This window comes from Schistosoma haematobium, chromosome 2, assembly GCF_000699445.3.
Source record: "Schistosoma haematobium chromosome 2, whole genome shotgun sequence".
NCBI lineage: Eukaryota > Metazoa > Platyhelminthes > Trematoda > Strigeidida > Schistosomatidae > Schistosoma > Schistosoma haematobium.
This window is the reverse complement of record NC_067197.1, coordinates 448,080-592,258: the sequence shown is the minus strand read 5'-3', so window position 1 is coordinate 592,258 and position 144,179 is coordinate 448,080. Positions and strand designations below refer to the sequence as shown.

Sequence of the window (144,179 nt, the reverse complement as noted above, 5' to 3'; positions counted from 1 at the left end):
TAAGTATTCTGTTTTGCACCAGAGTAGTTTGAACATCACATGGCAGCCCACAAATTGAAATCGAGAGAAGCGTGTTCTAATCCATAAACAATGAGTTAGCTCACATTAGCAGAAGTGTCTTTGAGAGCTTATATGCAGCCATTGGGTGAAACATCGTTTAAAATGTTGGTTTATTATCAGACGTATTCAGTTGGACTGCTAAGAACACGATTTCACATTATTATCTGTGAATTAATCGTGAACTTATATCAGACATTATCTTTCAGTTTTAACTTCTCTGTCATGGATAGTACGCCTGAATATTATATTTTGAGTTTGGAACTAAAGAAGGGCGTAATCAGTCGGCGAATATTACAGAAAGTGTATTGTGTAATAAGACCATGATTATTTGTGCCGAAATTCAGTTTAGACGTGAGTATGCATTATTACGTAATGAGTTTGAAAACGAAGTAACTAGCTAATAACGTATGTACGGATGTTATGTAATTTAAATGCGACTAGCGAATAGTTTGGATTGGATAAGGGATCGTTTCAAACTTCAGTCTAAATGGAGTTTAGCGGTAGAAGATCAGTGGATTTCTTTAAATCGAACATTCATATCGACTTGACGCAAAGCTGTGATTCATATTCGCTCGTTCCAATTCAGCTCTAAATGTTGTATAATCTGAGAGTCGTTGTTGTATATAACTGATAAGGTGAGGAGAACTGTCATAATAATATGCAGATTATTTATAAATTGTTGTAGGTTCAACCGCGGAATAGATTGAAATATTGTGGTCAGACGGGTTTATGCATCTCATCTGCTCACATCAGGGTTATAGTGAACATGTATTGCGACAGGCAAATAAGCACCATGCATTTGATTCTGACGGTGTTTTTTGGACAAGTCGTCTAGTGTCTGCAGGTATAGATGACCCAGCAAATAGGTGAATCGACCAATGTTTTCATCTCCTTTATGCGTGTATTTATTTATCATATCTCATTTGTTCTGAAAAACTGTTTATGTATGTTTTATCAATCGTCAGTCTGTATATATCAGTGACATCACGATAACAGAAATGAAATAAATTACTGCGGTCAAAATTGAATCATGTTATTATTGCAAAACTAAGATAGAGGATTCATAAGAACTCCAATAATCATCTACAAGACTGGGACAATCCCGAATTGCAAATTTTTATAACGCTGAGGCATTGATATGAACCGAATACTTCCTGACAATAAGATTAGTTAGGCTTAATATAAATGAAGCTATTTTTCTTTTAATGAAAACATGATAACAATGTTGACACTGGCTTCAACAGGAAATGTATTTGAGGCGTACATTTGGCTCATTCGAATTCAACTTGTTTTCACTGAATGTGATAGATCCCCATAAACCATAAAAATGTGTATGCATCTAAATTAAATTTTCATGAATAGAGTTACGCTTAGTTCTCATAACCAATTTAGTTGGTGGTTTTCATTGATATTCAATACTTAGTTTAAAAGCAAAATTGATTTCATTATAGTTTTGATAATTGATTACATAAAGAAGGAAGAAACTCTACTGCAAATTAACAGTGATTGAAGGGTATTTAGCATTTAGGGAAAACCGACGATTGGCAAGAACTGTGCATCATTTCGTACACAAAGTTATCTGCCGCTTACCTGTTGGTAACATTCAGTTCTCTGTGATTTTGTATGAATTCACTGTGAGGGCTTGCGTGCGATGATCACAAATAATGGAATTTTAAACACTGAATAGCAACACGTGTAAAACACTGATAACTACTCTCGCAGTCCTGTATGGAGATTATTAGTAGCGATTATATATAACAAAATGGAATAACTGCATGATAATTTAGGCCGAAATTTCATAGTAACTTATGGACAATCAGTGCCGCTTGAAAACATCCGGCCACCCATGTTTCGGATTGGAGTTTCAGCATATTTTCATACGCATTGGTATACATATAAAGTATTGATTATTGTCTTGAAACCACATCGAAGTTCAAAGTAATAAGTACAAAGTGTACAGTAGGTGGGTTAATTTAAAGTACAACATCACTTTAGAGAATTTTTAGTGAATGTACAAAGGAAGACTCGTGTTCCGCATCTCACACAAGGGAGTTGAATAATAAAATTCAAAATAGAACAGACACGATAAGACAAGTGGAAAAGAAAGGAGGAACAGCATTGCAGAGCTTCTATTATAGTGTATGCCAGTCGGAGTTTACGGAGTTGGTTCACGTACAAGTTGAGATAGTCGCATTATATCAAGTTTGAGATCAAAACCGTCAACAAAATCTTCGAAACCAAATACACTAAATGAACATCAACTCAGACGATCGACATATCTTATCTCAAGCAGATGACGAAAACAGAAGTAAGTCTTTGATCATACGATATTTATTGCTGACCACAAGAACAGAAATCATCCTGACAGACAGCGACACCTGAAATTTCAGTGACTGGGCTCTTCAATCCTTCCTGAAATCTGGCTGGAGATCAACCTAAACCTAATATTAAGTAGGTGTGTTTCAACAGATCATAAACAATGGCAATCGTTATCAAAAATGATAAAAGTTTATCAACGATAATCCGTAAACAGTTATCCTTTAATGAGCAACGTTGCCTACTTCAGAACAATGATGTCGAATAAAAAGAAATCATTAGCGTCAACTGTGGTGTAAATGTGCCCATTAAAACTGGAAGTTAATGTGCAACGCTGAATTCTTATCGTTCCGCAGCACTTGACACACACAGCTGTCAATTCTTTAATCAAAACACCAGAGTCTTGTGTGAAGCTGATTTTGACAACACCAGTTTATACTTATCTATAGGCCAAGCTTTGAATGAAATAGTTGACCATATACCGTCCGTGACAGCAACAAAATCATGAAAGGAATGATTATCAGTCTTGACAACATCGAGTTAACAATAGTTTGTCGCCTAACTTTTACTGAACGTTAAGTAATCAAGTAACGAAGAATAAAAGTGCCTATATTTGTATTCATAAGCTATTATGGTCGCTCAGAAGAAAACAATGGCTGTAGTTAATTCCAAATGATATTGTTCAGTAGTGAGATTTTATTGAAAATAAACATTCACAACGGACTCATTATTGATTGCAACTGTCATAAAATCACGTTTACACAATACTGCTAATTTGAAAACAAAATGTTGTCAAACTCTCGCGAAACAAGTCAGTTGTAGATGCCACAAGTAGTTGGAGTTTGACAAGGCCTTAACCAGTAACACCTTCCAAGTGAAATCAAAAGATATATATATATATATATATATTTGATAGGCTATTAATGTATCGAAGAGCATTTGATCTAATCTGGCTAGCGATTGCAAGGGTTGTTGAGCACGGCGTTATCACTCGTGATCTGGTGCAGATGCATGAACGAGCGACTTCAGCTAGGTGAGTTCATTCAAACTAATATGGTCAGCATCCAATGCCAAAAACCTACAAAGCTTTTTATTTTGGGGATTTATTTACCGCTGCACAGTTTCTATTCAATGGAAACAATAACGCAAATAGTAAAAATCCAGTTTCTATATTTTGTCAATAACATTACACAAGTTGTTAAGTAAACAATCATAAGAATGTACATAATTCCATAAATAAATTGTTCAAACTGTTGAAATGAATAATCATATGGAAAGTGTTCTAAAGAAGTACTACATGAAAACAATTTGGATTAATAAAAATAAGTTAAGAGACATTTCAGAGAATCAATCATCACCTCTCTTTCTTTTATGTAGCCAATTACAAATTACAAAACCAACACATAAAACAAAGAAATTGTTGACCAAAGAAATCAAGATATACAAGTAAAATAGTGATTTATTCTCTACATTCTCTTTGATTATTTTCGTAGTCATGTTCTGAAGAGAAACAAAATAACAGCATTTATTACTAAATATCAAATATTTACCGAGTGTTGATCAGTTTCTTCTGTAGTTTCTTTGGGGCTTTCTGTAACCGCAAATTCAACAGCGCTCGATGTTGTTTCAATGTGTTTAGTGGGCGTTTGTTTACTCAAACCATTCACATTTGGGTTCTTCTTAATAAACGAAACAAAAGCATTCATTATCAAACGTCAAATATTGTCCAATTAATTCAGTAATCATTATGCACAATTGTCAGCACTGATAATAAAATAATATTGAACAAATAGTTACACAATTTGCATTTGTACAATCATTTAGAACATCTACTACCGATTTGACAGTCTGTATGTTCAGTAAACACCATTGTGAAACTAACAGACGACTCAATTGTGTGATGGAATTTGTGTTCTGAATGTCGCATCTAATCACAATCCGAATAAAAACCAATAAACTTGAAATTGATTTTTTAATTAAAACAATGTAACCGGGTTACATATCACTCAGCAACGAGAGTCAGAAACCCTTGATCTGAACATCAACAATGGAGTCTACTCCCACTCATTGTCAAAATATGACACACAAGTCCCAACAGGTTACACTTCTATAATCAAGCTGGTTTCATTGGTATTTTGTGACAATCCGCATAGATATGCGGTTTCTAAAATAACCACACTTACAATCAGCTGAAATATCATTCTTTTTCGAGTATTAGTGACAATGATCACTTCGATCCATTGTTTACTCATTCCATAGAAAGAAAGCATAGCACTAATGTGTACTTTAATTTAGTCATTGATGGTAGTGCACTAGTCATGTTCTGAAGAGAAACAAAATAACAGCATTTATTACTAAATATCAAATATTTACCGAGTGTTGATCAGTTTCTTCTGTAGTTTCTTTGGGGCTTTCTGTAACCGCAAATTCAACAGCGCTCGATGTTGTTTCAATGTGTTTAGTGGGCGTTTGTTTACTCAAACCATTCACATTTGGGTTCTTCTTAATAAACGAAACAAAAGCATTCATTATCAAACGTCAAATATTGTCCAATTAATTCAGTAATCATTATGCACAATTGTCAGCACTGATAATAAAATAATATTGAACAAATAGTTACACAATTTGCATTTGTACAATCATTTAGAACATCTACTACCGATTTGACAGTCTGTATGTTCAGTAAACACCATTGTGAAACTAACAGACGACTCAATTGTGTGATGGAATTTGTGTTCTGAATGTCGCATCTAATCACAATCCGAATAAAAACCAATAAACTTGAAATTGATTTTTTAATTAAAACAATGTAACCGGGTTACATATCACTCAGCAACGAGAGTCAGAAACCCTTGATCTGAACATCAACAATGGAGTCTACTCCCACTCATTGTCAAAATATGACACACAAGTCCCAACAGGTTACACTTCTATAATCAAGCTGGTTTCATTGGTATTTTGTGACAATCCGCATAGATATGCGGTTTCTAAAATAACCACACTTACAATCAGCTGAAATATCATTCTTTTTCGAGTATTAGTGACAATGATCACTTCGATCCATTGTTTACTCATTCCATAGAAAGAAAGCATAGCACTAATGTGTACTTTAATTTAGTCATTGATGGTAGTGCACTAGTCATGTTCTGAAGAGAAACAAAATAACAGCATTTATTACTAAATATCAAATATTTACCGAGTGTTGATCAGTTTCTTCTGTAGTTTCTTTGGGGCTTTCTGTAACCGCAAATTCAACAGCGCTCGATGTTGTTTCAATGTGTTTAGTGGGCGTTTGTTTACTCAAACCATTCACATTTGGGTTCTTCTTAATAAACGAAACAAAAGCATTCATTATCAAACGTCAAATATTGTCCAATTAATTCAGTAATCATTATGCACAATTGTCAGCACTGATAATAAAATAATATTGAACAAATAGTTACACAATTTGCATTTGTACAATCATTTAGAACATCTACTACCGATTTGACAGTCTGTATGTTCAGTAAACACCATTGTGAAACTAACAGACGACTCAATTGTGTGATGGAATTTGTGTTCTGAATGTCGCATCTAATCACAATCCGAATAAAAACCAATAAACTTGAAATTGATTTTTAATTAAAACAATGTAACCGGGTTACATATCACTCAGCAACGAGAGTCAGAAACCCTTGATCTGAACATCAACAATGGAGTCTACTCCCACTCATTGTCAAAATATGACACACAAGTCCCAACAGGTTACACTTCTATAATCAAGCTGGTTTCATTGGTATTTTGTGACAATCCGCATAGATATGCGGTTTCTAAAATAACCACACTTACAATCAGCTGAAATATCATTCTTTTTCGAGTATTAGTGACAATGATCACTTCGATCCATTGTTTACTCATTCCATAGAAAGAAAGCATAGCACTAATGTGTACTTTAATTTAGTCATTGATGGTAGTGCACTAGTCATGTTCTGAAGAGAAACAAAATAACAGCATTTATTACTAAATATCAAATATTTACCGAGTGTTGATCAGTTTCTTCTGTAGTTTCTTTGGGGCTTTCTGTAACCGCAAATTCAACAGCGCTCGATGTTGTTTCAATGTGTTTAGTGGGCGTTTGTTTACTCAAACCATTCACATTTGGGTTCTTCTTAATAAACGAAACAAAAGCATTCATTATCAAACGTCAAATATTGTCCAATTAATTCAGTAATCATTATGCACAATTGTCAGCACTGATAATAAAATAATATTGAACAAATAGTTACACAATTTGCATTTGTACAATCATTTAGAACATCTACTACCGATTTGACAGTCTGTATGTTCAGTAAACACCATTGTGAAACTAACAGACGACTCAATTGTGTGATGGAATTTGTGTTCTGAATGTCGCATCTAATCACAATCCGAATAAAAACCAATAAACTTGAAATTGATTTTTTAATTAAAACAATGTAACCGGGTTACATATCACTCAGCAACGAGAGTCAGAAACCCTTGATCTGAACATCAACAATGGAGTCTACTCCCACTCATTGTCAAAATATGACACACAAGTCCCAACAGGTTACACTTCTATAATCAAGCTGGTTTCATTGGTATTTTGTGACAATCCGCATAGATATGCGGTTTCTAAAATAACCACACTTACAATCAGCTGAAATATCATTCTTTTTCGAGTATTAGTGACAATGATCACTTCGATCCATTGTTTACTCATTCCATAGAAAGAAAGCATAGCACTAATGTGTACTTTAATTTAGTCATTGATGGTAGTGCACTAGTCATGTTCTGAAGAGAAACAAAATAACAGCATTTATTACTAAATATCAAATATTTACCGAGTGTTGATCAGTTTCTTCTGTAGTTTCTTTGGGGCTTTCTGTAACCGCAAATTCAACAGCGCTCGATGTTGTTTCAATGTGTTTAGTGGGCGTTTGTTTACTCAAACCATTCACATTTGGGTTCTTCTTAATAAACGAAACAAAAGCATTCATTATCAAACGTCAAATATTGTCCAATTAATTCAGTAATCATTATGCACAATTGTCAGCACTGATAATAAAATAATATTGAACAAATAGTTACACAATTTGCATTTGTACAATCATTTAGAACATCTACTACCGATTTGACAGTCTGTATGTTCAGTAAACACCATTGTGAAACTAACAGACGACTCAATTGTGTGATGGAATTTGTGTTCTGAATGTCGCATCTAATCACAATCCGAATAAAAACCAATAAACTTGAAATTGATTTTTAATTAAAACAATGTAACCGGGTTACATATCACTCAGCAACGAGAGTCAGAAACCCTTGATCTGAACATCAACAATGGAGTCTACTCCCACTCATTGTCAAAATATGACACACAAGTCCCAACAGGTTACACTTCTATAATCAAGCTGGTTTCATTGGTATTTTGTGACAATCCGCATAGATATGCGGTTTCTAAAATAACCACACTTACAATCAGCTGAAATATCATTCTTTTTTCGAGTATTAGTGACAATGATCACTTCGATCCATTGTTTACTCATTCCATAGAAAGAAAGCATAGCACTAATGTGTACTTTAATTTAGTCATTGATGGTAGTGCACTAGTCATGTTCTGAAGAGAAACAAAATAACAGCATTTATTACTAAATATCAAATATTTACCGAGTGTTGATCAGTTTCTTCTGTAGTTTCTTTGGGGCTTTCTGTAACCGCAAATTCAACAGCGCTCGATGTTGTTTCAATGTGTTTAGTGGGCGTTTGTTTACTCAAACCATTCACATTTGGGTTCTTCTTAATAAACGAAACAAAAGCATTCATTATCAAACGTCAAATATTGTCCAATTAATTCAGTAATCATTATGCACAATTGTCAGCACTGATAATAAAATAATATTGAACAAATAGTTACACAATTTGCATTTGTACAATCATTTAGAACATCTACTACCGATTTGACAGTCTGTATGTTCAGTAAACAACTCTGCCTGGAGTCCCTTCGGGGGCTACTGCCGGTCCCAAGCTCGGATAAATGAGGAGGGTTGGGCATGGGGTTAGCGTCCCCATCCCGTAGAAATCTAACTCGCTAAAAAAACGCTAACCAGAAAAAATTATTCAAACCTTTTAAACTCTGCCATGGGAGTCAGAAGGTCTTCATTTAGAAGAATTATGACGCCTCATGATGAAATCCGAATTCCTTCGGAAGTTACGAGGCCGATGCCCCTTCTGACAACCAGAGCAACCATTTATTTAGGTACATAGAATGTTCGTACAATGTGGGACACCGGAAGAGCCTTCCAAATTGCTGCAGAAATGAGAAGATACAACCTAGAGGTACTTGGGATCAGTGAAACACATTGGACACAAGTTGGACAACAACGACTAACTTCAGGAGAGCTCCTGTTATACTCCGGCCATGAAGAAGAAAATGCACCACATATACAAGGAGTTGCATTGATGCTGTCCAAACAAGCGCAAAATGCGCTTATAGGATGGGAATCTCATGGACCAAGGATCATCAAAGCCTCGTTCAAAACAAAGAAAGAAGGCATTTCAATGAACATCATTCAATGCTATGCGCCTACCAACGACTACAATGAAGACGCTAAAGATCAATTCTACAATAGGCTGCAGTCAATAGTCGAGAAGTGCCCAACAAAGGACTTGACCATTCTGATGGGAGATTTCAACGCCAAGGTTGGAACGGACAACACTGGATATGAAGACATCATGGGACGACACGGACTGGGAGAAAGGAACGAAAATGGTGAGAGATTTGCAAATCTATGTGTCTTCAATAAGCTGGTCATAGGCGGCACCATATTCCCACATAAACGCATACACAAAAGCACATGGACTTCACCGGATCACTCTACACAAAACCAAATCGACCATATTTGCATCAACAAAACGTTCAGGAGGACTATAGAGGACGTGAGAACCAAGAGAGGAGCTGATATAGCATCAGATCATCACTTACTGGTCGCCAAGATGAAATTGAAACTCAAGAAGCACTGGACAACGGGGCAGACAGTATCACAAAAGTTCAATACGGCCTTTCTCCAGGATACTAACAAACTCAACAAATTCAAGATAGTCCTCAGCAACAAGTTCCAGGCCTTTCATGATCTACTCAATGGAGAAGGAACTACTATGGAGAGCAACTGGAAGGGGATCAAAGAGGCAATCAATTCAACATGTCATGAGGTCCTGGGTCACAAGAAGCACCATCACAAGGAATGGATCACTGTTGATACACTGGATAAGATTCAAGAAAAGAGGAACAAGAAGGCAGCGATCAATACCAGTCAAATAAGAGCAGAAAAAGCCAAGGCACAAGCTGAATACACGGAAATAAACGAACAAGTGAAGAGGAGCATCAGAACCGACAAACGTAAATATGTGGAAGATTTAGCAACGACGGCGGAAAAGGCTGCAAGAGAAGGAAACATGAGACAATTGTATGACACGACAAAGAAACTCTCTGGAAATCGCCGCAAACCAGAACGACCAGTGAAAAGCAAGGTAGGCAAGGTAATCACCCACATTGAAGAGCAACAAAACAGGTGGATAGAACACTTCAAAGAACTGTTGAATCGATCAGCGCCACTGAACCCACCCAACATCGAAGCAGCACCCACGGACCTCCCAATCAATGTTGGCCCACCAACAATTGAAGAAATCAGCATGGCCATCAGACAAATCAAGAGTGGCAAAGCAGCAGGACCGGACAACATTCCAGCAGAGGCACTAAAAGCAGACGTAGCGGCAACTGAAAGGATACTCCACATTCTCTTCAATAAGATTTGGGATGAGGAACAAGTACCAACAGACTGGAAAGAAGGACTTCTGATCAAAATACCGAAGAAAGGCGATCTCAGCAAGTGTGATAACTACAGGGGTATCACTCTTCTCTCAATACCGGGAAAAGTCTTCAACAGGGTATTGTTAAACAAGATGAAGGACTGCGTAGACGCCCAACTTCGTGACCAACAGGCAGGATTCCGTAAGGATAGATCGTGTACAGACCAAATCGCAACTCTACGGATCATTGTAGAACAATCAATTGAATGGAATTCATCACTCTACTTCAACTTCATTGACTAAGAAAAGGCATTTGATAGTGTGGACAGAACAACACTATGGAAAATTCTTCGACACTACGGCGTGCCTCAGAAGATAGTCAATATCATACAGAACTCATATGATGGATTACACTGCAAAATTGTGCATGGAGGACAGTTGACAAAGTCGTTCGAAGTGAAGACCGGTGTTAGGCAAGGTTGCTTACTCTCACCCTTTCTCTTTCTCCTGGTGATCGACTGGATCATGAAGACGTCAACGTCTGAAGGGAAGCGCGGGATACAATGGACATCTAAGATGCAGTTGGATGACCTAGACTTCGCAGACGATCTGGCTCTTCTATCCCAAACGCAACAACAGATGCAGGAGAAGACAAACAGCGTGGCAGCAGCCTCAGCAGCAGTAGGTCTCAACATACACAAAGGGAAAAGCAGGATTCTCCGATACAACACAGCATGCACCAATCCAATCACAATTGACGGAGAAGACTTGGAAGATGTAAAAACCTTTACATATTTGGGCAGCATCATTGATGAACAGGGTGGATCTGATGCAGATGTGAAGGCGCGGATCGGCAAAGCAAGAGCAGCATATTTACAACTGAAGAACATCTGGAGCTCAAAGCAACTGTCAACCAACACCAAGGTCAGGATTTTCAATACAAATGTCAAGACAGTTCTACTGTATGGGGCAGAAACCTGGAGAACTACAAAAGCCATCATCTAGAAAATACAGGTGTTGATTAACAGTTGTCTACGCAAAATACTTCAGATCCATTGGCCGGACACTATTAGCAACAACGTACTGTGGGAGAGAACAAACCAGATCCCAGTGGAGGAAGAAATCAGGAAGAAGCGCTGGAAGTGGATAGGACATACATTGAGGAAAGCACCCAATTGCGTCACAAGACCAGCCCTCACATGGAATCCTGAAGGTCAAAGGAAAAGAGGAAGACCAAAGAACACATTACGCCGAGAACTGGAGATAGACATGAGAAAAATGAACAAGAATTGGATGGAAGTAGAAAAGAAGGCCCAGGACAGAGTGGGTTGGAGAATGCTGGTCAGCGACCTATGCTCCATTGGGAGTAACAGGCGTAAGTAAGTAAGTAAGTAATGTTCAGTAAACACCATTGTGAAACTAACAGACGACTCAATTGTGTGATGGAATTTGTGTTCTGAATGTCGCATCTAATCACAATCCGAATAAAAACCAATAAACTTGAAATTGATTTTTTAATTAAAACAATGTAACCGGGTTACATATCACTCAGCAACGAGAGTCAGAAACCCTTGATCTGAACATCAACAATGGAGTCTACTCCCACTCATTGTCAAAATATGACACACAAGTCCCAACAGGTTACACTTCTATAATCAAGCTGGTTTCATTGGTATTTTGTGACAATCCGCATAGATATGCGGTTTCTAAAATAACCACACTTACAATCAGCTGAAATATCATTCTTTTTTCGAGTATTAGTGACAATGATCACTTCGATCCATTGTTTACTCATTCCATAGAAAGAAAGCATAGCACTAATGTGTACTTTAATTTAGTCATTGATGGTAGTGCACTAGTCATGTTCTGAAGAGAAACAAAATAACAGCATTTATTACTAAATATCAAATATTTACCGAGTGTTGATCAGTTTCTTCTGTAGTTTCTTTGGGGCTTTCTGTAACCGCAAATTCAACAGCGCTCGATGTTGTTTCAATGTGTTTAGTGGGCGTTTGTTTACTCAAACCATTCACATTTGGGTTCTTCTTAATAAACGAAACAAAAGCATTCATTATCAAACGTCAAATATTGTCCAATTAATTCAGTAATCATTATGCACAATTGTCAGCACTGATAATAAAATAATATTGAACAAATAGTTACACAATTTGCATTTGTACAATCATTTAGAACATCTACTACCGATTTGACAGTCTGTATGTTCAGTAAACACCATTGTGAAACTAACAGACGACTCAATTGTGTGATGGAATTTGTGTTCTGAATGTCGCATCTAATCACAATCCGAATAAAAACCAATAAACTTGAAATTGATTTTTTAATTAAAACAATGTAACCGGGTTACATATCACTCAGCAACGAGAGTCAGAAACCCTTGATCTGAACATCAACAATGGAGTCTACTCCCACTCATTGTCAAAATATGACACACAAGTCCCAACAGGTTACACTTCTATAATCAAGCTGGTTTCATTGGTATTTTGTGACAATCCGCATAGATATGCGGTTTCTAAAATAACCACACTTACAATCAGCTGAAATATCATTCTTTTTCGAGTATTAGTGACAATGATCACTTCGATCCATTGTTTACTCATTCCATAGAAAGAAAGCATAGCACTAATGTGTACTTTAATTTAGTCATTGATGGTAGTGCACTAGTCATGTTCTGAAGAGAAACAAAATAACAGCATTTATTACTAAATATCAAATATTTACCGAGTGTTGATCAGTTTCTTCTGTAGTTTCTTTGGGGCTTTCTGTAACCGCAAATTCAACAGCGCTCGATGTTGTTTCAATGTGTTTAGTGGGCGTTTGTTTACTCAAACCATTCACATTTGGGTTCTTCTTAATAAACGAAACAAAAGCATTCATTATCAAACGTCAAATATTGTCCAATTAATTCAGTAATCATTATGCACAATTGTCAGCACTGATAATAAAATAATATTGAACAAATAGTTACACAATTTGCATTTGTACAATCATTTAGAACATCTACTACCGATTTGACAGTCTGTATGTTCAGTAAACACCATTGTGAAACTAACAGACGACTCAATTGTGTGATGGAATTTGTGTTCTGAATGTCGCATCTAATCACAATCCGAATAAAAACCAATAAACTTGAAATTGATTTTTTAATTAAAACAATGTAACCGGGTTACATATCACTCAGCAACGAGAGTCAGAAACCCTTGATCTGAACATCAACAATGGAGTCTACTCCCACTCATTGTCAAAATATGACACACAAGTCCCAACAGGTTACACTTCTATAATCAAGCTGGTTTCATTGGTATTTTGTGACAATCCGCATAGATATGCGGTTTCTAAAATAACCACACTTACAATCAGCTGAAATATCATTCTTTTTTCGAGTATTAGTGACAATGATCACTTCGATCCATTGTTTACTCATTCCATAGAAAGAAAGCATAGCACTAATGTGTACTTTAATTTAGTCATTGATGGTAGTGCACTAGTCATGTTCTGAAGAGAAACAAAATAACAGCATTTATTACTAAATATCAAATATTTACCGAGTGTTGATCAGTTTCTTCTGTAGTTTCTTTGGGGCTTTCTGTAACCGCAAATTCAACAGCGCTCGATGTTGTTTCAATGTGTTTAGTGGGCGTTTGTTTACTCAAACCATTCACATTTGGGTTCTTCTTAATAAACGAAACAAAAGCATTCATTATCAAACGACAGTCTCTATGCTCCGTACACACCATCCTGGAGCCTGCTCTGCGCAACACCATTATTTGATTACAGTAAGAAAATTTCAGTAAAAAAAAAGTGCAAATTGCAACATGTCTATTGTCTCTGTCAGTCAGCATACAGTGTTTAATTTATTGTTATGGCTCTAATGGAAGAAATGACTAGGGGATGTAAAGGCTTTTCATAAATAGTTACATTTGATCTATTATGATAGCTAGAGTTCTTAAAAAACCTAGTAGATTGAATAACTTATATTTTGGGTATGAACCAATAATTTATTTGTCTTTAAGACATCTTCAATATAATAACAAAGTTAAGAATTTAAGCAAAACATCATTCGTTTTTAGTAGCATTGTAAATATGCAATGTTGTTTGCTGAAGTATGGTCGTTGAATGAATATAGTGAATTATTGCCATACTTCAAATTGAACCAAAGTAGCATCATTAGCAATTTCACATTTTGGTTGGTTGTTTAGAAAACAGATTGCTATGGATTACGGACATTCAAACTCAATTACCATTCATGTAAATATAAACACAAGATTTTTAAATGAGAATAAAATGTAACCATAGATGTCGTAATTGCTTATAATAATGAATTTTGTTACGAAGTAAGACAAAATGAGAATGATTTTATCATTCAATCAAGAAACGTATGAGTGTACTTTGGATAGTGACAAATAGTCAGCTCTTTTAAGACATTATGATGTTATGTCTTGTAGTTAAAGCTAATCGGAAAAAGACATAACTATCACGCAGTCAATAATTGTAAGTTATTTGGATAAAGACATTACTTTGCAAAATAATCAGTTATTGGAATGGTACTCATATGTGATTAGTACACGTCAACGTATACAAAACATTGATTTAGTCATTGAAGGAAGTATACGAGTTATTTTTTATTCGTAAAGAAAAAATGTTTCTTTGGGTGAATGGATGTACGCGAAATGTGTACTTTATCAATATTGAAAACGACCTGTGAAGATTAGGAAGTACTCACCTTAACACGGCAGTTTTTAACTTTCATTTTATGAGCACGTCGATCAGTACTATCAATGCATAGCTTCGCTTTATCACACCAAAAACAAGTTATATCCAATGTCGTTGCGCTTCGGCATGCTTCAGGCGAGGTGTATTTTGGACAATAGTCTGGGAAAAAAAATGAGATGATTTAATTTCAAGTGACCAAACAAAAGGTAAGTGAAATACAAAACATGTAACGATAACCCAAAGATATAATGGTGATTACACCGTGAAGTGACAATTTCACTCACTGGAAAATTGTCACTACGATGCATAATGCAATATTCAGTGCGCCATCAATTTCAATCATGTTTCGCGACATCATGTTTGAATTGAATGAAACTATGTTGAATATCATGTATGAATGATGGATTTCAATAACTGTTTGGATTCAGACATATAGGCACAATTCTGTCAGTGAACTCAGCAAGGCATTTTACATTGAGCTTTTCATTCTTGTACAGTTTCTTTAGATGATACCAGTTTTATGAATGAACCAAATTCAAGAAATTCTGTCGTTTTTAGACCTAATATCGAGTTTTAATTATGTTGATCCAGTCAAACAACAAAAGGAGTCTAACATTGTTTTTATAATGATCAATGATGATATTCTTGAAGAGATTTCAATCGACCTACTGTGATGGATGATATCAAAGTATGTAACTGCATTCTGTGCTTCGTCCTATCAGTTATTCTATGAAACTAGTTGGACTGGTAAAGATTTATTGATGATGAACGGAGTATCTTGTTCGAAGAATATTGACGGCAGTCTGATTATTCCATCATGGAATGATTCTCTCACTACTAAAAATATTATTTCAGTGGACTTAAACATGGTGAACTAACATCTGTTTATACTTACTCAATGTACATATTCATGAGAAGGTACACATTTTCATAATGTGGTAAATAATTCTTAGACTGGCTATGATAAATTGTAATTTAGAGACGTGACTTATCCATACCTTCAATTTATCATATATGTATGACAAAGCAAAGGTTTCAGAAAATAGGCAATCGTTTACGAAGTGTTCGCATTTATGTGAAGTGTTTCTTTTTGCGAATTCACTACCTCAGCAAGATTTCATTTCACATATAGAAAAAGGAAATACGGACACTTCCTCGTCAACGCACAATCTACTCACGAACATTCAATTTTATTCATAACTAACATCATCTCATTATCGTTTTGTTGCTTTGTGGTCAAGTCAATTTCATCAAGGTGAAGACTTCAATTTTGGTTCAAATTGGATTTCATCATTCAACAAACGAATCGATGTATAGTTATTATTGATATGTGAAATGTCATTTAGGATAGATAACTCGATATCATTTAGTAGTTGAATAAGATTATACATGGAATGTTCAAATCAATGAAATGAAAGTGATATTTTCAGATGTGTGAAGGTAGTTATTGCCGATTAAATAAGTTTTAACATACTTCCGATAGCTTCATATTCCACCAACGTGCCACTATTGATCCATGTTACAGGAGTAATTATTTGAGATTGTACTGTATCTTGTGTGATATATTGAACAAGAAAAGACACATAAAGTTTTGAATTCGTTTATAAATACAACAGGTTATTTATTAATGTACATCAAAATTGATCAATGTCCAACCAGTATCATTCGTTTAATTCTGTTTCATACAAAATACACTTTCTTTTGAGTGGAGACTGAGGACTAAAAGTGTGACTTGTGTACTGTAAGTTAAAGAATAAATGAGTTTTAATATCACTTCTTTAATTTCGTCATTCATATGTCCCCGTCCGAATGCGTTAATCGGTAACCATAGGATTGAGCCGCATCAAAATAGCAATGCACAGTTTAGAGATAACTACATTCATACACCTTAGCTGCTTTACTCAAGATATCTGGTTAAGTGAGAAAAAGCATATGTGGACAGTGAAATCTATTATCAGTGAGATTTATCACAGAAAGCTGAATTGACACGATCACGATCTCACTTTGAACCATTTCTGTGGCATCATCAAGTATGATAGTTGTTGATTTGAATACATATAAACTTAGATTTCAATTCATTTTCTAATAGTGGTTCTATGTTCAAAAGTCCTAGTCGCGAATGTCAAACACTTTGGCAATTAGCTTACAATAATATTCACAATCACTTGTGTTACTTCAATTTTCCTACAAGGAGTGTGAACATTGATCTAACGTTGAATGTTCAACATTCAATAACATTTGAAAAGTGCTTTTAAAAGACGCATATCAATTTCACTTTGCACAATTATCCACAACACTCAAATAACACTTATATCAGTTGACTTTACACGCAAATCAGATCATTAACGTAAACTGTAACGAAACTAGATTAAACCACTGTGAAAGAGTAAAGGAATGTTCTTTATTGACGTGCCGATAACCAGTGTAAAAACAGAACGTAATATAACACAAACAGATGACTGATGATGTGAGTAACCTGACATCAATGCGCTGACAACATTCGTTAAAATGTTTCTTACTTCTTCCACATATGAATTTACCGACGATTTTCGCTTCCCATCCAATTTCTTTAATTTCGGGTGTAACCTGAAAGAAAGTGTTGATAATTTGAGTCAAGATCTCTAAACGCACAACCTCCTAGATGAAATGAAGTGATTCACTTCTAATTATTCACTGTTTTTAACAAGTGCTTGAACAAGATGTGTCATCAAAGGTTGAATAATAGTGTCAAATATTCTGTTTGCACATTACAGAATGTTGATAAATTTCTTTCGTGTTCAATGTGACTAGTTATATTTTGATGGAGTTTTGTTCTCTGAGCTGGATGGTTTGGTTATATATTTGACAGTATTCATAAACATGAAATAGTTGAGTAATGTGAAGTACTTGAAATAAAACTACAGTTGCATTCAATTGTGCGACTTACTTTATCATAATACAAAACTATCTTCCCACCTGGATGTATTAGGCAAGTTACCTTGGCTGTAAACTCTACAATTGAAAAACCATCGATATTTAAAACTTGGGCGAAAACAATGACCAATTTATCGGTAGATGTGACATTGTATATGTCAGCTCATAAAGTGACCATGTTTCAGTGAATAGTTACTGTGTTATATTAAGTATTTTCTTCACTTGACTTCACGCTAAATAATTTCAAGTGAACGTTATGTGAATGAATTAAACATACATTCTTCTAGACGAATATCAAATGTCTAAAGCTGTTTTACTTTTGTGTTATTACTGAAATAATAAATCGATAATTATTCTATTAAAATCCGATGGTCAATGAAGTATTCAAATGTATGCGATATACATTCTTGAATGTCTCCTGAAACAATCGAGAATGAGTACACATGACATAAAGTTTGCAGTGTTTGCATAAAAAGTTGACTTGGGGATTGAAATGTTTACATGGCCACGTGACATTTCAATCGATCAACTGAGTACGACCATAAAGTTTATTTGTTGTAGATGAAACACGTATAGCCTTAGATAGATGGTGTTACGGATGTTTTTTTTAATATTTGGGTAGATAATATTTAGAAATGACTATGAGATTAATGGATGTGTAGATGAATGTGTTGTGTACAGAACTGACTTTGTGACAAAAATACAACACGATTCATTTATTTTGAAACTGAAACTGTTCATCAAATTCAATCCAAGCCTGTAAACGTCAACCAATCTCTCAATTCGTTTTCACACAAATGAAATAAGATTGTGACCAAATTTATCCACCATAGTGATCTGTATTTTACTCATCAACCTTAGTCATTTCCAGATCACATGAACTATTCTTCAAATCTTATCCAACGTCATCAAGCGACCCTCATTTCCCTGAAAAGTGACAGATTTCTACATTTTCAGTTTCCGAGACAAATTGAATCTGACAAACTGTGAATAATCATATGGAATGAAGATGTAAGTGTTTAGATTCCACATGTGTTGACTTACTTTTACCATCAATTTTTTTATTAATAAACCATCTGACAGCAAATAATTTCTCTAAAATAATGAAAATAAAAATGGATGTTTAAATATCTGCCTAACGAATATATATCACTTTCACTAAATGAAAGATTTAACACGGACTACATTTTCATGCAAGTTATGATCTTCATTGTGAGATTCATTGAACCGATCTAGTCAAATACTCAAGTACCTCTCATGTGGAAAGTTCAAGAAATATTGTCACCTTCATCCGTATGATAAATGTCTCAATTCATCCAACTAAGAAGTATATGTTACTTCCGTAGCATCTGTTCTAGGAGATTTAGACTGTGGTAGAGACTATTAGTATCTAACTGACAATACCCATATAATAACATTTTCTGGGATTCTGTTATTAATCAGTTCTGATAACTCATCAAAGACGGATTTTTTCAACCTTGATGTTCTAGGTGTTCTAGTTCGAGTTAACCATGTTATGATAACAGAATATTCTTAATCTTTCATTGCTCAGCTGTTTCAAGAAGTGCCTGTATTGAAATTTGGTAATAGTACGAATGTGATTGCAAAGATAGAGTCCAAAACTCGATGATAAACAAACAGAAAATGCGAAAGCAAACAGTAAATCCCAGAAAAGTATTGGAAGACATGAAATATGACTTGATAGTTCATAGATTGCAATAATTCAAAATGACGTCTCTCACAACATCGCTTATTCTCGCACATGTGATAAGTCCGGTTAATTTAGTCTACAAAAATGTATCGTGTCGATGTCGATATCTGCCATCTTGTAGTCCTGAAAGACTGTAGAGTTGGTAATTAGCACTTGTACAATAACATCACTTCTTTTGTCATTTCTACTCTTCCAATGTGTTTGTATGTTGAGGTGTATCTCTGTTTTGTTTAATATTTTCACACGATGGTAATCAAAAGGTGTTGTGAAACACACATGCTCTGGCATGACAATCACACAAACATAACAATCATCGTGTGTTGATAAGCTCTTGTGTAATAATCAAGTAAAATAGAGAATAATGTGTGCAAAGTTAAGTGTGGGAATAAGTAATGGAACAAATTATAACTGAATAATACAAGAACTCACTCTTATTCAAAATCTGAAATACAGGATTTATATTGTTTGGTATAAAAGCTTCAATATATCCGAGGTATCCGTCTCCGTGCATACCTATGCCGTCTGTATTTATTTATTGAAAACATTAAACATGATTGATCATTTTACATTGAATAAAGTAAACTGAAGACTTAAACGAATTGCATGAACTCCATCTGGATTGCTATAAAGCGTCACATTATCGACACAATTTGGACAAGAAAGGATATCCGAAGAATTTTTGCATGTCTCAAGGAGTATAAAACTAATTCAATAAAGAAATGGAATCAACTTGGATTCATGGACAAAAATGTTGTCAAGAAAATGAAGTTATAATTCGAGGTCAAAGAAAATTACTGACTTACCAGGAGTAATAGTGAGACTTTCGACCTGACTACTGTAATATTTAAACGACAGTTTCTGTCTTAATGTCTAAAAAAACGTAAACATAGGGACAAGTACCTCCATTACAAAATGTATTCAACTCACCAAAGGATCAGTGTATTTATCCAAACTTGTACTCACAGCTGGCTGAGACTGATCAGTACTGATGCTCCGCAAATACATATAATGCTGAGACTGAGTATGTGTATAACGATCAAACTGATTACTTACATAACGATATGAACTATTTTCAAGAATTACATTTTCCAAGGTCGTCCATCCAGGTTGTTTACAGACATCCTGGCATTTGAAGAACTCGGTAAGGCAGATGACAATTAGAAAAAATGGCATCGATTGAAAAGATAAAATTTGTCTAAAATGGTTCAGATGAAATAAACAACGTTATCTCCTTGTGTCGAATTTCAATTTGAGTTCTTATGTTCAGTCAACACTCACCTCATCTTCTTGTTCAAAGTAGTAGGTCATATTTTAATAGAACGTGTCAGGTTTATATAGAAGTTTGATGTGTAAGGTTGTTTACTACTGATTCGATGATTCAAACTGACCATTAGGATGAATATATGTGGTAAAATCGTATGTTCACTGTTCACCAATCATAGACGTAGATGAGCCCATATTTATTCAATATTTTTCTGGCTGTTTGAGAATATGAGCTGAAATTTATGTACAGTTGTTTGAAATTCCTTACCCCTATTGATGAAATCTACCATGAATGTAATTAACACTAATTCACAATCAAATATTCGTTAACTTGTAATTCAAAAGATCTGCTCATATGTTCATGAACAAACAGTTTGTTGTCTGTAATAATCTGTTAATTGACATTTAATAGTGCACCATCTTGATTGGATTGGTTAAAATAAAAGTAGCACAAATTGTTTTGATTCGATGTGAAACTTACACATTCACATTTGAATTTTATTTTAATAAAAACATTCTGTCAAACGATTGCATAAGTCGTTTAATATGAAATGGTAACTTGTGAACAAAACCACATCCATTTTATTTATCCATCATATAACAGTGCTGAATGTTGATAGATTTCGGGAATATTTACTTCTGGGTAATATATACAAACAGTTCTTTTTTCTAAGTACAATAGAGGTGTATTGTCTTTCATTTAAGAAAGATCTCGACATTAAACAAAATGTCGTTTCCTCATGTATTACAGTCTGTAGTCGAACAAACAGTTGTATTGTAATTTCGGAAATTGATCAACATCAAAATTGTGTTCAATGATACATTGCTCGTTCCATGTTGCTCATCATGATCTAATTACCAGAGGAAAACATACCTGCGTATGTTTTAATGTCAATCAGTAATTGTGCTTAGGAAGAGTATGAGTCAGATTATAAATTGCTTGATGTGACGTCTCGTTATACCCACTTGTCTACTTTATATATTGTTATTAGGAAATGTAGTGCAAGTACACAGTATGACTTACTGCATGATTTTGTGGTTATGCGATGTCAACTAATACAGCTTGTCAATTCTTGAATATAACCTATTACACTTTACTGTTCTCCATTATACATTCATGGGCATTGGAATAATGGAACTTTGATGTATTGCGAAGAGTGCTTGAGGCAGTTAGCAAGGAGTGCGGAGAACCTTTTGAGATCATTATAATCAGGGTTGTGGATAAACATTTATGTCAAGCTAAATCGTGACAGGTGTTCTCTTATCAGGTACTAACCACCCATTTCATTTATATGTCTCTCCTTGTATATCTTTTGTTAGAACGAGACATTAATGCATTAGAATCCATGTATACAAGCAAAAGTATAAGAATCTTTCAACACCTTATCTAGATGATATACTCTTAATTTTTCAACGTAATTTTGTGATGACAGAGCAAATTATCGTCATATTTTGAATGTTAAACATTGCCATTCGTTTACTTAATGAATGAAGTTTTCTCAAAAAGTCCTTTGAATAACTTGTTGCTTACATGACGTGCACTTCAGTGTTTTTCACCAATTTAGCAGAAGATTATTCTTCTTTAAATGATCTTTTTCTTCTCCATTACATCTTCAACGGAGACTAATATACTCCTCGCACTTATGACCAATATGTGAATATTTCAATGTCGAACACACAATTGTGATCCATGCTCCAACGATAACCAATTTTGACAAAAAAAACAAAAATGTGCAGGCTATTAAGTGTGCATAAACGGGATTTCATCAGATGTATAATGTTCATTGTAGCTTATAAATTTTACTATGGTAAACTTTATAAAGTTAAATTCAGCTACAATTATTCATCATTTTACCATTAGGGACCAGAATTAACCAGATAAACAAGCTGAACAAGACTAAAAACACTTCTCACTAAGTTCAAGTGTATTAATGAGCTGCATGTATACATACTTACTCACTTATGACATCCGATATTTTGTGAAATAAATTGTCCAGATTATCCAGAAGAGCACTTTATTCTGCAGTATTCTGAACAATTTTCTCTAGCAAGCAACTCAATCAGCGAACTCTAAACGATCACCAGGTGTTTGGGACTGCCTAAATGTATATCGACCCGTATATGTACTGAAGGCACAACTGGTGATGAGCTGAAAAGAATTTATTCAAAATTATGTCAAATGACCGTGATAAATAGTTTTTGTCAGATAGAAGGCGATAGGTGGTTTCAGTTCCATATTATCTGACGTTGTTTGTTCGATGTTTTAATTGTTCATATTTCGTATTCTCTGTTTTGAAAAAGCGTACACTCATCTCCTGCATCTCTATTTTACTACACACCATAATCTGTTCGAGTTTAGTTTATATAGCCTGCCGCCTATATCGTCATCCGCAATTTCAAAATTGTGTACGTAGTTGATGTTTACGAGGAGATACTTCGATTGATATTCGGTGTTTGTAGTCTTTCGACAGGAGTTCTTGTAGCGATTTGGCATAAATCAGTGAAATTTACTCTCACTTACGAAACAACCAATACTACCAATGTGATCCAAATTCATATCACTCAATTTTGAACAATGAAAAGTAACTACTGGAATATTCAAACGAGAAACGACCATTGGCAGGATAGAGATATTCATGTGTCATCATTGTCCAGCAACTGAGTAGTTATAGAATACTGTCAATCACGTGTTCTATCATTAATTCATTTTCACATGATTTTCACGCAACTCTTGTTTTAACGACACAAACCAGGAGACTTTGACAGGTAAACTCACCGTAGCCCATTGTTCCGAATATATACGTTTTACTGTTGATCAAATGTATGTTTTCATTGAGTATTCATTAGGGCTGATAAGAACAGTTGAGTGAAGTAGACCAGGTGGTTCAAGAAAATAAACGTCTTTGGTATGTCTGTCTTTTCATGTTGAAATTGGTTTTATAAACTAACAGAGCTGGAAACGTTCTTACTACTTGACATGTGAATATTTAGTCTTTCGAATATGCTTGAAAATTGTTTCGTTATTGTTATTATCATTATGTTTATTATCGTTATTATTAACCACAATTCGCACTAAATTCCTTGGTTCATTCATGTTGCTGTATTCCAACTCAAGCATTCATTCGCATAATGGTTGATTGATGACACACAGTAGTCTTCAATAAAATAGAAATATGTTTGCTAATTCAGCAAATTCATCACTGGTTCAATGATATTGAGTGAACAATTGTTCGAAAATATCATAAATTACAAAAACGTTAAGTAATGATCTTGTTCTGTCGGTTGCTATGAGAGCCCGCATAGCTTGCTCAAGCTTCCGCCAGTCTTATCTGTTCATTCTTTTTGAGTCCCATTGCTATTGCCTCTGTATCACGCTTAACCACATACACTCAATGCTCGTCTTGAAACTCAGCTACATCTTTTAAAAGCTCATGATCATTTCAGTGAAGCAATAAGAATGTGCATTGTGTAAGGAAAACAATAGTTCCAAGTACCACTGTTTATTTCTATCTCATACAAAACCTACTATATTTCGTACACAGTGGTGATATAACTGAGGAGTTCAAGTGTGATCGAGTGTGTAAATGAGTATGTATATCGACTGTTTAATTAAGTCAATCATGTGTCCATGTCTGGATGAGTCAATGGGTACCCATAAGCGTAATACGTCTCTACATATCTACTCACACCTCAGTTATTTTACTCGAGATATCTGGTTAGGTGAGTGTCAGCAAATGAGGATCTTGAACTTCATCTTCGATTAAATGTAGCATAGAAAACTGAAACAATTCGGTGACACCTATCTTTCTGATACATCAATCATAAGTCCAACAGCTCACTTCAACATGATTTCAGTTCAAAGTTTATTTTTATAAGTCATTATCACTGATCGAATGACACTGTCTGTAAATTGAGTTCATTGACGAGTTTGACGAAATGATATTTTTACAGACTCAAGTGCATGTGAGATGTCATGTTCCACACTGAAACGTTAGTTTTCCTTTTCTCCGTTACCTGGATTCATATATCTGTATAGGTCGTCCAAACGGTTTAAATGAAATGATCGAAACAATGTTGTGAAATTCACACAACCACATGTACCAGTTTGTTCACCACACAATCAAGACAAACACACACACACAAATTTCCACTTCACTGCATTATATTGCAAATGCCGCATTTCACAGACCCATTAGTACACACACTCACACAAAAACATTACACACGTGACACACGTATTAACAGTGAGGTACACAAACTGACATCCTTACCATGTTAAAGATCAGGAAAATCTACATATTAGGTTGATAGCACCAGTACGTTCAACATTTAATTAACACTAATGAAATATTAAAAGTGGAAATTATGGCAGAACGGTTTTCAAAATATAAAGTGATGCATCTAACTGAGATGTTTTAACCCTTTTTAATGTAGTAAGTAGAGCTATGTGTATGACAGAAAACTGTAGAAATTCCTGTCAATTCATGAAATTACTAATTTCAATTGGTTATGCAGATTGTGAACAAATTAACTTATATGAACGACAGGAATAAATAAAAATAAACAGCGAATCATCATCCAATCATATAACAATTATCCAATCAATAGTAATAAAAATCCCTTCAAGATACCATATTGAAGGTCAATTATCTTAGTGTCACCTTTTCCTCTGATTTGTCCTGGTCTTCCCACGCTTTATTGTGATCGAAGAAGGTTTTCCGTCTGACCTACTATATAAAGAGATTGCATTCTCTTCAGATTACTCGTCATTTACTCTTATAATTTGTCAATTCTTGCATATTACCTAATATTCTTTGCTGTTCTCCATTATTCTCTCCCGGGCTTTTGAGAAAAGACTTTGCTGTATTGCGAAGAGTGCTGAAGGCAGTTAGCAAGATGTGTGGTGAATCTTTCGAGGTCATAATTAATATGGTTGTGAACAGACATCTAAAGTCATGCAAACTCCTGACAGTTGTTATTTTATCAGATAATAACCATCTCCGTCACTCTTATCTTTCCTCTTGTATATCTTCTGGTAGAATGAGACGAAATTACAATAAGATCCATGCACGCAAGCAAAAGTATAAAAGTTCTATAGTACCTTACCCAGCAAATATACTCTGTGACGAACAGGTTGTTAGAGTTGACCTAGTCAATAAACTGCATTCTTAACATGTCTCTAATTTTAAAAGTTGTACAGATCTTCACATTGTTTTTAAGATATTTTCTTTTTTTTCTCTGTTTCTGGTTTCTTTTGTGAAAGAAACTTAATGAAATACACTGTGCCGAGAATTCTGTATTATATCAAAATATAATATTGAAAAAACCCATCGATGATAATAATAATAACTAAATATGCGAATTCAGAAAGGTCGACAGACAGAAAGAATCATTAGTAAGCAAATTTCCTTATGGAATTCAAGATTATGTGAGGTAATAATGAATAGATAGAATAGTGAAATTTCAACTCATACTTCAGAAGGGTTTGTCGGATTTCATTCAGCTCATCACCAGTTCTTTCCTCGGTGCATCGTGGTGCACGATTTTGTGTTCGACATTAAAATATTCACATATTGGTATTAAGTAGAAGGATAGTTGCAACTACAGAATTCTATGAACCGTTCGTAATCAATGTTGACGCATAATTCTCAGTGATGTGATGTTTACTACTTATAGCTGACGACCGACATAAGTAGTATTTAACACTAGTCGAAAGTGGAATGTCTACGAACAGAAATTTGACAGAATGGAAATGAAGAGAAAAGAGAAGAATACTGTAAGTAAACAAGATGACAACAAGAATGAAGGAACAATGAATGTTGTAAGAAACGCATAGAATTCAGTGATCATTTAGTCTACCCACTTCATAATTCTGTAGATCAAGAATCATACTGAACAATGTAACCAAACGCTTCAATACAATCTACCTATCAAACTTATTTGGATTAGACGTTCACTTTCGTAACCAATAGTGATAGGAACTGAATTACAAAAGACAATTGCGCTGAACATCAGGTAGAATGTAAGAAAAAAACTGTGCAATCAGTTACGTAATACAGAATATTGATCGACTGAACAAATGAAGAATTAGTGTAAAATATATTCAAATGATCACTGCATATGCTGATGAGATTTATCATACGTTGTCCTTCTGAAACCTACTGGATCAAAATCAGTGTTTGTATCATCACTTCAATGTTTGTGCGTGGATGTATCCGTGTTTCTCTTCTTTTTATTTCATGATAAAACATTGGCGCCAATGAACATCACAGTCACATTTCATACCATGATGATATACATACACAGCACATTTCCATGTCATAATAATACATAAAAGATTTTATTGATTATAAGTGAATTATGAATTCATCATATACCGAATTACATTATCCGTAGTCTACCTACTGATACATATTTACCTTTAAGGAATTGTAAATATGTTGTATGTCTATATACAAGCAAATGATAAAAATATTCTTTTCTTTTAACTCTATATAGTTTATATTTGATGAAATAAACCTCGATTACATATACATTCACATTCATATTCATTATACCATATTGATAGCCTATAGCCCCCGAGGGGACTCCAGGCGGAGTTACCATTCAAATAATTAGTAATAATAATTTGTATAATTATATTTTGTTACTTTACTTTGCTTGTTTGTGTTATGTTGGCTTCCGAAACCGATAACGAAGCCTTCAGTGATTCTGAAGCAGCCAAAGAGGATCCATTCAATTACAACATACTAAAGCTCTCTACATTACCAACATGGTATACTACTATTGTATGGTAGCATAATATCACTCTTTTGTGAATTGGTCAAATTATAATGTCAATTTAACAAATGCAAATATCTGTAAATAACTGTGATATTCTGTATATTTCGATTCTTATCAAGTGAACACTTTTCAACCTTCCTTCTGTTTGCGACGGGGAAGTTCGTGGTTCGTAGTAGTCAATCAAATTGTTCGGTAATCGAGTAGCAAACGTAATTGTTTCTTGTTTGTTCTCCTCAAATATTGCACGTAGCAAACTGCCAGAGATAGTTGTAGAAGAAATCATACGCTACAAAATAAGATGACAGGTTGGCAAATGAGGAGACATCCATGAACTATCGTTGATTGCTGACGGAATTAGTCGTCATTGATGAAGTCAAACAGTGAGCGAGTTGATAATTTTTGCTTGGGCTGGAAAAACAGAACTAGGGTGTTTTTGATAGATACGTTAATCGAACCGACGTTCCAACGGAAGTCGATTCTAGAGGGAAACTAATGTAACAGCTTAGGTTGGTTGGTTAAGAGTTGACCTCAAACAACCAAGCATATGCCTGAACAGTATAGTTCAAGTATTTACTCACTTCCTTATTTTGTATAGGTGTTATATTCCCCATTCTCTTATATTGAACGTTGAGAGAATAAATAACCCCACGCTCCACTGTGACTGCGCGAAGATCGAAATAAAGACCTATTCACTACTTGTCTAATTCCTTTTATCAATAGCACGAGGGTTACCTTAAGTCACGAAAAAGTTATTGCAATAGGTCTAAATTTTACATTCTTATCACCAGATACTTTCTTGGTTACAGGAATTATCTTCGTCTTTCTCCATATTTTCGGTATGAGATTAGGTAGAAAGGACCTGTTAAAGATAGTAGTGAACGGATAACATAGGACGTCAGCACACTTTTTAAAAAGGATGTTTGGGATACCATCAGGTCCCAAACATCAAGACGAATTAAGCGACTGGAGACATCTTTGTACATCAGTTTCAGTGAAAGTAGGAACACAGCTATTATTTAAACCCGTGGATAGAGGGAGCATCACATCAGATGACTGACGCACAAAAGACTTATTTAAGTCACAAACATTCAGCTGAATATCACTTCTAAACTGTCTTTCACCTGTGAGTTGTTTAAAGAGTCTCCACATAGTTGTAGAGTTTTTGCAAGACAAGAGTTTTTGAGTAAACATACAGTTGAGACGTCTAATCTCTAGGTTTATCAGACCATTTAGCTTACGAACTTCATTACAGTTCCTCTCCTTGTACATCTTTAGTGGCCCTTGGATCTGACTCCTATTTAAATCGTATAAATGTTTGTTATCGCCTTTTCTCGTATATTATCGTCGACTTAAATCACGTTAGTCAATAACAGAATTTGGATAAGTCAATTAACGAGAATAGCCTTTGAATACATATATTTTGTATGAAAAGTGAATGTAATGGAACAGAGCAAAATGACGGGCAGGGAAGATGGCTGGGAAGCCAACTCCATTTCAAGCCAGGCATTACTCAATATTTATAGTCAGACAAAATAAACCACAGACATGTGATGAGTCGTGGGACATGAAGTGTACACACATATACACTCATTTAAAAACAGTCATGGCTAATAAGCTAATAATTGACAAGGTCAAAATATGACTCAAGTAGAATGAATAGAATGGAATGTCCGAAAACTAGAGAAAGATATATTATGAGCTAAAACTTATGACTAAAACTACACATCCTTTCGTTCATCCTCCGTATTCAAAATAAAGATGTAAGTCGATCAAAACTCACAAAAATGATTTCAGTTTGACAACAAATTCAAGACAGAATTTCAGGTAACAAGTGATAACATCATTAGTGTTTTCCAGTGAGTCATCTGTAAACAAGTCCCAGTTAGTCGTATGAAATACGTTTTTCAGATTTCGGATATTTTGTTTTGAGTAATCCCTATATTTGACTTTATGGTTTGATGTAAGAGTGTGCTCTTCCCATTCTTCAATTGTTATGACACCACAATTACGATACATATTTTGACTTGGTAGGAATTGCAGATAGTCCACCTTATTGGTTAGTGATCGGCAGTTAGAATTTAGCAGCTCTGGAATCGACATACGATTGATGTTCATTCTCTTTAACGCATATTGCCAACCACCACGATGTCTTTTATAGTAATTTTTGTATCTTGTGCAGCGAAAGGTCAAAGGCTTTTCATAAAAGCGCCTGAATACGTTATGCGATTAATAAAAAAATAATTATAAGTTGAAACAAATGCAAAAAACAGATAACTTGTTGAAATAATCAGTTGGCAGAAACAGGTAGCCCAGATATTCAAACAGGCCGCCAATTTTCAGTTAATGCGTACGTTAATGAGTAGATATTTTGATTGAGTCAGGCAATATTCGCTGTTTGTAGTCCGTCGGGAGAAATCCATGAGTATGGGTTTCGTGGTGTTTGGTAAAAGTCAATTCAGTTTATCTTCGCTTCTGAAGAATCCAGTACTCCTCGTGTGGTCCAAACTCATATCATATGAGAATTAACTATCAGCCTGCTCGAGGATCATGACACTCAATGGCGATGTTAATGAAAGTAGCTAACAAATGTCAATGATTAGTGAAATCCTTCCTAATCTCCAACAGATTCAGCTACTGATATTGCCTTCACATGCATGACGAACTGAGAAATGTTTGTCATGAAATTGTAACTTTCATGACACAAATGATTTGGCTATGATAGGTAAACTCATTCTTTTGGCTCGATATTGTGGATATAAATACATTTTAATGCTGACCAAGTGTGTTTTTACTGAATATTGGTCAAGGCTGATAGGAACAGTTGATTGATGTAGATTTAATTATCCAAGAAAATAAACTTTGTTGATTTATACGTCATTTCATTTTGAAATTGGTATTTCTAAATTAACAGAAGTGAAAACGTTCCTAGAATTCAACCATTCAGAATCGCTTGAAAATTCTTCCATTATTATTATTATTATTATTACTATCATTATTATTATTATTATTATTATCATTATGTCTATTATTGTCGTCATTATGCGCAATTATAATGGTGGTTTTTGTTTTCCTACTATTATTATAAGTTTATTCTTGTTACTCCATTCACACTCATCTGAATACCAGTTTACTGATTTGTCGACAGATCAGTCTGTTTATGGATCAACATTTAGTTAACATATTTACCAACAAACAATGATCTGAAACAAAAAACGCTTGGCAGTAGGTTTGAACTGTGTGTTAGCATTTCAAATTTTAAAGTGATCGATTTGAGTCCTGTTTCAGTCTACAGTTACAAATTAGGAAACTCCTCTTTAGAAACATCTCAAGCTGAATAAGATTCAGGATTGCAGGTTAATAACCTGCTATTTAATGTCTTACGCCAACTGAAACGAAAACGCCTGTCGAGCGAACCTTGCACTGGTAAAATTGAGGCGCATTTTCGACCAGTTTGGCAGAAGAACGTTCCACCTAATCTTCAACAGTTCTATTCTTCCCACTTTTGAGTACGGGAACATAGTATTTCTTTCTTCACTCCGAAAGGATAAGGACATTCTGGAACGTATCCAACGTCGACTCACAAAATCAGTTTGGGGTTCGAAACTAAAGTCTTATGAAGAGCGCCAACAATCACTAAACCTTTACTCATTAGAGTGTGGGTGTCTAAGAGGTGGCCTTCTAATGGCTTATAGCATCTTTACCACTTCTGGTCATCCTTTTAAACACTTCTGCAAGTTTAACTCCAACACAAACCTAGGGGTAACACCTAGAAACTAGGGACACAACAAAGCAAAACGGACTATAGACACAACATCTACTCCTGAAGTGTTACCAGATGCTGGAATTCGCTGCCAGTTGAGCTAGTCCAAACGACTTTCACAAGAGTCCTTGAAGTGACAACTTAACGTATTCTCAAGGAATAAAATAATATCTTACTATGATTCACGAATTACTTTATCCTCTATTTTTGTTGATATACCTTGGTTCCTGCCCGGAGGTATCGGTGATCCACTGCTACTAGACATGGAAGCCCGTAAAGCGAAATCTTCTTCTATTCCGCCCACAACCATTTTGAAACATCTGGTACACTTGCAAGTCATTCAATGTAAAGTATTTAGATATCATTGATTTGCATTGTATAACTCATAAATAGCATTAGGATTACCACCTATAGCAAAATGGGTCAACTGTTGAAAAAATCGAACCGAAAAATAACAACTCTGTTATTGTCTGTGATGTTTATTGAGTCAGAGAGTGCTGGGAGTAGATGTATTCCACACCTGCTACTACATCACTCTATTTCTAATTTAATAAGAAATTCCATAATGAGATGAAAAAGCATTTATTATATTAAGAGTGAGACAATATCTATAAGCAATTCTGCGTTCTAATGTGGAGTCACTTGTGAGCTCACTATCAAAAGATGATGATCTTAGGCAAGAAATAAAGACACTATGAAATTAAAATCTGTTATTGATTTTATCGCTGGCGCAGTTGTTAAGCGAATAATCTCTCAAAATAAAGTGTTTATCTATAACATACCTTTCAAAATCACCCTTGAATTTGTGTGGAAGTGTGTAAGGAATTCGGTTCTGAAAAGAGACGAACTTCAAGACAGTCCGTGTGAATGCATTCGCCCTTATTTAATGCGCCATATGTACTAGTACCCTATCTTGTTGAAATTCGATTCACGTTTATTTGCTGAACAGCTGAGGGAATCCGAACGGCTGATCAGTACACTTACGAAATTTAGGATTGGTCGTATCGTCTATGATGAAACCGCTGATCAAAGAGTCGCGTAAGAGCGTACCTCAAACGAAAATTTTGCTGTTGTGATTACAACAAATCCTACTGCATCAGCATTAGGATCCACTTATGCTGTTAAACTGTCTCATGTCCGCCAACACTGAATTACCAATGAAGAATTCTAAGTTGCCTCTTATGCATGTAGTGACCTCATGCAACCAATGCATGTCCAATGTCGACATCAATTCGAAATCTTCCAGTAAAACATTAGAAACTCATGCCCAACTACCTAGTTCTAACGTGAAAGCTCTTAAAAACAGTTAAGATTAAAACGTCTATACCATGTTATAAAAAAGTATATACAGAACCTTCTGGTTCCAGACCTAATGGCAAGAATATTACAATGTCTCTAGTGTACAATAATTTGCACACCGACATCATGTTTCACCTGAATAATAATTGAGGTGGCTATATGATCAGAATTCGTTCAAACGTCGTACAAGACGGACACCACCACCGTCGTGTAAGCAGGACTGATTTTGGAAAGACCGCAGAATACCAATGTGTCTCCAGAAGTTCGGGTAATCTGGATGATTTTATAGTCAATGCATTTACACATGCATCTGCTCCAAACTACAATACGTCGAGGGATTCATGTTGCCCTACAATGAACTGGGTTGCCGGTAGTTGTCAGTCATTATGAATTTCCGGTAACCATTAACATACACTTCTGGTCGCAGTGGGAGTGATAATATACTTGATCTAATATTTAATAGAGATGTCATCCCACTACCTGTACATGTATACAATGAGTTGAAAAACAGTGAAAATAACGTAGTTCTTTGTGCCCTCTCTATCTATCCCTTTAATAACCGAGCCAGACAAAAATCCGTCTATAAACGTACTATAAGCATGCTGACTGGGACGTCCTCAGCCCACTGGTTAACTTCTCAGACTTGGATAATTTTTCTCATGTATAGGTCTCTAGGATGCCATCGACACATTCTATCTGATCGTCAGCTCGCGACAGTTGAGCAAATAACAATAGTTTTTAACCAAATTAGAGAGAAGCACAGGTTAAAAGCCATTATTGAGTTGCTGTTAGCAATTAATGCCAGCTCAGAAGTGCAAAACGTAATTCTTCTTTTCAATAAACGCGTTAAAGCAACTCAACATTTTCATTTGCGATGCATCCTGCATAACAGCACTTTCATATACGCCTCTAAAATTATAGCAGACCTCTTCAGTGGTATTTTTTACGAATGGTAATAATTACTAAGTGGCGCGGAGTCAAGAGTTCTGTGGGTGAATAGTAACTGGTAAATGAGCACAGAACTCATACGTGCCACACAATTTACTTGCTTTTGTGTGAGTTGTGATACTGCTTGCATGCACAGATCAAAGCGGTTGATTTTCTAAGGTGGAGAAACGTCAGATGATGCAGTTTCATGGGAGCTGTTGGCCGATAATCGGTTCATGCACCATTTGCTCCCTCACGACTTTGGAGCCCATGCGCACCATTGGTTTGCAATCAGGGTTTTATAGTTCCCCTAGGTAGATCTTTCGCAGTGGCTGTATACGCGTTGACATGTGAGAACATTTCGAGAAACAGAATGAACTCTCTCTACCGTCGGCCGTCTCAGGGTATTTGGTGGCAAATAATCTATCCCCATCATGTGCTTGAGAAACGGGAAGGCGATAAGTACCCCCAAGGTTTTGAGTGTTCAGTTGGTAGACGGAATTTCATAATTTCTCTGCAAATGCGGTGATGAGCTTCTTCTTCTTCTTCTTCTTCAAAAGGTGTTTGCAGACACTTATCCTTACTGTTGTGTGTGCTAATTATTATACAGTAGAGACATTGTAATATCCTTGCGCGACTCTTTAATCAGAGGTTTCATCATAGACGATACGACCAATCCTAAATTTCGTAAGTGTACTGATCAGCCGTTCGGATTCCCTCAGCTGTTCAGCAAATAAACGTGAATCGAATTTCAACAAGATAGGGTACTAGTACATATGGCGCATTAAATAAGGGCGAATGCATTCACACGGACTGTCTTGAAGTTCGTCTCTTTTCAGAACCGAATTCCTTACACACTTCCACACAAATTCAAGGGTGATTTTGAAAGGTATGTTATAGATAAACACTTTATTTTGAGAGATTATTCGCTTAACAACTGCGCCAGCGATAAAATCAATAACAGATTTTAATTTCATAGTGTCTTTATTTCTTGCCTAAGATCATCATCTTTTGATAGTGAGCTCACAAGTGACTCCACATTAGAACGCAGAATTGCTTATAGATATTGTCTCACTCTTAATATAATAAATGCTTTTTCATCTCATTATGGAATTTCTTATTAAATTAGAAATGGAGTGATGTAGTAGCAGGTGTGGAATACATCTACTCCCAGCACTCTCTGACTCAATAAACATCACAGACAATAACAGAGTTGTTATTTTTCGGTTCGATTTTTTCAACAGTTGACCCATTTTGCTATAGGTGGTAATCCTAATGCTATTTATGAGTTATACAATGCAAATCAATGATATCTAAATACTTTACATTGAATGACTTGCAAGTGTACCAGATGTTTCAAAATGGTTGTGGGCGGAATAGAAGAAGATTTCGCTTTACGGGCTTCCATGTCTAGTAGCAGTGGATCACCGATACCTCCGGGCAGGAACCAAGGTATATCAACAAAAATAGAGGATAAAGTAATTCGTGAATCATAGTAAGATATTATTTTATTCCTTGAGAATACGTTAAGTTGTCACTTCAAGGACTCTTGTGAAAGTCGTTTGGACTAGCTCAACTGGCAGCGAATTCCAGCATCTGGTAACACTTCAGGAGTAGATGTTGTGTCTATAGTCCGTTTTGCTTTGTTGTGTCCCTAGTTTCTAGGTGTTACCCCTAGGTTTGTGTTGGAGTTAAACTTGCAGAAGTGTTTAAAAGGATGACCAGAAGTGGTAAAGATGCTATAAGCCATTAGAAGGCCACCTCTTAGACACCCACACTCTAATGAGTAAAGGTTTAGTGATTGTTGGCGCTCTTCATAAGACTTGAGTTTCGAACCCCAAACTGATTTTGTGAGTCGACGTTGGATACGTTCCAGAATGTCCTTATCCTTTCGGAGTGAAGAAAGAAATACTATGTTCCCGTACTCAAAAGTGGGAAGAATAGAACTGTTGAAGATTAGGTGGAACGTTCTTCTGCCAAACTGGTCGAAAATGCGCCTCAATTTTACCAGTGCAAGGTTCGCTCGACAGGCGTTTTCGTTTCAGTTGGCGTAAGACATTAAATAGCAGGTTATTAACCTGCAATCCTGAATCTTATTCAGCTTGAGATGTTTCTAAAGAGGAGTTTCCTAATTTGTAACTGTAGACTGAAACAGGACTCAAATCGATCACTTTAAAATTTGAAATGCTAACACACAGTTCAAACCTACTGCCAAGCGTTTTTTGTTTCAGATCATTGTTTGTTGGTAAATATGTTAACTAAATGTTGATCCATAAACAGACTGATCTGTCGACAAATCAGTAAACTGGTATTCAGATGAGTGTGAATGGAGTAACAAGAATAAACTTATAATAATAGTAGGAAAACAAAAACCACCATTATAATTGCGCATAATGACGACAATAATAGACATAATGATAATAATAATAATAATAATAATGATAGTAATAATAATAATAATAATAATGGAAGAATTTTCAAGCGATTCTGAATGGTTGAATTCTAGGAACGTTTTCACTTCTGTTAATTTAGAAATACCAATTTCAAAATGAAATGACGTATAAATCAACAAAGTTTATTTTCTTGGATAATTAAATCTACATCAATCAACTGTTCTTATCAGCCTTGACCAATATTCAGTAAAAACACACTTGGTCAGCATTAAAATGTATTTATATCCACAATATCGAGCCAAAAGAATGAGTTTACCTATCATAGCCAAATCATTTGTGTCATGAAAGTTACAATTTCATGACAAACATTTCTCAGTTCGTCATGCATGTGAAGGCAATATCAGTAGCTGAATCTGTTGGAGATTAGGAAGGATTTCACTAATCATTGACATTTGTTAGCTACTTTCATTAACATCGCCATTGAGTGTCATGATCCTCGAGCAGGCTGATAGTTAATTCTCATATGATATGAGTTTGGACCACACGAGGAGTACTGGATTCTTCAGAAGCGAAGATAAACTGAATTGACTTTTACCAAACACCACGAAACCCATACTCATGGATTTCTCCCGACGGACTACAAACAGCGAATATTGCCTGACTCAATCAAAATATCTACTCATTAACGTACGCATTAACTGAAAATTGGCGGCCTGTTTGAATATCTGGGCTACCTGTTTCTGCCAACTGATTATTTCAACAAGTTATCTGTTTTTTGCATTTGTTTCAACTTATAATTATTTTTTTATTAATCGCATAACGTATTCAGGCGCTTTTATGAAAAGCCTTTGACCTTTCGCTGCACAAGATACAAAAATTACTATAAAAGACATCGTGGTGGTTGGCAATATGCGTTAAAGAGAATGAACATCAATCGTATGTCGATTCCAGAGCTGCTAAATTCTAACTGCCGATCACTAACCAATAAGGTGGACTATCTGCAATTCCTACCAAGTCAAAATATGTATCGTAATTGTGGTGTCGTCACAATTAAATATTCTTGGTTAAATGATTTACAGGATGACTGCCTAGTATCACAACGTGATTTCAACATTTGTCGTCAGGATCGGTCAAACAATAAGAAGAGGTGTGGTGGCGGTTTAGCTACGTTTGTAAACATAAACCAGTGTCGATCTTCGATTGTGTGTTTTAAGTTTTCAACTGACTTTATCGACTGCCTAACTCAAAGTTGTCGTCCAAAACATCTGAATGAATACAAGTATGTTTATGTTACCAATATCTACGTTACTCCAGATTGCACACCATCTGCACTATCTGTTTTCGCTGATGAATTCACTGAGTTCGCTGTAACTGCCTTCAGTGACTCACTTTCAGTTGTATGTGGTGATTTCAATTCATGTGACTGTAGCTTCCTTACGCCACTAGGTCACCAAAATGCAGTAAATTTTCCTACTTTTTGGATGCTGATTTAGACTTTGTTTTCATGAATGATGTGCGTATATATGCGACTTGTAAACGTGCTCCATTGTCTAGCTCGGATCACTGTATAATTCGTGTTCTACCTAAAGTACATGGGAAGCATGGGAAGAGTTCACTCTTACATCAAAACAAGAAAGTAAAATATTCGAATTACTCAGAAGAAAATATCCGAAATCTGAAAATCATGTTTCATAAGACTAACTGGGACTTGTTTACAGATGACTCACTGGAAAACACTACTGATGTTATCACTTGTTACCTTAAATTCTGTTTTGATGTTTGTTGTCCCACTGAAACTATTTTTGTGAGTTTTGATCGACTTACATCTTCACAACTAAAACGACTACGGAGGATGAAAGAAAGAATGTACAAGGAGAGGAACTGTAATGAAGTTCGTAAGCTAAATGGTCTGATAAACCTAGAGATTAGACGTCTCAACTGTATGTTTACTCAAAAACTCTTGTCTTGCAAAAACTCTACAACTATGTGGAGACTCTTTAAACAACTCACAGGTGAAAGACAGTTTAGAAGTGATATTCAGCTGAATGTTTGTGACTTAAATAAGTCTTTTGTGCGTCAGTCATCTGATGTGATGCTCCCTCTATCCACGGGTTTAAATAATAGCTGTGTTCCTACTTTCACTGAAACTGATGTACGAAGATGTCTCCAGTCGTTTAATTCGTCTTGACGTTTGGGACCTGATGGTATCCCAAACATCCTTTTTAAAAAGTGTGCTGACGTCCTATGTTATCCGTTCACTACTATCTTTAACAGGTCCTTCTCACCTAATCTCATACCGAAAATGTGGAGAAAGACGGAGATAATTCCTGTACCCAAGAAAGTATCTGGTGATAAGAATGTAAAATTTTGACATATTGCAATAACTTCACCCTTCCTCAAAGCAATGGAGAAATTACTGTTACTTCCACTTCAGCCTGCGATAAAAGAGCATATTGATCCATATCAGTTTGCTTACAGACGCAAAAGAAGCACTTCAGATGCTGCTGCTCTTCTGCATCACAACATAGTGTTCAACCTAGAAAAGGGTAAGAAGTATGTTCGATGTGCTTTTCTGTACTACACTTCAGCTTTTGATTACGTAACAAGACAACGTTTGCTTAACAAGTTAATCAGCGTCAACACTGACAGCTGGATAACCAACTGGCTATGTTCCTACCTCTCTGGAAGGGGATAGTATACTGTATTTAGAGGAAAGTGTTCAGATTCTCTACTGTATCAGGAAGGTGTACCACAAGGAGCTGTTCTTTCACCTCTTCTATTCTCTTTTTTTCTGCATGACCTGCCATCTTCCACAGAAAACACTTTTGTGAAATATGCGGATGATCTCACTGTATGTACGCCTATCTCTTCCTTTTTACAACCCATAGAAATGAATGGGTTTTTGTCTCGTATTGATTGTTGGTCTGTTGGTAATGGTCTCATACTTAATCCGTCTAAATGTCAAGCTGTTAACTTAAGCATGAGACATGAACGGAGTCTAAACACCATTTTGAAATTCAATAATGCTTGTACTATCGGAGACTCTTTGATGAACACAGTGTCGAAGGTCAATTATCTTGGTGTCACCTTTTCCTCTGATCTCTCTTGGTCCTCCCACGCTTTATTGTGATCGAAGAAGGTTTTCCGTCTGAAGTACTATATAAAGAGATTGCATTCTCTTGTGATTACTCGTCATTTACTCTTACAATTAGTCAATTCTTGCATATTACCTAATATTCTGTACTGTTCTCCATTATTATTTCCCGGGCTTTTGAGAAAAGACTTTGCTGTATTGCGGAGAGCGCTGAAGGCAGTTAGCAAGAAGTGTGATGAACCTTTCGATGTCATAATTATTATGGTTGTGGATAGACATATAAAATCACGCCAACTCCTGACAGGTGTTATTTTATCAGATAATAACCATCCCCTTCACTCTTATCTTTATCCTTGTATATCTTCTGGTATAACGAGACGAAATTTCAATAAGATCCATGCACACAAGCAAAAGTATAAAAGTTCTATAGTACCTTACCCAGCAAATATACTCTGTGACGAATAGGTTGTTTGAGTTAACCTAGTCAATAACCTGCATTCTTAACATGTCTTCGAGTTCAAAAGTTGTACAGCTTTTCGGTTTTTTTTAAAAAATCTTTATCACTAATTTTGTATTTGTTACTGTGTTTTTTGTTGTTGTCGCGTAAGTAACTTGTTGAAATACTCTGCAGTGAGAATTCTATGTTGTACCAAAACATAATTTCGAATAAGGCCACTAATAATAAAAATAATAATAATAATAAGAAGAAGAAGAACTAAATATGCGAATTTGGAAAGGTCGACAGACAGAAAGAATCATTAGTAAGCGACATTCCTTATGATATTCAAGATTTACATCAGGATCATCATACAAAATAGAAAACAATATTGTTCAAATATTTAGACATATTATGGTGGTAAACAACAAAGACGTACAATCTTTAACATTTCCACATACAACAACTGAGGTCATCAGACTGATGTTTCTCAAAATCACACTCTCAGATAGTGTACACTATTATTACCATCATTTGTGTTATTCTTGAGAAATATGTTTTATATGAGAAAACGCATATTAGACTAGAAGAGCACAAATAGTAAATGCGATGATTCTATGTGATATTCAAACACATATTCCCGATTGAATCGTCAAGTAACGGTCCTTTATGTGAACAGTGCATGTTGTGTTCATGTCAAAATAATACGGTTCATCGAGAATAAAATCTTCTTGTTGGTCATTATTATCTTCTAAATCACTTCAACCATACTTTCGAGTGTGAAACACACTACAGCTGAGTGTTCAGTTGACCATAATAGATATGACAAAATGATAACAATTAATGCAACGAATAAACGGTGATAATAATTATGGAACTCAAATCACGCGCCACTATCTCACTTAGTTTCACCAATTAAACAGCACTGAAACGAATGACGACGTTTTAGTAACTAAAGTTTTCTTCTTGACGATATGGATAGGTAAAGCTGTACAGTCGTTTTTATGTCTGATTTATTGGACGGTTAGTAACTTGTGGTAAATCAGAGAAGTTTTACAAGAATAGCAAAGATATTCAAACTCATTCAATTGGAAGAACTGATATGATGTTGAGTCGAAATGATGAATAACATTCTATTATGTGAGGTAATAATTAATAGATAGAATGCTGAAATTTCAACTCGTACTTCAGAAGGGTTTATTGGATTTCATTCAGCTCATCATCAGTCTTTTCTTCAGTGCAGTTTGGTGCACAGTTTTTCGTTCGACATTAAAATATTCATATATTGATAATAAGTCGAAGGATAGTTGTAACTACAGTATTCTAGGAACCGTTTTCAATCAATGTTGACGTATAATTCTCAGTGATGTGATGTGTACCACTTATAGGTGACGACCGACATAAGTATTATTTAACACGAGACGAAAGTGGAATGTCTACGAACAGAAATTTGACAGAATGGAAATGAAGAGAAAAGAGAAGAACACTGTCAGTAAACATGATGACAACAAGAATGAAGGATCAGTGAATCTTGTAAACACTGGTACAGTTGGTTATAATAATAATTGTTTTTGTTAAACCAGTCGTGTTCTCGTGATAAATTTGACTCACTACAGGTTTATGTTAGATTCATTTTGAATGTTTAGTGTGTGAAAATCGCTCCATGTATACATTTGCAGTTTGTTCTGATTGATTCCTCTAGTTGTACCTCGTTAGTTTTTTTTATTCTATTTGAGTTGTTAATATTTGTATTTTATTGTAATTTCTATTTTTCATACACCCTCACTACGATTCCGTGTTTCTTCCTGAACTGCATTTACGTTGTTTGACTTGATACTTAGTCTTGGCGACAGACATATTGGTTTGTTGCTTCTTTTGATTGTGTTGCTTGTATCGACTGAAATTGTGCCTTTCTTTGATTGTGAATTGAGGCATCTTTCCAGAATTGGAAACACTGTGTTATAAAGCAACCAAATATTTTCTTTTGAACGAATCTGTTCGTCGTCTATCCAGACAGGATAGAATAGCATTCTGCGCCACCATTTTTCATCAGTCCATCACGAAAACTTTCGCCTGAATTAAAAAACAGTTTGCTTTATCAAGACAATTAAATATTGTTTTCGTTCTTATATTTTCAACTAAACTGTAAGCTGGAGGACACTTATCATCATTGACGTTTGACGAATTAGACGTCAAACTATGGGCTTAACTTGAACTAAGAACAATCAATTCATTAGTTGTTATGATCTCTTGATTGTTATAATTTCTATAAATCATAATAATTTGTGATTTTCAATACATCAGTTAATAATTCACTTATTAATTCTTAAAGGCTACAATTTTTAATTTTCTCATTTAACTACTAACTTCCAGTTAAGTAGTATCGTAAAACAAAATTAAGTTCGACAGTTTATTTGAACAAGACGTTATACAAACTATCGGGATTGTAATGTGATGTCCCGTGTCCATGATTGTAGTCAACCTATTTATTTACAATACAGCTGAGGCACAACAGAAGAACTCCAAAGAATTTTAAGTCAACACAGAATTAAAGTATATTACAAAATGACAAACACATTTCGATATACTTCTTACTTACTTACTTACGCCTGTTACTCCTCGTGAAGGAGCATAGGCCTCTTACCACCATTCTCCATCCAACCCTTTCCTGGGAAACCCTTTCCAGCTCCTTCCAGTTGTTATTCATCCTTTCTATATCTGCTTCTATTATCCGACGTAATGTGTTCTTTGGCCTTCCTCTTTTCCGCTTCCATTCAGGATTCCAAGTTAGGGCTTGCCTCGTGATGAAGTTTGATAATTTGCGGAATGTATGTCCTATCCATTTCCATCGTCTTTTCCTAATTTCTTCTTCAACTGGAAGTTGGTTAGTTCTCTCCCAGAGAAGGCTGTTGCTGATGGTATCCGGCCAATGGATATTGGGTATCTTGTGTAGACAACTATTTAAAACTACTTGTACGTGTTTGATGATGGTTGTAACAGTTCTCGAAGTTTCAGCTCTGTACAGTAGAACTGCCTTGACGTTTTCATTGAAGATTCTAACTTTGTTTTGAGTTCCATATAGGTTGCGTTTCTTTAGTTGGGCTCACCAATTTACAACTATGGTCTACTATGATATTAGTACTGCTCTAATAATAGACCTAATCCTAAAATTGTAGATCTGCCATGATATAACTGCCTAATCTATAAGATGTTACGTGGAAGTCACACCATCGACTACACCAGCTCACTGTATCGTATCAATTACCAATGCATGATGTAGAACAAGGTTAGTCTAGAGAAGGAACAATATATTTAATATGAATAGAAGATATAAGGTAACATTCAGAGGGACCACGCCTGCATGGCCGAGCCATGCCATCCGATCAACTCCAATTCATCATATGTTCTTCAATTGTTGGAATGCTGTTCTTGCTTTGCCAATACTCGCCTTTACGTCTGCATCTGAACCTCCTTGTTCATCGATTATGCTTCCCAGGTATGTGAAGGATTCTACATCTTCCAAAGTTTTATCATCAAGAGTGATTGGATTGCTGTTCTCCAATTTTGAATTTAAGGACGTTGGTTTTTCCCCTTGTTTATGCTGCGGCCTACTGATGGAGAGACTGCTGCTACACTGGCTGTCTTTATCTGCATCTGTTTGTGTGTACACGATAGGAGGGCTAGATCATCTGCAAAGTCCAAATCGTCTAGTTGATTCCGAGTTGTCCATTGTAATCCGTACTTCTCCTGAGATGTCGAGGTTATCATAATCCAGGCGATCATCAGAAGAAAGAGGAATGGAGAGAGTAGACAGCCTTGCCTTACTCCGGTCCTTACTTGTTTTTCACGTAAAGACTAGTTTCAGTTTATATCACTCGTTTTATCCATTTTTGTCCGTTTTCAGTGTGCTTTTTAGTGTTTTTTTAAAGGTCCTAGGCTTTTGCAAGCATCTATAACATAGTTTGCTTCAACATAGTCATGAAAAACTCATGCAAACGTCCGGGATGCCGTTTTGCTGTTACAACTGGCATGCACTGCGACAACTGCAAAGGTTGGTTCCACGAAGCATGCACAGATCTGACAGCAACTGCTTACAACAGACTCAGCAAGTCAGACCAAAAGTGGGTATGTGTCACGTGCAGTACGGACGCTGTAGTCTTGCTGAGTAACATCATTGTCCCACTGACAGGTCTTCGGAACAAATTGTCAGTTAACTTGGATAACGATAGTAAAAAAACCGACGAATACAAAAATAGGGATGCCGATAGGTATACCATCGATGGAGCATCCATCAACACTAATGATGACGTGTCGAGGCTCAGCACCATCGTTACGTCGACGGTATTAGACTCCATAAGCAAACTCGGGTCTCTCAGCTCAGTGCCCCTGAACACAACAGTGGTTCCCAAAAACCCTGTAGGTGATTCGACCCACGTTAAGAGAGCCCAAAAGAACCAGGCATCACCGCCTGAGCCGAGCAACCCAAGTGTTGCCGTATTGAAAACAACTGGTGATTTGGCCGCACAGTCTACCCCCAAGACTGTTCGTCCGGTCATCAAAGAGCCCAAGACTCAAAAAGGCGCACTGACCTCCAAACAACAAGTCATTAAACCTGAACCCATCGTGTAACCTGGTAAATAAACAACAGTTCGTGACGATTCTCTCATTATCATGAACCTCGTTGAAAACCCTGACCTTCCTCTCAGTCTGCGGGACAAAAATGACAGGATGCTCTGGGGTGAGTTGAACAAGAAGCTCGAACTTCCTAGAATAGTGCCTTTGTCGGTCACCCGGCTCACTGGAGGAAAGGATTCTAAGCATCTAAATCACCCGAGGCTTCTCCGAGTAACACTTAAGAATGCTACCGACGTTGAGGACGTCTTGCTAGCAAGCCACTTGCTGAAATCAGATGGTAACGTAAGAATATTGCCCGACATACCGTACTCTGAGTGCAGGATCATACGAAACGTCTCTAAAGAATCTCGCGAGAAGTTTTTCCGCGGAAGAAACATAATTGTCCAAGGTATACCGGAAAATGCAGACCCTACTCAATCAAATTCTGACATCAGGGAATGGAAATTCATCAAACAGTCCTTGAGGCTCAAACACATACTGACTCAGCATGTGACGAGACTAGCCAAGAAGGACGGTGATCTTAGACCCCGTCTAATGAAGATAACCTTCCCATCTTCCCACATGTCGGCTGCAGTTCTGGAAGCATTTCGTGCTAATAGACGTCGATTGCCACCTGGAATCCACATGCACCCGGATAAATCATATGAAGCTAGGACCAAGCACAAAGGCAAGTTGGAGCTGACCATTCCACTTGTGGACTGTCTAAACGATAAAAAAACATGTGAAGGACAGGGCCTACCACCTCGACAAACCTCATATAGGTGGGCTACCTGTCCATTCACATAAGGCTCATACAGAAAAACAGGACGAAGCTCACGCGTTCCAAATTGAAAGCATAAACTGCTTATATATGAACGCCGCGAGTCTACCAAAGTGGATGAATTACGCGAACTTAGCAACGCAGTTCTCGGACAATGAGTTATCATTACCTGGGATGACTTTGTTCCGCAACGACAGAAAATCAGGAATTGGGGGCGGAGTAGCCATATACATAAGCTCTTGCTTGGAGGTGCACCAGGTTCACAACCTCGAGTTTAACAATCTTGAGGAATCCATATGGTGCTCTGTAAGATTGTCTAGTACTCCGAGGTGTCTAGTCGGAGTCATTTACAGGAAGCCAACTGCCGACATCGAGTACGATAGTCGTATGCTGGAAGGACTATCCCGCTCTACTCGTCTCGGTTTCACACACATCCTGATTCTAGGGGACTTTAATCTCCCTAGGTCAACTTCGCAGAACACACGTATACTGGAGGCGACAACTCAATTGAATCTCGGTTCTTCGACCTCATCAATGACTTGTGATTGTTCGAAAATGTGAGGTCGGCAACTCGTTGGAGAAACAGTCAGACACCATCGCGCTTAGACTGTGTATTCACAAACGAAGAATTTCTAGTTGACAATCTCTCAATCCTGGCTCCTCTGGGAAAGAGCGATCATGCCGTCAAAGCCTTCAGTTTTGTCATCAAAACTAAGCTAAGGTATCCCAACAAAAATTTGCGTTCGAATTTTAAACGGCTGAATGTGCCAGATCTACATGACTATTTACAACAGGTGGTTTGGCATGTTCACCCTCAATTCGATATGGAAGGTCTTATGTGCTGCAAGCCATTCAGTTCCTCAAACGGTTCCCAAAAGCTGCAATCCACCTATAGTAATCAAGAACCGTACCCTTCGCCTGCTAAGCCGCAAAAGGCACTGTTGGGTGGAATACAAACAAACTGATAACGATGGAGCGTATAGGCAATATTAACATATCAGGAACATATGCACGAAGGCTATAAGAGAAGACAGGCTTCAGCACCAGACAAAGCTTATGGACAAATTTGCCTCTAACCCTAGAAGCCTATTCCGTTATGCAGCCTCTCTTCGTCAAGCCAAAACAGGAGTTTCTCAACTGCTAGGTCTTAACGGCCCGACCAACGACAGTGACGACGCCGCTGACCTTTTGGCGGCACATTACTCTAAAACATTTCAACCGGCTGACATCAACTTTACTGACGACAGTTTCATCTGCAATTCCACAGGACTTTCTGAAGTGGACCTAAGCGCTGACTTGGTGTTCCGGAAATTGCAGCACTTAAGACTAGATACTTCTCCTGGCCCGGATATGGTTCATCCTGCCATACTGAGGGAGGCAGCCTCAATCCTGGCAACGCCGCTTAGCGTGATGTTTTCACACTCGCTAAGCCGAGGCAAATTACCGAAAAAATTCCTTCTCACCCCAACAGCATGGTTTCAGGAAGGGTTACTCTTGTATTACCAACCTGCTGACTGCGGTGGACAGATGGACAAGCATCCTCGATTGCAAGGGAAAGGTTGATGTCATTTACCTTGATTTCTCAGACGTTTTTGATAAGGTTAACCACTTGTGTCTTATCAATAAGCTCAAACGACTAGGAATCAGACCACCTCTAATCGATTGGCTTACTTCATACCTAAAAAATCGACACTTTAAGGTTAGGGTTAATTTCACTTTATCTGAGGCTATGGAATGTCCTAGTGGGGTCCCCCAGGGCTCAGTACTAGGGCCTCTTCTCTTCTTGATCTACATAAATGATCTTCCTCAACAGGTAACGTCAGATTTATTACTTTTTGCCGACGACGTGAAACTTTGGAGAGAGATACGCAACCAAGACGATATACAGGCACTTCAGGAGGATCTGACTCGACTTCAAAGTTGGGCAGACGATAACGGACTTACCTTTAACACTTCAAAGTGTAAAGTAGTCCATCTGCGACATGTCGCAAACTACAGTTACAACTTAGGAAACTCCTCTCTATTAGTATCTCAATTCGAAAAAGATTTAGGAGTCCTGGTGCCCTACGATTTAAAGTCTTACGCTAACTGTGACAAAAATGCCTTCCGAGCAAACCTTGCACTGGTAACGTTGAAGCGCATTTTTGGACAGTTTGACCGACGAACTTTCCATACAATCTTCAATAGTTTCATCCGTTCCCATTTAGAGTACGGAAACATAGTATTCCCTTTCACTCCAAAAGGACAAGGTCACTTTGGAGCGTATCCAACGGCGAGCCACGAAATCAGTTCGAGGACTCAAACTTAAACCTTACGAAGATCGCCTCCATTCACTAGACTTTGACCCGTTAGAATATAGGCGTCTTAGAGGTGATTTATTGATGGCTTATAGCATCCTTAACACTTCTGGACATCCTCTTAAACACCTATTTAAGCTTAGTTCGAATAATAACCTAAGGGGTAACACCCAAAAACTGGAAACACAACATAGCAAAACGGAATGTAGACATAATTTCAACTACTTAAGAGTTGTCAAATGCTGGAATTCGCTGCCGGCCGAGATAGTCCAAGCGACTTGCGAGGAGGTTTCGTGCCTCAAGGTAACCCTCGTGCTATTGACAGAAGAAACCAGACAAGTAGTGAATAGTCTTTATTTCGATCTTCGCGCAGTCACAGTGGAGTGTGGGATTATCTGTTCAGACAAACAAAGGCTCTCAACATTCAATGTAAGATAATAGGGAATATAACGCTTATAAAAAATAAGGAAGTGAATGAATACTCGAACAATACTGTTTTGGCATATGCTTTGTTGTTTGGGGTCAACTCTTAACCAACCAACCTGAGCTGTTACAGAGTCCTTTAAGAGGCAACTTGATATATTCTTAAGGACTAAGGATAGTATCGCACTATGATTTATTAATTTCTTTTCCTGTTTTAATGTTAACATACCTAGATTCCTGCCTGGCGGATCTGGTGATCCCCTGGTACTAGACACGGAAGCCTGTTAAGCGAAAGCTTCTTCTATTCCGTCTACAACCATTTGAATCTGTCAGCTGTTCTCCATTCACGACTTTGCAATGTAGTCCGTCGTATGAGTTCGGGATAATATTGATATCGGAATTAAGGATTATATTCAAAGTTTCAGGTACTCTCCTGTCTTCGTAGTTGGAGAAGCATTTTTTACCATTTTGATATCGATTTAATTATTGTTGAGAATGGTGTGAACTTCTATTGCCGATTTAACTTGAAGTCCATCCAGTTCTCCAAGATTATTAGACTGATTCTTTGTGTACCTAAGATGATTTTTGGTTGGAGTTCAGATTTCTCGAGCATGACTCTCCAATATAGATGATACCACAGTCGACACGGTTCTATATTGACAAAATGGTTTTTTCTTTTAAGCGAGCTGAAGCATGTCAAAAACCCCGCTTGTAGCTCTTCTACAGTTACTGCCGGTCCCAAGCGAGGATAAAGGAGGAGTGCTGGGCATGAAGTTGGCGATCCTATCCCGTAGAAAACTAACCCGCTAAAAACGCTAAGCAGAAAAAACAATTCAGACCATTTAAACTCTGCCTTGGGAGTTAGAAGGTCTTCATTTAAAATTCGTTTATCGGTAGTGATCTATTTTTTACCCATCAAATCTGGAAATTTCCAGACATAACAAATAACTGTACACCTATTTCTTAGAAATGTGACTACTTCAGTTTCTGAGAAGAGTTAAATATCAAAAACTGTGACAGATCACAATGAATAGAGGTGTAAATATTTAAATCAAACGTGTGTTGACTTACGTTAACTATCAACTTCATTAAAAATAGACCATTTGATAGCAAATAATTCCTCTGAAATTGTGAAAATAAAAATAGATGTATGAAACACCGCGTAATGAATATCTGTCTCTTTCACTAAATGTACGTTTTAACACAGATTGACTCTGTGTATAAGTTTTCATTTTAATCTGGAAGTCTAAGAAATCGGTGTAGCTGAATGCTTAACCGTCTGTTATGACTAAGTTTCATGTACTACTATCATTTCCATGATATAATGAACGTTTAAATCCAATCAACTGAGAAGAATATTTCAATTCTGTGAAATGTGTTCTAGACGTTTTAGGGCAAGTAGGAGACTGTTAATATCTAACAGACACAAAGCATAAAAAATCATTTTCTGAGATTCTGTTAATTGTCAGTTCTGATAACTGACCGAGATGAATGGATGTAACCTTGATGTTCTAGGTGTTTTATTTCAAGTAAATCATTTTGTACTAGCTGACTGTTCTTGGTCGTTGATTGGTCAGTTGTTTCAGGAAGTGCCTGGATTCGAAAATCATAATCATACAAATACCATTACAAGGATGTAGTTGAAAATTCGATGGTCAAAATGTAACAACTCAGAGATATTGAACTTCCATCAGTCAAATAAGTGCTTGAAGAGTATTCGAGGATATCAATCATAACCTGGTAGTTCACCGATTTCAATAGTTCAAACTGTCGTCTCTCACAACATCGCTTATTGTTACACAGTTTAATGTACTAAATAAACCGGTCCATTAAATATTCCAACAAACATTGTATGGAAGAGATATCTTCAGCAATGTAATGTTGATAGACTGTAGAGTAAGTAGTTTTCACTTTGACAATTACATCACTCAGTTTATCATTTATGCTCAATCAATGATTGAAAAAGTTTGAGGTGAATCTCTGTTTTGTTTATCATTTCCACTTCACGGTAACCGACACGGGTTGTGGAACACACACGTTCTGGTACAATGATCACATAATTGAAATAATCCCTGTGTACCAGTTAACTCTTGTTTAATAACCAAGTGAAATACTAAATCATTTATACATAATAAACAAAACATACTATAACTGAATAATATAAAAACTCACTGTCATCCAAAATTTTCATATCAGAAAACCTGATAAATTATTTTCAATTCCTCCGTGCCCTACCACTTGGTATACAGACATTGAATCTGTATTTGTTTAATAGAAACATTTATTTATTTTAACACATAGATATTGATACAATGAGGTACCAAATACATATGCGCCACACAAATCTCATTTGATGTGTGAGAGCTGTGATACTGATCGGGTGCTCAAATCGAAGCAGGTGGTTTTCTTAGGGGGCAACACCCGAAGGCTTCGACCTGAAGGTCTAATCAACAAGGCAATGGGGCAACGTAGGGAGATGTAGTCCCATGGTAGCCAGTGACCGACGACTGGTTCATACGCAATTTGTTCCTTCAGGATACTGGAGCCCATGTGTACCGTTGGTTTGGAATCAGGGTTTTCCAACTCCCCTAGGTGGACTCTCCGTGTCCACCAATCCGGTTAAAACGCCGAACATTCTCGTTTCGTCCTCTCAATTTCAAAAACAACACCCTTGATGCGAGAAGGCAGTGAGTAGGAGTTCCCTGGCAGAGACTTTATACCCATGGTCATGTGAGAGCGTTTCGAGAGAGAGAGCGGACTCTTCCTACTCTCGGCCGTAATAGGGCATTTGGGGGGCTCGACTGTAGATAATTAAGCTTCGACGTGACTATCATAATATTTAAACTAAAACTTCGGTTCATTAATCTAAAAGGATGAAACCATATAATTAATTAACTGTATTACTAAATTTAGTCAACTCACTTTCATAAGATAAACTTTTTCAAAATTGCCATTCAGAACTGGATGTGACCGATTGAAATTAATTCTCATTGAATACATATAATGAAGAGACTGAGTATACATATTACAATCAGACTCATTACTTACATACTGAGATGATTCATTTTCAAAAATCACATTACAAATGTCTTAACATTGGAAGAATTTGTAAAGCACAACGATGATCAAACAAAGTGTTATTGATGAAAGAAATAAAATAGTGTATCGAAAATCTTCCAGATAAAGAAAAAACAACATTATCTCATTGAAGAAAAAAATTCAATTTGTATGATACACGCATTTTGTTCGTGTGTGTGCAGCTTTACACTCACCTCGTGTTCTTGCTTAAAGTAGAAAAATTAAATTTTAATGGAAATTGTCACGTTTCTATATAGACTTTCGAAGTGTATAGCCGTTTCTTTCTAATTTGATAATTCAAAGTAACCATTGAAAAGATCAAATTTTATGCTCGTTTTTAACCAATCATAGTATGGTAGACGAACTCATCCATTTTCAATATTCTTCTACATATTGTTAACAATGAGCTGATATTTATCCAACGTTTGTTGAAATTCCTCACTCGTATTGATGAACCATCATTTGGATATGATTTACAATACTTCAAACTAAATGAATGGTTAACTTGTAATTTAAAATGCTTGCTCACATGTTCATAAACTAACCGTTTGTTATCTGGAATAGTCAATTAATTAGCGGTCAATGAGGCACTGATTTTATTCGATTCGTTCAAATCAAAGTAGCACAGATTGTATGGATTGGATGTCAAAATTTACACTTTGACATTTGAATTTGATTTCAATAAAACAAATTCTGTCAGATGATTTCATCATCGTTTATTATGAAATTGTGTCCTCTGATCAAAGTCACATCCATTTTATTTGACTACCATATTGTATCTTCTGACCAAAGCTAAACCCATTCCATTTGACCACCATATTGTACAGCTGACTTTAAATAGAGGCTAAGATCTAAAGAGATAATAAGTTTTTTAATTGATCGGGTGAAAGTAGAATTGAATGTGTTCAGTTATGTAGATTAAATTGATCAGTGATTGTAATAAATGAAGAACAATGCAAGGTGTATGTTCAATCTCTTGAGGTCAATAAAAAATGCTTGTGAATAGACAATTCATGTCTTGCTAAAACCTGACAGGTGTTATCTTATCGGATACTAACCATCCATTTCATTCATATCATTCACCTTACATATCGTCCGGTAAAACATGTAAGTACATTTGTATTCACGAATGCGAATAATGGTATAAAAGCTTGACAATACCTTATCTAGAAAATACATACTCTGTGAGAAACAAGTTGTTCCACATGACTGAGTAAATAGCTTGTATTCTCACACACATTTCTAATTGTACAGACTCTTAGTCTTCTAAAGAAACATTTTATTGAATTCCGTATAATTTATCTGTTCAACTTATGTATGAGGTTGTCAGTAATTTCACTTTTTCTACTTTTTTATGAAGGAAACTTATTGAAATACTTTGTGCTGAGAATTCAATACTGTTCCAGACACATAATGTTGAATGAAGCCACTGGTCATAATCATAATAATAAATCATTATCAAAATTTCTCAATGTAATTTCATGATGAAAGTGAAAACGAATGTCATAGTTTAAATGTTAAACTCTACCGCTGTCGGATTGAATACTGCCTACCTAATGTCATGCGGTTTTCACTTAAAGTCATTCAAACAACTTATTAGTTACATGCGGTGTATCTTTGTATTTCTTCCAAATCCGGACAGAGATTTTTCTTTTCGAATGATTTCTTTCTTTTTCAGTACATCTTCGATGGCGACTAATAAATTCCGTATACCTATTACCAGCACTTGAATGTTTTAATGTTGAACCCAAAATAGCTCCGCGTTCAAACGAAGATCAGTTTCGACAACTAATGGAAATGTAGAGAGTTCTAAGTGTATTAGCAGCTGATACATTCTACTGCGATCAACTGTATAAATTGAAATTTGAATGTGTTTATCTGTATCTCTATTGGGAAATACCTGAATCGACCATAATTAATGTACTTACAACCTCGTTGTAGCATAGGCATCCCACAAGCACTCATCATCCAACCCTGTTCTAGACAAACCTATTCAGTTATTTCCAGGTGGTGTTAATCCTTTTGACGTTTGCTTTCAATTCACGACACAAGGTGCCTTTCATTTTTTCTGTTTCCACCCAGGACGTGAAATCAGCGCATACCTTGTGATGCAGTTGATGGTTTCAGCGATATATGTATTATTCACCTTCACCGTCTTTTCTCGATTTCATCACCAGTTGAAAGCTGGTTTGTTCTCACACATGGTAGGCTGTTGCTGATGATATCTGACCATCGAGCATTGAATATTGTGCAGAGACAAATATTTATAAATACTTGGACTGTTTTGATGACGATTGTGATAGTAGAATGGGTTTATAAAGTTAAAAGTTAACAGAGTTAAATGTAGTTGAGGTGTTCAAAAGCAACAAGTTAATATGACGTCAATTTAAACTTCAGTGTTTTACTGTTGACAGAATACAATGTCTGGGAGATCAGAGATCCATTAGACTGTTTTGTATTTAGGAAGGTGTATTTCCCTTAGATGTCGAATGATTACGCTAACGAATAACCCAATGATTTGTTTTCTTTATTTGAGATCAGTTGAATTGAACATTTTCTATAAAACTAGTTCTCCGCGTACACTAAATGTATGATAAACCTAAAGAAGCACATATGTCCATACAAACATGATAAGACTAATATCAAGATCTACAAATTATTACTGTTCTATTAAATAAGTTACTTGAAAGGTTTAAAAAATTAAACATGAACAAACTTAATTGTAGGAAATGTAATTTAGACTGATATAAAGTAGAACAAATAACCAGCAATCAATAGGGCTTCTTATTCTCACTATTTCATTTTCTTCAGCCGTTTAACTAGATTATATAGACCTCCATATCTCAGAAGAAGCACAGAATACAGTGGACGCCTCAAAAAGAATCCAGGCATTTCTTGCATTGTACTTTAATATGACGTACTTTAGATATTTATTGTTTACTGAATGGAATTTTCTTCGTCGTCGACTTTTTTTTACTGTATCATCAATTGTTCAGACGTTTATCTACTTAATTTTGCATACGTGTATATGATCGGAAGCGTATTGCTAATTACTACATAACTAGTTTTATGTATACTAATTACAATGTAAACAAGTATAGATATTGAAAGGACAAAAGGTCGCACAATATTGCAAATTGAATGAAATTATGAATGTAAGCTATTAGATGCCAATTCAGGAGATTAATATTTACCACTTATTTTGAGACTCAAAGTTTCTGGGTTCGATCCCTGTTGCAGTCATGAATACGGAGTTCAGTAATAGGAAACAACAGTTGTCCATTACTCATTACTTTTCTACCTTAAGCCAGTACTTATAAAATAAACGTTTACACTACTAATTAGTAGTAAGTTTAATTATATCAGTAAACCATTTTGTACTCAACTCAATTTGATCTGGCTTTAATATTTCAGCGCCAAAGAATTTGGTAAACTCCTGGATATTTATTCACCACAGTTTGGTCATGACTCCCGAAAAAAAAGAGATTTAACTTGTCTAAACAATATTTCCACTAAACACAATAGTGAATTTTTTAATAAGCGGAATACACCCATTATGACATTAAATAAGAAAGAAAGATTAGTTCAGCGAACAGTTCTCTTTTCGGTGAATTCATTTTCAAAGCTATACAATCGCACATATATGGACACTTATTTTTACAGGGTGATAATAATAATACTGATAATAAACTTCTGTTATACATGGTGACAGTGAGGTTAAATAAACAAAGGTAAAAAAATTTTTAAACAAGGAAAGTTTGATAGTTAATGGCTTAAGTATTCATCGGGTAAGGATGGCTCAGCATGCTAAAATAACACAAAATGTTGAGGCAGAGATGAATGATCGTGAAAATAAAAACAAACCGGTTGGGGGTAGAAGATTTGAAGGGAAGACGGAAGGTGAAGCAGGTGGCTGTAAAAGAACAAGAGTATGAAGAAAGAGAAATAAATTTTTTTTTAATACATTAAGACCATGGTAAAAGAAGAGGTTGTACTAGTCTCTTTTGTACACAGAATTCTGGTTTTTCAAAATGTATGGCTATTGCCTCGGCAATGCAAAGAAGATGCAGTCTAATTGTCTTAGGAAGGCTTCTACTTACCTTGTAGATGACTTTGAACGCAGAGTCTGTCTTGATTGAATGACCTGTGTTCACAAGGTGTTCGATTATAGAACTTCTTATTGAGCCGTTGCCTCCTCCTTGTAGCCACGCCGGACAATGTTCTTGAATTCTTTTGGATAAAGTACGCATCGAACGACCTATATACCTAGCTCTACAAGAGCAGGTAAATTGGTAGATGCACATTGAATTGGTCAGATGAGATAATTTATCTTTCAGATTATTGGTGAACAGTGATCGGCTGGAGAATAATATTCGCAATGTTGCTGCGAAGAATGTTCTTTTTAAAGAATCCGAAATTCTCCTCTTTTAGATATAAGCGGCTCTATCACCTTTGAAGTCGATGTTCATGTATAAAATTTTCTTTTCTACTGTAGTTGTTTGTAGTTTTGGCATTTTCGGCTTCATGTTCTTATCAATGAATATAGAAGGATATCCATTTCTGATAAGTATCTCTTTTAAAAGGCCCAATTCTTTCTCTACGACCTCGGGGCTACAGATTCTTCGTATTCTTGTGGCGAGAGTTATTATTAAGTTTCTTTTTCGGCTGATGGGAACCCAACTGTGGAAATTTGATAGTTGGCCATTCCACATGGGTTTCCTGTAGATAGATCTTTTTAAGGTAGCATCTTGTTTTCTTGTCATATCTACATCAAGGAAGTGAATATTTTGTTTGCTTGCAACTTCAAGTGTGAATTTTATTGATGGGTGACAATTATTAAATGTCTCTAGGAGATCCCTTAAGTTACATTTATTGTCACAAATGATAAAGATATCATCCACATATCTTTTATACAAGTGGAGGTTTTCTATAATCCTTTTGAGTTGGTTGTTTTCTAAACTGGCCATGAAGCAACCTGCCAGTAATGTACCAAGTGGGGGTCTCATTGCTATACCATCCTTCTGTCTATGAATTACATCGTTGAATGTGAACTGTACATTGCAAGTACAACGTAGTAATAATTCCTTCAAATAAACCTCAGGTATCCCAATGTTTATCTCAGTATTGTTTACGTACTTACAGATAAAATTAATGGTCTCTGTGAGTGGAACATTAGTGAATAATGTTTCCACATCCAAAGATAGCATAATTTTGTCACTTACATTCACTTCTTTTATTTGCTCGATAAATTCAAAAGTATCACGTACGGAATGTTTACAAATGAGTTTTCCAACGGGTTCTAAGAGATTCGCCAACCACTTTGCTATAGGGTGGTAAGGGGATCCAGACATATCGAGAATCGGTCTAAGAGATAAGCCAGGTTTTGTGTATTTTTGGCAGACCGTATAATCGCGGTATTATTGATGCTGTTGGTTTTATGTGCTCAAAGACCTGTTCGTTGATTAACTGCTCATTTTTCATTCTCTTAAGTACATCAATCAGTTGCTTTTCTATAATTTCAGTCTTGTTTTTCTCATTGATGGGTTTTGAGAATTTGGTGTCATCTGATAACAACGTTGTCATTTTTTCAACATAACTCATGCAATCTACCAGCACTAAACCAGCACCTTTATCTGGACGTGTTATGATCAAGTCTTTATTATTTCTAAGTAGTTTTATCTGATTTCTATGTTCTTTTGTTAGTAGACTTTTGCCTGTTACTTTTGTGCTAATATATTGGTTGCAGCTGTCAAGAAGAGTAGATTTGAAACGTTGGAATTCTTGACCAGAGATTGGATTAAGACCATTTGTTTGTTTGATTAAGTTTTCGAATTGAAAATGTGTGTTGATTTTGTCAACTTTTTCATTAATGTCGCAGAATTTTATCCCCAAAGATAAGGCTTTTAATTGTACATTTGTCAACGATATTGAAGAATGATTAAACACATTTCTCAGGGTTGTTAGGAAAGTTGTGCTGTGTTTCTGTAGTTTTTAAACTTTTAGTGAGGTCTGATATTAAGCTTTTTGTGCCTTTGTTTATTTAACCTCACTGTCACCATGTATAACAGAAGTTTATTATCAGTATTATTATCACCCTGTAAAAATAAGTGTCCATATATGTGCGATTGTAAAGCTTTGAAAATGAATTCGCCGAAAAGAGAACTGTTCGCTGAACTAATCTTTCTTTCTTATTTAACAATAGTGAATCTCGAATCTGTAATTTCATTTAATGTAAATCACAAACTTTTTAGAACATACTTTGCCTTGCCAATTTATGATGTATTTGTCTAGATATTCATGTACAGAATTCCAACTACAAAACAACAGTTATTTACTACGAATAATGTTTTTGCATAAACGAGATAACGTCTGATATTCATCATCATCACAGTTCTACATGGTTAACGTTTCACCTTAATATTTATAATCTTATTCTATTCATTGAGTTCATGTTCGCGCAACTGTGGACTCATCAGCAAATGTGCTTTAATGGCAAGCTAAGCTAAATATAGTCAATATTCTTTTGAATACAAACATTAACTATTGAACATGATTTGATTTCTAATGAAAATTGCTTATCATTTAAACATTTAAATGAGCTTTCTATTTCGGCGCGCATTTGATTTGATCTATTTTCTTTGTTTACTGATTATTTCCTACAAACAAAAAGTGTTCACAACACTTTTCAATTAACTCATGAATTAGATTTATCAATGTTAATCCATTTAGATTTTTTATTTATGAACTATGGGTGTAGGGTATTTGTCGTAATTTGTGAATCGTTTCAATGTATATTAGTTTGAAGTCATAACTGCGGAGAATGTGAAAACGATGTGAATGGATATCAGTCAATAGTTCTGATGTTGAACATCAAATCAGTCAGTTATAGACACTTATCTTCATTCAAAATTTTACATGAATTCAGATGAACTGTTACTGAGGGCAGGTGAATAAAAAAAACTCAACAAAGAGAGAATTCAATTTAGACATTTAGAAGAATATAAAACGACAGAAATATTTATTTTCCACAAGTTATTCACTTTGGTTCCACACCAATATATATATATATATATTCAACAATGTTGATAAACCGAATGAAAGATCCAGTAAACGGCCATATTCCAGATCAACAGGCTGGATTCCGTAAGGATCGATCGCGCACAGACCGAATCGTGACATGACGGATCATCATTGAACAGTCAATTGAATGGAACTTGTCAATATACATCAACTTCCTTAACTATGAGAAAGCGTTTGATATCGTGGATAGGAGAACCTTATGGAACCATCTCCGACACTATGGTATACCTGAAAAAATCGTCAACTTCAACCAGAATTCATACGACGGACGACAGCTGACAGATCCAGTCAAAGTGACAATAGAAGTTAGACAAGGCTGCCTAGTCTCAACCCTTTTCTTTATTCTAGTGGTCGACTGGATTATGAAGACCTGAGTATCTCAGGTGAAGCAGGGAATACAATGAACAGGTAGGGTGCAACTAAACGATTTGCACTTCGTAGACAACCTAGCTTTTATACCTCATACAGAGCAACAATTGCAGGTGAGGAAAGCCACTCTAGCAACGGCGTCTGCGTCAATAATTCACAACAAGCACAACCCAATCACACTTGGAAAAGCTATGGGAGAGATGAAAACTTCCACTTACCTGAGCAGCATCACTGATAAACAATGAGGATCGGATGCAGATTTGAAGACGTAGATTAGAAAAGCAAGTGCAGCATCCCTACAGCTGAAGAACGTTACCTACTTACTGACGTCTGCTACTCCAAATGGAGCATAGACTGCCGACCAGCATTCTCCAACCGACTCTTTTCTGGGTCTTCCTTTCTATTTCTATCCAATTATTGTTCATTATTCTCATATCCACCTACATTTCTCGGCGTGCCGTGTTCTTTGATCTTCCTCTTCTCCTCTGACCTTGAGCAACACTTTGTGCCGGGGATTGGAAACAAATATCTAAAGAATGAATAGCACATCCCAAAAACTGGAAAGGGAAGCCCAGGAAAGATTTGGTTTTAGAATTCTGGTCGACGACCTATGCTCCACCAAGCGTAACAGGCGTATGTGTGTGTCTGTAAGTGTGTAAGTATGTTTACTGACCAATGACATATTTCATTATTATATGCTGTTTGCAATATTATCGTAAACCTTCTTGTCCGACTGAAAATAGGTGAGTATTTACCACAACAATCAGTGTTATGTAAATATATTGATTCCGTTAATTTCCCTTTGTCAAATTCTATTAAAACTCATGTCAACGTTTGCTCAATGGTAACAGATATAAGTTTTGAATTAAGGATTTCCACGTATATTTTAAATTGTTTTCAACTGAACCAAAACTACACATTCAGCCTAGATACATTTTACAGTGTAAAAATTATATCTTACTATTCAATGGATGGTTGGTTAAATAATCCACAAGAATGCTATATAACAGTGTATATTATTAGAGAGAAAAAACAATAAAAAAATAAAACATTCCACACATGACAATTCATGATACCGTAAACAACACAAGATTCAATGAGTTGAAAGCAATCCTTTTATTTCGTTGTCTTGCCACCATGTTTATTGAACCATTCATCACTTTTATCTGAGGCTATAGCTGATTGTAGTAGATTATCCGCTTGTGAATCCACTTGTGACAACTGTCTAAAAGCTTCATCTCCAACAAAACAGATTTCATGACCGTCCTAAATAAGAGGTAATTAAGTAAACAGAAAAGAAGGTCCATACTAAATTCAGTACAAAGTCAAATTGCAGTGAAACTCTGGTATAATGGATGGTTTAAAATAACTTTTTTTCTCTCACATATATTATGAGGATACGTTAACACTATGAGAATAATACTAATCACGTTTTATCGGAACCAAGATTCACGACCCAAAATACAAAACCAAATGAACACTAGATAACACTTTATCCAATGCAATTACAAACAGTCACACTCAGTGAGTTCGGAGTAGAAATCAATGACAAGAAGGTAGATTACATATTTAATAGTTTGTAGGCTGTGGCTGCTCGTTCACGCTCAACGACCAATCATATATTACTTCCAACACCACACATCACATTCATTTTGTGATGGGCTAATGACACTATCCTATCGCTTGAGCTAAATTAGACAGATTGTGATTATAGTTAACATCATAATTATAGACGTCTAATTTGTTAAACAACTGAATAACAGAGTGATATTTCGAAAAATTGCACAATGAACAGTCGAATCAAGCATAGTAAATAAATAAAAAAAACATCAAGTGAGTCATAAGTCGCGCGTACGAAAAAAACAATTTGTACAATGATTTTGACTGCCGTGGAGCTCAAATTTCTTTTATTCTACTGCAAGTTTCCCCTTTTTATGGATAGACTGTCACTGCTTTTATTATGATACCAGTGTAAGATAAACAATGGCTAAATACAGGCTAGACGCGTTCCCTCTATTTCATTCAAGCCAAATCCACTAAGTCATACATTTGTTAGTATTTTCTACTTAATTATTTATTAAGTATGAGTTCATGTACTTGGCTTTGATCACGAATATAAGTGTGAGGACTAGTGACACTGACCGTTCGACTAAACTGAAAAAGGTTCAGCGGAGTTCGGACCCGCGACTACGTGGCTTAAAGTCGAACGATTTGATTGTTTAATCACTGATCTATTTAGTCAACAACTGACATACTTCCTTTATCTGTGTTGCTCACTCAAAATCAGGCAATTATCCACCATGCATAACGTATATGTAAGCCATTTTAATTGACTCAGGTTCGCATAAACATTGAGCAACCTAACTTTACAACTGGAATAACCTGTGGAGTTACGATCAAACTTGGTAACCCAGTAGTTCTTAAATGTCCCCAAATTATGTTGCAACTTGTTTTTTCAACATTCTATGTATTGTTGCTACTGAACTGTAAAGATAGTTCATGTTTATTTGTATCTTAGTAAACCCAACACATTAGAATTACAAAGTTACAGATTTGGAGTTAAACTTGCTTATCTTCTGTCTTTCGCCTAATGATAACTCCATCCATTGGCCCATTAGATTGCATTTGAGTTTAATTAGAAAGTCGAGCTGATATACTCTCACCTTCTTATTAAGCATACTGCTTTGTGTAAATCAAAAGCCTAAAATCCCAGTCTACACACTTGGCATCACCACAGCTTTATCACGTACGATTTACATTTTCTCATTAATCTTGTTGAATTGTCCTCTAATGACCTACTATAACGTACTGGCAGGTATAAAGAAGATATATTATTCCAGTTAACAATTAGGAAATTATAGAAATTGTTCAACAGCTTCAATTGTACAAAAGTGATACAAATCAACGAAAGAATAAACCTACTGGATCAGCTAAAATAATCACTTGTACAGTAGCTTTTCCTGGCGTATCCAAGCTGACTAGACGAGTAAGAATCGTTTCATTTTGTGAATCCATTGTTTGTTGTAAGATTGGTAACTATAGGTAAATTAATAATTATGTTTAAAATAAGTGTTACTTGACTAGTTGGGCATGCAAAAGCTATACGACCAAATGCGCTGGCATGATCAATGGGCTTTTGAATGGAAATTAGTTTTAAACTACACTGATTTGGTGAATAACAAAACACCGCTTCATCTGAGCTAGATGACACAAGTGTCATACTAAGTTTATGAGACCAATAATCTGTATAATAATAGAAGAAAGTTTTTAGGAAGGAGAGTAGAAATACAGTATACCAATGGATCGTTTGAGATTTGAAGTAGACAAAGCCACCATTTGGACTGGATCCCCGTTACTATCACTGTTATGCACCCAAAATGCATATCCACCAGGAGCTTCCACTTTTACTGAATTCGACTCTTTCAATGTGATAGGCCATGATCCACCGATAATTCTTGAATATGCATCCTTATTATGAATACGAATATACTGTTATCATTTAGGAGAGATGAAACAGACAAAAAACACACCTGGAAATCATTGCCAAGTTGATAAGCACCAATCCCATAATTATAAGTCAACTCAACAACAAAATGATTATCCTCAGGTCCATAACCTATCATGGTTTTGCTCCACTTTCCATCATATGGTCTAAATGAATGATGTGAATCAATATTGATTAAGGTTAATTACCCGTTACATGAAGCTTTACAACCTTCAGTAAATTCTTCATGTCGTAACACCTGTGAAGTGATCAAGCAACAAGTAAATAAGAAAAAAATAATGATTAAGTTATGAAGAAATATTTCAGCGATCATACCATATGGAATAACCTCAACTCTTAGATCCATTTACCTATGGATCCAAAATGAAATTAAAGAACTAATAAGACCCAATTTGTAGTCGTAATTCTTTACCGGCTAGACTATAACATCTAATGGTCAAGTACCTAGTTTTTCAGCTGGCTTCGATTAACCACTGCTATGTCAGGAAAAGAGGGTCGTTTTGCTAATTGACGAACTAAATATCATCCTTGTTTTAAATAAAATCAAGTATAACTACAGTACGGGGATTATTTTCAAGATAATTCTTAAGGCTTCGTAGATCACTAGTCGCGACAACCATTGTTTGATAAATCCCGACTGTATATACATTTCAGAAGACAGTACGAAGCATCGAATATATTTTATCACTGTACAGCTCATACCCTAAAGCCACAGTCACACAAAGTGAATGCGAGCAGGAATGTGAATGAGTCATCGAGAGATTTAAGCAACTTTAGTGAACGAGAACTTAAGTGGGGACAACCAAATGCATTTTAACACAATATTACAGAATATCTTGGTAAAACCTGAGAACCATACAGTAAAACCTCATTTTCAAAATACTCATCAATCGCCTCTGACTTGTTTGTTTGTTTGTTTCCATACCAATTTCTCTCTTCGCTTCGATTTTCTCAACCTTCTGTCGTCAGGCATTCCACTTTCGATCAATGGTATATACTAATTATATCTGTCGACATTAATAACACATACGGCATAACCAACACTTAGACTAGCAAGAGGGATGTGGGTAGACTGGAACACGTGATCAATAAGTGTCTGAATATAGGAAAATATATTTCCTAGTTGACATCGTATTAGCTTAGGCGCTTAAATTCTAGTCACTGTCCGAGTTTTGTACTCACTTCAGCTTAGAAGGCCTTCAACCACAAAATAGTCACACAAATTTGAGTTACATTTCATTAGCTACTTTGACAAGAGAAGCCGTCAAGTTACAATCTGCCGTTATTTTTCACACTTTTAATTTAGTATGAACATTTCCCTAGATTTATTCTGTCTAAGAGTAAACATTTAATCGAATCAACATAGTTAGTATTTATTATGGTAATACAGTTTCAATCTGTTTGTCATTTACTAGTGATCAAATCATACAGTATTCAATTTTATGCAGCCTTTAAACGAATACGAATCACATGAATACTATATTTATCAATTATAAATATCTCAAGAAGAAATATGGCTTTTGTTACATTGACCTTAATTCTAATCAAAAGTTATTTTTAATTCTTCTCTAATGAAGAACATATTCGCCAAAACATTTTCGGGTGTGTGAAAAATAAAAAAACTTCGTTGAATGAGGTATGGCATTTCATCAAACCCTAATGCTTAGAAGTTATGCAATATATAGATTAATACAGTTCTAACCAAAAACAAGCGAACACAACTCCAACACAGCCATATTTTAGTTTGGGCGCTCCTAGTAAACTTTGAAAACAACCCTTTAATAGCCACCATTGTGTATCAATAAATAGAATAGTTACACACAACTCCCATCCTAGACAACCTGGTCGACGACAAATTACAGTCTTATCCACTGAATAATCATCTTTATACGCTACATCTAACTTTCATATTACTCATCTCATGGTTTACTTTAAATGACAGGAAAGTCACAGACAATTTCAAAAATAAAATTCATTGATAGAGATGAACAAAACTTCTCTACATATGATAATTTTTGCCCTAATAGCTTGAATTTTACACAACTACAGAAAAACTAATTATACTACTAAAATGTTACAAGCTTCATGGGGAAACGTATTGTGTTTCTATTTTGAGATTAACAGTTTCAATTGAACTACATTAGAAGAAACCAGGCAAGTTTCAGTAAGTGACTAATTCTTTTTACTAATTGCAAACCATAAGATACTAAGCTTGTTGATCATTATATTTATGTATGTTCTATGGGGCCTCTTACTTTTATCCAATTTCTGTTATATAAATAGTAATATAGAGTTGAAAAAAGACTGGACAGTTATATTATCTCTATCAATATTTTTTTTAAATCCAATATACTAACACTAGGTCACATTTTTGACCGACATTTTGGTTGACATAAGTTTTAGCACTATACAAAATATCATCTCTACAGCTTTAATGTAGAATTAATTTATAAAATGGTAGTATTTATGATGTAAAGTATTACAAAATAACACATCATCTAGTTGCCGGATACCATCAGCAACAGCCTTCTCTGAGAGAGAACAAACCAGCTTCCAGCTGAAGAGGAAATTAGGAGAAGACGATGGAAATGGATGGGACATACATTACGCAAATCATCAAACTGCATCACGAGGCAAGCCCTAACTTGGAATCCTGAAGGAAGGCGGAAAAGAGGAAGGCTAAATAACACATTACGTCGGCAAATAGAAGCAGATATGAAAAGGATGAATTACAACTGGAAGGAGCTGAAAAGGATTGCCCAGGACAGGGTTGGATGGAGAATGCTGGTGAGAGGCCTATGCTCCTTCACGAGGAGTAACAGGCGTAAGTAAATAAGTAATTAAGTAAGTAAGTAAGTAACATCATCTAGTTAACATGAATCCATAGAAATTTCCAAACTCAGAATGACTTAAATATTTCTAAACTAGTGTATAGAAAATAATTGGCCGAAGTGATAAAAAACTATTGTGAATAATCGTTTGAGTTAACAAACACAAAATGGTTAGATAAATAATTATACATTTATCGAATAATTAAACTCATGTGTGTGTGTGTGTGTGTATTGGAAAACGTGTGGTCAAGTGAACTTGTAGACTATTTTAAAAAATGTATTATTCAACTAAACATCAATAGAATAAGGCAAAACCAGCTAAAGTTTGCACTATTATCACTTACATACACGCATATATATATATATATATATATATATATATATATATATATATATATATATATATATATATATACACTTGTTTTCATCTAGAGTGCACACATTAACATACCTTCATTCCAAGAATCCGTTTGTAAAAATCAATTGTTTCATTACGATTGGCCACTTTGAAAACAAAGTGTAAAGCCCTTGTATGGTTCATAGGAGGTGACAATTTAAAGTTGATCAAAATATCTAATTCCTTGAATTGAAATCCACTGATATTAAAATTATTTAAAATAAAAGTCAAAGATTACAGAGTGGTTATGGTTTATATTTTGGATGGAATTAGTAGTAGTACATCATGCAAAACGAGTATAAATAGGAAACGAAAACTCACATTAACAAATAAATATCAACAACGTTAAGCCTAGCACGAAGATGTGGAGGTACTACTTCACAAGCTTCAGAAACAAAGTGATAAGAAAAGCAGATGTTTAACGTGTACCGAGAACAGAGGGATTCCACCGCTAGCCACATTCTATCTTTTCTTTGTAAATGAGCACAAAAAATCAGGTGAAACGAACGGAATCAGAGAATAAAATTTATTGAACAATCCCGTATTTAACATTTCAGTAAAGGCAATCGATAACCATATCTCCTTCACTTAAAGTAATTTCATCAATATCACCAATTCTATGGTCGTATATTACAGCTGTATTGAGGACCCTCTTGACACGGCTTATAACAACAGTTAGTAAAACTATAAACGAAGTCTATGACCTGTCCCAGTTCCCCCCACTTTTCTAGTTTACTTCTATTCTATTCAACATAGCCTGGGTTGACGAATTTTTAGACTACCTAGTTCGATTAGTACCAGTCAGCTATCACAAACTTATGAACTGAAACAATTGTGAATTCGTCTAATCTGCTCTACCTTACATTAGAACATTGAAAGAAAATCAACAAAATAACAGAGAGAGAATGGGAGACAACACCAAAAAGTAATGAAACTTTTGGTAAGAAGAAAATGACTCGAAAATAAAAATACGATCAAAGAATGAAACTTTGGGAATTTTCCACAACTCCAGATTCGGATGATGGACAGTGGATATAACTGCATCATTGAGAGGTTCGGCGTCATCTTACTCAAAGCCTACAACCATTCACTACGAGTATTATGTAGGCTCCAAGCTCCTACGTAGACAAAAATTAATAAACGTCCTACTACTTTTACATAGAACTCTACATCTGAGGTCAAAATCCACGACATACTGGTTCACCTGTTATGACTCATGGTAGCCTGCTGATATCATGTGACAAAGCCAACAATCAGAGTCTAGTTTCTATGATTTAGTGTCCCTGTGTTAACCAACGATACGTCCAACAAGTACTAGTAACCTTGAGTCAACTACCAAGACCTTACTGATCCACGATTCCATAGCTTCTCTTTTTGCCCTGCAGTTTGCATCCAGGAATCAGCAATCAGCCTCCACTAATATTACATTTCAAGCAAGAGTAGTGTATATGCAGGCATGCCGGACCACACAACAATAAAATAGAAAATAACAATTATGTGTGATCAAGCCAAGAAGCAACTGTGAGTAGGGGCGACGGCAACTAGCACATCCATATCAAACTCTAAATTGACGAAAACTAGCACCCTTATAGTTGAATAAATAATACAATAAACGCTCTAATAAAAAACGCTGTGACGTCAAAAATCACATCAAGATACATGAATAAATAGTTATTGAGAAGGAAGAGGGATAGACATTATTACTTTGACAGTATAAAAGTAAGTGGTAAGTGTACTATCGTATAAATTATTTCCAGTCAGAAGTTAAGGAATGTTAACGAATAAATCACATAGGTGAACTTTAAAGAAACGTTACTCTGAGGTTCTAAGAACTGGTTCGAAGACAGATTCGGTTTACTAAGTTACGTGATTTTATAGCATAAAATATTTATCCTCTGGGAAACTTGGCACGAAGATATATGTAAAAAGACCATAGCTGGATGTCGTACCATTTTTGAAAGACAGTTGGTATATGTTAGCCTTAATTGCTCAAAACGATTTTTTCATACATTACACTACAGTTGCACGAAAATTCAGATATATTGGCTTAATCAGATCTGGCCAAAGCTGAGACCTTATCAAACTATCTCAGAGAAGCTTAAACTAACGTCATTGTTAACAATACTTGTTATAACGAAAGCTCAGAGATACCAGCTATAGAACCTGTGCTAGTTAGTCCTATATTTAAGGATAGTCAGTGACAGATCGTATTTAACTGCCGAGCTGTCAGTCTGACCAGCATAGTAGTTAATATACTTGAAAAGGCAATTCAAGTTAAGTTATTAAGTTACATGGAACCATTCAATCTGTTGACTCCCGAGCAACACGGGTTTCAAAACAAGTATTCACGGTTAACCAACTTAAATATTGCGAGCAAGGTTTGGACATAAGCCCTAACTAATTGCATTTCTGTCGATGTGACATTCACGGACATTAGCAAAGTATTTGAAAAGCTTTCTCATCTAGGTCTTGTAAAGAAACTCTCGAGCTTCAGAATAGCAGGTGCTGTACAAGAGTGGATAAACAACTTCTTATAGGGTTGAAGACAGGGGTGAGGGTAAATGGGACACTGTGTAAACGGAAGCTCGTTAAAAGTGGCGTACCTCAGGGCACCATCTTTGGTCCCCTACTTTTCATTATCTACATCAATAAATTACTCTCGATTGCTTAATTCATCGACATTGTTATTTGCGGATGATGTCAAAATCTGGAAGACAATTAAGAATAAGGCTTGTTATTTTTCTCCCGAAGCTAACCTAGACTAACTAGTTAGGTGGTCCAAATGGTAGGGCCTAGAAACCAATTCAAGAAAGAGTGGGCTCATGCTCATTGGACACGAAAGTAGTAACCAGTATATTAATGACGGCACATCTCTTCCATGCGTGTAGGACCTCAAAGACTTAGGGGTAATGGTAAGTCATGAATTGTAAACAACTATGCATTGCAATGCAACAGCTGCCAAAGGTTTTTGTGTGTTATGGGATCAAAATTGTGGAAGGGTCTTTCCAAACTCTCTTAAGGGGAGTGCTTAAAACGTCTAAAATTTTTCTTTTTATCGTTTTGTAGAACGTCAGGTGGCGTTTAATTACAACTTGGATGTTAATATGTCTTATCTGTTTGCTTCATCCAGCACTAATAATCTTCGACAACATAACAAGAAGGTTCAAAACCCGTGATCTAATAAACGCAGAGTAGGGTTCCGTTCTTCTCATTGTGTGGTCAATTACTCAAATGCCTTACCCAAACTAGTGGTAATAGCCCCATGAGTGAACGTCTTCAAAGAAAGGCTGAAACCTCATTAAAAGACAAAATGTAAGCATCATCACAGATCCACTAACCTAATAAAACCATTACTGAAGACTGAAAATAGAACTAGACCGAAGCCAACAACCGCTACACGGCAATTGAAACAGCAGTGAAACAGGACCTATGAGACTGAAAAAAACCACGTTTCTGCAGATTCCGTAAAATATTTCATCTTAATATCTCAAGCAATTCAGTGTTCGTACGCCCTAAACTTGAGTACTGCATACAAGCGGCTAGCCCCTACTTAAAAAAAGACAGTCAGCTTTTGGAATAGGTTCAGAGTACAGCAACTAAGCTGATTCCCGGAATAGTGAAGCTTCTGTATGATGCTTCACTGGCTAAGCTAAAACTATTCCCGTTGTCATATCGTAGAACTAGAGGCGACTTGATCACAATTTTCAAATTGCTTAGTGACAAATTTGCACCTAATATGCCCTCATTTTTCTTGTCTTCCAAAACAGAGAATTTACGAGGACACTCCAAAAAAGTTCATAAGCCGAGAACAAATTACTTGTCAGCTGACTATCGACTTTCCCATCGAATCATCAACGAGTGGAATTCACTGCCTCAGCACGTGGTTGAGGCTCCATCCGTCGACTCTTTCAAAAGAAAGTTGGGTCAACTGAGAGACCACCATTGTCAGGACTAACACAGGCCATCGAGCCTCCTGTCCTTCCCAAACTGAAACTGAAAAAAACTCAAAAATTGAGGGTTTATGAAGATATTCAGTTTCATGACTAAAAGCCCTAACTATTGACCATAACGTTCTAAAACTTTTGGCGGTTATTGCACGGCAGTGTGCAGTAGTCTTTAAGTCTTAACTAACGATAACTCCTGAGTCATTATATGTCTGGACGACAGGTAGTTCAGTGTTATTCATCGTGTATGTATCTGTGCCTTGATGACCGATATGCATCACAACACACTTGGAAGTATTTATCGGCAACTGCCATATTTGAAACCATTCAGATAACTTCTTCAGGTCATTTTGAAGTTCTAAGTTATCACTCTTACATCGTATCGTTTTCCATATCTTGACATAGTCAGCATATAGCAAGACCGATGATGATAGGAGACAAGGAAGGTCATTTACATACAAGCGGAATAGCACTGGCCCCAAAACTGTACCCTGGGGCACTCCACTAAGCACAGTTTCCTAGCTAGATAACTTTGAGTTCACCCTTACTCTTTGTTGACGCCCAACTAAGAAGTTTTTCATCCACATCAATAAATTGCCTCCAATCCCGACTTTTCTTAACTTACATAACAGCCGGTTGTGCGGAACTTTGTCAAAAGCTTTACTGAAATCAGTGAAGGCGACGACTACAGGTAGCTTTTGGTCCTTAAGAGCGCACCAGCTTTCACGAGCCACTAATAAGTTAGTGAGACAAGAATAACCTATTCTGACGCCGTGCTGCTTCTCCGAGAGGATCCGGTTCTATCGAGATCCTTCCGAATAATCTTTTCTAAGATTCTAACAACCACACTAGTTAGGCTAACGGGGCGGTAGTTCTCAGGTTTGTGTTTCGTGCCTGTTTTGAAGACAGGACTTACTATGGCGTTTTTCCAGTCTTTCGGTAAACGACCCTGCGTAACGGATAGGTTAAAGCATGTACTTAAAGGGCTTGCAAAGAAGTTAGATAATTCCTTCAGTAGCCTAGGATGTAATTCATCGAGCCCCGTGGATTTACCTATGTCAAGATTATTTAGAATACCAAAGACATCTAGTTCTTTAATGGTCACGCTATCCAGTGTATGTATGGGGGGATCTGTATACGCTGATGGGAAGGGTGCTTCTATGGTGTATACATTGCTAAAGTAGTTTGAGAACACTTGAGCCTTACCAAAGTCGTGCTTCACTAGTGACGCGGCAGTAATGTCTCCCCATAGAACAGGAATATTTCCTTTTTTCTCCTTGTCCTTTCCTTTATATAAGAATATAAGCGTTTAGGACATTCTACGGAGTCCTTAACAATCTTTTCTTCGTACAATTTTCTAGACTTACGGAGGGTCGAGGCACAAGTATTCCGAGCGTTTCGATACTGAGATTTTGACTCATCAGTCCCCAGTAACCTAAATCTATCCCACATTTTCCTTTTCTTACGGAGAAGGATACGGACCTCCCTACTGAACCATGGTGGTGAGTTTTTCGACCCCTTTGGTATAGTCCAAGGGATGTGGGTGTGTGGTAACTTTTAAGTATGAATTTCGAAATGCGTCCCAGGCCGTTTCAACTGAGGACTCTGGGTCTATTGTCCAATCTACTAACGATGTTGAGTGCATGATATCTGGTATATTTGCTTTCCAGACGTTAGGTCTGGATTGGGCTGACGCGTGCTCGTGACTGACAGTTATATGGAAGTCGAAAATTAAAACTGCGTGGTCACTTTTACCTAGGGGTGGCATATGATGGAGGTTCGCAACATCATCCTCATAGTGAGTCAGTATAAGATCTAATAAGGATGATACAGTGTTCGGATCGTACCTTGTCGCTTCTTTCACATGTTGAACTGGAGCACATGTGATAACCCCATCAACTAGTTCCTTCTCGAAAGAATTCTCCGACGATTTAGTTCGCAGATTTTCCCAGTCTACCATAGGTGCATTGAAGTCCCCTAGGATTAGACATCGACCACTTTGGGACCAAGTATTGAGACTGCTTAACAGGTTCTCATTTGCCTCACAGCTTGGACTGCGATAGACCAAACCAACCAGCAGCTCTTGTCCCTTGCATTTCAAGCGGCAACTAACTAATTCACACGTCCCACTCTCATGGGATACACTATCGATAATGGCGAATGGGATAGCATTCCTAATGAATAGAGCTACTCCCCCTCCTTTGCGCTTTTGTGTTCTGTCGGCCCTTACTAACGTAAAACCCTCGAAATCAAGTTCCATACTATCTATAGCCTGTGTCAGCCAGGTTTCTGTAACTGCGATTATGTCTGGCTTTGTAGAGTCAATCTGTACACCTAGTTCTGATCTCTTATCAAGTAAGCTTCGGGCATTGGTGTAACAGATCCGAAGCCTGTTTAAGTGCCTTCGTGCTTCACCCAGAGTGACTTCGGCATCATTCTCTGCCGAAGTCTTACAACCCGAAAATTTACAATTTTCAGGTCCTTTTCGCCAGCGTCTAACCTTAATTGTAGTTCTTTCTCGGCTTCCCATCTTTTAACACGGTCTGCCAACGGTAGGTCCTTTCGGATGAAGACTCCTGAACCCTTTAATTTGTGCCCATTCTGTAAAATTAGGTCACGTTCGTCCGAAGAGCTGAATACTACTTTAAGCAGTCTGGAATGACTTGGTTTCGAGTCCGCTAGACTCCCTAGTCTGTACACCTTTAGCAAGGTGACCCCGGTCATATTTTGAGGCATGACTTGATTAAGCAGCCGCCTAATTAGTACAATGTCATGCTCTAAACGAGCTTTAGGTTCAGAGCTCTCGCTCTCCTTGATTCTATGAAAAATAGCTGATCTGTCGCTATGATCAGCTTTCGATTTTTCAACTACTTTTACAGGGGCAGGGTTCCCTTTTATATCCCTACTTTTCTTCCTTACAACCTGTAAACATTCGTCAACGGTGCTGGTAGAAGCAATAACAGTTGCGTCAAACCTATGGTACTTTGTTCCAAATCACGAACTATCCGTAAATAGAGGCGTGAACACCCATGCTCTTTATCAGTCGTTAATCCATTTGTTGTTAATGAAATATATCAATTTCCATTCTAACAAAAGGCGCCTGATAACACGTGTTATATAACACATATGCCCATATGGACATATGACCTCGAAAGCCTGTCGCTAACTATATGTAAACAAGCGCAAGATATCGGTTTTATTTCTTTCATCTGAATTTCAAACTTTTTCACCAGGTACAGGAAAATGATTCTCCCTTTTTTATTTGTATCTAGATTGTAGGATATACTTGTCAGACACAAAAAAGTATATGGATATTGCGTAATACCACAATAAACAATAAAAACGAAAGAATTTACGGACTGAAAGAAGAATGATTGGTGAGAAGCCAGTGGATGGGTTAAATTAAGGGACTAACCAGTTACCTCACAAGCAGTAACCACTTTCCGCGCAGACTGTTGTCCTTGAGTGACGCTGAAAAGTACCTTCAAACATTCAATCAGCAATAGCTCGGACAAGAACCCAAGTTATCAATCCTCACGTATGAGGACAGTAGGTTGATGGATCTATATTGGTCCCTTAACCTTAATTACTTATGAAAATTACTCTTATCTTTGAAAGTGTTCATTGGTGGGATTGATACAACGGTCGCGTAAGGTGTTCGAGTCATTGACCACACAATGAGAAAAACGAAACCCAATTTCAGTTTATTCGACCAAAGTTTTGGGATCTAATTCCTGTGGCTTCGGAAATGATTAGCGCTGGATGGAGCAAAAAGATCAAAAATGGTAACACCCAGTCATTATTTAGAATAGGGTATGGCGATCTAATGTCAAGTTGTTTCAAATGGTCCTAGTAGGAATAGAAGAAGCTTGCGCTTAAGGGACTTCTGTGTACAGTAGCAATGGATTACCAATAAATACGGGTGTGAACCAAAAATCATTTAACGGTAAAAAAGAGAAAATACGATTAAATTTTTAGCGAAATACTGTCCTTGGTCCTTAGGAATATGTCAAGTATGTAGTGACTCACATTTATCACGAGAACACGACTGGTTTGATAAAAACAATTATTATTATAACCAACCGTACCAGTGTTTGTTTCAATGTGCTTTCGTTTGACTGTGCTAATGACAGCTTTATTGTGCTTCCATTCTGATTCTCACACTTTTGATTGTGACTTCGCGCGAATTCGGTTACGTTCTGTAACCAAGCTTGTATCCTGGCACGATCTCGGTATCCTTTCTATACCACGAGATCGCCAGCGAATATATCTCGATTTGGTCCATTAATTTCCTTCTGATATTTGGCTTCCGGGGATTTTATGGATTTATTTGGTTACGTTCAACCTTCGCCTTCTAATTTACTTGGCACGTGTTTCTTGGTAGCGGTGTTCATAGTTAGTCTCGACTCGACTCCACGCTACAAGTATTCTCTTCAAGGACTCCAGAGAAGTTACCTGAACTAGTTCATCCGACAACAAATTCCAGAATTTGATCGCTCTTAGGGAGGTGTGCCTAAAGTCTGTTCCACCGTATTGATTCCCCAGCTCCTGAGTTTTACCCTCAAGGCTTGTGCTGGGACTGAACTGTGTTGTTTGAATGAACTAATGATACCTTTGTACATGTTGAATGCTTGATTTCGAATTCCAAATACAGTACATTCGTTCGTGCTTATCTAATATTTCTTGATCCGATTACGTTATTTCTGAGATTCTTAGTTCATACTATAATTCAAATACTTCTGAGTAGCACATGAACTTATGTAGCTATTTAAGGGGATGATCGGGGGTGTTAGGGGTGCTGTAGGTCATTAGAATGTCACCACTGCACTCTAACAAATATAGGCTCAACGTCTGGAGACACCTCACGAGAATTGAGTCTGAGTCCCCGGACTGATTTTGTGGCTAGCTGTTGGACATATTTCAATACGGGGAAGGAAACACTATATTTCCATACTCTGAATGGGGTCACATAAAAATTGAAAATAGGGAGGAAACTTCCGTCGTCGAACTAGCCAAAAGTACGTCCAAATTTTTCCAGTGCAAGGTCTGTTCAACAAGCATTTTTGTTGCGATTAGTGCAATACTTTAGATCATAGTGTACCAACATCCCTAGATCACTTTCAACTTATGATACCTCTAGTGGGGGGTTACCTAAAATGTATTCACAGCCTGAAGCATCACCCAGATAGACTACTTTACACTTTGTTTTGTTAAACGTAAGTCCCTTATTATCCGCCCAACTTCAAGATCCGGCCGGATACTCCTGAAGTGCCAGTTTATTATCATGTATGCAAGCTTCTTTCTACTGTTTTATATCGTCAGAGGATAGTAATAAATCAGACGATACTTGCTGAGGAAGGTCGTTCATATAAACTAGGAAAAGAAGAGGTCCTATAACTGAACCTTGAGGAACCTCACCAGGTCACTCCGCGTTCTACGGCAAGAGAAAAGCGTTTAAGAGCCTTAACTAAACATTGTGGGGGAATTCGGAAGAACTCGTCTCCGACTTAGTCCTCCAACACTGAACATTCTCGAGTGTGAGGGCATATTTAGCGAGTCATGGACTAGCTGCTTGGATGAAATATCCTAAATGGGGTCATAGTGACATAGGTTCTTAACCACACGATTCTGAAGCTGAACCTATAATCATTGAAAAGATTCACACTCAACATGTAACACTGAGGACGGGAGTAAGCGGGGAAAGTAATCTAAATGACATGGCTCAGCCATGCAGTTGCGGTCACTGTGTAACGTATTCCTGTTCACATCAAATGTATTATTCTATCCACAAACCAAGTATGTTCTTTTAAAGCGCTAAACGTCATATTGCTGGTTGTCACGAAGAGATAGTAAAGACTATGACGTGACTCCCATGTAAGATATTATAGATAGGGTAGTCACAGCACTGCTCACATAGTTTTTACTTCTCTGAACATATCCCAACCAAAGTACAGAAAATGTGGAAATCTGTAACAGCTTAGGTTGGTTGGTTAAGAGCTGACCCCAAACAACAAAGCATATGCCAAAACAGTATTGTTCAAGTATTCATTCACTTCCTTATTTTGTATAAGCGTTATATTCCCTATTATCCTATATTGAATGTTGAGAGCCTTTGTTTGTCTGAACAGATAATCCCACGTTCAACTGTGACTGCGTTAAGATCGAAATAAAGACCTATTCACTACTTGTCTGGTTTCTTCTATCAATAGCACGAGGGTTACCTTTAGGCACGAAATTGGTGAGCCCTTTTGAACACAAATTTAACCTCATTTTTGTTATTAATATTACATTTTTTGTACTCAATCGTAAAAGTAGACCTGATTATCCGTAAACTAAGTTGAGTATATAACTAGTTTATTCCGCATTATCTCAAGTTATTCGTGTTATAGTAACCATTTTTCGTGCTAACTTTATTGCTATATTTGTCACATACCCCATGTCAGACTCAATAGAAACCCATAATCTGGAGGATTTGTCACCAGTGGAGATAGACACTGTTATGACTACGAAATCCCGACTTCCAGAATTTGATCGTAGTGATCCTGAGTTGTGGTTTGCTCAACTAGAGCATTATTTCACGAGACACAATATCAAATCTGAAGGAATTCGCTATAGAGACTTGTGTTCTATATTTCCTTCTTCAGTCGCCAAAGAAGTCCGTGACTTGATTTTGAGTCCACCATCACCACAACCATACACCATCTTAAGACGAGATATAATGAACCGTTTATCATTATCAAATAGTCAAAGAATCCAAAGACTTTTTCTAGGTGAAACACTAGGTGATCGGTCGCCGTCACAGTTTTCACGTCACCTCCAAGTCTTAGTGGGTGATAACACAGTGGGTGAAGCAGTCCTAAAACAAGGATGGATACAAGCTCTCCTATGCTACGTCCAACACTGTTTGGATGCACAAGATCCTGAAACCTCATTATCTCGTTTAGCGCGTATAGCCGATAGAATAATGGAAAGAGGTTCTCCAACTGGATCAGGCACAATAAATCACACACAAAAAGTAGAATCACTAAAAGACCCGGTCATAGAAGGACTCATTGAGAGTGTTAAAAGTCTCACTGAGGCTGTCACCAGAATGCAAATGGGTCATAGAAACATGAGCAGGTCACCACAACGACCACGATCCATGCCACAAAACAGGTCACAGATGTCCAGACAATCTGGGCAGCTTTGTTGGTACCACTGGAAGTTTGGTGTCAACTCAACCAAGTGCATGCAACCATGCACCTGGCCTAAGCATAATTCTAAGACAGCGGGAAACGAGTAATCCTTCCCCAGGTCGCCACGTCTGAGGAGGAGCGCCTAAACAGTCGCTTGTTTTATGTTAGAGACAGAAACTCTGGCTTGAATTTCTTGGTGGATACTGGCGCTGCTCTTAGCATCATCCCTCAAAATAAAACTGAGATTAGTCGAGAAACATCATCAATTACACTTCAAGCTGCAAATAAAACTAAAATCGCGACATTTGGGCAGAAAACTTTAACCCTAGATTTGGGGTTCAGGAGGCAATTCCCTTGGGTTTTCACGGTAGCCGACTTAGATCTGGCAATACTGGGGATGGACTTTCTAGAGAGATACGAATTTCTAGTTGACACCAAGAAACGGCGATTAACACTAAAAGAAACTTCGTATTAGGGCCGAGTTTGATTATATGCTACAATTGGGTATTATCCGTCCCTCTGATAGTCAATGGGCATCCCCTTTGCATATGGTCCCAAAGAAGAATGAAGGTGACTGGCGACCGTGCGGGGACTACAGAGCCCTCAACCGTCAAACCGTACCAGACAGATACCCAATACCGCATATCCAAGATTTCACAAACGGTTTACAGGGTATGAACATATTCACTAAAATTGATTTAGTCAGGGCATATCACAATATCCCGGTGGCTGATGAAGATATTCCCAAGACAGCTATTACTACACCCTTTGGCTTATTCGAGTTTGTACGCATGCCATTCGGCCTGAGAAATGCGGCACAGACATTTCAAAGATTCATAGATAACCTACTTCGAGATATGCCATTTGCGCAGGGGTATATAGACGACTTGTTAATTGCCAGCCCCGATTTGCAATCACACGAACAGCATGTACAAGCAGTGTTGAAAAGACTGGATGAACATGGAATAAACATACATCAAAGTAAGTGTGTTTTCGGTGTTCAAAATTTAAAATTTCTCGGCCACACAATAAGCCCAGAAGGGATTAAACCGATCAAAGAAGTGGAAACCACCAAACAACACCCCATACCTAGTTTGCTAACACAACTGAGGAGTTTTCTCGGTCTAATTAACTTTTATCGCAGATTCATACCAGGTTGTGCACAATTAATGCGACCTTTGTCAGATTCACTCAAAGGAAAACCAAAAGATTTCAAACCGTCTTCTGACGCCATCGAAGCTATTAAACAGCCTAAAGATAAATTAGCTCAAGCAACTACGTTGATGTATCCGAATTCTCTTTCCCCATTTGCTTTGATGGTGGATGCTTTAGACCAAGCAGTAGGCGGTACCCTTAACCAACTGGCTAAAAACGCCTGAAAACCGATTGTTTTCTTCTCGAAAGAACCCACTCCAGCAGAGACAAGGTATTCTACCTTCGGGCGAGAAATTCTTGCAACCTACCTAACCATTAAACACTTCCGACACATGTTGGAAGGCAGGGAATTTATAGGCTTTACGGATCACAAACCACTAACAAATGCACTAAAAGCGAGAGCTGATAAATACTCACCTCGAGGAGTTCGACACCTTGACTATATATCACAGTTCACAAGTGATATCCGACATGTCAAAGGTCAGGACAATCAGGCGGCAGATGCTTTATCTAGACTAGAAATGAACGTGCTACAGCAGTCTACAGTAAACTTCGAGACTTTGAGACACGAACAAGAGCAGGATCTAGAATTGCAAAACCTACTTAAAACAAACAATTCAAGTCTTAATTTAAAACAATTCCCATCACCTATCGATGGTATTCTAATTTACTGTGACACGACTAAGGCAATGCCGCGACCTTTCGTTCCCAAAAGTATGCGAAAGTTGATATATAATAACTTTCATTCTTTGTCTCATCCTGGCGCAAAAGCTTCAACAAAACTAATCAATGCCAGATATATATGGCCGAATTTACAGAAGGATGTACACAAATGGGTTAGAGAGTGTTCAGCATGCCAACAATCAGAGATTAATCGTAACACAAATTCACCCATAGGTGTTTTCTCGCAACCAGATGCACGTTTTGCCCATGCGCATATCGACTTGGTAGGTCCTTTACCACGTTCAAACGGTTTTAATTATCTTTTTACATGCATAGATCGATTTACCAGATTCCCTATAGCCATCCCGATAGCGGACATCACAGCGGAAACAGTAGCCAAGGATTTCATACAGAACTGGGTAACCATTTTCGGTACGCCCATAACAATAACGACGGATAGAGGAACGCGATTTGAATCCGAACTATTTAATAACTTGGCTAAACTTCTAGGCTCCAATAGGATGCGCTGCACTACATATCATTCTCAGGCTGATGGGATGGTAGAACGTTTTCACTGTCAGCTAAAAAGCGCCCTTACATCTCACTCAAAGCATCACTTAGCTCTCCATTTGAAGGTCCTTTCAAAGTCGTCTCAATGAAATCTAAATATTTCGTGATAGAAAAACATGGAAACATCGACACAGTAAGAATTGATAGGCTAAAGCCGGCTTATCTAGATCATAAACCACCATACGTGTTGTTAGATCGTTTAACTGACATATCCATTACGAAATCAAAATGTGAAAATGATAAATCTTTACAAATGTTTAAAACGGTTCGCTGGGCACATCCAATTAGTCAGCCTAGGGTGTTGACAGTTTCGGCTGCAGGATAGAATCTAACCACGTAGCTAATCAGACCCTGCATCTACTTTAAAATAATTTTTTCCTCATTCCGCCTCACGTACAACTCCCCAGACCTTTTACCTTTGATATATACGTGTTATGTTAAATATTTTTTTAAATGCTGGACACATAAGCTAGGTATTCCGAAACGATGGCTGAGGATTTTAATAAAACTCATACAACTAACACTGGCAAATACAACGAATTCAAAAAGCAACCCAGGCGAGTTTTCTAATTTCTTTTTCTGGTTAATTAACTATGTTGGCTGTACTTTTTATATATCTATATACATTTTTCACGTAGACTGGCTATACATATATACCATATGAACTACTAAAAGTTTCCGGTCGAAGATATGTTTAGTAGCTTGATACGATTAATACTACTATTAATTAGTGGTTTTCTAGACAAAACATTTTGGATTAAACCATGGTCAAGTACTTAATAAAGTTCTCATCATCTTTTTTTCATGTTTAGGAAACTTACGTAATGAATTAACCAGTTTTCCTGCATGCTTTTTAGTGTGATCATATAACCCATCTTTATTGGCAATATTCAGATTTTTTCTTAATTTCTGACATTTAAGAATCAATAACCGTGAAGATATAGTACAGTACGTTACTGTAAGGTTACTATGTTAGCCGCGTTGATTCCACATACCTAATTTTAAACACAACTTATAAAGGAACTGTTAAGTAATCATAACATTGAACTGACGATATGACTATCGTGGCTATGTTAACTTTAAACCAATTATTATTAGTGGTCCATACAAAATCCTGGAACTTAACACTAGCGTTATAAAAAAGACATGTTATGTCAATAGCTTATATATATACTTTTTCTTCTCGTTGGTTTAATTATAACATAAAATGGAAATCTACCAAACTTGTAGTTTCTCTATAGTATTATTATTAATACGAACAAAGAACTTGTACTGTTCCAATATGGCACTTTGACATATCAATCCATCCTCCTGTTATCTTTCTCTCATATCTGAGCAACTTATGGCCAACAAACATCGTATTGAAGGGGTTTTGGTGAACAAAAACGCGGGCCCTATGCACTCGAACCTCTGCCCTCCCGAATGCTAGACCGTGTGCCTAGCCATTAGACCACATCAAACCACGGGGGAATGACTGCAATTTTTCCTTTTACCGACTAATCACTCATAATACCAATAAGTAATAGGACTTACACACTTCTCAGGTGCAGACAAATTCGTTACTTGGATGAATTGACGAAATATTGCTTCAATATATCATACTTTGGTGGCCCTTTGTTCTGACTCCAATTTAGAATGTACGAGTGTTTGCTGTCGCCTTATTCTCGTATATCATTGTCGACTTAAATCGCGTTATCCAATAACGGAATTAAATAAGTCGAATAACGAGAATTGACTTGAGAATACATATATTTCGTACATGAAGTGAATGAAGCACAGCAAAGCAAAACCACACGTATGGAAGATGGCTGGGAAGCCGACTCCATTTTCATCAAGCGTTACTCAGTATTTATAGTCAGACAAAAATAAACTACAAACATGTGATGAGTCATGGGATATGAAGTGTACACACATATACGCTCATATATAAAAACAGTCAAGACTAATAAGCGAATAATTGACAAGGTCAAAATATGACTGAAGTAGAATGAATAAAATGGAATGTCCGAAAACTAGAATATAAGATATATGGGCTTAAAATAATGACTGACACTACAATACATACTTAGATCAAACCAGAAAAGAGTATTTGACACAACTGTACTTGATCCTCATAATCTACACACTTTTACATATATGCATTATAAAAAAGTTTTTTTGTTTTCATACTTTTTCGTACACGAGATGGCTACACTATGTCTATTTCCTTCCAGAATACCAATCCGTTCTGGAGGTCAATCACTTACGTGGAACCGAACAATTATCAATCATATTTATGTATTTCCATTTTGTATCTTATTATTTTTATGCAGGCAGTGGAGCAGTTCTTCAGGTTTGATTGGTTTTCACCATTACCTTTGAAGTAGATTCTTCTTTACTTTTTACTTGAGGGCGACTCAAGGGGCAGGTGAGTAAACACCTGATAGCCGGTCTGAGTATGGAAAAATCGCACCTCACCAATATGGTGTTGGGTAGCCCGCTCGCGGCACTTCCTCAGATATTCTTATTCCACATCCTCACACTTTCTCTTGAAAGCACGCAGCAAACCGTCAGTGATAGTTGTAGAAGAGATCACATGCTACAAAGTAAGATGACAAGCTAGTAAATGAAGAGACATCCATGGACTATCGTTGACAGCGTTAGTCGTCACTGATTGTAAGTCAAATAGTGAGCGAGTTGATAATTTTCCCTTGGGATGAGAAATAGAACTGTGTTTTCGATAGATAGGTTAATCGAACCGACGTTCCTACGGAAGTCGATTCTAGGGTGAAGCTAATGTAACAGCTTAGGTTGGTTGGTTAAGAGTTGACCCCAAACAACAAAGCATATGCCAAAACAGTATTGTTCAAGTATTCATTCACTTCCTTATTTTGTATAAGCGTTATATTCCCTATTATCCTATATTGAATGTTGAGAGCCTTTGTTTGTCTGAACAGATAATCCCATGTTCAACTGTGACTGCGCTAAAATCGAAATAAAGACCTATTCACTACTTGTCTGGTTTCTTCTATCAATAGCACGAGGGTTACCTTAAGGCATGAAAAGTCCATTAAAACTAATGTGGTCAGCATCCAATGTCGAACACTTACAGAGCTATTTATTTTGGGAATTTATTTACCGTTACAGCTTTAATCCACCCATGTTAGTGGGACAGAAGTGTTCTTTCGTATCAGACTCCTTATGATTGAGAACGAGGCAACCAATCAGCGACACTGAGGTTATTCTTTTACGCTCACTATTGTGACTCGTTTTTTTCAGTTTTTATGCTGGATTAACTATTCTATTGAGACAATCTGTAACAGGCTAACTTGGATCTATGCATTAAGACCTAGTGGCTGGCGTCTGGTGAGAAAAAATTTAAAAAATCCGACATCACAAGATATAGGTATTAACGTTTCCTCTCTTGGCATACTTTCCATCCTAGTGAACAACCTTCTTTATTCTAACTTCGACTTCCTTGACATCATTTAAACTCATTTCACCTTGTTACATGACGCAACTCATCGTTCCTCGTTACTGCATTCTCTTATCTGGAGGCTCTAACCATACTTCACTCCAGCAACACGAGCTAGTATGATTGTAATCTACTACTACTAGCCGAAAAATTTCTTCAATCTTATGCTCGTTTCAGATTATTAATATGGTAAGAGCTACATACTTTACTAGAGGAGAGATTAGCAAGTTCAGTCGGCAGGTTACAGTTTTCAATCTGAAGTTGGTTATATTGTGGTGTGTACTACTGATGTCGATAGATATATAAGTAGTATTTATCATCAGTCGAAAGTGATGTGCCTGGAGGCAGAAGGTTAAGAAGACCAAGGAAAAGAAAACGAGAACAGAAAATTGATATGGAGATGAAAAAACAATGAAGTCTGAGATGATTGATTAACATTTTGCAAATGAATTACTTACTGTATAGATCTCAGGTTTTACGAAGACGTTCTGTAATTCTGTAATCAAATACATTTAATTATCCCCATCACTGTCCTCGTACACCATAAGATAACATCAAGTCGTTGTCATTTCCCTCTTGTGAGTACATAAACTCACACATTATGGTTAATACAGCACAAATAACACGTTCAGTATACACCTTGTTATGTCAAGCAACCGTTCTATCAGATATCATAAATAAATAATTTCCGTTGATGGTTTAAACATTTTTTATCAACTAATGGCAAAAATGATCAATATACATTTGGATATGAAAAATTGTCAGTACGTGTGTCCTATCCGCTTCTATCAAGATGTTCACAGGAAAACTATGAAACTTAGGGATGAATAGGTAGAAGATATATTCAAATCCCATATAAAGCTCTCGAAGCTGGAGATCGTCACAGCAGAAGCATTCGATGAATAGAGAAACATGGTCCTGAAATATATTTCCCAAGCGACACTCTTTAGGTAGAAGCTTTTCTAGCAGGTCGAACATGGTCATCATCAAGTCCACTGCTTCAAAAAGCATTTAGCTTGAAAAGTAATTGCCAAGATTTACGTTACTGAACATATTGGTTTAAATATATCTTATATCCTACCTTCATTTGAGGGACTGTTTTGTACTTTGTAGGCGTTCACCACTTTCTAGTAACATTTTTAATACTTGTTTTCGAGAAAATTAACATCGATTCATGTAGCTTCATTCTCACTAACGTTATTTTCGATGGTACACCCGTCTCTTGGTTCACATGATGAGCATTGATCTCAAATGGCAACTGGTAGATATGTCCAAATAGAGTGTAATGTTTGCAAATGTCTTCACGAATCAATCAAAATATGTTCACAAATGGTTGTGTACGGAATAGAAGAAGCTTTCGCTTAACAGGCTTCCGTGTCTAGAAGCACGCGATCACCAAATCCTCCAGGCAGGAACCTAGGTATGTTAACAATAAAACAGGAAAAGAAATTAATTAATCATAGTGCGATACTATACTTAGTCCTTAAGAATATATCAAGCTGCCTGCTTAAGGTGTTTAAGAGGATGTCCAGAAGTGTTAAGGATGCTGTAAGCCATTAAAAGGTCACCCCTAAGACGCCTATACTCCAATGGGTAAAGGACTAGTGAATGGAGGTGCTCTTCGTAAGGTTTAAATTTGAGTCCTCGAACTGATTTCGTGGCTCGCCGTTGGATACGCTCTAGGGTGTCCTTATCCTTTTGGAATGAGGGGGTGAGTACTATGTTTCCGCACTATAAATGGGGACGGATGAAACTGTTGAAGATTGTGTGGAAAGTTCGTCCGTCAAACTGTCCAAAAATGCGCTTCAACGTTACCAGTGCAAGGTTTGCTCGGAAAGCATTTTTTCATAGTTGGCGTAAGACTTTAAATTATGGGGCACCAGGACTCCTAACTTTTTTTCGACTTGGGATACTACTAGAGAGGAGTTACCCAAGTTATAACTGTAGTCTGCGACATGTCGCAGATGAACTACTTTACACGTTGAAGTGTTAAAGGAAAGTACGTTATCGTCTGCCCAACTTTGAAGTCGAGTCAGATCCTCTTGAAGTGCCTGTATATCGTCTTGGCTGCGTATCTCTCTCCAAAGTTTCACGTCGTCGGCAAAAAGTAATAAGTCTGACGTTACCTGTTGAGGAAGATCATTTATATAAACCAAGAAAAGAATAGGTCTTAGTAGCGAGCCATGGGGGACCTCACTAGGATATTCCATAGCCTGAGATAACGTGAAATTAACCCTAACCTTAAAATGTCGATTTTCCAGGTATAAAGTGAGCCAATCGATTAGAGGCTGTCTGATACCCAATCGTATGAGCTTATTGATAAGACATGCACGGCTAATCTTATCAAAAGCTTGTGAGAAATCTAGGTAGATGATATCAACCTTCCCCTTGTGATCAAGGATGCTTGTCCATATGTCCACCGCAGTCAGCATGTTGGTGATACAAGAGCAACCCTTCCTGAAACCATGCTGTTGGGGTGAGCAGAAATTTAAGGACAGTAGATAGTCATTTTTACTGTCGCATATCAAGGACTCCATGATTTTTGAGGGTATGGAGAGAAGAGCCACCGGTCAGCAACTTGAAGGTTCGCTGTGTCGACCTCCTTTGAAAATTGGTGTGATGTGAGCCAATTTTCCAATTTGCTTCGACTTAGCGAGTGTGAAAACATCACGCTATGCGGCGTTGCCAGGATTGAGGCTGCCTCCCTCAGTATCGCAGGATGAACCATATCCGGGCCAGGAGAAGTATCTAGTCTCATGTGCTGCAATTTCCGGACCACCACTTCAGCCCGTAGGTCCACTTCAGAAAGTCCTGTGGAATTGCAGATGAAACTGTCGTCAGTAAAGTTGATGTCCGCTGGTTGAAATGTTTGAGAGTAATGTGCCGCCAGAAGGCTAGCGGCGTCGCCATCGTTGTTGGTCGGGCCGTTAAGACCTACCAGTTGAGAAACTCCTGTTTTGGCTTGACGAAGAGAGGCTGCATAACGGAATAGGCTTCTAGGGTTAGAGGCAAATTTGTCCATAATCTTTGTCTGGTACTGAAGCCTGTCTTCTCCTATAGCCTTCGTGCATGTGTTCCTTATATGTTTATATTGCCTGTACGCTCCGTCGTTGTCGGTTTGTTTGTATTCTGCCCAACAGTGTCGTTTGCGGCTTAGAAGGCGAAGGGTACGGTTCTTGATTACTGTAGGTGGCTTGCAGCTTTTGGGAACCGTTTGAGGAACTGAATGATTTGTAGCACATAAGAGCGTGTGCAGTAAGAATTCCCAATGACCGTCTACATCGAGTTGAGATTGAACACCCAAACCACCTGTCGTAGATAGTCATGTAGAGCTGGCACATTCAGCCGTTTAAAATTCCAACGCGAGTTATTGGTGGGATACCTTAGCTTAGTTTTGCTGACAAAACTGAAGGCTATGACTGCATGATCGCTTTTTCCCAGAGGAGCCAGGATTGAGAGATTGTCAACTAGGAATTCTTCGTTTGCGAATACACAGTCTAAGCGCGATGGTGTCTGACTGTTTCTCCAACGAGTTGCCGACCTCACATTTTCATATAAGCCCAAGTCATCGATGAGGTTGAAGAACCGAGCTTCAATTGGGTTTTCGCTTCCACAATATAATGAGTTTTTATTTGAAAAAATGCATCCGTGGACCGTGTACCTGCTTCAGGTATGAAGCAGATACTCGAGAAAAAACCCGGTGATTTAATGGGTTAGCGGCCTATGTAGTCTGCCTTTTAAGATAGACTTGGCGACCTCGACTTAATTCCGCTACCATACCATAGACCCAAAAGTGACAGAATCCTGACTTATCGTATGTTGGATGAAGAATTTGACAGTGATTTATTATTTTGTCATTTCATTTAGCACTAGTCAGTTAAGACATCATTCTGAGAAATTTGAAATTTGAATCGAATAGTTTCTTACTGAAGCACTGATATTTTCATGGGTTGTACCATGAAATTCTTTATCGTAGAGTATGTATTGACAATTTCTGAAGGTAAATTACAAACTGCACTAAGATTTAACATTACTAAAAGTCTGGAGGACTGAATGTAGCTGCTCCGTTCATTCTTCGTAACTCAGAAGAAAAGAAACTGAAACAGAAACCTATAACAAGGATTTTCGTAACCTAATAAACATTTTTATTGCTAGTTTTCCTGAGTTGGTCGTTTTAATATCTATCTGGGCCCCATTTTACCGAGCGATAATCATGGAGTAGAGTAAAATGGAACGGATGGTTCGTAATAAAATAATTGAATCCGGTCGTTGGTAAGATTGTAGTGACGAGTCGAGTCGTTGTTGACTATGATCATCCCTAAGAGAAGGTTGCGTACCATATATCAGAAGGCGATCGGCGGTTGTAGCGAGATATATTTGTTGGAGATTTCGTGATATCGAAGGAATACCGAGATCATTCCAAAGGAGTACAAGCGGAATCACTGAGAAAACGTAAGTTCGCGCAAGGTCACAATCAACAGGAGAATGTTTGTCTTTATGCAGTTAAAAAAACCAAGAACAGTAAGACAACACTGGTACAATTGATTATAGTAACAATTTTTTCCATTAAACCAACCACGTTCTCTTTATAAAAGTAGGTCACTACAAAACCACCAAGTTTGAATGCAATATATTCATGGAAGGATAAAAAACGTCACTAATACACCTAGTTAGATGAAAACGACAGACTTTATATTTTTGGTTGGTCACGTCGTCCTCATCTTTTGGCTTTCACCAAGGTCACTGTGAACCATTTGAACCATTTGAACTGTGCGAAATTATTTCAAATTTATGTATGACCTTGGTTTTCATGAGTTCCGTAGATGAGCAGTTTGTGTTTACCATTAGTTGATATCATGTTCTTCTCTATAGGAAGTTTCCAGACCGGGGTTTTGAATCTCCAGAATACGTTGAGGACGATGAATATTCCGACTTTGTTCAGACTTATGAGTCAGTACTTCAGAGAAGAGTTTCTCGTTGGGAAAAGTATTTCTCTACCCTTCCACCCAAAAAGAGTGCGAGATGTATGTCATGAGTTATTTGACCTTATTGTTTTAGTTAAAAGGTTCTGTCGGAAGGGAATACCGGATCACATTCGCCCAACAGTTTGGATGCATCTTTCTGGAGCTTATGAACGAATGGAAGCTAATCCAGATGCCTACCAAATAGCTGTTTCCAAAGCACCCCCAACACATATTTGGAATGTTATCTTGGCTGGTATGTCTGCCCATATCTCAAGATTGATGTAGAAATTGTTTATATTTGAGCTTCGTTATGTAATTTCTGCATTCACTCAGTAATCTAGTTGTATATCAACCACAACATTACAGTCAAGGTTTATAGTAGTGCTTTTTTCGGTTTTGTTCTGTACAAACTGGACTCGATGAATGTGTTTGTTAATCCTCCACTGTTAGTACCTTAGACATTTACTGTGTTTATGGAGGCGAATATACTGTTGCGAATATCAACATCATCTATCATGCACAGTTTTCTACTCGTCAGTTCTAAAGCTATTTTGGAATAACCTAGTGTAACCAATCACTGTCTTTTAATCCTTTTTATTCGGAAGAATCGCTATTTCCTTTCTGTCTGTTGCAACCAGCCGTAGTTTAATTTACAACTCGTAGTCATGTAACCGTTTACAATAACCTTTACAGTTTAACTTAGGCGAACTGCAACATCCAGTTATTGGGTTTTACGTCTAAGAAACTTTATATCATTTGGACTACGAAGCTTATTGGTATCTGTAAGAATATAGTACAGAAATCTGTCGGTCTGGGTTGTAACACTTAAACGTAGTATTAAAAGAGGACACTTAAAAGGAATAATAAAATAGCTGGAAACAATAATAACAGTGATGGGCACCACTCGTTTAGGAAAGTCAAAATAACAGGAAAAAATCACATTTGAAGTCGGATAACTTTACGAAATTTAACGAGAAAATAAAGTAAATACATCGGTCTGCAAACTGCAAAACTTAAAAAAATTGTTGAAATATACTTGACTTCGTTCTTTATTAACTGGTTCTGAACTCAAGATGTTTCGTTTCATACATCCGATTTTCTCGCTTTTTTTCCAGATGTTCCCCGTACCTTTCCAGAAAACAAACATTTTCAAGATCCAGATGGCCCCAGTAGTAAGCTGGTATCGTTAAAAAGAGTATTGTCTGCCTTTGCAGTTCATTTTCCAAAGATCGGTTATTGCCAAGTACGCTTTTTGTAACGATTTTTATTAGCTACTTCATTAGTTTACTTTTCGTATACTTATTAATACTTCCAGATTCCCCATGATCCTACTAATGATCACTCTCGGATGTATTGGTATTATTTGCAATATTAGTAAACAGTCTAAAAGTGAAACGACGCGTCAGTTTACGAAATCGTGTTATTTAGTCATTATTAGATAACTGATAATCCAAATTAATGCACTACTCAGTCTGCTGACGATAGATGTTTTTCATAAAATTTTAGACATATGTGGTAAGATTGTTAAATACTGAATTCGGTGAATAAAAACACAAAGATGAAATCTTGTTACAAAATTGTCTATATTTTATTACCAAGTTCTTTTACTTTCCCGAAAACATATCTCGTGTTCACCTAGCTTCTAATTTGTTACGGCCAATCAAAGTTTACTGAAATTGTGTATATCACACGCATCCACGTATCATTCTGGTTTTTGAATGTTTAGGGCATGAATAAGTTGCCAGTATTTGACCATAAACTTTAACATATTAACCCTTGTATCGTAGAATAACGGAGTGAGAAATGTTGACGTTAGTCGTAGGGTAGTAGGTAGAGATGGCAAACGGGTTGGTGAGTCTGTGAATCTTCATTGATGAAGGTAGTTAAGGTGTCCTTTACACATGTTTAGTAACTCCCTACCACAGCAACGATCGCCGACTAAATTAGAAAAGGCCTGAAAACGTCCTATGGTTTCCCTAACCAAGACTTGGCACGGGTCATTGTTGATGAGAAACGTATGGGGATGAAATTCTTGATCAGAGTTTGTATAATAATGTCATTCTGTAATTGGAGATTTTATCCATTTATTTAACACACAAACATTGGTACAGGGAGGCACCAAATAGATATGTGCCACATTAATCATTCGATTTGTGTGAGGGTTAGGGTACTGTCTGAATGCCCAAAATGAAGCAGGTGGTTTTCTTAGGGGCCACACCCCGAGCCTTTGACCTAAAGGTCCGATTCATAGGGCAGTAGAGCAACATTAAGAGATGCAGTCACATGGTAGCCGGTGAACAACCATTGGTTCGTCCTCCATTTATTCCATCAGGATCCAGGAGCCCATGTGCACCGTTGATTTTAAATCAAGGTTTTCCAACTCCCCTATATGGATCCTCCATATCCACCAACCTGTTTAAAGCGCCGGATATTCGCTTCTCAATTTCGTAAACAACAAACCCATTACAATAAGGCATTGAGTAGGACTTCGCTGTCAGTGGTTTTATGCACGTTGTCATATGAGAGCATTTCGAGAGGGAGAGTTGACTCTCCCCACTCTCGGCCCCACCATTTAGGAGCCAAAATTATTTTCATTTAGATCAGGGTTTAATCCACTGGACTGTAATATTTGTACGCATATAAAAATCCTAAATCAAGCAAAACAGTTTATTGGTCAACTATGACAGCGAAATAAATTTCACACTTTCGTTTCTTTGCCTTGGATCTTGTTAATTTCATCTCACTGTATTCATGTGTTGTGGAGAATTTTGTTGATGAATATTTCTGGTAGTTTTTACTTTGTTTATAGCTGACTGACTATACACATACAATTCCCTATGGTTAAGGTAGATTTTGTTTTGTTTGACCTTTCGTGGTGAACTATTGAGTGGTTGAGTATTTTGGGTAGCGCTAAATAATAAGAGAATTTGCAATTGTATAAATTGACTCAACTTTGTCTGACACATAACTCAATCTCTAGTAGATTAGGTAAATAAAGATGCCAAAAATGGAAATATGATATGATTACTGGTTTGTTTGTTTGTTTATACAATGATTCAAATTGAGTTATAAACCTACAAACATCCAGCCAACATTTATTTCACTTTGCTTTATTAGTTTACAAATGGATATAATAGCTTATATTTAATTGAAGTACTTCAGAAATTTCATCATAAGTAAACAAGCAATACAGTATTTAAAGCAATTATTCCGTTTTATAAATTCCGATAGAAAAATGAGAAGATGGAGTTGATCTGAAACAGTTTGATGTGAGAACTCCCGTATACTTAAACATAGAATAAAGATAAATAGAATAATATATTTGTAATATACCAATGGGTAGAAAAATGAGATTTTCTGACGTTTTGTGACTTAGTGTAAGCCACTTCTTCAGAGAATAAATAACCAAATAAAAATTAATCCACGTTTAAATAGTACAAAGGAACAACGCAATAATATTATGAGCGATCAATCTTACTGCTCTCAATAGAAAAGAAGGCCTCACTATCCATTCGACTTGGAATATCTATCCAAGCTACCATGTCTGATATTATTCACATTTCACACTATTATCGTACATTCAAATTAAACTCTATGCTTTCTTATCAAAAAGGTAACATCTTTTTCATCCCTGACCTTGCACACATGTCGCTTATAAATCACCTTGACCGGAATGATATAACATCGACTTGCTCAGACCTGTCTTTTGATTGATCGCTCATAATATTATTGCGTTGTTCCTTTGTACTATTTAAACGTGGATTAATTTTTATTTGGTTATTTATTCTCTGAAGAAGTGGCTTACACTAAGTCACAAAACGTCAGAAAATCTCATTTTTCTACCCATTGGTATATTACAAATATATTATTCTATTTATCTTTATTCTATGTTTAAGTATACGGGAGTTCTCACATCAAACTGTTTCAGATCAACTCCATCTTCTCATTTTTCTATCGGAATTTATAAAACGGAATAATTGCTTTAAATACTGTATTGCTTGTTTACTTATGATGAAATTTCTGAAGTACTTCAATTAAATATAAGCTATTATATCCATTTGTAAACTAATAAAGCAAAGTGAAATAAATGTTGGCTGGATGTTTGTAGGTTTATAACTCAATTTGAATTATTGTATAAACAAACAAACAAAGCAGTATAATGTCCAAATTGCTTTTAATTATAACAGACACTACTTTCTTAAGATCCCTTTCTAAACTACTGGTAGATTTATACTGCAGATACATATAAATTAATTTTTAATTAATGCTAGGAATTATCGTTTTCTCGTCTAGTTCCTTTTTTCTTGAAGTCTATGTATATTTGAAATCTTTTTACAGCAATGAACGGTTTCTTTTTTGATACACGTACACATATATCCCGATTTATTACCCTATTCTTGTTTTCACTTGTAAATCTAAGGTTCAACGTGCCTTTAAAATCTAACCAGTCACCAGTGATATATTTAAGTTTCTCCAAACTAGGAATGTATTATGTATTTAAAATTGTCTCTGAGTCATAGAGTCATAAGTAGACTATGGTATTTTCTAATACAACGGATGCCACATTAAATGAAATTATAAATATAATTTGAAGACTATGTCATTTTCATTTGCTTCTACTTCTTCACTTTCTCTCTTCCATTTGTATTTCTTTTTTAAAATAGGGTATGAATTATATAGCAGCTGTACTCCTACTCGTTCTTGATTGTCCACCAAATGAGAGAGAAGTAAAAGCGTTTTGGTTGTTGGATGCATTGATTAATCACATTTTACCAAAATACTATTCTTCTGATATGTTAGCTGTACGTGTTGACTGTATGGTATTCAATCAGTTGTTGAAGTAAGTAAAAAGAATTGTGTTGGTCAGTTCCTTGAATTTTTCCTCTTTTTTGACATGCATCTGGCGAAGTTATCAGAAATGTGATGGGTAATCTATTGGTCTAGAAAATCCTTATCAAACTATTAGTATTGGGCAGTTAACTGATTGCTATGAAAGAAAAAACAAAGCAAATTATGCCCTACTTAGTTAATTGTCTTGTGGGCAGTTGTATAGATATGGTTTTCTCAATGCCAAGAATTCACGTCCATTCGAAAGCCTTTGAAATACTGTCTCATCCTAGCCTATCATCTTGACACAAAAAGGATATGTTAATAAAAACCTGTCTGTAAAACCAAATTTTATGCGTTTTTGTACATTCTGAATGAAACAAAACAGTCAAGGTAAACATGACTATTGATTACTGTAATTAATGAGTCATAAACATCTGATAAGAAGTATTAGTTCGAGAAATGCATTTTTTAGATACTATCCTCGAGTAGGTAAAACAATAAAGTTAACCGTATTACTAAGCAGAGATGGATGGTGGCTAACAATGGAACCCCAGCACTGACGTCTCATTCTATTTGCTACCTGTCAGCCGGATGTACCTGGATCACAGCATTGATGCTCACCCTGGGACTCGAGCCCTGCATACTTAGCCTAAAAGCATATCGCGTTATCCACTTAGTAGTTGCTGAGTCCAGATAGCTACTGGCATGTGAAATGTAAATTTTAATTCATATATTAGTTGTTTGGACCTTCTGATTGATCTGTCTATTATTGGCGTATGTATATCCTGGGCCGATCGTCTCAATATTGTCAGTAGGTCACAAATATTTTAAGCAGAGATCGATGGAGTGAACATCACTGCTTAAAATGTTTATGACTTACTGACAATATCGATATAATCCGCACAGGATATACATATGCTAATAATAGACAGATCAATCGCAGTCCTAAATATCAATCACAAGATCCGAACAACCAATATATGTGAATTAAAATGAGCTGTGTTACTGTTTCACTTCATTAGGGCATCGAAATGCAGTATTGGAAGGAATAAAACAAAAGTTAATAAACTAATAATTGCATTATGTTGGTTAAAAATACAAAGCTATAAAGCAAAATTAACTCGAATAGGTCATGTTTCATAAATGTTTGGTAGAGTTTTTATCTGTAGATCCATTGGACACTGAATGCTCTACTGTCATAAATATAATGATAACATTAAAACGATTATAGACTAGTATATGTTATATATTGGTTTTAATTACTCAAAGATCAATTTCGCTTGTCGCACCAGTAGTTATGGTAAGAACCGATGGGAAGTAAGAAATCGCTTAATAATTGTTTTAAATCAGTCAGTAAACAGTGGTATCAATTATTGGTATAGATCAACTCATACTTTTTCCCGTTTACTACATCAATTTACTTTAATCTGTTACACAAAAAATACTTAATAATACAAGCCCTTGATTTGTTATTCGTGAAGTAATAAGATCCAGTTCAATTTCTTTAACCATAGTGTATAAAAAAGTTGGGTAGTTTCATTAGCTTGCCCATTTTTAGATTGTCCTCTAAAACCCTATTTATAAATCTGCATTAGTTTGATGTGTTATTATTTATTTAGTTCAGTGCATTCATTCGAAATGACCCGATACTGTAAACATTACTCCATTCTAAGAAAGCTTGGCTTCTGTTGTGTGAATTCATCTAAGACTGTCTCTCTTCTGTTAGCTCGCTGCATTAGGCAGGATAGTTTTAGCATATGTATTAAGTACCTTAACTATTATGATTAAAGATTTGTGAATTCCATTATCGTGACTGTTTTTGATATCATGTCGCTGGCTAAAATGTTCTGTATTTATTTATTTAAACACATAAACATTGGTACAATGAGGCACCAAATAGATATGCGCCACATAGATCATTCTATTTGTGCGAGGGCTGGGATATTGCCCGAGTGCCCACACTGAGACAGATGGTTTTCTTAGGGGGCCACACCCGAAGCCCTAGACCTAAAGGTCTAATCCACAAGACAATAGAGCAACGTAAGGAGATGCATTCCTATGGTATCCGGTGAACAACAATTGGTTCACACGCCATTTTTTACCTCAGGATCCAGGAGCCCATGTGCACCATTGGTTTGGAACGAGGGTTTTCCAAGCCCCCTAGGTGGATCCTCCGTGTCCACCAACCCGGTTAAAGCGCCGGACATTCACTTTTCGTCATTTCAATTTCGTAAACAATAGCGTGGCCGCGAGAAGGCATTGAGTAGGACTTCCTTGTCAGCGGTTGTATGCACATTGTCATGTGAGAGCGTTTCGATAGGGAGAGTTGACTCTCCCCACTCTCGGCCGTACCAGGACATTTGGGGGCGCTAATATGTTCTCTGTAATGTGTATATATTAGATTCCAATTGTTAAACAACTCTTTATATTTACTATTAATACATGATTGGTTAATCATAAATTTTTTGTAGCTTTCTTCTATGTATACATTCTTTTCTTTATGTAGAGATAAAATTCCCACAGTTCATAAAATAATTATGAATTCAGGTATCACTTGTACATTACTTGCAACAAAATGGTTTATATGCTTATTTGCTGATGTATTGCCAATTGAGGTAATGTAGTAATATTTATTTATCATTGAGTGTTATTAAACATGTTTTCTGATCTATTGTTCACAAGATTATTTATTCTACTTATGATTATATAAATATACCTATATTGTATATCACTTTTCAATTGAAACTAATAGTAATTGAATATTCTCAGATTATCAAATAATTTTGTTGATCAAATCTCAAAGTGATTGGAACTTGCCATCATCTCTTGATTTTCATAATTCATTGATCACTGGGTGGTGATCAATGTCATGTTTTAGGTCCTTCTTAGTGCAGATCGAATGTTATCGACCATCATTACATCAAATGCTGTTTCATTAGTAGCATCGTCTTTTTAGTTTGTAAGGTGTTTTTATTGAACCGTGAAGGAATTATAGAAAGCATAATTTGAAATTTCTATAGACATATTATTGTTCAGCCTTTTGGAAAAAAAGCAAATTGAATAGGTATAATTACATTGATCATTGTGTTTGAAGATGTGAACCTAAATTCTATATATGTTTATAGTCGTTTAGTGTTTATTTCCTAAATAATAAATAGAAATTGTGTACTAGATGCATACATTTCGACAAAGTATAACTTTAGTGTTTTTTTTTAAGGTCACAGGTATACTTAATTGTCCATTATCATTTTGGGGAAGCACAGTAAACAAGAGGTTCATACCCATTATATATCTGATAATCAAAAACAAATAATAAAGTCTGCTAAGACGTTGTTTAGCAGTTATATTAACTTATTTGTTCTTTAACTTCATTGGAGACTGGAAATTGAACAAAACAACACTGATTTTCACTTAGTAACCGGTCTATATGTTTTACTCTGAGTTTAAACATATCCCAACAGTAATTTTACAACTCACAAATCATTTACTGGTTCTTGTATTCAACTTTAGGTCTCATTGTTTTATATCAGAATTAGCAATACTGTCTGATTCATTAAGCTGAAATAAAAAAGGATCCTCAACAGTGGTTATTATCAAAGATCTAACCTAAGGTTTTCAGTTCTCACGACAAGTGGCTCGATTTCTGGCTAGATCATTGATGATCATTCTCGAGTCCGGTACGAAAATGAAAAATCTACCCATCGGTCCCTAGCTTCCAGTCGTCCTCTGTTTGATCATGTAAAGCGGTGGCTTAGTGGTTAAAGCGTTTGACTTTCAGCCACTAAGTCTAACGTTCGAGGCCCACTCCATCTACTTCGGTTTGGGCAGCTGGGTATTATCATTAGCTCTCATACTTAGGATGTGGCTCATACCCCAGTACCTAGAGAATGAGTTAATTTAAATTTAAATAAAATCTGAAATTCGCTCGTGTTGGAAATCAGCTATAAACTGAAATAGTCTCTAAGAACAATCTCGACAAATTAGTTGTATTCGGATCTGTCAAACTGACAGAAAGCTAGTTTCGTTAATCTTTATGCCTGTGTCTAACATTCTAACACATCCTTTTGAATTATATATATATATATATCCTTGGGTGGTATTCATGTTTATGAGCGACCATTTAATGTACAGTTTTTGCATTATTTCATTTCTCCCATCATTGTCACGCTCAATTTTAGTTCAATAAATGTATCTATGGATTAACTCATGCTACACTTCAAAATACCGTTCGAAATTCGTATGACTTTCGATACAAGTTAATACAAACTAAACAACAATCTAAATTTATTGATCAGTGAATAAACCTTTTTTTTAATTTCGAAATAGGATTTTCTAACTCTTTTAATCAGATTTCCGATTAGCGGATTAATTATTAAAACACTTGCTTTTCGATTAAGAAATCTCTGGTTTTTAAGCGTCACTCTATTTCAGTAGCCTGGGTAATATTACTAATCCTTGCACAATGTGGCTCAAAATCAAGCACTTAAACTTGGGCCTGTTGAATGGTTGATTTACTGACGTACATGCTAAATACAGATTCCTATACTTAATTTTGAGCCACACTTTAGTTGTGTGAGGAGACTGTCGATTCGAAGTATACAGCTGAGTTTAAACCTGTGTAAACCATTGGGCACCGTCGTAGTGTTTTCAACGCTAAGCACTCTTCATGAGACCGAATGGTTCCGCGTTTGAACCCTGGTGGAGTCATGAATGCTAACTTCCGAGGAGTCCAATAGTAAGACAAAACAACTATCCAGCGCTTTCTTGTTTTCTTTGGTTACTGAATGAAGTTCGTCAGTCCATGATATAAGCTACATAACTGGACGGTAGTTTGCAACTGATTAGCTGTATTCATTACTAAGGACTCCTGGACCACAAAATAAAATGGCTGTCCAGTTGCTCCTGGTTTTAACTGTTAGTCCTTGATAAAGATTCCTTGATTTTGTTGTTAACCCTTGTATATCTTAATTGATGGTAATGGCTTACATAGTCAGCATTTTCACAACAAGTATACGCCTTTCATCGCTCTCATACACCGTGGGTTTGTTCAAAGCAATCCTTGCGTTTTTTGGAACAACTGAGTGAACAGTGTTGAAGTTAGTTATAGGACACCAGAAAAAGGTAGTAAATTGGTTGATTGGTTGCGGTTCGCGTGATAACCACGGTCAGTTGTTGGAAACTCTGAAGGCACGACTCAGAATCGTCGGAAATGGCACATGCGTTTTGCCCTTTGTCCTCTTGATCTTGTATTTTAGTATTCCTTTTATACATGCCTTTATATATTGTCTTTTTGAAATATATTCTTAACTTTTCCCATTGTCATTAGTATTACATTATTTCGATCCACTATCCTATTCATCCTGTTAATTTTACATCGTCATGCTAATATATTATGGCAACTATCTCTAGCTCTATGATGATGACTATCTGACATGCCATTAAAACTCGTATTTCCAAAAAAGGATGCCTTCCTCTGATATTATAAGCAGTTTAAATACTATTCCAAACCTTAAATGTTAATGTTAATGACTTCATTTTGAGCTATTCAGCTAATACTTGTCGGTTAACTAGAGAGGTGAATCTAAGTAGCGTTGTAAAAACGGTACTGTTTACCAGTTTCTTCATCGAAACAATTCAGATTTGGAAACACGTGTTGTATAGTGATTAGCTTAATAGCCTGGTATTTCTATTCTGCTTCACCTAATTTGATCAAGACACTTTTATAGTATACTGATCGGTCGCTTGGTAATAATATCCCATGTACTTGATGCTGACTAAATTCTATGGACCAAATTTGATATGTGGTGATCAAGCTAATTGACTTCATTTAATTTGATGTTAGGTTTTTTGATGTAATCGTTAGATCATCCGTGACCTTAAATGCCTCAGACACTCTCATCTTACTGATGAGTGTAGACATGCTTAATAAAACCCATATTTAACATTGCTCCCTGTTGAATTCAATACTCAGTTAATCTTCTTTGGTATACCAAAAAGTTATTTTCGTTTCTGCTATTCTTTATGCACCATAGACAACAATTCGTGTTTTCGACTGTTTATTCTATGAAGGGGATAAAGTACTCTTTCGTGTATGTCTATCATTGGTCAGATTACATTATAAAGATTTAATTCAATGCAATGAATTTCCTATCCTGATTACAGCATTTCGTAACATGTGCAAAGATAAACAAACACTATACTGTCACCAGTTTATTGAAGTAAGTTAATGTTTGTTTGCATTTATTTTCTGGATACTCCCTCATTGTTGTTGAAAGCAAACCTTGAAGAATCTATAAAATCTGACGTCTTAAGTGACCTCATAAACACAGATATGTTGCGTAGAATACACGTATAAATGTCTTTAATTATAATATTTCCATAGACCATTTTCAAATTAAATTAACATTTGGTTAGACTATTTTCAACATTAACTACGATACTCTGTCAATTATATAAGTGCCACTTGTTTTGCATTAGTTCATCGTCAGTCAGTTACAACGTAGGACCAGACATCAGTCCAAGTTGTCATACCTCATTAGCACAGCAAGATGAAAACCGGATTCATAAAAGCAATTAACTCAGTAGTGCAATATATAAAGGAAAGATTTCATTTAAGGATATAATACAGAAAGAAAGAATTAGTTCGTAGAAAGATATGAAATAATTTTAATCTCATAATTTAAAGGAAGACAGCGTGTTCACACCTACATCATTGTGGTCGATTTTTAGTCGTGTCACCCAGAGTCCAACCATTGGTTATGATGGTCACGCGAACCCCAACCAAGTAGTCTGCATCTACCAACATGGCTCAAACCAGAAGTTAGTTACTTCAACGACTGATGCCACGTTTTGGTTTGGCCGCCCCTAACTTTCTTCCAACTATCCGCAACACTAGTCAGCATTGCACGTCGTCGTAATCGGTGTTCAGGCATACGTAACACGTGTCCCAACTATCTCAGTCTATGAAGATTCACAACCTCATCGACTGATTTGTCATCATTCCTTAATACCTTGTGTCAAACCTAACTGTTACTTACCCGGTGATCCCAGCAGATGCCAGCAATATTTCTAAGGTATCTGTGGTCAAATACTAGTAACGAGTATCTTCTACTCTTAATGGCCACGTTTCGCAGCCGTAAAGTAGAACAGAGCGAACTGCTGCTCAGTATAGTTCATTGTAATATACAATTATTTTGCTCGTAATATTGATTCTGTATACACATATATGCAAATTAGTCTAAAAATCAAATATTTTACTTGAAAAAAAGTTTCCAGATCATTTCAGTCAATCACCAACAGAATTTAATCAATCTGCTGTTTTTTAAGCGTCTATCCAGGTTGTTTTCAGCTTGCAGATCTATTAGTTCGAATTTTTTTTAAAAACACACCATGATTGGTTGCCTTAATGTTGTAAAACATATTACAGCCTTTTATTAATCTGTTTCCAATGCTTTTAAACTTTCAAAATGTCATGCAAATCTATTTTCTATCACTTAAATCTGACAACTATATTTCTGATTATATTCTAGTGTAATCAGTTGTATTATTTTATGTCGTGAAATCACTATATCTATATCCTTCATTCTGTTTAGACGACAGACAGTGTTGGATTTTAAACCCCGTTTTTTATTTATTTATTCATTTAAACACATAAATATTGGTACAAGGGGGCACAAAATACATATGCGCCACACAAATCTCATTTGATTTGTCTGATGGCTGTGATGCTGGCCGGGTGCCCAAACCGAAGCAGGTGATTTTCCCAGGGGGCCACGCCTGGAGCCTTTGACCTTAGGGTCTGATGCACAAGACAGTGGAGTAACGTAACGAGATGCAGTCCTATGTTAGCCGGTGACCAACATTAGGTTCATATGCCATTTATTTACTTAGAATCCTGTAGTTCATGTGCACCATTGGTTTGGAATCAGGGTATTCCAACTCCCCTAGGTCGACTCTGCATATCCACCAACCCGGTTGAAGTGCCAGACATTCTCTTTTCATCCTCTCAATTTCGTAAGCAACATCCCCGCCACGAGAAGGCAACTAGTAGAACTTCTCTGACAGAGGTTATATACGCATGGCCATGTGACAACATTTCGAGATGGAGAACGGACTCTCCCCACTCTCGGTCGTACCAGGCATTTGGGGGCCCGTTTTTCTACGACTGTGACACATAATACTCATGTTTCTGTAATATCAATTCAAGGTATACTTTTCATGTATAGAATGCAAAGAAAATCTCTCAGGTCATAGTTTAACCGCTTCGAATAGTCGGTGTATTTACTAACTCTGATATTTTTATTATGTAAGTAAACTAGTGAATCGGTATAGTTCAGAAATAGCGTCAATTTTTAAATAATACTCACTTTTTGTATTTTACTTTAACTGATAAATGATACTGACACTCGATTGTCGTTTATGGGATATTTTAGATCAGAGATAAATTAGTTATTTATTTGAGCACATAAATATTGGTACAAGGGGGCATCAAATTTATACGCACCACAGAAAACAATGAGAATGGGAAGAGAAAAAAGGTGAGATGCGTATAAAAAAAAGAAGAACAATAATGACCACAGATCAGTGTATAGAAGTGTAGTAATAGTGATAGTAATGGGGGAAACGGAAAGGTACAACCAGAAAGAATCCCTTCAGTTAGGGGAGTTACAACCACTTTTTATGAGGAAAGTAAAAGTTACAGCAGGATCGCCACTGGCTTCTATTCTGAGCCATATCTGATAACGTCTCTAGCCACTGTGTCGCACCATCTCTCAGACCCCAACCAGGGAGTCGTGAAGGACCAACACAAGCCAGTCCTTTGCAGCTTTCTTTCATGCCACAACACCATTTCATGCACTGACCACTTCTCCGCTTCTTCCAACTAGTCCCAGAGTCGACAAATAATGCACGACGTGGAATTCTCTGGGACGACATTCGTAGAACATGTCCAAGCCACCGAAGTCGATGTTTCAAGATGTTGACACCAATTGAATTATCGTCTCTGCTCACTATTACTTATCAAGGTGTTATGTGTCTTTATAAGAATTAATACTTTTCTACTCCTAAGATTTATTGTTGTTAAGTCATAGTGATAAAAATAATCAAGATAAATCTGTAAATTACGACAACACAGTCGTTGGTAACAAACAACCAAATGTCAATGTAACAATCCAACTGTTTAAACCATAACTGGTGAAATCTTCCCATGAATAACATCTACCCTACCGTTTCAGTCAATCATCATTAACCAAGAGCTTGGTATAAATGTACATTAATCTAAGTTGTCATATCGTATTGTGACAACGAGATAAAATTAATAAAATAAATCTCAGTAGTCAAAATAATCATAGTAACAGTGAATCATCACTAAATTAACTACATCATAGAATCATTAGCTTATTGATAAACATCTTTGGATCTTTTATTATTCTTTTGCAAATTCTAAATTATTTTAATTCATCTAGTGCATACAGAATTATGTACTAAGGTTTGATTCATACTTTGTTTAAGGACCGACGATACAAGATAGATTGGAATTTGAACTTACGATTTACTGGTTAGAAATCAAAATAACTTAATCACTAAGCCTCAGTCAATTCAGCTTTAAAACTTGATGCATTTAACATTGTTTCAGATAACAGGATATTATCACTAAGTTCCTTCAAAATATACAAAGTATATAACTGAAAATTAAACTACATGAGCTTGTTGATTTGCATTGAATTATTCAGTAATTCATCAACCTAATTATTGTATTGTTCAGATTCATTTTATCATATGCCACTGAAAGTTTCATTGAATTGTTTACATCATTCTGATAAACAAACAGTCAAGATAATAAATAAAACAAATGTCAATTCAATTGATGTAAACAGATTCTAATCATTGGTTCTTTAGTAGTCTGGTATATATTCACTTATCTCTGTTTATTAACTTTCTAGCGAGATTAGAAACTTTCTCGGTTTAACCTATCACAAAGAGAAGAGGACATATTTTGTTAAGATTTGACAAATTACCGATTGCTTACCGTCCAACCTTTAAACAGCCGTGCTGCCATGATATCATGTTTTATGAAATTGAGAGGACGAGAAGCAAATGTCCGGCTCTTCAACCGGGTTGGTGGATATGGAGGATACACCTAGGGGAGTTGAAAAACCCTAATTCCAAACCAATGGTGCTCATGGGCTTCAGGATCTCAAGGAAACAAATGGCGTATGAACCAATTGTTGTTCACCAGTTACCATAGGACTGCATCCTCTAACGTTGTTCCTCTGCCTTTTGGATTAGACCTTCAGATCGAAGGCTCCAGGCGTGGCTTCCTAAGAAAATTACCTGCTCCGATCTGGGCACCACACACAAATCAAGTGACTTGTGTTGCGCATATGTATTCGGTGCCTCTTTGCACCGACATTCATATCTTCAAATAAATAAATAATAAATAATTTTTTTAGAAGGATGACTGATTTTCATCGATCATACTGTCGATCAGTTGATTTCTCAAATGATTCTTAACACAATTTAAATTCTTGTCCAGTAGGGAATGATGGATATTTATAGGCTAGAATCTACAGATTTGAAACATTAGATTGTGATTTCCTACTCTAAATCATTTGTCGAGTACATAACTTAAAGTTATACTTTAAGTAGGAGGGTTCCTGCAACTGTAGCTAGTGGAGTTGGGTTCGAACTGAAGACGTAATATTTATTAGTTGAATAGTTTTAATCAATAGGTTTATTTATTATTTATTTAGTACATGCAAAATTTGGTAAAACTGGGCACCAAAAGAAATATGCACCACACAAATTAAAAATGAATGAATCTTGAAGGAGTATCATCAAGGACAGATAAATGAATAAAAATAGGGGGAAAAGAATCATATTAATAAGAGCAGTTCAGTTAAAATACAAACAAATTTATTTTTAGTTAGGCTAGTTCCGTAATTTTTTGTCGATAAAACTGAGGAACACTACAACAAAATCGCCATTTATTCCTATTCTAAGCACTGTTTAATAACTTGTTGATCCACTGAGTTTCAACATCTCTAGAACTCAAATTACGCAGTCCTGTACAACCTTTCATGCCACGATATCATGACATAAACTGACCACATCTCCACTTTTTCAACCTCTTGCAATATAGAATTAGCTGAAATGCCATTCGCAACTCACGTCCAAGCCATCAAAGTCAATGTTTTAATATAGTGATAGCCATCATCAATGATCCTAAACACACATTGCCAAACGTCAGTTTTACTAAGACGGTGTTGCCACTGAATGTCACCAATCGTTTGGCGACAACATTTGTCAAATACACAGAGACCCTGAGGGGCCAAATTTCTTCATATTATAGTGGAATCGCCCTCACCGAAGCGTTGTAGATCCTACCTTTTTATAGTTAGAATACCATCGTTGACAGTGCCAAATATAGTCCAGATTGGGATAAGCCACTCTGGTTCTCACCATACGTAGATTGATCCCATCAGTGAGGCCACAACCAAACTACCCAGATACACTAACGTTTCGACTATTTCTAACAGATCACAAAGGGTATCACTAAATTAACATTCCAGATTTAATATTCTGTTGATGATCATTACATAGTGGTCATCCTATACATCAACATAATCATTCATGTAGTATAATTAATTCCCCATAGTTTCCACATGAACTTGTCACCATGTGCCTCCAGTATATAATTTCGATAAACAGTTTATGATTATGATGAAGCTGACGTTGTCTACATACGTCCACTTGTCGTATGAAAACAGTTGTGTTAAAGTTTAAATAGACGATTATAAGAATAAACTTTTTCAACTTTTCAGTTGCTTTCTTCTTACTTCAAAAGTGGTTAACATCAACTTACTTACGCCTGTTACTCCTCGAGAAGGAGCATAGGCGGCTCACCAGCATTCTCCATTCAACCCAGGGCAATCCTTTCCAGTTGTTATTCATCCTTATTATTATTAATAACAGGAACTACCTCATATTTATTGTTATAGCGGCCGTAGTACGAAAATTAAAAGCGCAACTCTTTCATGCGTTGGTTTTAAGAGACAAATTTCCAAGCAATTTACAGACATATATTATCCTTTGAGTTTACGCTATTGATTATATCACCCAAAAAAATTTCGTACAAATCTGAAGGCATGATTGTAAAATACGCAGAATATTGATCGCAAATCGGTTCCTTTCATAATGGGTTTGTTTCGTGGTCATTAATCAAAAATCGTCACATAACTTCGCCACTAAATAATCTCTATCCTCAAGCGCTTCAGCATTGTTTATTTGGTATTCCATTATCCTGATTTCCCCGAAATCGGAAAAAGCAGTATTATTGGTGGTACTATTCTATTACCTAACCTAATCCTTTCCCCTCTGTACCTCAACCGGCTAAATCTTCTACTACGCTCCCCCAAATTCTCCCTTCTACTGTGAATTCGTCAGTATCTTCCGTAACTTGTCGATTTACCATATAAAAATTCGTCTACAAAAATGCGATGAAAGTGTGAAATTTGTGAGACAGTGTTCAGAGTAGTTTAGACAATGAATTGAACTATGCCACTGATATTGACTATCCTCCATGTCACCCAACTTTCATAATTATTGATAATGAGTATTACAAAGACTCTAATCAAGAAGACTAAAACTCCTCTACTTAGCTGAAACTGATGGTTACTAACTTTTTGTTCTGATAACACATCTTGATTTCGTCATCTACTAAATTTGTTTAACTCATTTTCGCCTAGCTAGCTTTACCTATCGAGATAAACTATGATTATGTTTGCGTAATACCAATTCAAATTCAATCACTCAGTGATTTATAGCTTCATCAATCTGCTTTGATTGATATTCACTAGTTGATTAAGTAGGACGTAAACTGCTGCATAATTAATCCATCTTTTTGTTTTCGATATTCAATATACAACATTGATATCGTAGCTCAATACATCGTATAGTTGAAAGTTGAATCTCTGGATTAATCATTTATAGACGTGTTAACACGTGGAGTTTTATATACTACTTACCTTCCACATTAAGAGTTCTAAAGATCCAGGGACACATTTTGTTAAAGATTCCATAGATTATTTAACTTAGGGAAAACTCGTTTGGCAAATCCTATTCATTATAATTAACATAATGTTTATAAAGACATAATAGAAATCTATTCCATATATAGATTGACCAATATTTCTTACCATTTCTTTATTAAATTGATTTATTCTGGTGGGAAATTATTTACCATTTATTTCCTAACGTATTAAGTGTTAATAAGAAAGAAAAGTGTACCGATTTAATAATTGAATTCATGAGTCAATTGAAGCTAGATCACCCTGGAGAACTGGAAAGCACTAAATGGCCGTTTCATCCTAGTATGGGATTCGTAAGCAGTGTACATCCATGATATCTCCTCGTGAGATTCGAACTCAGGACCTATCAGTTTCGCGTGCGAACGCCTAATCTGTAGACCCCTGAGCCGGCTGACATCCAACTGTGTTAATGTTTAACCTCAACCAATCTACGAAAATGCGTGACCATCTTCCATTGTATTGAAGTAGATATCTGTCTCGATCCAACACGAATTAGCTCCACTGGTCAAAGCCTCTCACTAGAATTATTTGAATAACTTTAGTAGTCTGTTCTGTTTTTTTTTATTAGTGTTTAATCTATGAATCTATCTTAACTAACATTTATATTATAAGAATCGGACGAAACAGCCATTCAGTGCTTCCAGGTTTTCCATAATCGTTTAGCTTCAATATTGACTCAATGATGTCAACTATTGAAATATTAGAATCATATATTATTTTATGTCATTCTATATGAATAAGTTACTCAAGATTAGCAATTATTAACACTTGATTTCAATCTTATTTTTAAAAATTCTGATCAGATCAATAATGAATATTCATTCCAGATAATGTGAACCATGTTTAGGCCAGAACGAGTCCTCTTTTTCTTTTCTTTTTTTTTTTGATATTTAGTCAATGTTTCGTTCACATGGTTCATTGCCCAAATCAAAAATTGCTAAACTTCGTAATCAATTTACACAACAAATAGAAAATGATACTGGTGATCCAGAATAATTTGTATGTATTATTCAATATTAAATGAATAGTTTAGAAGATATTTTTTATTGTTTTCCTATCTATTCACACTCTTTTCATGATATACATTCGACTTGTTCAACATGTGCTTTAAACTCAATTAATTCTAATAGATTGATCTTGTTTGAAACAAGTTCATATTAGAAATCAATATTGTTGTTGATCAGTAAATGAGATGATCGACAGTTTGTAGTTTGATGAAATCATCTATATTGTCAATGTTACATCATAATTCCATTGTATTAAAGAATATTGATAGTGATATACACAGAATTTAATGATCATTCAATATAAGTAGTATTACAAAACTGTTTATCATTTTTCGTTTATTTATTTGTTTGTTTTCATGTCAATATGATTCGCATATAGAATTCAAACCTGTTTATTGAAATATTCTATTTCTAATGTTTACTACCTCTTGCTAGAGCAATTGACTAATTTAATTTGTCTTTACAGATGACTTTATTGTTTTTGCTTTTAAAAGATTATGATACATAAATTTGTACTGAAGTGTTGAAGAGTAAGTACATTGGTGTATAAACAATTCTTCATGGATGTGTTTGTTTTTTCTTTTCGCCAAAAAAATTGACATTAAAGCGGGTGAAGAACGACAACAAGTAAAAGAAGAAGAAGAAGAAGAGTACATATTTTTATGTTATCGTTTATTTGTACTTTTTTGTTTACTTTGTGTACAACCAGTATTTTAATTGATGATGTCTTTCAATGATAGTCAATTGTCTTTTTGTTTCCTTTTCTTTTCTTTCTTTTCTTTATTTCTAAGAGATGATCTCTTCATTAAGTTATTTATATTATCATTCTCTTATATTATGATATAATACACAAAATATAATAGATCTTAATATGCAATACATATATATTGATTTATTTTAATAAAAATGTTTATCATGTGCCTTCAATGAAACTATTATTTATTTCTAGATAATTTGATTATTATGTGTGAACGGTTCCGTTTCTGTGTGCTGCTTATGGTAGATTGTTTTGCGTGTGTGTGTGTGTGTGTGTCTGTGCATTGTGAAAACTCATAAATCCTATGTATTATCCCCTTTATTGAAATACGCTTTTATTTATATTAATAATACTACTGCTAATAATCATGATAATACAGTGCATATGTATATTGTGTAATAAATTTTGTTGATCTGACTTGAGTTTTATTCTTTGGATTCATGTCTACGTCACTTATCATAGTTACATTAACTTTTTTAACTTCCTCTAAATGTTGAGTTAGAGTATTCATTCATACATATTTATCATCCACTTCACCTCTTTTAACCATATTCTGAATCCTTAGTCTTTCTCATTGTCATTTTATCTTTTTGAGGTATCATGATTTAAAAACTTTAGTTTTGTCACATTTTTGTGCCGTGATCTGCACAGATGATAACCTATATTGATGATCCCGACCGTTGTTGTCACCTAGACGTGGTGGTCGGGCTTGCCTATTGTGATGAATCAACCGACCTATACTGGCTAAAACAGTCGTTCCTCAAGGTCATACCATCCCAGACAGGTCGGTTGAAGAGCGGTAAGACTAAAAGCAGCAAACCAAAGGCAAAGTCGTACTACTGACCGTACAGAAGTGTGACGGCAGTAAGGTGTTTCCTTCAGACAACCAGCATGACAGCGATGCTGCCTTCTCACAAAGGAAGGGCGGGGTTGGAAAACATTGACCCTAAAAATGCACATTTCACCTTATCCCACAAGTGTCCGTCTCCGGCGGTAAGGTCTCAACAAGTACGGAGATAACACGGAAATTACTCATAAAAAGGTCGTTTGTGACCGACCTCAATCAGTTGTCCCCTGGGCACTGCGGTCACGCTCTCAGGTCACTAAGACCACCTCTAATCCAATTTCCTTTTCAGGTACCTCCAGAAGAACCCTTTCACACTGTGGGCAACCGGGAAGTGATAACTACCCTCATACTTCTAACAGCACTCAAGACCACTGACTAAGAACGATGACAAAAGTTTGGATTCAACAATGTTCCTTTGGTTAGCTTATGAATACTTTCATACTAACATTCTGGGTAAGGTTGTCCAATAGTTATCGTTTCATATGTGAAGCTTAGTTGTTAGATCCACAAAAACAAACATTTTTTGTCAATTAATTGAATCTATTAACAATCTTCCGTTGTTGGGTATTAAAAACATCCGTGTCCGGTAGAGACAGATATCTACCTCATTGAAATGGAAGATGGTTGCGCGATTTCGTGGATTGGTTGAGCTTAGACATTAAAACCGTTGGATGACCGCCGGCTCAGTGGTCTAAAGATTAAGAGTTCGCGCGCGGGACTGAAGACCTTGCGTTCGGATCTCACGAGGGAGATCATGGATGCGCACTGCTGAGGAGTTCCACAGTAGGACGAAACGTCCATCTAGTGCTTCCAGGTTTTCAATGGTGGTCTAACATCAATCGCTTCATGATCTCAATCAAAAACTTACTAATCTCCACAACTCGTACATTGTTACCTCAATGAAGTTATGATTTGGAGTAAAAAATGCTGAATTAGTTTAAAATATTAAAAAAGAAAACAATATAAGTCTATAAGATAACCAATTGCTCATTTAATTTTTGTTGGAAAACGTTGATGATCAGTAAAATAAAGAAAAATACTTTTAGATATTTAATTGAAATGGATCAATTATTTATGTCACTTCACCATTAATTGTGAAGAATCATTGATTATTTTTTCAGATTTTTATTCCCATATTCGATTGTTCAATAGTCAACTGATGAAATGTCATTACTATAATAGTTTGACTGAATGTACACTAATCCATTCGAATTAAATTTCAGTGGTTAACATTTACATAGGACACATTCCTCTGAACTATTAAGTTAATCTGATTCAATGGGTGAAAGTATAATTTATGAATGAACCAATCAGATTTACGATAACAGGTTTTCGATTTTGGCACGAAATTTATTCATCTATTTGGCTAAATAAAGTTTTGGCATTATAGCTCATGTTCGTTCGTGATAAAAAGCATAAATCTAATTCCTAACTTTAACTATCAAGTGTAAATTATAATTCTTATTCTTCAGACTTTTTTATAATCCTCATTTAGCATTAGTAAGTAGGTAGACACTTTCAAAGTCACTTTAGAGTGACTTAAAGGTTGTCCATAAATTACAGTCTCATCGATTCAATATATTAATTATAGTATATCAATCATACATCGATTGTAGCATTTCCATCCACTTTCAAAGTGGACTGACTTTTATAATTAGATGAATTAATATCTTGTTGTTTAGTATTCTCAGTAAGATATAAAATTAAGCTGAAATAATAAAAAAATTTAGTGAATACCTTCACACTTAGATTTCCCGCCGCTTTACAACCAAACTAACCTTTAATAAAATTTGTATTACCACTTAATTATAATATAATCTTACAGAAATCATAAAAACTGAATGGTGTAATATACAACTAAATATGAAGTGAATATCGTCAATCAAAGGAATTACTTACTTTAGTTTTGACTCAACAAATTCGTTAATCAAACAAAATAAGTAAAAAGACTTATCGCAGTCATTTTTTACTTCATCTGACCATTGTTTCCATGTAAATTGTATGAAATACTATTTTGGGAATAAACTTTCACATAAGTGAATGATTCCATCATATATCACTGAACATGTCGCCTCCGAATACTCTGGTACGGCCGAGAATGGGGGGGAGTCCGATCTCCCTCTTGAAATGTTCTCACATGGCCACGTGCATACAACCACTACCTGGGATGTCCTACTCACTACATGGGTGTTTTTGATGAAATTGAAAGGACGAAAAGCAAATGTCCGGCGCTTCAACCGGGTTGGTGGACATGGAGAGTCCACCTAGGGGAGTGGGAAAACCCTCAGTCCAAGCCGATGGTGCACATGGATTCCAGGACGCTGAGGGAACAATTGGCGTATGGACCAATTATTGGTCACCGGCTACCATGGTACTGTATTTCCTAATGTTGCTCTACTGCCCTGTGGATCAGACGTTCAGGTCGAAGGCTCCAGGTGTAGCTCCTAAGAAAACCACCCGTATCAGTTTGGGCACCCAGGCAATATCCCATCCCTCACATAGATCGAATGATTAATGTGGTGCATATGTATTTGGTGCCTCCTTATACCAATGTTTATGTGCTTATATAAATAAGCTAACATGTCTTAAGAATAATAATTTATTTATCCATGTATCTTTATTATATTCTGATATTTAATGATCATGTAATATCTAAAACACTAGAAATTATTTCAGGTATGTAAATCACATGAGTAATTATATTTTCTATGACCGGATTAATTTAATATACAGTTTAAAGTACTGAAATATTGTATGAAGGTAATTCTTAAGGTAAGTTATATGTTTACTTACTTACGCCTGTTACTCCTAATGGAGCATAGGCCACCGACCAGTATTCTCCAATCCACTCTGTCCTGGGCCTTTTTTTCTAGTTCCATCCAAATCATGTTCATTTTTCTCATGTCTGTCTCCATTTCCCGGCGTTATGTGTTCTCTGGTCTTCTTCTTTTCCTTTGGCCTTAAAGATTCCATGTGAGGGCTTGCATTGTGTCGTAGTTGGGTGCTTTCCTCAATGTATGTCCTATCCACTTCCAGCGCTTCTTCCTGATTTCTTCCTCCGCTGGGATCTGGTTTGTTCTCTCCCACAGTAGGTTGTTGCTCTAAGTTTCTCGCCAACGGACCTAAAGTATTTTGCGTAAACAATTGTTAATAAACACCTGTATTTTCTGGATGATGGCTTTCGTAGTTCTCCAGGATTCCGCCCCATACAGTAGAACTGTCTTGACATTTTTATTGAAAATTCTGAATTTAGTGTTGTTCGACAGACAGTTGTTTTGAGTTCCAGATGTTCTTCGGTTGTAAATATGCTGCTGTTGTTTTGCCGGTCCGTGCCTTCACATCTGCAAGTAAACCGGATTATTATTATTACTTTTTGATTGTAGCAACATTGGATTTCAAATTTCCTAAATTATTCTATTCTCAAGCCTTATCAACTGGACTAAATTGAATCCTAGGTGTTCTATCCCGATAAGAATAATGAATGGTGACTGTTGGGATCCATTTATGGAGAAATACTATACGTATATTATTATCGTATAATTCTTAAATAACTAAACTGTTTATATTCATGTCGCTCTTATTATAAGCTTTATTTTGACCTATGGACTACTATTATACGTTTTACCATTCTGGAGTTGTACCCTGTCTGTTAATTACTACCTCCCTCATTCACAGCCACATCTGGCTAAAACTTGTGCAAATGTTATTTTCTATTTTATGGTACGATGTGGTCTGTATGGTTTCTATATAAACCCAGTATATTTGAAATACATGATTCATATTGCAGAGGCTAAGATTGGTGTTCTGGACTTAACTGGCTGGGCTAGACAGAGAGCAGGGCCAATCAGGACTCTAGGCTGTTCACATGTGTTTTATGCGTCACTGGTTCGGTCGATAATTTCTCTACCCTCTGATTTGCAGTATCGTTGCGTTATCCAATATACAGGGCACACAGGTTCACAAGTTATAACACTAGGGATACTGGAACTTTACACCTTTTATTTCAACGGTTAAATTAATATACACTAACGTAAAAAATTAATATAGATGCTTCAATCTTGAAGATCAAATCTAAGAAAATATAAACGTAACTCTATTCAAAAGGGATTGTTTTTTTACAAACTTTTCGATGTGTCAATGTTATAAATCCAATCTGCTAAATATTTGCAATAATAAACAATTTGAATAATTACTGAAAAAAATAAAATACCGGACAATGACATACATTGATGTGAAACTTCTAAACATACACTTATTTATTGATAAGTCTTGCTAATCGAATGTTGGATTTGTTTCCTGAATTCTTCTAGTAACCCTCAAGTTAGATCGACACAGAGACTTGGACACGAGAGGAAAGGCGCAAAATATGTAAGAAACACTTTACCCCAAAGGTTTTTTTATGTGCAGAAAATATAGGATTTTTATAGTATTTTAGATGTCCTTGGGTTTCTTGAAAATTCTAGAATGCTACTAAACATAGTAGCAGTGCAAGTAATCATCCAATCAGAAACTCTATATGTGACTTTCCACTTTCTGGATGTTTTTGGTCAAACGTCTAGTGATCGCAATTGGATAACATGCTTTTCAGTGTTCTCACAGCCTTTCTTGGCCTTTCTGGATCTTTCCAACATTTGATTTCATCTTACTTATGTGTTTGTCACAAAGTTCAAAAGTGAGTACACCGAAATTCCCTTCGGTTCAACACATATTGAAAATTTCATCTAATCATTGTAATAAGGTCCATCTTAATGTTGTATCGATTGCCGAGCATATTATTTATTGGATTATCTAAAACAAATGATAGGACCTGCTAGCGTTATTTAAAGTTGTAAACAAAAGGTATGTTTGACTTATGGTTTTAATTTGAATGCTGTCTTTGAACTGAATCATTTAGCTGTGACTCTTCCATCAACATTCCCAGCGATATCATTTGAGCTTATTTTAAATGTGAGTGAATGTTTGATTTTCCCATAATCAGTCTACTCTGAGAGGTTTGTTAATGATTGTCTGTTCACAGAAGCTTTCTTACCTTTACACTCACATCCACCTTCTATTTTGTTAGTCTAATGAATGCAACACCATCTGGTTAGTGTTTTTTAGGCAATGTTGTTTTCTACAGGATGAGGTTGATGACCCCATGCCCAACCTCCCTCACTTACCCGGGCTTGGGACTGGTAGTAATCCTAGAAAAGCTACACTATCTGGTAGAAGTAAATTTGCTGAAAATAATGTTATTTTAATTCATTTTTTCAAGATCGAGTACAATGAAAGGATAGAAAGACGCATATCTTTGAATTCCAATAAAAATAATGGAAGGAGTGCGTATATATACATGTTCACATATATCTTCAGTTTGATTCCTGTATTTATGATTCTTAACCAAAAGCCGTATCATCAGCGTTGGGGTTGCTGGGACTTTTCAAGACTAAAGATGTAACAATAAATTAGTTAATATGGGAAATAGTAAACTTATGAAATGGTGGAGATTTGTAGCTCAGGTGGATGATTTTGGTAGAGTTTTGTTCTCTGAGCTGGATGGTTTGATCACGGAACTTCCATCGTTCTTCTAATTGCAATCATCAGTATAAACTTCAGGTGGAAGTGAAGTGCTCCAATTTCTCCACATATGACTCACAGATTATCCTGACGACCTAGACCGTGATTGGTTGTTGTAGGTCTTTAACCTGTCGTTCTTTATTTTGATCGTATCTCCTATTGGTTCGATTTTTGGTCCCATATTTCTCTATAACTCTGCTGATTGGTTGACAAGTTGGATCAATTTCAATATGTTTGCTGATTGCCGATTGACCTGAGGGTGCCAAGCTTCTAAAAATTATCTTGTATTTTTAGAATTCAATCTATCTAAGATCTCAACATTTTCTGAATCACATGTGTGTCCACTTGCATTGATATAAGTGAGGATATATCATGGCGTTTGACAGCTAACTGATATTCGTTCAGTCGAAAATGAGAAGAGTTTAAGATGGAGGTATCCAGTCTTTGCATCATTGCTTCTGCAATAAGTCCTCATATTGATGTTTTTTTTAAATATTTGTTTTAATAACAAATTCTTGACCTTAAAGTGAAGTGTGGTCAACTTCTATATCATGAATTTACTAGTGTTGGAATTTATGAACCACTGTTTTGTAACTGAGTGATTTAAAGATAATCTTGTCGCCGAAATCTGAAGATCGTCGGCTTAATCCCAAGATATAATCGGGTGGATAGATTGTTGAAGAATGTTAAACTATTTCAATACAGTTGTTCATTGTTCAGTCAGTCATTCGTTAAAGTAAGTTTTTGATGAGTAGATATCTTGAAATTCAACTAATCTTTGCAACCAACTCAAAGTTGAATTTTATTTTATTCGTTAATTTTTTTTCGACGTAATATTGTAGTAAACGAAAACACAAGTCGACATAATTGAATGTATTTGAATACAATCTTACAGAATCTCTTAGTAAAATCTAAGAACCATACAGTAAATACTTCATTTGCAAAATATCCATCAATTGTCTCAGACTTTATTGTTCTTTCGTTTCCACATCAATCATTCTCTGTTCTCGTTCTCTTTTCTGTGACCTTCTTAACCTTCTGCTGTCAGGTATTTCACTTTCGATGGATGATACATACTACTTATATATCTATTGACATCTATAGTACACACTACAATGTAAAATCAACTACTGATTTAAAACTATTCATTCATTTGTGTTTTATGAGCGTTTGATTTGGCCTTTCCGTTAATGTTTAAAAGAATTTTTCCAACTTGGCTACAACTCATTGAATAATAAAATTGAAACAAACCACATAGAAATCATAAGAATCATGTGAGTAGAATGTTTGCCCCATTCACACACACATGGACAATGTCAAATTTCAATGATCATTTTAATATAAAAATTACAAATCAATAAGAATGTTCATGAATTAATAAGTAATCGAAGTACACAATCAAACAATACTAGAATGAAATTGAAAATCAATTCTTTAGAATTATGACAATACATTACCTGAAGTTTGTACTGCGGAAGATGTCGTTCAGAAGAATGATGAAAGCTCCGCGAAAAAAACCATCCAGTTCAGAGAATAAAACTCCATCAAAAGACAATACAGACAGATTGTTCTATGTTGAACTTTTCATGATGGAGAGAAATTTTGTCCTATATATCTAGTGAAGGAAATTTTTGTTTTATTTATCAGTTCAGCTAAGTTCAATTTGGAACTAGGAAAATAATCTACAGTTTTACTTGCATTTGATTCAAGGAGATTTTTCCACTTCCACGAATTTCAGACCTTAGCGCATGATTTTTTCTGGTGAACACTTGGAAAAAAAGTTGGATACATTTTAATTTACTGGTCATTTGCAAATGATCTTTTGAATCAGATGAATTCATTTCCTTATCACTTATAGAGAGACGAGATTATCAAGACATGTCTTAGAGTAGTGAATTTAGTAACAGTATCAGTGATGGTAAAAAAGCTATTAGGCATAGAATTTATGATTCAAGAAGAAAAAAAAGTGAATTAGACGTGTAAGGTAATTTTAATATAGAAAATTTACTGAAAGACAAGGAATGAATCCATCAACTTCATTGCTATCAATTCTTGTTAAGTCTTGTCGATTGGACGCTATATTCGTTCCTAAGCTATTCGGATAACCCGCATGCTAGAACTATATAGCGACCTGAACACCAGAAAGAAGACGCAAAGTATGGGAGAGACACTTTACTCCAAGGTTCGTTTTTGTACAGAAAACATGGGTATTTATATATGTTAACGTTCACTAGCGTACCTTTAACCGAAACAATATGTTATTTATGTGAGTATATTGATTCTAACAATATAGATCTAGGTTTGCCAACTGAACATTTGAAAGAATTATTGTTACGCTGTACTTTTAATGTCCAGTTCAGTTTCAATAATGAAATATATAGACAAAGGGATGGGATCGCAATGGGGTCTCCATTGGGTCCAATTTTAGCAGACTGTTTCATGGCAAAAGTAGAAAACGACCAACTCCGTTCAATGATCAATCGATTCCACCTGTACTTGAGATACATGGACGACACGTTTGTTGTTTGTCACAATAATATTGATTTAGATGATATTCTACATACCTTTAACTCGTGCCACCCTTCCATAAACTTCACGTTAGAAAGGGAACAAGACCAATCAATTCCTTTTCTCGATGTACGTCTGATGAGAACGAGTAATGGTTCTTTAAAAAGATCCATCTTTAGAAAGCAAACATGGAATGGCCAGCTAACCAACTTCTATAGCTGGGTTCCGTTAAGTAGGAAGAGAAACCTTATCCATTCTTTATGCCATCGCATACATCACATATGCAGTACGGAATGCATTAACGAAGAACTCGCATTCCTGAAGAAGACTTTGACGGAAAATGGTTACCCAGAATGGTTCATAGAAAAGAATATGAATAAAAGTAGTCGCGAGAAGAATTCTAGTTGTTCCGTTCCAAAGAAAAACCTTTATATAAGTCTGGAATTTAAAGGTGACCGAACATCGGACGTAATCAAAAACCGTCTAACAACAACTATTAGGAGAACATTTAACGCGGCAAAACTGCGAATATCCTTCACTAGTAGAAACTTATTTTCTGTATCCATAAAAGATAAGCTTCCGCGTCTGGTCGCCTCCATGTGCATCTACCAGTTCACCTGCTCTTGTGGAGCAAGGTACATTGGCCGTAGCCAGCGCTCGCTTTCAACTCGGATACGAGAACATATTCCAGCCTGGTTCTATAAGGGTGAAAGGAAAGCAGTTAGGAGTTCTATTCTTGAACACCTAATTGACTATAACCATTCAACAGATCCACAAATTGATTTTAAGGTTGTTTATATGATTCGTTCAAATCTACCCAGATTTCTTCGTATACAACTTTTAAAAATAGCCGAAGCTCTTGCCATCCAGGAGCTTAAACCAGAACTATGCGTACAAAAGAAGTACGTCTTATCGTTATCGTTACCTTGGCCTTAATTAGTTTGATTATCCTACCATTAATGTTATTATTATTATTATTATTATTATTATTATTATTATTATTATTATTACTGCATTCCCCTTTACTTATGTCTTATATTCTCATTGTTTTATTAATGAACGCTCATCATATCAGTTTATTTTTGTACACCTCTTTGACCTTTAATTATTATATGAAAAACATTTGAATCATCTTATTATAATCACTAAATCTATTGTTATTGTTATTATTCATATTACGTAATCTAGTATTATAACCTTTATATTAACTATATTCACATTTCCTCACGGAATTAGTACTTTTACAAAAACAAAATTTTCATATATATACGATTGTACAGCTTGATAATAAATTCGTTGAAAAGAGATCCCTTCGCTGAAATTCGTGTTTTAATTTTAACGACATATTATGCTACTGACCAATAGCAGCACGCCACGTCGGAATTCTAGAATTCTCCATCATGCTGTGATTGGCTAGGACTCTTCGGTTCCTTTTGGGCCTCTGGCAGCTCCGTTGAAGTTCTCCGAAAGCCGACTCAACAATTCTGAGCCATATCATCTAGCCTGTCCAACTATTAATCACGTAAACTTAAACCAATTAGTTCGAACCAACCAAAATACCTCATATCAACTGTTAATGATTTCATGTGTTGATACGATACGGAGACTGTTGGGCATCTGTAACACATATCTCGACCATTCAATTAAAGAGAACTCAATCGATTTGTCATCTTTGCATAGCACCCTACGTTCAAATTCAGTAACAAATGATAGGAATTTATTTGATTGACTATGTTTAAAAATGAAAAAATTCCCTTTGACTAAGGTGGTTTTACAGTTGGTGATTTCAATGAAATACTTCTCTACTGGTAACTATTTTTAAAAGGCACTTGGTATTGTTTGGCTTGTATCTTCCCATTGAAGTTTAAGACTGCAATTGATCATTCTGTTATTGGCATATTTGCATACTGTGCGTATGCCTCGATATTGCCTTAATTCACAAGCTTTTTGTAAGCAATGATGGATAGTGGATAGCAGTGGAATCTAGGAAGCGCGTTTCGTCCTACTTGGGACTCGTCAGCTGGATGTACCTGCATCTCAGGATTGACGTTCACTCTGGGACTCGAGCCCAGTACCGTTCGCTTCAAACGCTGTCGCGTTATTCACTCAGCTACTGAGTCCTGATAGCCACTTGTGCAATGGGGTGAATTTAAATTCACTATACAGCTGACGAGTCTCAAACAGGACAAAACGCGCGTCCTGGATTCCACTGCTAGCCACTGTCCATCATTATTTTTATCATGGTTTACATCTAAATTATTTTACTGTTATCGTTGAGCAAAACGTAATGTTGGCTTGGTAATAAATAGAATAGAAAGAAGTAGGTTCATAAAACTCATTTCATGAAGTGATAGTGGAAGATGGTGCAAGTTACATGATTAAGTCTGCCTTATATCACTACTAGTTTTTGGAAGAGGTAATTCTTTCGATTGCTGAATACTTATCTCATTTCGTCTGAATATTAATGTATTTGGAGAAGTTTTTTAGAAAATATGCTACCCTCTCTACTAGTTTCTTACTCTTTGTAAAATCAGTCGTTAAGATACTCGTCCTATTAGTATCTTGTGTCTCTACTGTTTTATCATCTTTTTATGATCATTTTTTGAATAGAATAAAAGTTATTTAGTCTGCTATTTTCATCTCACTAACTAATCCTTATTTCAACTAAACTTACGTAATGCATTGGATCTTATTGAAAGTATTTGTGGACGAACACTTTTATGTATGTATCGAAGATTACGTGGATTAAATAACTGACATGACACTAGTTTAGAAACTTTTCAAAACAATTAAGCAATATTTTCACAGATTGAAATCATGAGTCAGTTGAAGCTAGACCACCATTGAAAACCTGGAAGCACTGGACGGCCGTTTCGTCCTAGTATGGGACACATCAGCAGTGCGCGTCCACGATCCCGCACCACGCGGGGATCGAACCCAGGACCTACTGGCTTCGCGCGCGAGCACTTAACCATTAGACCACTGAGTCGGCATCCAACGGTGTTAATGTCTAACTTCAACCAATCCACGAAGTTGCGCCACCATATACCATTGTCTTCAGTGAGCTGATATCTCACAACAGACCTGGTTGTACTCCACTGGTAACGGCTTCCCACTAGAACGGCCGTCCAGTGCTTCCAGGTTTTCAATGGTGGTCTAGCTTCAACTGACTCATGATTTCAATCTGTGAAAATTTCTAAAAATCTCCACAAACCCCTTCTGATAATTAAGCAATAGTCAGGTGACTTCTATTTTGAAACTTCTCTGGGTTGCTTACGTATGACTAGTCGTCAGTAATAACCCTAAAACCTTCATTTTACAAAGTTAATCTAGAAATATATATGAAGATTAGTATTTTTGTTTCCAAAATCTTAATTTTTCCTATTCACTGAACTATTTACGTCGTTGGATATTCCTCGGCTACATGGGACATAACCATACATATGGATGAAACTTAATTGTTAACAATATACAATTGGAGACATAATTTACTCGCATTATTTTAGTTCATTCCTAATTGTATCTATCGTTTTCCCCAAATTTCTCTTTATCAATGATCAATTCACTCGTCAAGTATTAAGATATGCGTTTCATTGCAAACTTTTGTAGCTATCAATAATACAAAAAAGCTATACGCTTTTTTCTATATCGATTAAGCTTTATATTAAGAAACAATCTACATTGGTTGACAGTATCAATTTCAGAAGGGATATTAAAGACGTTGAGTTACTAATATTTTCTATGTGAAAGTTTAACTAAATGTCACTTAAGTACTGTAGTGTGTGCTACTGATGTCGATAGATATATAAGTAGTATGTATCATCAATCAAAAGTGGAATATCTAGCAGCGGAAGGTTAAGAAATTCGAAGAAAAAAGAAGAAGAACAGTGAATGATTAGTGTGGAAATGCAGGACCAACCAAGTCTGAGACAATTAATGGCCATTTTGTAAATGAAGAATTTATTGTATGGTTCTCAGATTTTACTAAGATGTTCTATAATGTTGCGTTCAAATACATTCGATCATCCTCACTTGTGTTCTCGTTCACTAGAGTATTATCTATTTGCTCTATCAACTGATTAGTCGGAAAAAATTCATGAATTTGAATAAGGTTAAAAGTCATAACTCAGAGAGTAAATTTCTAAAGAATTCCAGCAAACTATTCGTCAGGGTGGTCAATGGGTGAATTCAAAGAAGCTCAGAAAGAGCCGAAGATATTCCATGCAATCATCTTTTAGAAGAATATGTCATAATCTATACATGTAGCTTCCCTATTGGACAAATGCTAAAACCCCCTGTATACGGATTGAGTGACTATAATGATGATTTTGCTTTTACTAAAAACTATAAATCCCTAAGAGTTTTGTACCATATTTTACACTGTTTGGTATAACATTCCTTTCACTTGTCTTCTCATTTGTGATTTGGAAGGTTCTAGCGTTCGAGTACTCAAGTTTTACACGGTATATCTTTATCTCTATGGGAAATTATCTACATTAGATCTACTTTTCGCTCAGAAATGAATTTGTGATCAGTTTCCTACTTACTATGCACACTTTCATAATGTTAAAAACAACCATATGATGTAATATTTTTCAAAATAATATCATAGTTTTAACGTTAAATAAATAAAACAGAATGGCAATGCAATAATTTCAATTAGATTAGAGACTATGATAATTATAAAAGGTGTTTAATGCTATTAGTAAATATTTATTCTTCGTGTTTCTAACTGTTAGTAAACTGTTATATGGTAATATCTCGTATAGAATAACACCTATCTGGCTTATAGTACAAAGTGACCTTTGTGATTTATATAAATACAGTAACTGGTTTAAATTAAATATTACGTAATTCGGCTACATTTGGATAGGGAGAAATCAAATTAAAAGAAGTTTGGATGTCCAGTGTCAATAGAAGTTAGATGATTTTACAAATAATTGACCACTGAGTAGTGATCAATGCCATGTGTGTCAGGTCCTTCTTAGTGCAGATCGAATCCCATCGACCAAGTTGCGATGTGGTCACTAGTCTAGGTGATTTAACATTCCATGCACAATGTTGAGATAAGATAGTGGTTGGAAGTAGTCAACAGTAAACCCTGGACCCATGTTTCGTGCTATTTGCCACTCCTCAGAAAGGTGTTACTGTAATGTTGAGGGAACTGATGCTCCCTGGCATATTCGATGCCGTGTCACCCAGATTACCACTGAGCTATCCAGGTCTCGATTAAACTCCTGTGGGTCTGAGATATATTTACAACGGATTGATTACTTGGAGGTGATCAATGTCATGTATGTCACGTCCTGCTTAGTGCAGATCGAATCCTGTCGACAAAGTTAAATGAAGTTTTAAAAGTATTCACAAGTATTTTCTGTTATTCATTGATACTTTTAACAGTGCCGATTGATGGTGATAACTTCTATCACTAAAAATGATATATTTCATATAATCAGATAGAATCGATAAATTTTTTCCGATTTTGTTTAGTTTTATCAATGAGCTCCTACAAATTAAGTGCTTCTGATAGTTTGAACTACTAAAGGCAAAATTTTATGGCGATACTGAGGCATACTAAAAACCAATTTTTATTATACTAAGAATAGTCAAATAATCAAAATTTTAGATTCCTTTTCAGCTGTGGATCGGAAATTGTTAATGTTAGTCCCATTGGTCGGGAACAATTAGTTAGGTTTTTTGTAGCCCTGAATAGGACTCCAGTTTGATCGTTTCTGATTGCTTGTTACTGAAATATGCATGTCGTCTGTCTTCGTATAAAATTATCGAATTAGTCTGCTTGAGTGTATATAACGGAATTAAACAAGTCGAATACGAGAATGGGTTTTTGAATGCATATATTTTGCACACTTATTGATCGGGACAAGAATTCGGAGGGATGAAGTGAATAGAAGAGATCGAAGGGAAATGACGCACGGTGGAGAAGGCATGTGATTCAACTCTATTTAATCAAGCGCTAACTAATAGTTATAGCCAGATAAAAATACGTTACAGACATGTGATGAATAGGATTAGATGTGTACACATATGCGCTCATATAAAAACAGTCAGAGTTGATAAGTGAATAATTAACAAGTTCAAAACGGGACTCAAGATAGATAGATCGGTAAGGTATATGGGCTTTCAGTTTCAGTTTGGAAAGAACAAGAGACTTGATGGTCTGTGTCAGTCCTGAAAATGGTGGTCTCTCAGTTGATCCAACTTTCTTTTGAAAGAGTCGACAGATAGAACCTCAACCCCATGCTGAGTTAGTGAATTCCACTCGTTGATGATTCGATGGGAAAGTCGATGGTCAGCTGACAAGTAATTTGTTCTCGGCTTATGAACTTTTTTGGAGTGTCCTCGTAAATTCTCTGTTTTGGAAGACAAGAAAAATGAGGGCATATTAGGTGCAAATTTATCACTAAGCAATTTGAAAATTGTGATCAAGTCGCCTCTAGTTCTACGATATGACAACGGGAATAGTTTTAGCTTAGCCAGTGAAGCATCATACAGAAGCTTCACTATTCCGGGAATCAGCTTAGTTGCTGTACTCTGAACCTATTCCAAAAGCTGACTGTCTTTTTTTAAGTAGGGGCTAGCCGCTTGTATGCAGTACTCAAGTTTAGGACGAACGAACACTGTATACAAAGTCAAAAACGTCTTAGCGTCGACATGACTAAAAGCCCTAACTATTGACCATAACGTTCTAAAACTTTTGGCGGTTATTGCACGGCAGTGTGCAGTAGTCTTTAAGTCTTAACTAACGATAACTCCTAAGTCATTATATGTCTGGACGACAGGTAGTTCAGTGTTATTCATCGTGTATGTATCTGTGCCTTGATGACCGATATGCATCACAACACACTTGGAAGTATTTATCGGCAACTGCCATATTTGAAACCATTCAGATAACTTCTTCAGGTCATTTTGAAGTTCTAAGTTATCACTCTTACATCGTATCGTTTTCCATATCTTGACATAGTCAGCATATAGCAAGACCGATGATGATAGGAGACAAGGAAGGTCATTTACATACAAGCGGAATAGCACTGGCCCCAAAACTGTACCCTGGGGCACTCCACTAAGCACAGTTTCCTAGCTAGATAACTTTGAGTTCACCCGAACTCTTTGTTGACGCCCAACTAAGAAGTTTTTTATCCACATCAATAAATTGCCTCCAATCCCGACTTTTCTTAACTTATATAACAGCCGGTTGTGCGGAACTTTGTCAAAAGCTTTACTGAAATCAGTGAAGGCGACGTCTACAGGTAGCTTTTGGTCCTTAAGAGCGAACCAGCTTTCACGAGCCACTAATAAGTTAGTGAGACAAGAATAACCTATTCTGAAGCCGTGCTGCTTCTCCGAGAGGATCCGGTTTTTATCGAGATACTCAAACAGCTCCTTCCGAATAATCTTTTCTAAGATTTTAACAACCACACTAGTTAGGCTAACGGGGCGGTAGTTCTCAGGTTTGTGTTTCGTACCTGTTTTGAAGACAGGACTTACTATGGCGTTTTTCCAGTCTTTCGGTAAACGACCCTGCGTAACGGATAGGTTAAAGCATGTACTTAAAGGGCTTGCAAAGAAGTTAGATAATTCCTTCAGTAGCCTAGGATGTAATTCATCGAGCCCCGTGGATTTACCTATGTCAAGATTATTTAGAATACCAAAGACATTTAGTTCTTTAATGGTCACGCTATCCAGTGTATGTATGGGGGGATCTGTATACGCTGATGGGAAGGGCGCTTCTATGGTGTATACGTTGCTAAAGTAGTTTGAGAACACTTGGGCCTTACCAAGGTCGTCTTCCACTAATGATGAAGCAGTAATGTCGCCCCATAGAGCAGGAATATTTCCTTCTCTCTTTGTCCTTTCGTCTATATAACAATATAAGCGTTTAGGACATTCTACGGAGTCCTTAACAATCTTTTCTTCGTACAATTTTCTAGACTTACGGAGGGTCGAGGCACAAGTATTCCGAGCCTTTCGATACTGAGATTTTGACTCATCAGACCCCAGTAACCTAAATCTATCCCACATTTTCTTCTTCTTACGGAGAAGGATACGGACCTCCCTACTGAACCATGGTGGTGGGTTTTTCGACCCCTTTGGTATAGTCCAAGGGATGTGGGTGTGTGGTAACTTTTAAGTATGAATTTCGAAATGCGTCCCAGGCCGTTTCAACTGAGGACTCTGGGTCTATTGTCCAATCTACTAACGATGCTGAATGCATGATATCTGGTATGTTTGCTTTCCAGACGTTGGGTCTCGACTGGAATGACGCGTCCTCATGACTGGCAGTTATATGGAAGTCGAAAATTAAAACTGCGTGGTCACTTTTACCTAGGGGTGGCATATGATGGAGTTTCGCAACATCATCCTCATAGTGACTCAGTATAAGATCTAATAAGGATGATACAGTGTCCGGATCGTACCTTGTCGCTTCTTTCGCATGTTGCACTAGAGCACATGTGATAACCCCATCAACTAGTTCCTGCTCGAAAGAATTCTCCGACGATTTAGTTCGCAGATTTTCCCAGTCTACCATAGGTGCATTGAAGTCCCCTAGGATTAGACATCGACCACTTTGGGACCAAGTATTGAGACTGCTTAACAAGATCTCATTTGCCTCACAGCTTGGACTGCGATAGACCAAACCAACCAGCAGCTCTTGTCCCTTGCATTTCAAGCGGCAACTAACTAATTCACACGTCCCACTCTCATGGGATACACTATCGATAATGGCGAATGGGATAGCATTCCCAATGAATAGAGCTACTCCCCCTCCTTTGCGCTTTTGTGTTCTGTCGGCCCTTACTAACGTAAAACCCTCGAAATCAAGTTCCATACTATCTATAGCCTGTGTCAGCCAGGTTTCTGTAACTGCGATTATGTCTGGCTTTGTAGAGTCAATCTGTACACCTAGTTCTGATCTCTTATCAAGTAAGCTTCGGGCATTGGTGTAACAGATCCGAAGCCTGTTTAAGTGCCTTCGTGCTTCACCCAGAGTGACTTCGGCATCATTCTCTGTCGAAGTCTTACAACCCGAAAATTTACAATTTTCAGGTCATTTTCGCCAGCGTCTAACCTTAATTGTAGTTCTTTCTCGGCTTCCCATCTTTTAACACGGTCTGCCAACGGTAGGTCCTTTCGGATAAAGACTCCTGAACCCTTTAATTTGTGCCCATTCTGTAAAATTAGGTCACGTTCGTTCGAAGAGCTGAATACTACTTTAAGCAGTCTGGAATGATTTGGTTTCGAGTCCGCCAGACTTCCTAGTCTGTACACCTTTAGCAAGGTGACCCCGGTCATATTTTGAGGTATGAGTTGATTAAGCAGCTGCCTAATTAGTACAATGTCATGCTCTAAACGAGCTTTAGGTTCAGAGCTCTCGCTCTCCTTGATTCTATGGAAAATAGCTGATCTGTCGCTATGATCAGCTTTCGATATTTCAACTACTTTTACGGGGACAGGGTTCCCTTTTATATCCCTACTTTTCTTCCTTACAACCTGTACCCATTCGTCAATGGTGCTGGTAGAAGCAATAACAGTTGCATCAAACCTAGTGTTGGATTTTCGGGGGTTGTCGACGACCTGAGAGGTCAGGTTATGTTTACCACTTGAAACCGATCGAGCCTTGCGATTGCGGCTTATAGGTGTTTCCTGTTTGATCCCATCTGGGAGACGGGGAACAGAAGACCCTACTTTTCTTGAGCTTTTGTTTAAGGCAGGCCTCTTTGGAGACTGCCTTTCCTTCTTTGACGAGCGTGAGTCATCTATCATGGAACTAACCTTAGTTTCCTTCACGTTGATTGGCGTGTCGACAGATCGAGTGCTGATTGACGTGTTCCGACTATGCTTGCTAAAACACTTCTTTGCAGCATCAACCAGTGAGATGGCCTCGGTTAACAAGCTGTTTACATCCGAGCAGCACTGTTGACTAAGCCATACACAACCCTTCTTACTGAACCGTTTGAAAGCAGCAGGCGTTAAGTTCGTGCAAACTTCGTGGTACCAACCTTTGCACTCGTCGCACTGCATGCCGCTTTCAACAGGATAACGACAGCCCGGACGTTGGCAACTGCTCTTTTTACACCGTCCGGTCATTTAGGAGGGGTTCTTTTTCAAGATGCGATGATACTCAGAAACAAAAAAAATAATCAATGACCAAAAAAGTGAAGAGCTGTAGATTGCTAGGACCGGAGCTATAAAGCTCTCTCGTAGAAATTGGCACATTTATTTTGAAAATGTGTTTTCAAAAACAACACTGAAGTGGTATGTGGATAGTGTTAACAAGTAGGGGAATATTGTTCTATACGTGGTGAAGTACAGTGTCACGTGAAAGGCTATTGTATGATATGAATGTGTCGTACTTATGAAAAAGAACACTTGAATATCATAAAAGCGCGGACAAAAATGGAATTATAAGCAAGTTAATAAGCGTACAAAAAATTAAACTAAATCGTTTATGGGTATGACAGTGGAATAATTCTTGAAAACACGTAGAGTAGAATATGACAAATTGGCCTATGGTGCCGACTAACTTACAAGAAGAAAGAACAGTAAAATATGAAAATATCCTAACAAACCTCATTACAGTAAATTGCGTCGATTAGCGATGAGTGGACTCAAATTTAAATACATAGTGTTCCCGTTCGTAAGATAAGAATAGTCAAACCATTGAAGATGGAACAGAATCGAGGAGATCAGAAGTTGTATCTGAGATTGCCAATATATCGGAATTGTCTGATCTAGTCTGGCTAGTGATTGCAATAGATGTTGAGCACGGCGTCTCCACACGTTATCTGGTGCGGATGCATGACCTAGCGCCTTCAGCTAGGCGAGTCCACTAAAACTAATCTGGTCAGCATCCAATGTCGAAATCTTACAGAGATATTTATTTTGGGGATTTATTTACCGCTACACCATGAAATGATAACTGCATCGGTGGGTGATATTCTTTGCTGTACTGCAGTTGATAGTAACCATAAAATTTGAAGTCAGTGTACGTTGTCGTTTGCGTTATGACAAATGCATCGAGTTATCAATAAATATGTATTGATAGAATGACCAGAGTAACAAATTAGTGAATTAGGCGACGAGATACGTAGAATCGTATTACTTTTGGTCGTGAAGACCCGAGTGTTTTGTGTGGCTTGAGAGGTATGCGCTCAATCTCGTTTATTACAAAACAGTACTAAGGCGTGATAAAAATAATACATATGATTATCGATGACTATGAGACTGAATTGGATGTGTCAAACAAGAGAGTATCTTTAAGAGTTCATCACTAGACTCTGTGTTCTGATACACAGTGTGACTGAAACAATATTAATTGCAGTGATCGGATAATATTTATGGGTGATGAACGATGCAGCATGTATTCATCTATGCGGATAAATAGGTAACATGAACGTAACCGTTACTAGTCAACTAGTAGAGTAAGAGGCATTCACAGACATAATAGGAGGCAATATCGAAATGAAAAATGTCTGGTGTGGTAACATAAAAAAGTGACCTCCACTAAGTGAATGAGTGTAAAAATCGGCCAAAAATGATATGGAAAAAGTGGGACGAACTCATTTTACGTTACTGAATGATAAAATATTGTTCACTGAGTTTCAAATGTCATAACATGGAGTGTTTGTAAAATTACAATTTGTTCAGTGAGTGATATGACAGCATAAAGTGTCAACACGGACAAAAACAATAAATCCAGGTTAGGTGATAATCTGACATTAATGTGATAATGAGACCACGATAATTATTTGAACCACAATGGAACAATCCGTTAGATAGTTCAATGAGTAGAGCTGTTATGAGGACAAAATGTCGATAAGACAATAACATTTGATCTTGTCCATGTCGAGCTGCACAGGCTTTCCTGAGTGAGTCGCATTGAAGGTTGAGCTGGCTTCGCTGCCTTTGTTTGTCGAAAGTATAGAGTGCACAAGTTTCTTCATCGACGTAGCTTGCTGAGTTACGTTCGTCGTCGACAGATTCACCACTTTAGTGGCCGTATATCTGACTCCAGATCAAAAGTCTATGTGTTCGAATCACGTCTTGTTGGCCAATTCTGAAGTGGCTTTTCTTCGTCAGTCGATCACCTCGATAACCGTTATAATATAAATCTCAACGGTTTTAAAAATCAGAAGGCAGCGAGAAGCGGCAACTACAGTTTGTTAGCGGATAGCACAGATCACAAAGCTATAAGCACATCGAGCAAATTTGAAGCAGAAAGGTGAATAAGTACATGCGATCAATTGTATAAGCAAATTTGCAGTTAAATTTTACAAGGACTCAGCAAAACAAAGCAAAGGCTAATAATAGGATTTGAATACATGCATACATGGTGAGGAGGATGAATCATCGGTCCATATTCAAGCAATCAACATCTTGTGGGGATAGACCTCGTTCCCTCGTTCTATTATCGTTTGTGATTGAGCTAACTGATATTTAGATCAAATATTACCTACATTTATAGACTGTGAGTGAGAATACACACCTTATACTGGATTACATTATTGGAGAGTTCGTCAACCAGATTGGAATGATCAAGCATTTATAATTGTGGTTTCTTAGTAACAGACCAAAGCCTAACACGCATCAATTTGGTGAACTTAAGTAAAGTCCCAACTTTCTATTGTATTTGTAATAATTAACTTATATATATTGACATTACTATTGATCTTTATTGACTTTGTTGATACTTTTTGCGTTTATATATCGTCTGGTCCACCACAATCTTAGCTAGACTCAGCCGTGTGATCTAGTGATCATAACGGTACAAAGAAATGTGCGAATTGTTACGGTTCAAATAACATTGTCTGTTAAGTTACTAAAAGGACTTATCCGAAATAAACCGTGATCGAAATTGGTTGTAGGATAGCCGATATGCGGTAACATGAAAGGAATGCTTGTCAACCTCTAATTTATCGTACATGTTGTTTTATACAGAACCAATGGTTTGGATGCCGGATACGTTCTGCCTAGTGTGACGTCACCACCTTTGGTGATGAAAAATATAGAATCCAGAGGTTATGAACCGAAAGTCCTTCATTTATGAAAATACACTGTTTGTCATTTTTGCTATCAAATCTTTGACTATGAGTTTACAACTAAACTAGTTAAGGGACCCAGATATAGTAGGCTTTTGTAGTTTATATATAATCTATATAATGCCGACTTTATTTGACCTTAATTTTGGATAGACCGATTACTCTATTATTACTTAGCTGTTTTGTGTACTAAAATATTTGTCCTAGTCAAGTAGTTACTAGTAGCTCTGGGAGTTTGAACATATCCTTGCGTATACTCGGATGTTCAACTTTTACTATAGGCTGTCTAATAGCCTATTTATTCACCTGTGTTTACCATATTGCTTATCTGACATAAGAAATGTCTCATACTTAATAGTAACAATTCTGCTTTGTAATTGGTAGAAAAACTGTCTGCCGATCCTCAAACAGTATGTACTGAGACTTTTCAGGCTGTATACCCTCTTGTAGTTCAGCTGAACCTTAAGCACTATAATTAAAGCTGAAAGATGACTAGTAGTCCTAAACATCAATGAAAACGTTCAAATAACCAGGAAGATCGAACAGCTCAACCTTTTCTAGCTTAAAGCTCATTTTCACAGTTCAATGTTAGTATGCGAAACGAAAATGATAGGCATAACAAAAAAGACGAATGATTGTCACTCGCAATGTCGAAATGGTCTTCATTAGTGTTGAAATAAGGTTGTTAATCATCCAATACACTGAGATGCGATTGTCGAGTACTTACAAAGTTATTTATCTTGTGCAGTAATTCATCAGTGAGAACTCTTATCGAATCACTTTTATCATTACCAAATTGTCCAAGAGAGGACAAATTGTATTTTCGTTCCCAGTTTTGACATTGTACCCGGTAACCAGCGGAAATGGTCGTAAATTATTTTCGAAACAATGGTAATCTACGATGAATTAAGTATATCGTTATTTGTCATTTTGCCAACTAACATGATAAATGCAGTTTTCCTTGACAAAAACAGCACTCCATCACCCTACACATTTCAGAAGTTGCTGCCTACTGTGATAAAAGAAAACCTTTGTGTTTAGCTCACCATTTTATTTATTAGATGCTGAGTAGTTTTTCGGTGATGTTTATGAACTTTAATGTTGTATCAGACCAAAGCATAGAATCGAAGACATCGAAGAATGAAGTAGGTAATGAGTTGATTTTCGCTCATACGCACCAAGATTGCTGACGTGGTTCTGTTACTTCCTTAAATGGACGCTAATCGTTTCAAGACAAAAATCCGCTTGAGTTTGTTGTCTTGTCATCCATGGTGGCTGTGCTGAGTGATGTTGATCGGGAATACCCACCATTTGCTTGGTGAATTGTTCTCTTTCCCAGGTATATATGCACTCGAATCTCATTATTAGTTTTCGCCTTTCCTAGCTGAGTTTTATTCGATCTGACTATAAATTTGCCTCAGTATTTGTTCGCATACACACATTCTCCTCTCTGCTTCAAATTAGTTCAATGTGCTGATAACTTTGTCTTCTGTGCTATCCCCTAATAAGATGTAGTTGCCGCTTCTTATAACCTTCTGATTTCAAACACCATTCAGATTTATACAATAACGGTTACAAAGGTGATTGACTAACGAAGCAGAGTTATTGCAGTAGCTTCAATTCATTAGTTCTCAGGAAGAGGATTCCTAATTCATATGATTATTCCGTTTCCAGATTCACCTTTCTTGTTACATGAAAACGCCGATAAAATGAAAATTTCTCAACACCTTTAGCTATTAGGGCCAGCATTTCTAGTGAGGAACTACACTGTAGTATCCATCTAAGCGTATAGCTTTCATGTAATTCCGAAGAGCAAACGTCGAGTGTTTTAGGAGAATTGAAGCAGTCTAGGAATACTGAATATCCATTGTGATTTCGGTGAGGTGAGGATAAACTTCACTCTTTTTTGCAATTAGGACCTGACGGCCAACCAATGTGAATTGGGGCATTCTCATAAAACCTATCATAATCCATGATGGAGGGTTTGTTTTGCTATTTAATGTTTTTGCTGGCCCAAGTGAAAAATATAAGGTTTTCTACCGCGAATTTACCATTCCATCTAAATTCCCTGATACGGCCAAGAATGGGGAGAGTCCGTCCTCCCTCTCCAAATGCTTTTACATGGCCATGCGTATAAAGCCTCTGTCAGGGAAGTCTTACTAACTCCGTTCTCGTGGAGAGGATGTTGATTACGAAACTGAGAAGACGAAAAGCAAATGTCCTGCAATTTAATCGGGTTGATGGATATAGAGAGTCCATCTAGAGGAGTTGGAATAGCTTGATTCCAAACCAATGGTGCACATGAGCTAAAGCATTCTGAGGAAATTAATGGCATATGAACCTATTGTTGGTCACCGGCTATCACGCTACTGCATCACCCTACGTTGTTCCATCGCCCTGTGGATCAGACCCTAAGATCAAAGGCTCGGTATGTGGCTCCCTAAGAAAATAACCTGCTTCGGTCTGGGCGCCCGGGCAGCATCACAGCCCTCAGACAAATCAAATGAGACTTGTGTGGTGCATATGTATCCGTTGCCTTCTTGTAACAGTATCTATGTGTTCAAATAAATAAATAATTAAGCCTATGGACGACACAAGTGTGGGGCAGTGAGTCATGATTGAAGAAAAACTACAACCTAGCAAAGTCGTAGTTCAGGCTAACTACTTGGTGAAAATTGCTTCAAAATATCTATAATTTATTAACCAAGTAAACAAAAACATAACCGTAATTGCCTACTACGATACACTTAAATTACTTGACAACATAGTTTATCCCAAAATATTTGTTCTTTAGGCTTCCCGTAATTTCGAGGTGAAACTCAGCCTTTTCCATAGCCAATAATTATGTTCTGTTACCCAGACATAGATTTTCATAGGTTAATGGTTTATTATTACAGTATCAAGTTTTGGTGTTTGAAGACTTGTGCGATAGTTTAACTGTGAAGGTCGCTGATGAGCCTGTCATTCAGAAGAGTTTTACCAGCAAGTCGTTATTTTCTTCGTTCACAGCATACTGAAAGTTAGTTTTTTCTACAAAAAATATATTCCTAGATTTCAGTAGGTGTTGTAGCTCACGAAAAACTTGGTGATGTTGAAAATTATCCTGGACACATCAAAACCAGTTTCTTACAAAAATATCTCCTGAGTCTTGGGAGCGGGATTGGCTGTCTGATTAACCCAAGAAGAGCTGGTAACTGAATCTTTCGTCTTCTATCCTTCAGATCTGCTCAGCACATTTGGGGAGACTAGCGGAGAACTCGCCTTGCGCCAAATATTCAATAGAATGCTGAATCATCCTGATGGTTGTCGCATATTACGGTATACATTGCTCCTTTATTGACTTTTAGTGACCGACCAACTATTCGTACTAACACAGTTGATTTAGATAGCCTTCGTAAGCTGCCTGAGGGTACGTTTGGGAAAGCGTATACGAAGTTTCTGGATAAATATGTAGGCTCTAAATTTTGATTGATCATAGCCTCAGGGTTATTCACCTGATGAAAGACACTATGTTAAATTTGTAGATGACCAAGATTTGGCTTACATCATGCTTCGGTACCGGGAAATACATGATTTGGTTCATACTTTGCTTGGTCAACCTACTGACATGCTTGGTGAAGTCGTTGTTAAATGGGTTGAAGGCATACAAACTCTTCTCCCTATGTGTTTAACTGGTGGTTACTTTGGTTCTCTGCGTCTCGCACCCAAGTTAGTATTTACTATCAATAATACATAAATAAATTTTGCCACTTGTTTGTATCGTTTAGGTTATTTACCCGGATACATTTTAAATATCCTTTTTTTGTTTATTTCAGACAAACAGAGCGTTTCGTAGAAAGCCATCTAGAGTACGCAATTCATACTGGCAGAGAAGCTCGTTTTCTAATGTGTGTTTACTTTGAGGAACATTGGGAAGATAACTTGGAAGATTTCAGGTCATCCTTAAATATTCAGTCGCCGCCACCCCCCAGAAAACTGGATTGAGATGTGTTTCGAAGCACTTTCAATTGTGACTTTGTAAATAGTGTAGTTCGATCTGTTTTTGCCAAGCAACGTTTCATTACAAATGTCTTAGCATTTTTAACTAACGTGAAGTATATGTTTGAAGTTAGTTTGCTTAGAATTTGTGTTGCCACAAGATAACATTGTGATAGCTGATAATTAATCCAATCTGTTTCGTGGTCTTTGGCACTTAATAAAGCTTTAATACCGTATCGACTGGTTTTGACTGTCATGACTTTATAAATGTATAAGTTCCTGGCATCACTTTAGACTTCGTCATATTTGATCACTAAATTTGTCTTCTTCAGGTTTGTTGTTTTGACAATACAACATTTTAAATCCGGCAGTTGCAACCTTCAGTACCGTGAAATTTTCTCTCAAATCAGTTTCTAAAGTAAAAGGATGATCTTTTTTAGTGATATTGGTGTAATACAACCTATTGTAATAGGAAACTATCTTCTACATCGTAATTATTTATCCAGTGGTTTTACCACTACTTCCTACCGGTTTTCAAGAGTCGTACTCTGATGCTAAAAACATCTCATAAGCCGGTAACATTTGGTGAAACGTAATTCTGTCTAGCCAACTTATAAAAATTCTTGGTGTGCATTTTGCATCTCCTATATATATATATATATAACACATGAGTCCATACTTGCCGTTACTTAAACCCAATATTAATTGAAATGTTAAAACATTATATGATAGTGGTGCTTAAAAAGACAATTAGTTCTTAAATAAACTCTTCAGATAAATGAATCCAATAATTAAAGTCCCCCTTAGGTACAATCCCTACCATACTATTAAGGAGTGTTTTTCCCTCTATCAAATTTAGTTTTGTTAGCTATTATCGTAGCCTCTATTGGTAATCTGCATACTATCGTTCTATTCTTGCAGAGAGGTCGACAACTCTATACTCTTGGTGTAAAACATATTTGTTGTTATACTTTGCTTGTCAACCCAATTACTGAGCAACTAATAAGTTGAATTTCCCATATTCATGTAATAATTTTTTTTCATTGTTTTAAATATGATTGAAAGGGACCTGTATATGACTTAGTAGCTCTCCTAATTATTCAGTGGTTGGAGGGCAGTGGCTGAGTGGTTAAGGAGTTCAACATTCATTCACTAAGTCCCATGTTTGAAACCCACTCTACTCCGGTTTAGGCGACCGTATTGTGTCACTCATAGATTTTTAAAGTGAAAGCTCACTAGGATCTAAACAAATATGAGAGGGCATGTAAGTACTTCACAGTCATTTATGTTGCGAAATGAAGATATCTCTTAGAACTTATTTGGGTCATATAAAGATGAGTCGATACGAACTGGTTTACATAGTTCAACAGTCAATCAGTTCTTAGTCATAGACATCGTGAAGACTGATGCAAATATGTGTCAGTCCAAATCGACATTCCTCGAATCATAGCAACGATTGAGGAAGTCAAAAAGATGTAAACGATAAGAGACGAAACAAGTGAATACCTATAACAGTCGAGTATTCGTTGTGGATCGACTTTGTATTTCTGAATTAGGAAATATTTGGATCTATGTGAACTAGATAGACGACGATTAGTACACAACACTTCAATGATAATCCTTCACACCACTAGAAGATAAACAAACCTTGTAAGGATGATGTACTGATTAATATTCCAGTAGAATTAATTTATATTCGAGTCAATGTAATCATGTGACGATTATTAATTGAACATTCATTACAGGCCTATCTGAGTGAGCAACACAAAGTCACAGTGGATTAATTAATACAGTGAGGACGTACTGAATATAAAATAATTTGGTGCATTGATTCAAGTGTAAATATATTGACGATTAACGAAACTCCATTCAAGTCAGTGTGTGAGTTTCAAAACATTCTTAAACATAGTATTTGAGGCTTTAGTATCTCCAACAATAATCGAATAGCAAATATAATACGAAAGAACAAGTAGAAAGCACCCAATAGCACTGACCTTAAAATATAAGGTGAAAGTCCTCATAACTTCAGAATTCCACGAATAATATACCGGCTGTTAGTGCTCTTTTGAAGTCTCAGTTGAAAATATTCAACTGGCGATTACCATTTCAACTAGAACTTATGAATTACATCCGGCATTTCCAAAATATTTCTTATTACCAGGATTTGCTGTGCGTCGATACCGAGGGGCTTGTGCGGGCCATTCGTATTTAAAAGGCAGAATACCGAAACCACTGAATTAATAAACGACTTCAGACAAGACCATCACTAAAGTCTAGTCAAACATAATCTATTTGGTTGATATTTTCATCAAATCGAATGCTTTATTTATGCTAACGGCTGTGGTATTTATTACATTGGTCGCTTAAACAAAATACTCATGAAAATAAGACCAGTACAAAGAGTAAGAAATTATTTTTAAGAAAGTACTAGTTATAAAGTTAGTTATTGTTATATCTGGAATATAACCTGATTATTTATACAAAATATCCACCATGCATGCTGCTGATGAATAGTATCTGTTGAAATTATTAAGTGTAAACATAACTCTAATCTAAAATCACCTCCATTACATTGCATACCTACTCTTATGGTGATTTCTCGATTTTCCATTTTATGTCGATCTGATGGAATTAGTTCCCACGGTTATAACATGATTGTATTTCAATATGAAGATCATTGGTAGTGGGTCTTGTGGCACACATATTAATCATCTAATTACAATTAACTCTTTCAGGACAAATTTCATTTGGGAGTGAAGTTACGTATTCGAATTACTCACTGGGTTTTTTAATGATATTTAATAGATGCCTAGTGCCTTGGTACGGCCGAGGGTGGGAAGAGTCAGTTCTCCCTCTCAAAATGCTCTCACATGGCCATGTGTATACAGCCACTGCAAGGGAGGTCCTACTCACTCCCTTATCGTGGAATTACTGTTGATTACGAAATCGAGAGGACGAAAAGCGAATGTCCGGGTTGGTGGACACGGAGAGTTCACCTAGGGGAGTTGGAAAACCCTGATTCTGAACCGATGGTCCACATGGGCTCCAAGACAATAAGGGAACAAAATGGCGTATGAACCAATTAGTGATCACCGGCTACCATGGGACTGCATCTCCTTATGATGCTCCACTGCCTTGTGGAACAGACCCTTAGGTCAAAGGCTCCAGGCGTGGCCCCCTGAGGGCATTACCTGCTTCGGTTTGGGCACCCGGGCAGCATCACAGCCCTCAGACAAATCAAATGAGATTTGTGTGGCGCATATGTATTTGGTGCCCCTTTCTACCAATATTTATTTGTTCAAATAAATAAATTGAAGCATGATAAAATATCTTTAAAACTCCAAACTATTCACCAGAAACCCATATGAATAATTATCAGTTTATACTGTAATTGAAAATTCAGGAGTGATTTATAGTGTTTCTTAGTGAATGGCCTTCCTGATAATCTCTTCACATTATTGGTCGCTTATTTATGTTGTACTAAATCACGTGGGAATTTTTCAGTTAATGGACTAAACTACGTATAATTGATTTAAGTAGTATCATTAAAATAATAAAATAAATGAAGCACTTCAAAATCAGTCACATACATAAATTAACCTGAAACAACGGTGTGATAATGACGAAGTATATTCAGAATAATCTGCTTAATAAATATTTGATAATCATTTATATACTCATTAAGTGACTTTGAAGATATCCGTGTAAAGAGAACACAGAAAGCATGCTGGTGTAAAGCTATTTTCGAAAATTAAAACTATCCGGAATCGGATAGTAGTATTGAAAATTCTAAGAGATCCTCTTTGGTCAGATAAGTGATGTGTGGGCGAGAAAGATAATGGTTGATTGTCTGCTTAGTCAGACATGTAGATAATCTGATAGGTGTCAGATGAGTTATATAGTCTCTTATCCTTATTATTATTACTCACTCACTTACTATTGATTGTTCATTGTTGTCGGATTGTGTCGGGTTTTTGGTGTGGAAATATGTTCACGTTGTGGTCAGGCTAACCATGTAGTCTTGATCTGAGTTGCGTTGACGTCCTGTAGAATAGACACTGGGAGGGGATCTAGTGTAGATATTCGTCTAAAGTAAATTAACGTCCCATACGCGTAAAAGTGGAAACCCAACCGTTATGACATTAGACGAAGTAAAACCGAGAGTTATAACAATAAGTAAGACAACACTATATTTGTTTCTATGCAGGAGCTGTTCCCCCTTCATGATAATAAGTTTGTTGATGACTGAAAGACAGAAAGTGTCTAGCGATATTAATTATAGTTTACGTTTAAGAGATACCTCTTGTATTGTTTTATTCACTGTATATCTTCAGTGACCATGCTCTAGTGGTTCTATTTAGTAACCCCACTAGATAAAGAACTATCACAATATCAACTCCTAATGTTTAGTTCTAGGTCTTGCAAAAACGGTTATACGAAATATATTTCCTATCTCTTGTCATGTTTGTAAAGCTATGCTTCAACATACGTTGTCTCTCCTCTCTAATAATGTTAGTGTAAATAACCATTCACAATTTTACAAACTAATTAATTAGATGTCATGAATATGTAGTAAAGTTTGATAATGATCAACAGTGTTCTTTGGTGGTTAAATAATAAGTTATTTAGAAATAGTTTTCACCAGCGATCAACTGCGACGTTCATAAAGCAAATAGACGTCTACTTCAAGTCTGTAGGAAATTTGAAATGATTTTCAAAACCATTGATCTACACTATTCTACAGTTTATATAATAATTTTTGCTTTGTAGTCCAAAGTATAAATGAGGAAAACACAGAATGTAAAAGAGAAGTGGAAATGGGTTGCTATTTCTCACTGTCCAAATTGAAAATAGAATTCAGTAACTGTCTTTCATTACCTTAACTGTTCTTTCTGATATTGCCAAAATATTTTTTTTAAAAAAACAATGAAATTATGAGTAATACCTTATCCATTGCATTCAGTATAAAAAAGAAGTTAATGGTACAGCTTATGTTGATCAATATAAATGCGAAGTAGAGATAACCAAATATTTCACCAATCTTATATCTAAAATGATTTGCTTTATATTTTCTTTAATGACTCTTTATTCCCATTGAGATAACTCAATTACATCTATGAATAAAATAAATCAATATTTGATGGGGGGGAATCTGTTTTATGGAATATACTTTTATCATCTAATTGATCGCTCTATATTGACCTGTAATGTATTTCTCTAGCACGTTTTAATTCTGATCAAATTCGATCAAATAAGCTATAATATTTTCATTAGTCTAATTGACTAGTTTAGTGTACTATCATATAATATTTGGTTGTAGGGTATCCTGTTGACCATCTCCGATTAACACATACATGGGTTATCTAGTTACCACCGAGATGGAACTTGAAATCAAAAAGTTAATATGATGAATCCTAAATTATAAGAAATTAACCATGATAAAAGTTTAAACATAAGAAATACTTCTCAAAAGAATCTATCATATGTCATCTACAAGAGACAAGCATAAATTAAAACTGTTACATTTCCGAAGTAATCTATACTCATCCTAACGCCTTCTGGTTACTAGAATAACCAACTTGAATTATTTCTCAAAATATTCTACGTAATTTATTGGTCTTGTTCGAAGGGGGGGGAGAGGAATGAATTGAATCTCAACATTCTTGAGGCTTTAGTAACTCACCAGCTCAAATCTGATCTCCACTTGTAAAAGTAACACTTACAATTTCTCATACTTAAATGACCCTATTACATATATACTGCAGTGAACGAGAACATAAATAGGGACAATCGAATGTATTTAAATACAACATTACAGAACATTATAATAAGATCTAAGAAACCAACAGTAAATAATTCATTTGCAAAATGTCAATCTATCGTCTAAGACTTCATTATTCTTTCATTTCCATATCAATCATTCTTTGTTCACGTTCTATTTTCCTCGATATTTTTAACCTTCCATCTCCAGGTATTTCACTTTCGATTCATACATACTACTTATATCCGTAGACAACAGTAGGACACACCACAGTACTACATCTTTATCTAATATTTGAAATATTAAGCAACTTTTTTCCATACCAACTAAAATTTCCAAACATTTTGTGATCCACTATCCATTTTTCATTTGGCTAGTAGTTTTCCAAAATCATTATAAATACCACTGTATAGTTTCAATAAATGAGTTCATTATGCGGTATGTGCTACTGATGTGTAAAGATATAGGTATTATGTATTATCAATCTAAAGTGAAAAGTCTGGCATCAGAAGGTTAAGAAGATCAAAGAAAAGAGAACGGGAACAAAGAAGGAATGCTGTGGGAATGAAGGAAGAGTGAAGTCTGATTTTACAAAGATTTTCTGTAATTTTTCTTATCCAAATACATTCTATTGTCCCCACTTGTGTATTCACGTTCATTACAATTGTAAAGAAAATCACTAATCGGTTTCCTCCTGTTATAATCTGTGGCCTGTGTGCCCTGTTTATTGTATAACGTAACGATACCGCCAGTCATAGAGTAATAAATAATCGATCGGACCAGGGACGCCTAAAACCCGTACGAGCAGTCTAGAGTACTTATCGATCCTGCTTCCTGCCTAGCCCTGCCTGTTAAGTCGAGAACACCAATCTCAGTTTCTGCAAGATGGGTCATGTATTTCAAACATACTGGGTTTATATTATATTTATCACTAATTGTTTAAATTTTATGGCGGATGTGTCACTCAGTTTTGTGGATTAGTTGAAGTTAGACATTAACACCACGGAATACAGGCTCTACAAAACCCCTTTTTCTAACAAATTTTATAATTAAATGAACTAATAAAGATTGAATTAAAGTACTAATGAAATGAAAGTGAAATAAGACAAATCATACAATTGATCATAATTAATTAGTGAAGTACTTTAACAATAAATAGTTACTTCCGACAAATGAAACATTCTAAGTCTCATGTGATACTGAAATCTATTTTCGTCTTGTTATCTTCTTAACTAACTGGAAAACTAATTCAATGGTGTTCAATTATTGTTATGTAATTGATGACGCCATTTAAAACGTTCTCTTTTTTTTGAAATGTTGCTAACATAGTGACACAAAAACAGGACTTGACCTCTATTTTATCTACTTTCGAGACATGATAGACATATAATTTGGATGAAGTTTTGTTCTCTGAGTTGGATGGTTTGATCGTGGAACTTTCATCGTTCTTTTGAACGATATCATCACTACAAACTTCAGGTAGAAGCGAAGTGTTTGAATTTCTCCACATATATGGTTCATAACTTGTTATGTAAACCTCGATATTGATTGGTTCTTCTTAACTTTCATCCTGTTATTGTTTACTTCTTTGTTTTGGCTGTGTCTCCAATTGGTTTGATTTTTGTTGTTATATTTGGGCATCATTTTCCTGATTGGTTGATAGATTGGACCGATTTCAATATGCATGTTGATTGCTGATTGACATGAACGCCAAGCTTCTAAAAAGTCTCTACTGTTTTTAGAGTTACGCATATTCAAGATTTTCACATTTTCCAGTCCAATGTGTGTTCGCAGTTGTCCATGTGCATTGATATAAATGTGAACGTGTCATAGCGTTTGACTGCTAATTAATAAAATTGTTAAAATCATCCACCTGAGCTACAAATCTTCTCATTTAACTAAACTATTGACAAAAGTACATTTTGTATTTTGTTTAGTTATCTATGAAGTAATAGAAGGTATTCTTCTTTCCTCTTTTAAACGGCACTATATTGCCTTGGTGTCTTCTACACTTCACGTGAAATACCCTGTTTTATAAATCATCATAGTCAACTACTGATTTTGCACTATCTAAAGAATATGGATCAACAGTGTTTCTCAATTCACGTATTAAGAGAAGTACTTCTGAATAATAGAAACTTAGAGTCAGATCTTTAATGAGTTTTTTTCTTTAATGACAAACGTATGGTAATTCTAAAATTCTCATGGTGTTCTGTTTTTAGATAGATAATCAAATGTGAATAATGGAATAAGAGTAAATGATCTCTACACTATTTGAAGGATTCCGTTGTATGATTGTGCTATCGACATAAATCAAATGTAATAAATTAAATGAATTCAGTGATCTAAGTTAGTTTTTAGTATCCGAGTTATGATTCCTACAATTGCTCATCTATTAGAATAAACATCAATAGGCTGAATATTTGTGTATATTGTTCAACTTGAAGTCAGTTTACATCATGGACTGATTTTATCGAAAGGACTGTTGAAAATCAAAGACCATTGAACAGTTGATCCACATCAGATCATAACTTTTCAACAGTACATACAATAAATTCACTTGATATTGTTTATTTGAATCTTCCCATTGATGAGTAGGATTGCAATTCATCAATCTCTTATTGATATATGTGCATACTGTGTGTATTGCCTAGATATTGCCTTAATTCACAAGCATTATAAGCAAAGATGGATAGTGGCGCACGTTTCATCCTATTTGGGACTACTCAGATAGATGTACCTGCATCTTGGGATTAAGTCTCCTTCTGAGACTCGAACTCAGTATCATGTGCTTCAAACGCCATCGCGTTATCACTTAGCTAAAATAAAATTTAAATCTCCACTGACATCGAATGATGTTTGCACAATATCATGAATTGGCTGAAATCGATTCTATGGCTTATTATTCAACACTCTCTATAATATTAGTGATGAAAACTAACTCCAATTCTTTATCTTGACACTCTGATTACGGTTAGCATTTATTGATTGTATGTTAATCTTCTTACTAAGTATATATTCGATTACACATGGGAAAAATGTAGTCAACATGAAGTTAATCTTTTATTAATCAATTTAATGACTTATTTACTTACGACCGTAACTCCCCACAGAAGAGCATAGACCGACCCTGTCCTGGGTAATCCTTTCCAGATCTTTACAGTTGTTATTCATCCTTTTCATATCTGATTCTATTATCCGACGTAATGTGTTCTTTGGCCTTCCTCTTTTCCGCTTCCCTTCACGATTCAAAGTTAAGGTTTCCCCGTCATGGAGTTTGGTGATTTCCTCATTGTATGTCCTATCCATTTCCATCGTCTTTTCGTAATTTCCTCTTCAGTTGAAATCTGTTTCATTCTCTCCCACAATCATCGATGTACTCCGCAGATAGCAAATAAATACTTCTAATACAATGTTCGGTTTTGTATTACTAGCATGCCAATGGTTTATAAAAGGCAAAATTATTCAATGACGTAACAGTTGATTACCGTCAATTTTACATTTATACCTTGGGGCATTTGATAAAATTGTAGTGACTTACTTTTATCACGAGAACACTTTTGGTTTAATGAAAACAATTATTATTATAACCAATTGTACCAGTGACTGTTTTATTGTGCTCTTTGTTTAACTGTGCTAAAAACATCCATTATACTTACTTCGATTGTGACCCCGCGCAAATCTGGCTACGCTCAGTAACCAAGCTTGTATCCTGGCACGATCTCGGTATTCTTTCAACACCACGAGATCGCCAGTAAATATATCTTGATTTGGTCCATTAACTGCCTTCTGATATTTGGCTTCCGGGGGATTTTACGGATATCCTGGCACGCGTTCCTTTGTAGTGGTGTTCATAGTCAATCGCGACTCGACACCACGCTACAAAATCAACTTCTAGGATATTCATTAACCATGAGTATGGATTGGAAAGCCTAAATACAAGTTTATTAAACATTTTAGTCTATTTACATTTCTTGCATTACACATCCAAAACATCATGACAATAGGAAGGATACTGATAATTTGTTGACTAATGTTCAGTGTGAAAAATCATTTAAACAATGACATGCTCTAGTCTCGATTTCCAATCAGGAATTATGTAAGAGTCTATGATTCGACAAATTGGTTGACTTAAAATGAGAAACGTTAAAAATAAAGAAAACCAGGTCTAACACCCTAGTTCAACTGCTTCTATTTAGTAATTTACAAATTTCATTGGCACATTGAGACTAATCTTTTGTAAGAGAATAATAACGCTAATCTACTACTTAAGCAAAAATAGGCGAAACGGAGCTCTGACACTTAACCCTATGCTTGTAAAATCGAATGCTTTGATTTTCAAACTATTACCGTATATGCTCATTTATTAAAGTAATACACTATCATGTTGAAAACCTCATTCAACTTCTAATGTTCCATATATTAGTTATTCAATTTCGATTACTATTCAGAAATACACAGCAACTTCATATAAGTCTTGAGTATTGATGTTCTTGTTGATCATTGTAAATGATACCTCCAGATTTAATATTTATTGTGACCAATCAATGGAACTCCTCCGAAACAGTCTACTTGTAATGACTTGCCCAGCTCACAGAAAGATGGTGTCTTGTTAAATGCTCATGAATTTGTTACAGTGCTCGCGTACATAGAAACAGAAAATAAATTGAGCAACATAATGAATACAGTTGCATTAAATAGAGCTCATCATTCTACGACAAAATTTTCTGATTAATCTAATTATTAGGATTTTCTAGTTGTTTTATGAGATATGGGTTATCTTAATGACTTACATGTTTTTGATAAAATTGCTGACAAAAATAAGAAAAATATGTCGAATGAATCAAATGATGATCAAGAACTTAATGTAGTTTTATTGAATGCTGATTACCCTAAGGATTCATTATCTACTAATTAGATTTTCAATAAATTTGATGAGAATGTTTCAGAAGAATCAAACCCTGATGATCTCACACAAAATGTCATTCATCCTCATCACCTAGTCACTTTTAGCGGATTCTCTATTCAATGCGACAACTTCGAGTCTTCAACAAATAAAAGGGGGAGGTGATATAACGGAATGAATTGTCAAAATTACATTCTTTTACTAATGATTTCTATTCAAGATTACTTCCGTCTTATTTCAATGTGACGAATACCCAGTGTAGTTTCTGTCTCCTAGAGTGACATTTTATTCTGCATAACATATGATATTGAGATTAGATGGTGGTTGGAGGTAGTCGACAGGAAACCCTGGACTCGGGTTTCGTGCTACTTGGCAATCGTCAGAAAGGTGTACCTGTAATCTTGAGGGAACTGGTGCTCCCTGGCCGTTTCGACCCCGTGTCACCCAGCTTCACAGTCAGAGACGTTACCACTGAGCTATCCGAGCCGCGACCGTTCTCCTGTACGACTGAGATGTAATCATAACTGATTGATCACTGGGTGACGATCAATGTCATGCGTGTCTAGTGCTTATTAGTGCAGATCGAATGCTATCGACACGAGATCAAATCCGCCAGGGAGCACCAGTTCCCTAAAGATTACAGGTACACCTTGCTGAAGAGTGCCAAGTAGCACGAAACCTGGGTCCAGGGTTTCCTGTCGACTACCTCCAACCACCCTCTAGTCTCAATATATAGTGCCCGCAGTGTCGAGTCACCTAAACTGGTGGCCACATTGCAAGATGATCGATAGCATTCGATCTGCACTAAGAAGGACTAGACACGCATGGCATTGATCGTCACCCAGTGATCAAGCAATTGTGATAATATACGATATTCTTGTATTCAACTGACTTGAACTATACTCAGCAATGACATGTAGCATATGATTTGTTTTAGCCTCAAATATGTTTCATATATGTGATTTCGTCCTAATTGATAATCAAAATGGGTGTACGAATCAAAATATAAATGAGTGTATTTTCGACTAGGGTCGTCATCGTCGTCGTGTTTTTGGAGTTAAAAAATCTTCGTTTGTACCAGTCTTTGTGTTCTT

General features: G+C 36.2%; 4 protein-coding genes across 5 annotated transcripts; 2 read left to right on the top strand and 2 right to left on the bottom strand.

Annotated features, from left to right (window-relative positions):
* Positions 1 to 14,205: 14,205 nt before the first annotated feature.
* Positions 14,206 to 26,809, bottom strand: MS3_00010711 (uncharacterized protein; the record flags this gene model as incomplete). The annotated part of the gene is made up of 7 exons (XM_051219107.1): positions 14,206 to 14,214; positions 14,921 to 15,069; positions 16,385 to 16,462; positions 17,430 to 17,496; positions 17,837 to 17,901; positions 18,868 to 18,918; positions 26,725 to 26,809. 7 exons carry the CDS (start codon positions 26,807 to 26,809, stop codon positions 14,206 to 14,208), a joined length of 504 nt encoding a protein of 167 aa, XP_051067202.1.
* A 23,862-nt stretch (positions 26,810 to 50,671) lies between these two features.
* On the bottom strand, positions 50,672 to 72,409 carry GLOD4 (Glyoxalase domain-containing protein 4). Its single transcript, XM_051214081.1, has 9 exons — positions 72,231 to 72,409; positions 64,919 to 65,063; positions 61,825 to 61,874; positions 61,662 to 61,782; positions 61,428 to 61,620; positions 61,208 to 61,374; positions 61,054 to 61,167; positions 59,208 to 59,397; positions 50,672 to 51,533 (listed from the first exon to the last, which is right to left on the bottom strand). The coding sequence occupies exons 2-8, from the start codon at positions 65,006 to 65,008 to the stop codon at positions 59,248 to 59,250; spliced, it is 885 nt and encodes a 294-aa protein (XP_051067201.1). The 5' UTR covers positions 65,009 to 65,063; positions 72,231 to 72,409; the 3' UTR covers positions 50,672 to 51,533; positions 59,208 to 59,247.
* A 14,011-nt stretch (positions 72,410 to 86,420) lies between these two features.
* GRTP1 (Growth hormone-regulated TBC protein 1) lies at positions 86,421 to 112,603 on the top strand. The gene is made up of 8 exons (XM_051214080.1): positions 86,421 to 86,655; positions 86,698 to 86,849; positions 86,884 to 87,042; positions 87,905 to 88,032; positions 91,454 to 91,629; positions 94,126 to 94,234; positions 97,652 to 97,837; positions 105,602 to 112,603. The coding sequence occupies exons 1-8, from the start codon at positions 86,621 to 86,623 to the stop codon at positions 105,701 to 105,703; spliced, it is 1,047 nt and encodes a 348-aa protein (XP_051067200.1). The 5' UTR covers positions 86,421 to 86,620; the 3' UTR covers positions 105,704 to 112,603.
* An 18,769-nt stretch (positions 112,604 to 131,372) lies between these two features.
* On the top strand, positions 131,373 to 133,328 carry COQ4_1 (Ubiquinone biosynthesis protein). 2 transcript variants are annotated; one of them, XM_051214078.1, is made up of 6 exons: positions 131,373 to 131,459; positions 131,499 to 131,630; positions 131,662 to 131,758; positions 131,788 to 131,890; positions 131,925 to 132,148; positions 132,256 to 133,328. In XM_051214078.1, the coding sequence occupies exons 1-6, from the start codon at positions 131,393 to 131,395 to the stop codon at positions 132,422 to 132,424; spliced, it is 792 nt and encodes a 263-aa protein (XP_051067198.1). In that variant the 5' UTR covers positions 131,373 to 131,392; the 3' UTR covers positions 132,425 to 133,328. The 2 variants fall into 2 exon arrangements, with proteins under 2 accessions (XP_051067198.1, XP_051067199.1); XM_051214079.1 differs by having other exon boundaries at positions 131,492 to 131,630; positions 131,925 to 133,328.
* The last annotated feature ends 10,851 nt before the right edge of the window (positions 133,329 to 144,179 follow it).

Bases quoted from the DNA above. Each gene is read 5' to 3' on its own strand.
- GLOD4 (XM_051214081.1), bottom strand. From the start codon at position 65,008: ATGAACCATACAAGGGCTTTACACTTTGTTTTCAAAGTGGCCAATCGT. The intron at 61,783-61,824 runs GTAATTAACCTT...TCATTCATTTAG, and splicing joins TGTAAAGCTTCATGTAACGG to ACCATATGATGGAAAGTGGA. The intron at 61,621-61,661 runs GTGTGTTTTTTG...AAATGATAACAG, and splicing joins AACTTGGCAATGATTTCCAG to TATATTCGTATTCATAATAA.
- GRTP1 (XM_051214080.1), top strand. From the start codon at position 86,621: ATGACCTTGGTTTTCATGAGTTCCGTAGATGAGCA. The intron at 86,850-86,883 runs GTATGTCATGAG...TTATTGTTTTAG, and splicing joins ACCCAAAAAGAGTGCGAGAT to TTAAAAGGTTCTGTCGGAAG. The intron at 97,838-105,601 runs GTAAGTTAATGT...TTTGATATTTAG, and splicing joins ACTGTCACCAGTTTATTGAA to TCAATGTTTCGTTCACATGG.
- COQ4_1 (XM_051214078.1), top strand. From the start codon at position 131,393: ATGAGCCTGTCATTCAGAAGAGTTTTACCAGCAAGTCGTTATTTTCTT. The intron at 131,891-131,924 runs GTAGGCTCTAAA...TCATAGCCTCAG, and splicing joins CGAAGTTTCTGGATAAATAT to GGTTATTCACCTGATGAAAG. The intron at 132,149-132,255 runs GTTAGTATTTAC...TGTTTATTTCAG, and splicing joins TCTCTGCGTCTCGCACCCAA to ACAAACAGAGCGTTTCGTAG.